General features: G+C 34.7%; 5 protein-coding genes and 1 non-coding gene across 6 annotated transcripts; 3 read left to right on the top strand and 3 right to left on the bottom strand.

Moving 5' to 3' along the window:
• The first annotated feature begins 5,911 nt into the window (after nt 1–5,911).
• Nucleotides 5,912–12,398, top strand: LOC132563804 (perlucin-like protein). The gene is made up of 3 exons (XM_060228555.1): nt 5,912–6,082; nt 7,558–7,648; nt 12,157–12,398. Exons 1-3 carry the CDS (start codon nt 5,912–5,914, stop codon nt 12,396–12,398), a joined length of 504 nt encoding a protein of 167 aa, XP_060084538.1.
• Nucleotides 12,399–20,057: 7,659 nt separating this feature from the next.
• LOC132563822 (alpha-1,3-mannosyl-glycoprotein 4-beta-N-acetylglucosaminyltransferase C-like) lies at nt 20,058–24,218 on the bottom strand. Its single transcript, XM_060228577.1, has 4 exons — nt 24,128–24,218; nt 23,512–23,594; nt 22,058–22,223; nt 20,058–21,163 (listed from the first exon to the last, which is right to left on the bottom strand). Exons 1-4 carry the CDS (start codon nt 24,216–24,218, stop codon nt 20,058–20,060), a joined length of 1,446 nt encoding a protein of 481 aa, XP_060084560.1.
• Nucleotides 24,219–38,638: 14,420 nt separating this feature from the next.
• LOC132563803 (sodium-coupled monocarboxylate transporter 1-like) lies at nt 38,639–60,089 on the top strand. The gene is made up of 16 exons (XM_060228554.1): nt 38,639–38,977; nt 45,508–45,576; nt 47,057–47,108; nt 47,605–47,672; nt 48,694–48,774; nt 49,832–49,905; nt 50,422–50,562; nt 51,624–51,753; nt 52,262–52,350; nt 52,871–52,983; nt 54,067–54,137; nt 54,537–54,623; nt 55,160–55,395; nt 55,682–55,782; nt 57,615–57,718; nt 59,997–60,089. Exons 1-16 carry the CDS (start codon nt 38,639–38,641, stop codon nt 60,087–60,089), a joined length of 1,848 nt encoding a protein of 615 aa, XP_060084537.1.
• A 1,491-nt stretch (nt 60,090–61,580) lies between these two features.
• LOC132563824 (uncharacterized) lies at nt 61,581–65,960 on the top strand. The gene is made up of 6 exons (XM_060228579.1): nt 61,581–61,875; nt 62,341–62,582; nt 63,266–63,481; nt 64,386–64,534; nt 65,109–65,228; nt 65,729–65,960. The coding sequence occupies exons 1-6, from the start codon at nt 61,581–61,583 to the stop codon at nt 65,958–65,960; spliced, it is 1,254 nt and encodes a 417-aa protein (XP_060084562.1).
• Nucleotides 65,961–68,581: 2,621 nt separating this feature from the next.
• Trnas-gcu (transfer RNA serine (anticodon GCU)) lies at nt 68,582–68,663 on the bottom strand. Its single transcript has one exon. It is a non-coding gene; the product is annotated as a tRNA-Ser (tRNA).
• A 21,484-nt stretch (nt 68,664–90,147) lies between these two features.
• On the bottom strand, nt 90,148–111,225 carry LOC132563816 (zinc finger CCCH domain-containing protein 11A-like). The gene is made up of 18 exons (XM_060228570.1): nt 111,083–111,225; nt 109,262–109,393; nt 108,513–108,654; nt 107,375–107,485; nt 106,318–106,917; nt 105,869–106,000; nt 104,780–105,079; nt 104,247–104,513; nt 103,443–103,499; nt 103,048–103,107; nt 102,416–102,463; nt 101,749–102,195; nt 101,197–101,262; nt 99,924–100,037; nt 97,358–97,416; nt 96,637–96,811; nt 95,227–95,719; nt 90,148–93,346 (listed from the first exon to the last, which is right to left on the bottom strand). The coding sequence occupies exons 1-18, from the start codon at nt 111,134–111,136 to the stop codon at nt 93,214–93,216; spliced, it is 3,390 nt and encodes a 1,129-aa protein (XP_060084553.1). The 5' UTR covers nt 111,137–111,225; the 3' UTR covers nt 90,148–93,213.
• Between the last annotated feature and the right edge of the window lie 16,129 nt (nt 111,226–127,354).

The following is a 127,354-nucleotide window of genomic DNA, read 5'->3' as shown; positions in this document are numbered from 1 at the left end:
CGATCCCGGCAGCGTAGGTTTTATCATATAACACCTGTTGTGACCTTCAGCAGCCACAGTACCTAAAAAGATAATTAATCCACAGTTAATGACATCCAATTATTAAAACAAAATATCAAGTTAGATTTAATGATGAATTAAACCAAAAGCTGTCTATGATAATGTTTCTCGTTTTCGATTTCTTGGAGTTAAATAGAGATTGTACAACGAGTGGTCGTGTTATATTTATTTTCACCCGAGTTAAAACTTCAAAAAGCAGAAAAAAATCACGTTTTTCAGCTATTATGTGATAAATATTGAAAGTGAAAGAGATTTTTTTTCGAGTTTACTTCTTATGCTTTATGCAGATCGTAAATATTGCTTTGTAAATACATTATCTATGTAAAGTGTTGCGTAGATTATTAATTTGATTCCCTTATTTAAGACCAGCCTGAACCCCAAGAGATAAGTGCATACTTATCAGTTATTGAATCCATTACATACACACCTACTCCTGCATCAGGAATATATGAAGTTGAGCGTGTTTGATGTTAATTAGTATGCCTAAGGGTCCCGTTGTTGTTTGATTTGTTCTCACTTTGGGAACATGACATCAATTAATAAGATTGGCGAAAATTTTCATAGTGGGTGTCGCCGATGACGCAGAAGACACTTACAATGAGATTCCTGAAAAAGTACAAGGTGAATAAGACCATGTGTTACAGAAGAGTAAGCGTTTTCAACTTCATCGACGACACAATTCAGATTCTGTTAATATAGCAGTATTGGCTTTGTTCTTTTTGATACAATAACAATATTATGTGCCAGATGAGGGTATCAATGTATAATGGAGTATACGTGTCATATCAAGCCAGATAATTGCTATTAAAACCGAGAGTATTCCAAAGTTTGTAATCCTCGTATGGCACTTTAAAATGAAGAACTGCATATACAAGAAAAGCTCAATTCACGAAAAAGAAAATTTTCCAAATGACAATAATGAATTATAATTAAAACGAACACTTACTAGTTACGCTTATATTTTAATTGGTCATTTTCTGGTGTTATGAGATAAATGTGCTCGCGAACGAAACTTTTAATGACACTCTAGGAACTCCATATCAAAATCTGCTTTAATATTTCTTAAGGTAAATCGTCAAAAATGAATGTAAACACGTGCATCATAATTGTCCAAATCAATCAACACGAATATAATACCAGTTTTACTTAAACGTCCTATTCTATAACATTGATAGGTTATTGTATAATTAATAATAACAATGACCTACTCTAATCCATTGGTCCGTTATTATTCGATGGATTAAAATCGCCTTTGTCATATCACTGGTAGGTCTTTACATTATAAATTTGTAACAGTGACCTACTTTAATCCACCGATTGGGTATATAATAGTATTATTTTACAGTGATTTTTTTTTTATCTACCGATAGCTTATAGAATAGTATTATCTTACAATGACCTCAATACCCACATTATACAACTGGTATTTTTATGTAATATACTCGTTATAATGAGCAACCTTAATCCATTTATAACGTACTATGACATTTGTTAATTTTCTGCTAGATTACTGTATAAAAATTTCATTGAGAAAAGCAAAATAACAAAATACTATATCACAAAATTCGACCTTTCTCCATTAGTGGGTTTATAAAAAATGAATTTATTACAAAAACAAATATTTCTCCTCCAGTAAGATTCAATATGATAAATCCGGATGGTGCTCCTTTAATGGATTTCAGATAAAATCAGTATATTACAAATCGACCGTTACTCCCTCTGTATGATTATTTATGATAAATCTTCGTCAGTAGATTTATCTGTGATGATAACATCTAACATTACTCCTTCAGATGCGTTCATTATGATAAATCTATTACAAAATCAGTTACTCCATCAGTAGGTTTATCCATAATAAACATATTACAAAAAATAGTATTACTCCTCTATTCAGGTTCAATATGCTAAATCTATTACACAGCATTACTCTTCAAGTATTTCTATATATAATAAAGATATTATAAAAACCCTCAAAATGACTTCTTTAAAAGGTTTTAATATATATATGAAACGAAATATAACGTTAATTCTCCTGTAGGTTTATCTATAGTAATTTTATTACAAAGACCACCGCTTTATTCATTAATAGAATCCAATATGATAAATCTATTACAACCCCTATCTTTCGTTATCATCCCGCAGTAGGTTTATTTATAACACATCTATTACAAAGCTAATCGTTATTCCTTAGCTAGGTTTCAGTATATTAGCGAGTTACTGGTTTGATGTATGAATATGAATGCGTGTGAGATCGCATTGAAAACAGCTGGTCGCTGGTACTTTTATCGCAGTAAAAGATGTGATTGTTCGACTCGTTGATCAGATGAAAAACATCTTTACCGAAGTCTTTTCAGTTTTTTATATAGAAATAAAAGCATACTTAAAGTTTTAAATAATTCAAATAAAATAACAAACATATTCATCAATGGTTTGAAACCCATGCTGCCAAAAGTTTTTTTTAAATAAATTAATAAATATCAACTAATCACGATAAGAACACAGCTGGTTTCCTTTCTTCACGGTTTCTGATTGAAGTCCAGGGAGCCTTCGTCACATTCTGTACAGGAGAATGACATCATCTGTTAAAGTGCCGAAGGTCATCGATCTTTTCTAAAACTGATGACATTTGTATTGTCCCGTTAATTAGCAGTATTACAACCGAATCATTTTATTGTGTTTCCTATATTTGTTTCAATTTAATTACGTTTATGGAATTTCCTATAAGGAACTTGAATGAAGCAGTTCAAATGATATATACTGTATATATCTAATGTGTATCTTCAAAATCCACCGACACCCCTGGAATATCTTTATTTATATAATACTTCTGTTATAAATGTATCTACCCGTGTTTAGTGTGTGATCAGAACTACATTGAAGCGTATAAAAATAAATCCAAATCAAAGATGATAAAATTACAAGGAGGACGAAATCATGAAAATGATTGAGATTCTGGTTGACAACATCTCCGTCGAGTTTGGCGGTAAGATCTCCCAACAGACTATTAGCATACTCACTGGCGTAGACAACTGACCCCGCAATTGTCCCAGAGGTGAAACGTACAAATCCGTTGAGTTTTTTTATAGGGGGAGTTGGGGTTGGGGTTGGGATTGGGGATGGGGTTGCGGGTCCCATTTTTCAGTTTTCTGCATCTGTATTTTTCATATCTATATTTCAGTGATTTATTTCAATACATTATATCGACTTATCCCAGTATTATTGTGTCGTTATTTTCCTTCAAAATACGCTCAAAATGCAGGAAATGGAGCCAAAATTTTCAAAATTTTCTGGGGTAGGGCCCCCAGACCCCTCGCCACAGCTTCGCGCCTTCGGCGCTCGCGACGCACGGCTTCGCCGGCGTTACAATATTTTGCCCCCCCCCCCACCCCAACTTTAGATCCTGGCTACGCCACTGAGCATACCTATGGGAACTAACTGTGTACATGTTTTTTTTATGTTATTTCTTTCTCTCTTTTTTTTTCTTTCTTTTTTTTTTTTTTTTTTTGGGGGGGGGGGGGGGGGGGGGGTTGCTTTTGCTTTTCCAATAGGTTTCAATAGTATAAATCTATGTCCCGAAAACCATCTTTCTCCAGTAGGTTTTTTTTATTATTATTTGATTAACACTATATTAAGAAATCCACTAATACTCCTCCAGTAGGTTTAAAAAATAGATATTACCAGACCGCTGATACTCTTCCAGAAGGTTTATTTATCATGTTCTACTTTTTCGCGTGTTTTCTCGTCTATCGAAAGGCAGGACGGCTGTTATAGAGGTCATTTAGCATGTCAAATAAATACTCCAACATTGTTCTTGATCTTCACCAACGTTATTCTACCGAATTCCGGCTATTGTAATAAATATGACATTTTACCGTATCATTATCACATAAAAACAAGGGGTTCTCGGAAACTCAGTCGGTACAAAGTTAGCCTACAAAATCTTGGATGAAGATCTGAGGTGTGGTTTGACTTTTACAACCCCTGGTGGTCTGTGCTTTGGTTGTTGTGCCCTTGGACAATACACTTTATCCTGACTGTTTTTGATCGCCTGCCTCCTGTATGTTGTTCAGTGAGGTAACTACCAGTTACCACAAGGAGACTACGCAATGAAATGATCATGATTGTATATTGGGCGATAACTCCAGCAAACAAATAATATAAAACGACTCGCCAGGTCACATCTGTATCTTAATCACATACGATATATTATCCTTAACATATCTTTACACCATTTCTCTATTTTATGAAACCTAGACAAAATTATTTTTCGTTTTAATGGATATAAGCAATTCTATAAAGAAAATACATTGTATATCAGACTAAGACAAGCTATTGTTTTACATCAAACTTTATGCATAAGACTTTTATAATAAACATGTTTAGAAAAAAATTATTCCCAAATCGCTTGAGATAAGAGGAAGACAAATGTACAGGAACAATGGTGATCTTTATTGTTTAAAGTAAGAGAGTCATCCAGCTGTGACATCGACGTTCACTTTATCAACTAACGAGACATTTTTATCACCGTGAATGATCAATCATCGATTGAGACTACTACAGGTGCGATGTAGTTTGCCATATGCCACAAACTATAAGCGATGAAGATGTAAGAAAGGACGAGACAGATGACATCGTAAACATAAAGCTTATGTAGGTCGTCCTGATCAGTTAGTTAATGTCGACACACAATCCAAACATTTGGATTCATCATACCAAAGTAGGTCTTCAACCAATATACATCAATTTTCATCCCTGGTCTATTTTTACCTTGTCTGTCATGTATATTATATGTAATATTGACCCTCATGTGCGTTTAGAAAGAAATCTGAAAACTGAGCCCCTCTTCCCTTCTCTAGCCCCCATCCCTTCCCTAGCGCCCCCCTCCCCCCCCCCCCCCAAAAACACACAAATAATAATGCAAATCTTTATTTAAGAATGAAACATTTTAGGTAGAAAGCGAGAAGCACAGAGAAGCAATTATTATGGTTATTATGTCGACATGCTGCCGAGCAAGTTGACAAACTGTGGTTTAAGGTCATCTGTATGTCCATAGATATGTTTGTGAAATTTGGTTGTTTGATATATCAAACTTTTTTTAAAAAATGGCTTTGGAAGGTGGAGCATATAACATGTAACTATACGTATGTATATAACATAACCCAAATATTGTCCAGTGAATTCGTCCATGTCATACTTGGCTTATATGTGATTTGTGTAATAACGCTTCGCCATGAATTCAAAATGGTGCAAAAAATGACTGTCTCCGTTTGATTTTGTCCTCCACGTTTTTCCTTAAAATTCAGTCAAAATTTTACTTTTTTTTTAATTATGCGTTAAAAAGTATCTTAAATTTGTTTTCATTTCATTTGAAATGTTATTAATCTTTATGTTTGCTTACCAAGGTTTGAAAAATAGGAGGGGGGGGGGGGGGGGGGGGGCGGGGGCGGGGGGGGGGGGGGGGGGGGGGGGGGGGGGGGGGGGGGGGGGGGGGGGGGGGGGGGGGGGGGGGGGGGGGGGGGGGGGGGGGGGGGGGATCAAAAGAGTCTTTTAAGTTTCGTTTCATCAAAAGCCGATGATTTATACATACAATATGATTTCTATACTGATAACAGTAGATAATAGGAAAATTTCAAAACGTAAAATAATGAAGACAATGTATAGTTATATAGTTGAATTATTGAATCTAAAATTTAGAAATCTAATTTCTATGTCAAGTCGAGAGCTATTTTTTGTTTCTGGTTTTAAAAATAATGAATTGTCTTACATCAAACATCGTTATAATTATCTTTAATATTCTAATTTTTTGTTTAAAGGTCCAAAGATAATTACATCAGCTGATATACCTTTCAATATGGATATCCCGACAAGTACAGCCAGTCCAACCCCTGGAGTAGTGAAGACTTCGCCAACGCCCGTACCGGTGGAAGCACCACCGTCGGAAGCATGTGAAATGGGATGGATTAGGTTTCAACGAGACTGTTATTACTTTAGCAGCGACAAAAGAACCTGGCGGTCCGCATTGGTGAGTATACAACAAAAAATCATAGTAAAATTTGAATTCCCGATAAACAATGAAAAAAAAATCATAATTGTATTAATTATTAGTTAATTAATTATCAAGTATTAAAATATGATAATTATACAAATTCTTGTAAATCAAGAAACTGTACAGTCTTATTAAGCTTTCAGGAAAAAAACACGTGAAGTTATCACATCACTGCCTTGTTTTTCAGTGAATATGCCAATTCAATATTTTTGCGTATTACACATGTGTGATATTGATTTTTTTGACGTCACTTGAGAAATGGGATGGTGTCACACATTTACAGATGACACTGTGACGTAAGCATGACGACAATACATATAAAATGAACATGACTTCAATTTTAAGGTAGAAATATTCGTTTGCTAGCATATTTGATTGCAAACTCGATCATGTGATACAAAGGATCTTAAATTTGTTTCCATACGGCATGTAACTGATGGAATCCGTCACGCTTTTCGCTTGCCAGAGGGTCGCTAGAAAAAAGAAATAAAACTCGTTTCAAATGGAAACTGTCTGCATTAAGATTAAAGCAGCAAAGATATTACTAAAGGTTTTTGTGCAAGTAACCACTCTCTGGAACAATTCATAAAATGAATTTTTATAATCCCGTCTTACTGTGACAGCAGATAATTTATAAACTAATAGAAATGAAATACACAAGTATGAAACAAACTAGATTTATCGTAACCGTGAACACATTTATACACAATTTAAGGTAATGTAGGAAGGATATATCGATGTATAAGTAATGTAAAGAAATACACAAGTATAAGATTCTATTTATCATACAGATATAGCATGCAAGAGCCTCTATATATGATAATATTAATCACTGCGACAGATAACTCGGGAAACATCACATATTGGTTATAAAACATCACAACTATAAAATACATCGTTTAATAAAGGTTGATTAATTAAAACTACAGTAGCTCTCTTTATTATAACATTATAACAACATATATTTATAAACAATCCAGGAAAATGTCTAGCCATCGATTATACATTTACATGTGTAGGTTTTCATGTACCGAGAGACATGTTATAGATACGGTACACTACACAGTTATCTCCCTTCTAAGACTCTTCAGCTCTATAACGGGATAAAAGTGTCAATACTTCAACAAAACGAACAGAATGCAACCTCTTCGCAAATAAAACGACATGCATCAATTAGTTTTAGTATGAAATAAAAGAAAATGTCTATTGCTAATTCCCCGCCTATCTTCAAAGACTTGAAATTGAATAATTGCTTCCTTATATAAAAAAACCCACAAAAACGGAAATGATATCTGCATGATATATCATTTTGTTACAATCTATGTATGTTAAATATTATTCTTTAAAAGGAAAATTATTTTATTTCTGTTCATTTCGGAATGGTAGCTTACTGACATGAAATATGGTGCTGATACTTTTTAAGATTTTGAATGTCATTCTTCACGTTACAGACACAATGCCATAACATGGGTGGACATTTAGCCAGGATTTATACGACAGAGGAAAACCGCTTCGTAGAAAACACAGCGAGGAATAGAAACGGTAAACACATCTTTTATCTTACTGTAAAATTATATGTTATTGTGGGAATTCATTTTCCTGGCTTAAAAACCTTTCGCGGTTACTTTATTTTTTGTGGATAATTACAGTTCAATGGATCTACTTATTACCAATTCTGACAGTGGACAAATTTTTTTTGTGGATTCAGATTGCTAACACTAAACAATAAAACTGACACACGAAAATTAATGTTTTCACAGTAACAGATTTGAATAGAGTCATGGTTCAGAATATTTAGTCACTCGGCACATAACGTTCTCTTTAAATCATTAAGCATCGATGATTATGAAATTAATCGACATTTTGGGTTTAGAGCCGAAAATATAGAGGAATTTGCCGTGGAAAACTACAAATATTTACCTATAACCAAAATGAACCTCGTGGGTCAATATCTGATATCGTTTTACGGTTTGTGTAAAAAAAAGTCTGTAAGGAAATTTATATGATTTGTCACTGGTTTGAGTGATTTATGAATATATGTATATATACAACCAGACATAAATGACATTAAGATTCTCTACTACAAAAACAATTACGGTGACTAAATAAATACAGGTTTTATCATGTATGTAATTTTATACTTATGTTTTACAATTCTTTTATGTACAATTATCATATTCTTTAAAGATCACTCGATAAAATGACAAATATGACACTAGACGTATATATATCACATTGACAAAGGCATCGCCTGACAAAGCAGGGCGTGTTTGATCAACCGATAGATATCATATTCGTTTGTTGCTAAGGACCGTATATTTACCTGTGATTTATTGCACAGGTAAGTGACCGTATTATGACCTAGTAATGTAGTGCTTGATTAAGATAATTAATTAGTCGTATCCGTCTTTTGTCCTTGACATTATCTTTGTAGCAAGAAGTTCACCAACCCCTTTTGTTACACAGTTGTATATTAAAAATCAAAACGTCTTCTTTTCAATCTATATTTAACCAACATTGCTTTGTTCCAAACTCTAAATGTATTAGTAGGTACTTATTCACGTATGTGTCTTTTGTACAAATTTCGAGATTGCAGGTGAGACACATGCTGATGGGCTTTTATTTCTCGATGTTTGCTGTAAACTGCATGCTACGTGTAGAATAGTGACACAGTTCAGAATATACACATGTATTTATTATTTGTTTTGAGATATATAAAAAAATATATGGAATTACGGAGATTTTCCACATTTTCGTCTAGGTTTTAACATTTCATTTGATCGCTTTGAATTTTCCTCAGTCGCCAACCAGGCTTTAAAATGTATGCCCTCTCTGACAAGTCTTTGAAGGAAGAAACATCTACATGATGCAGGTTAATTCATTGTTTGGCTCTACTGTATGTTTTCTAATTTTTAAAACAGAGACACGAATACCCCCGTCCACTCCCAAGGTAAAGTTACGATCTGTTTTACGCTGATTGCTCCAAGAGATTAATCTGAAATAGAATTGAAAGTTTGTCTGCAGATTCTTATTAATCACAACTGGGCACTGGGATTAAACAAGCTTACTACCGTTTCTGTGGCTCTAAAGAAAATATTATTATTTTCCACTAGAGTGAGGCAGGGTTTTTCCAATTATGGCCTGACCGTTTCTAAATCAGTCCTTTAACTACATATACAACTAGATACGATGATTGGTAGGATTCCTAAGTATTTTGTTTAACGACCTCTCAGCAGCCATGGTTATATAAGGCAGATTCCTGATGTATGCGATGTGAGTGCGAGAGTTGCATGTGTGTGTTTTTGTAAGGTTCCAATATATTCTTGTCAGCATACTTGTGACAGTGCGGAACTGAAACCAACTTTATAGTACTACCACACCGAAATATACTGTAGAAATTATAGATTCCAAGATTAGTCGCCTCTTACGATCATGCAGTGGTGGGCACGGTATTTACAATTATTACACCTCACCTGCAGAGTAATGACATAATGAATACCATGCCTTGTATTGCAATAATACCAACTATAAATAGTTCAGTAGGTTGAAATTTGAACTTTGAACATAGCAACATCAAATAAAGCTCCGAGCTGTGTGGTTCGATCCATACTCAGGAAAGTTAGTGTTTTTCGGGAAGCTGCGATCATAGACCCTGCAGGTCTTAGGTTGTGTCTGGACTAAACATTTTACCTTGATTTTTCCTGAATGGCATGCGATGGTACGCCCGCACGATTTTCAATGCGTAATCTACCAGCTGCTTAAAGGAGAGCACTTAAAATGACTCGTACAGTTTATGTGGCGATGAATCCATCAAACAAACGTTGTATTATTTAGTATTATCTGGTGGACGCATCAAGCGTGCCAAACCGTTATCTTGTAAGATAGGAAAACCTCTATCAATATTTATGTGAATTAAGTACTGGAATTTCGAATGGTCTTGTGATATCGGAAAAATAAAATCTAATGGAAATAAATGGAAAGCTAGGAATGTTCACAATCATCTCCATTCGATGACTTTGGAATATTTGCATTAAAAATGCACAGAATTATTCCTGCGATACCTACTGTATTCATAAGCATTTCGACCTGGTTGTTAATAAGTTAGGTGAATTTCACTCATGTAGGTAAGGCTTATCACAAATGTCACGATATAGACCTTGTAGCTAAATGTCGAGGTTATGCAATTTCTCGATCAACATATTTTTAAAGTCATCCCATATCGTTAAGTATGACATTTATTGAACTATGGGATTGGTACACCTCCTAATCTATGTTATAACATTTTAGACCAAATTTCCTCAGTACGTTCCTACATTTCATTGCTTCAACTCCTGAAGTTACAGACAAGTCCTAGAAGGACGAATCAACTGTATGTTACAGTTTAACTTCTTATGTGGCTCTACTTGACCTAACTTTAAAATCTTGTAAGGTGCTGTTCACTTGAATGTCTTCAGTGTGGGCTTTTGCAATATCCAAATAGTATACTAAAACCGAATTAGCATATTTGCTCATAGAAACAAAACTAGAACTGTACAACAAAACACACAGGCGATACTGCATGTAGCAAAACAAATAATTATACTTTCATAGAGATGTTTTGTCATTCCAAGTCGCGTCAGTGAAGTTTATAGCCTAAATTGTTGAAACATAGTAAGTGACTGAGGAAATTCTACGAGAAAAGTGTGATTTTTCATAAAAAGTATTTTGTTAATATTGAATAAAAAAAATTACGTTTTAAACTTCATTTCCTACAATATAAGTAAAGCGAGATCTATGCTTTCACGGAAAGGGATTCACCTTTCTGTACTTACTGTATGATGTTCAATTTATTTTCTTATTTAAGCAGCTCGATGTCAATTAAGTTTAAACACTGTAATTGTGTTCTCATACATTCTATGGGTGGAGTAGATTCAAAATGAACCTCTGGTCGACTGATTTCTCCGATCAAGCGAACAGTAATCAGTTAAAGCATTACTTCTCAATTTCGATGTGTTATCCTCACAAAAACAAAACAAAAAATTGTGTTTGATTGATAAACTCAAACACGAGAGGGTGTGCTTTTATTTCTTTTTAAGCAATAAAAGTGTAAGTTTAAACAAGCGACCTCCCGAAATAATTGACACAAATAATTTCACCATCAACTTCAGACGTCATCGCTCTCGTCTCAAGGCAATTGTTCCGGTCTTACAATCTCGTTTATAAATTTCTTTAACCATTAGTTTTAGATAGAAGATGAATTGCAGTGATCGATTAGTCCGGCGTGACTTGGTTTCACTCCCACGCCTTACACTATTGATCATTAACTTTAAAGGACATGTCAACTTCACTTTGAAATGGGGAAATTAAGGATCTGCAAAAACAAATGTCTGATACAAATTAGTAGAACAACATACAATATCGAATCTCTTCACGTTCGCTTTTGTTTTTATGAAAAATAGCAGATATACTTGATCTTTTCATGAATTTTATGTTCACACACACAAACGAACACAAACAAACACATACACACACACACCGCTACACCATCACACACACACATATTCATATGAGATTTATGAAACCTGTCGGATATATATTTTTTTTCAATTCACCGAGATTCGAGTGATTCTGAAGATTTTTTGCATAAATCTCTTGTGTTATGGAAACGACTTAAATATCCTGTTCGTTATATTGCTTAGAACTTTTTGCAAAAAATCGTGAAATATTCCTATTATTGGACGGGTGTTAAATCTTAATCGGTGATATTATCCTTCAATCTATTTTTGGGTGACGTCACAATGCATATGACGTCATGAAGTTATTACAAGTACGTCAAAATTTAAGGAAACAAAATAAATCTTCAGGCAAGCAATGCTAGGTCATGCAGAGTGTTATTACATAAATAACAGAGTAGGTATGTAATAAAATATTATCAAAATAATACTTGATTCCAAATATCAAATGAAGTTTCATATTTTTCAACTTGCTCTTATCTTTTTGGGTTTTTTTTTCATATATCTATTTATTAAGTTATCTCTTTGTAACAAAGTAAAATAATTGCAATTTCCTAGATGGCGGACCTTACGATGGTTATTGGCTGGGAGGATCGGACCTCCGGAATGAGGGTGTGTGGGAATGGCATGAAACCCAGAAGGAAATTGGACCGGTGTTCTGGCACCAGAGTGAGCCAAACAGTTTCCAAGGTGAACAAGACTGTCTCCAATTGTTCGTCCATCACGGTTTTCAATGGGATGACGAAGTGTGTACGTTTCTAAGACACTACGTGTGTGAGAAATCCGCGAAATTGGACTAAAGATGTGTCCATATTTTTATTCCTTCACTTCTATGAAAATATGATATCGTTCATTATGCTTTATGTTTCCCAAATTATGCTTGGAAATTGCAGTGTTCAGAGATAAAGTGAGAAAGTGCAATTCAGAGTATAAATAATGTTAAAACAAATTTTTCATAGATTGATCTTCGCGGTTTTACTAAGGGATGTACTTTTTACTGAGTCATGAAATGGATAATTGTTCTATTTATTATTTCTGTATTTTGATATTTTTTTCGGAGCTTTAATCCAATTAGACCTCAAAATAACAACCGTTTCCAGTAGTAAACTTTGATCACCAAGTGCCAATATCCGTTACAATGACCGGATTGTCAGAGAGCCGGATTAAAGGGGAAATGTTTATACGAAACGGACATCGGGATGATCTGAATAGTGACCTCGAGCTGATTTGTGGAAAGAAATTGGTGACATTCAAATCGAGGTCATTTGTAAAAACCAGTCTGTAATTCACCATAAAATCAAAAACTGATACATCTAAAAAATTTCAGTTTTGTAAGAAAAGAAGGTAAATATTTGTTTAATAAACCGGGTGTACCTGTTTCGAAAACCGGAAGTGTCCATTAATCACTTTGTACGGAGACTAGGATTAACAAAGTCTACCTACCATATGTGAAAAAGATTTATGAAATATGTTTTCTTTAAGGAATCACAGTAAATATTCTCTGTGACATGTTATTCCATCAAGATTCTTCCCGAAACACAGACTCTCCTACAACATTCAGCGTCAAAACAGAATTACTACAGCTGATATAGAACTTTGTTTATTGTATGAAGACAAGGTCACAAATACATACCGACATATTTTCTTTTGTCGAAAGAAACCCTCTCATATTTACTTCTGGAATATCATTATTTACGTTAACTTTTCATATCTTTTTGTAAGAATCAGTAAATTTAAAGAGAATGTATATTTATGTGACAAATTGGGATGTTTTTAAATACTGTTACAAATGAAAGAGTTTCGTGGGTTATACAAGATAGATTAAACTACCAAATAAAAAAAGATAAAAAAGAATAATTCTAGATCAGCTAACAATTTATACCATAACAAGCTTAATCACAAAAAGATACATGATCCAATATTAAGCATAATCGTGAAAAAGCTGAATCATTTCCATAGATAAATACATTCCAAATGAAATCAGATTGTTTATGTAAATACATTTTTGTATAATCGTTATCATTATTACTTTGTTATTTGTCGTTATTGTTGACTAATTTTATGTTTTAACTGTAACAATGTTTCCTGCCGTTGACAAAATTAATGATACTGTAAAACTATATTTTTTCGTGGGTTCCATATTCGTCCATTTTTTAAAAAAGAAGTACCATTTCATGGACACTTCATTTCGTGGATATCTATAGCTTTTTATGTCTGCTTATACTAGTTTATGGACAAAATGATTCACGGATTAAGAGTACCCGCGAAATCACAAAAAATAATCCCAACTAAAATTAATTATTTTACAGTAACAGTAAAAATTAATCTGACTTCCACAAAATTGACTACATGTATTTGTATTTAGTTTATTTCTTGTGAAGATTCATACTTGAACTTTATTTATCTATTTAATATGACACAAAGATGTTTTCTTAAGAAACAGCATAATTCCAAAGATTTTTTGTTGTTGCAATCATATGTCTATTTCATACACAAACTACACTGTTCTATTCTTCCCACGACATATACGATTATACAAAATACTTGTAAGTGAATATTATGTTTCGATACTGATTCGGAATCAGATATAACACAGAAAGTTTCAACAAATATTTGGATGGATAATCGTGATATATTTGACTAGAAACAGGATGGCAATTGAAGCAAGCAACGATCAATGAATGTCCTTATATCGAAGTTGTCGCGTCCGCTAGCGAGCGGCAGTATGTCGAGGTGAAATTGCATACATTAAAATGTTTACGTAACTCGAAACGGAAAGGGAGATTGACATGATATGTGATGTTTCGATATTTGTTGAATTTTAATACTTATACATGTATATGATATTCACGATTTAAATTAAGATAATGATATCTAGATAAAGAATATATTGAATTTAATGATTTCTAAGGAAGCTATGGTCATTTCCCATATAAATGCGCATCTTGATAATGTATTGCTTATGTTTTGTTTCAACTTTCAATAAATGTTTCCTAATACTATCCAGTCTCCGAGTTTGTTTCAATATCGATAACGCTGGGAGAAAACCCTTTGGTTTGGTTCCTGTATCAACTTTTCCTATAACATGGAAACATTCTATTTCCGAAGTCTTATCACTTTATCATAGTCTGAATACAATACCAGGGTTAATTGAGCCTTTTGTTCGTCATGTGACGTCCAGTAACTTTTCACATCTTTTATGTTCTTCTTAAGAACCACTGAACCCATTCTAACTAAATGTGGTCGCTAGCATCAATACCTGAAGGAATAAAAATTCTGTTCCCCATCCTCAGGGGGTTTACGGCATGGGTTAAATACAACGAAAAAATATTATTTTAAATAGAAGTAATTTATATAGGTGTGATCTCCAAGAACAGCTCAAGCAATATAGCCAAATTTAGCCTCCAGACACTGAGACTATTTGGAACGAAGCCAAAATACTGAAACGACAATAAAATTCTAACTCGTTTGAAACCTGTCAACTTTTCGATAACCTTACATATTTGAGTTTTTATTCTCACAACAATACCATGTATTTAAAGATAACTATATATATGTCCCAAGCTACTATCTAGGACTCTAATGCTGCCAACATGTCAAGCAAAATCAACAGGCGTTTAGCCGACATTGTAATTTCTCGTATAGACGTGACATCATGAATAATTTAGACGGTTCTAAAGCCGTGGATCTGGTCTTGTAAATGTCAGATTATATATATAATTATTGATCCCTTGAGTGAGATATTTATTAATTTCCTATCTGCTATGGATCATAAACTTTGGAAACAGGTAAATGCTTCACCTGTTTATAAGGATATGAAAAAAATAACCAAAACCAAATTAAAAATCTATTCTTTTACAATCTCTAGTTGGCATGCTTGTTGAACGATGTGTGTGCAAGCAGAGTAATACTTAAAAATTCTCTCTTGCTTCCAAATCTGTCGGTCTTTAGGACTGGAAAGTCGCCTCGAAAACAGTTTCCTTCAATCACACTGACAAAACATCAGCATCAGATACAGGTAAAAAAATTAGTAGGGTTTTCTGTGTTATTAGCAGAAATGGATTTTGGCATCATGATCTGATCTTGAAACTATCTAACTTTGACTTTGTGGAAATTTATTGAAATGGTTTATGTTACCAGAGAAAATTCGGAATTGGTTACACCCCACATTCATTCTTATATTTCATAATTTTCATACCTTCATTCTAGTTATTTTATACTAGAAGGGAGATAACTCCTATATTATCCTAAAGATTCGGAACAAGTCTTAAAACTCGGGGTCCAACTTTAGTTTCGTCATTAAAAATTCCGAAGATGAACAACGGTCTCCTCTCCTCCTTTTAAGTGCTGCGGTGTCATGGGTGTTATCGGATGGTAACATTTAAATATTGATCTTGACATCGTACCCACATAAATTTAGTAAAAAAGGTGGTTAAACGTCAAATTGACTTGATCTTTCAGCTGTTGTCCGCAAGGATCTATTTTAGGCGCTTTCGCTTTAAATGATATAGGAACGACTACTTAGCTATTTGCTGACAGTATGCCCTTGTATAGAATTGTAAGCTCACCAGTGATTGTTGCAGATACACTTACAGAATACACACTTGGTAAAATAGATGGCTGGTAGATTTTATCCTCCTGAAAGTCAGGAAAACTGAAGTTTTATGTTAATTGCTATAGCCACCTCAAACTGTACACCTCTCGTGCATTTTCCGAATGGAGGAGAAAACTAGGTTCGTCCAAAGATACATTATAACCTTGACTGAAAAGATGCTATTATTTGAAGATGTCTCTTGCAGAAAACTTTGAACTGTCCTTTGTTTTAAAATAGCATATCTACAAAACATTTCTGATTAATTACATGTTACATATCTTGAATAATTAGAACTCACATGCATAATAAGAGTATTTATTTATGCTATAATTCAGTAATTTGAAGTGTGTAGATATAAATGAAGACATGTGTTTCTAATTCTTTTAACGTGATGATTTGTAAATTTATTTTTTTTTATGTTTTGTTCTTATTTATGAATAACACGCACTTGTCTCCCCTGAACATCCTCCTCTCTCCATTGCAGTACATAGTGAAATCTAAACTATTTAACATTGATGTGTATCTATCTATATTAATTGTCTCGGATAAACTAGAACATTTTAAAATTAGTCCACCTCAGTATTGTACATTCTAATTAAAGGGAGAGAACTGACGAAACTACAGCTTATTTCCTTCTCATGTTTCAGTCCTGCACTGTTAGGTCAACATCTTATATTAAGGTCTATGGTTTCCATATATATGATAGCCAAACGTTCTTTCTATTAATATATCACATATCTACGACCCTAGACTCTAGACTGTACAGTTTCTGATTGTTTATTTGTAAAGTACGTAACAGGCAAAATTTCAGTATCATGAGCCGCTTGAATATTGAGAAAGCACTATTTTAAGATTGTGACACAATTGACCTCTGTGACCTAAAATTATGTCAAGGTCATTTATATTAACAAGCTTGACAAGAAATTATCTGAACATCTCAAATTTTTAATATCTTGCCTCTAGTCCTTGAGAAATTGAGGGAAATCTTTGACCTTTGACCTCTACCGAAAACCGGAAGTTGACTTTAAAGAAAACGATGTTTCCTGAGAAAAGTTATTTATTTTTTATTTTACAAAACATATCGATTATGACGTCATTGCGCCCAATTTCTAATGAAAAAAAATGTCACTACTTAGTAGTGGACATCTGGGGAAAAGTTTTCCATAGCAATTAAGTGATATTAGGAAACAGATATAGGTACAGAACAAGTTTTACCAATATGTCGGCATTTTACAAGATAAAAGTGGATTTTTAAAAAAGCGTCTAACGTTTACAGTAAATGCTAAAATCCGAAGACATTAAATTCATCGGAATGACATCTGCATTAATCTATCAGAGTTTTTAAAACTTTAAGCTACAATGAGAGGCTACGCCGTTTGAATCTCCCAACCTTGATATACAGGCGTCTACGTGGAGATATGATAAACGTGTTTAAGTTCATGAATGGGATATTTGATCCAAAGCTGGTGGAGGGAATGTTCGACCCTGCAGCGCAAGGAAAAACTCGTGGACATAGTAACAGAAAACATTATTTTACTCAAAGAATAATTGATATTTGGAATAGTCCCCCTTAATGGGTAATTTCATCACTTAACGTTCATGATTTTGAAAAAAACACCTAGACGATTTCTGGAAAGATCTTGAACTGAAGTACGATCATACATCGTCTTATATCTAGTCTAATATTATGATTATATTAATAATACATTGTACTGATGTGAATACAGAGGCAGAAATACCTGCGTTCACTATTATCCTATTAAATCCTAATAAATTAAAATTTCTCAGGTTATACGGTTTGATAGCAGAAACAGGGGTATTCTAAAGAATTTAATGGTCACTATAAGGTTGACCCTTCAATTGTATAGGCTCTTAAAGGTAGAATTGTGTACATATCTATAACTTTTTCAAAAAACTAAACTTTATTGTTAATTATCTTGAAAATTGATTTTATGTTTATATGTTATTTTATTCGTCAGAAAAACCAGCATTCAATTAATTTTCTTTTCCATAATATTTTCGTATTTTCAAGTATCACATTAATCCTGTATGTGAATAATCAAACATTGATATCCGGCAATCTTTGACAACAATGGCCTGCTCCATATGTCAATCACCATTCCTTGTATCTTTGTAATCGAGAAGTTGATCTCACTTAAGTCTGATCGCAGATTTCATTCGTATTTAAACACAATTTTCCATGTGACAAAGAAACGGATATCGACTACAGTTCAAAGACTTCAAAACAAAAGGCATGGAAATATTACCTGAATATACTATGTGAATTTTTTTCATTTTCAGTGGAAATTCATAGTTTGAGGTAATGAAATATTAAAATAGAAATTTTCATAAATAGATTTTCATCTTCATGTGGAAATGCCCTTGGGAATGATATCATCCTCTAATGAACGTTCTGGATGAAAAAAATTAATCAACAGAAATGAAATTATCATATTTGATCGATTTCAGCTTTGCCTCGAGAGATTATATTTCCCTAGCTAGAACTGTTATTGATAATTTCAATAGTGCTATGAGCTAGGAATCTTCCAGTTCGAAAAAGGAAATCAATGATTTACGGTTTCGCTGTATAAACAATTACATGTTGTTTTCCAACGTTAGTGATAATCTGTGGTGGATATAAGAAAGAAAATATTTACTAATTTATTAATCCAGGGAGAGCTACCTTCCTATTTAAAATTCATATATAATTTCAAGTTCTGACTTTGTTTGCCTATCCTAGAAGATTACGTGTCGCTCTAGTATCATAGAAACAACGGGTAATGAGACTAGTTTTAGCTTGAACACGAATGCTCTGATAAAAAATCAAATTGTAGCAGTTCAATATGTTTGAAACAAAAGTCTTTTCAAATCGAATAACCCCTCTTGGTAAATGCTTTAGTATTCGATAGCAAATATCTGTAGTAGCATGCTTACTTATCTCAATAACCCACAATCGTAAAAATATATTTCGAGATCAAACTTTCATTAGATATTTTAAAAATGGGAATAGATATATACATCAATTTACAGCCATATTGGAAGGAAAAACAAAACAAAACAAAAATGAACAATGTTTGGATTTCCTGGTGTCAGGTAAGTTTGACGCCCGGTAAATATTGACCCGGAAATTCTTCAATCTGATTCGTGCTTCGGATCAGAAAAGGGATGTAGTCATATTGACCTATGACCTTTATATGCTGGTGGCCAAAAGACATATTTGACTGTATTCACGTAAATAAGCCAGTATTGGACTATTTAAAGGGCAGCAAGAAGGCACCATATGGATATGGGAGGGGATTAATTGTCTCGAACACCTGAATATCAAGATTTTCTACACCTTGAAGGCAAAGTAAAAAAATGAAAATTTGGAATAGTGTTTTTAATCGGTGTTTGCAAAAAAAAAAACGAATAAACTTATATAATGACTTTTTTCTTACTTAAAATCTAATGACAACACTCTTAGTTTTATACACGTTCATAGGTGGTTGGGTGGCGCAGTGGTAACAATCCCGAAAACACATCGGAATTGTCCGATGTTTAACGAATTTACCCGATTATTATATCACCATAGTGACACTTGACATATTGGATTGATTTGAGTTCCACGTTGACCCTGATATACTTATGACCGATGGTGATGTATACATCTAACAGCAAATTTCTTCATATATGATAATAAGAACAGAGCAATACCAATTGATTTAAACTTTAATATAAAATTCTAATAAAAATACGGAACAAACAATTTAAATGAATTAAAAATTTGAAGAAAATCAATCACAACATCAAAGTTTTTTTTTTTAACTTTTAAATACATGTAATTGATAAGCACCGTGTTATTCTAAATTCCGAACCGGAAAAAAAATCAAGTATTCGGTTTCCGCACAAAAATTTTGATGTCTCTTATGACAAGCCACTGCCGTTGGGGGCGTGTGACGTCAATAGACAGACAGTTTACGTCAGGGGGGAAATCACTAATACCTTGTTCTATTGTGTCAACGTATCCTCGAACAAACACACCCCTCCGGATGAGATTCAAGCAAGGGGGGTTACTCGCCCCTACACGAAGATATCCGGATAATAATCTATCCTTCTCATCATTTTCCCCTCCGGAGATTACAATTACACGAGATATGTTTACGGTTGAGTTGAATTTTAATCTAAAATAATCCCCTAATCTTAAAGATGTTGCCCAGAAAAACGTTGTATTGTCATTATCATAAGCTTTCTTCGGAGAATTGTCCTGAAACATTGACATTGATGTCTCGATTTTCGCCAATGGATTGTCTCCCTTTAACAAGTTGGTGTTATTTCCCCTGTCGAAAAGAAACCTGCTCTTCAGCCGATTGATATCGTGGTGTAGACAGGGTGACGAATTCATGAATGTAACAGACTTTTTAGAAATTGTTTGATACAACTGACGTAGAAGCACGTTAATGTTTTCAATCCTAAATCGTGAAGCTAAATATTCTGCCATACTCTGAAGAAATGCAGAATGAAACAAGGTTCCTATGAATCCAAAATGTCCGAAATCTACTCCGAACCACACACCTTTCTGGGCTCTGGCTATCCTTAAGATATTTCGAACAACGTACCGTTCACAGACTATACCCGGCTCTAACTGGACGAAATACGTAGCTAAGAATCTAGAATACAAAAACAGTAACGCGTTATCGATAATCTCCTTACGCATGTCAGCGTCCGTTTCCGTCGGAAGACCATGTCGATGATAGAGATCTGCTGGTCCGAGGACAATATGGACATGACCTGTCTCATAAAAATCAGCGTAACGTTTCATGACGTCACTAAAAACGCTTAACCCGAGGTCAGCGTCCCGCATGGATAGTTCTAGAACGATAAGGAACTTTTTCCTATCTTCACCGGCGTTTTCCTCCAGAAGGGTGTCCATTGTCTTGAAAGTGTTTTGTATTTGACCAATCTCGGTGACCAATATCCCTATACTGACAAACCCTGGTAAAAGATAATATGATTCTGGCTCATTATCGTTATGGGAAATTTTCAGAGTTTTGGAGAAAGTGAATAATAATGCATACACTGAGAATTACATTTAGATTTTCAGGAAAAAACATGGATGAAAATCCAAATCATCGTCTCACATTGTGTTACTATACAGGGATCATTGAAACACATCTTTATTGTCAATATATCAAAGGTATTGGGCACAAGCTCTTGCAATTTACTAGACCCTCTCCCAACATTAAAATACACAATAACTCCAGATAACACGTGATGGCACAATTTAAAAAAATATACACTAGTACTCAATATCAATTATTACTATCCTACGTATCACAGAGAATGAAAGAAGACGAGGGAAGAGATAAAAGGGGAAGTTCTGGTTGCCGTGGTTGTCCGATAACTAGGTTTGAGTCTTTTGTTGATTTAATGAAGGATAGTACTGTCAGTATAACTTTAACATTCGTTTGGAGGGAGCCATTGTATAAACATAATTAAAAACGCACATTTTCATTATTTTTGAAGCACAACATAATAAAGATATGGAAACCATATGCAAGGATATTAAACGAAAGTGGGAAATATATTTTATATATAAATATATTTTTATATACTTTATTCACGGACATTATTTCAAGACATATATTTTCGCGATTTGATTTCAACTTTGACGATAGAGAAAATAAGAATCTAACAGACATATCAACTTTCACAAAACTAAACATCGTTAATGAATGCATTCCATTTATTCTCAAATAAAGATGGTAATTTTTTTTGTACAAGCTTTTGTCAGCTGTGCACTTTGTCACGTTCTCTGTCTTGATCAGTGAAAGGCTTGACTGTACTTTTTCGTATCTTGACTAGAATGGGTTTCAATATATTACTTACTTGGCTTGCTTTGTTCGGAGAAGTATTCGTATGAGAGAGAACTGTTCTTGACCATAGTGAGTCCAGTCGTCAGAAAATTAGTAATATTTTTGGACATTTTCACCCCAGTCAGAGGATTCTTGAATTCGGATAACCATTCTTTATAGATGATATCCGTCATGGCAGTCTAAAAGATATCAATACAATAATTTTGATAGATAGTTTCAAACACACGTGAAACAGTTTTAAACATATACATTTGGCAACTTCAAATATACAACAGAAATATCTCAAAATATGCATTACATTTCTAAAAAGTTAAATATCTCCCAAAGGACAAATAAACAGCTTCATATACAAATTCTAAAGACCGTTTCTGAAAAGTTAAATAGCTTCAAATACAAATTCTAAAGACCGTTTCTGAAAAGTTAAATAGCTTCAAATACATATTCTAAAGACCGTTTCTGAAAAGTTAAACAGCTTCAAATACAAATGCTTTAGACCGTTTCTAAAAAAGTGACATATCTTCTAAAGGACAAATAAACAGTTTTAAACATATAAAAGACAAGTTATCGATACCATCGAGATTTTTTTTTCTAGTTAATTTTGAGGAAATTTAAAGTGGCTGAAAACGAAGTTTCCTTTTCAAAACATTTATGGTGAAATACAAGCATGCTAAAAGTCTTTAATAATTTAAACACACTTAACAAGCTTATATATTAATGATCTGAAATGCAACTTGCCAAAAATAAAGTTTTAACCAACCAGATAAAAGCACGCCTGTTTTTGCTTTTCGTCTGACTTCCAGTTTAAGGGTAAAGCAATTTTCCACATTTTCATTGAATTGCTTTTAAATATCATGAGCGATAGTGAGCGGAATCTCTGAAGTATTGAGGATGTACGGGATTATCTGTGAAACATTTTTGTGTCATATATGAGGAGAGTGTATTGTAAATGTGCAATATAGTTCTATAATCATCTTTAGATTTCAGATAGACATAATTATTTATATATTTATGAAGTCAATACTTTTCTACGGGGAACTGACAGGAAATCGACAGGATTTTAACACAAGTTTCAATTCTTCGGGATAGAAAATGGCATGTTGTGTATTCGTCAAAAGAGAAGGTTATGAAAACAAACATAAGCTTAATTTGACGGATCAGCTTCAAGTTTTTCAAACAAACTTTTAAAACAACTTTTGTATCTAGCGAGTGCCGAACAATATCATTTACTGTAAAATCGTTTATTTTCGTGGGTGATTTATTTTCGTTTTACCTGTGGGTAATCTAAATCCAAAAGAGAGACGAAATGATAAACAGATAAGTTATAGTACTAATGGGTTTATCAAGGAAGATTTATCCATAAAATCGAATGCCGTCAGAATGTACATTTCTTATGAAACCACGAGAGCTGGACCCTGATATGATTTTGCAGTGTTTAACATGGATGTCTGAAATAAAAGAAATTCTTACATTGGTTGTTATGGTTCTCGGAGTTACTTTCCTCGGGACGGAATTCTTTTCATTGCAGATCTTGTTTTCTTTGTCTGATGGCACTAAAAAGTGCAAAAAGAAAACAATATATAAATGAAAGCGTAGGTACTACATAAACGAAATTTAATTCAAAAATAAGTAAAGAAATACACAAAATATTTTAAGCATATTACACTAACTTCCGGTAACTTTTTACGTCTGTTAAAATATCGTGCAAACTAAGTAACCATTGCAGTTACATTTATAGAAAAAGACGGATTTACGTAACATTAGCAAATACAGATCTGTATGTAAGTATTTGATAAAAATAATTTTCTATGTTTTTTATAGATTCAGGAAGTAAAAAAGTTTTTTTTTAGGTTATCGGAAATTTGGAGATATGAAACAAGTTGAAAAGTGAGAAATATGGAATTTTAATATAGATATTCGACATTTGATAGGATAAAGGATAACATATTCTGAACGATATAATTTTCCGATGAGCAAGGACCAGAAATAGATCTTTATCGCTCGTGTTGCTGCCTGATAAGATTATTAAAGATATCTTTTTTGTATAACTCAAGCAAGCAGGCCTTAAAATAACGAATGTACGTACCAACAAAAAGGATGCGTAGCTGTATAATGATACAGAGAATAAACACGGCAGAAGGGATATATACCCTCCGGAGAGTGATGCGGCCTTTCATATCTATTGGGGATTCTGTTGACAATACCACTCAACACTGCAACCACCAGGTGGCGTTACATCCCATAGGCGGCGTTATCCTCGACGGAAGTCTTTACATCTTACTTATTTCTGAAATGCCATATTACTGTCAGTAACAGGTGGCATTATAATCGTCGGGTGACGCTACAGCTCAGATTTGGATTTTTATCCGATAGGTGGCGTAATATCCGGCGCGTGACGTTAACCTCGTTACAACTTACTCATGTCTTAATGTCCGACAGGTGGCGTTATCTTCTACAAGTGACGTTGTAACCGGTTCAATAGACTCTTCATCTTACAGGTGACGCATTTTGCACACAGAAGGCGACACTGTCCCCGGTTTTTATTAACAATAATGCAATAATATATAAACACTTTCAAATCTCTAGTTAACACTTTCCATCAGAATAATTCTTTTATGCAGCCATATAAATATCACTGAATCCTCTTCATTCACCAGTTTGTGTCGGAACGAACTCAAGTGAGCTTTGACCTCCATGGACATCTAAGAAAATAAAACAGGCATAGAAATCATGAAACCATCAACAATTATAGACATGTTGATGTCAATGTTGTAAGGATTTTGCATTCATAAATCAAAGACCTTAAATGGATTTTAATTTCTACAAAAGTCTTGCTAATTTATTTGATTTCAACTACAACAATGTAGATGTATACCGTCAGTTTATCTAATCCATGCCGAATATTACAACATACCTTGTCAATGATCTACAAGATGTCAGACTCACCAAGTACATGAGTCCTATCAGTAACTTATCACCAATCTTGTCAGTAACTTAATCCCTACCAGACTCACCACGTACCTCGTCAGTAACTTAATCCGTACCAGACTCACCACGTACCTTGTCAATAACTTAATCCTTACCAGACTCACGACGTACCTTGTCAGTAACGGAATCCGTACCAGACTCACCACGTACCTTGTCAGTAACTTAATCCGTACCAGACTCACCACGTACCTTGTCAGTAACTTAATCCTTACCAGACTCACCACGTACCTTGTCAGTAACTTAATCCGTAGACTCACCACGTACCTTGTCAGTAACTTAATCCGTACCAGACTAGTAACTTAATCCGTACCACACTCACCACGTACCTTGTCAGTAACTTAATCCGTACCACACTCACCACGTACCTTGTCAGTAACTTAATCCGTACCACACTCACCACGTACCTTGTCAGTAACTTAATCCGTACCACACTCACCACGTACCTTGTCAGTAACTTAATCCGTACCAGACTCACCACGTACCTTGTCAGTAACTTAATCCGTACCAGACTCACCACGTACCTTGTCAGTAACTTAATCCGTACCAGACTCACCACGTACCTTGTCAGTAACTTAATCCGTACCACACTCACCACGTACCTTGTCAGTAACTTAATCCGTACCACACTCACCACGTACCTTGTCAGTAACTTAATCCGTACCACACTCACCACGTACCTTGTCAGTAACTTAATCCGTACCACACTCACCACGTACCTTGTCAGTAACTTAATCCGTACCACACTCACCACGTACCTTGTCAGTAACTTAATCCGTACCACACTCAGTAACTTAATCCGTACCACACTCACCACGTACCTTGTCAGTAACTTAATCCGTACCACACTCACCACGTACCTTGTCAGTAACTTAATCCGTACCACACTCACCACGTACCTTGTCAGTAACTTAATCCGTACCACACTCACCACGTACCTTGTCAGTAACTTAATCTGTACCAGACTCACCACGTACCTTGTCAGTAACTTAATTTGTACCAGACTCACCACGTACCTTGTCCGTAACTTAATCCGTACCAGACTCACCACGTACCTTGTCTTGAACTCATTCTCTATCAGACAATGTCCGATCAGTAACTCATTTCGTTTAGGTGTCATTTTTCAACCTACTCTGCATTTATTATGTACGATTCTTCGCGTACCAGGGAGGCTACGGAAAACAAATTATGCGGAAAAGAGACTTTTCACTCTTCTGGAACGGTTTAATGCAACGCATCACCACGCGGGAATCAGAGCGATGATAGCGTGTCGCAATTTCGTGTTTTTGTTGATTTCCCTAGACAAGAAGACAGGAAGTACCGTCGTTTCGCTAACAAAATAGTATACCTCGTCAACAAGATCCACGTGATAATTAATCGTTACAAATTCATAAATATTTCATTTTGACAGATTTTCAAGTGAAAAAGTAAAGGACAAAATCAAACGGTATCAGCAATATTGTTCGCCATTGACAATTCATGACGTAACGTCATAGTGGAAATTATGACATCACAACTGATTCTAACTGGCAACAGCCAATGAAAAACGCTCCAAGGTATATTACACTAGTGACTTATGTTACTTGCCTTTTGCTTGAAAGTAGTTTGAACATATACCAATGTACGTTAAGGAGATATATGTATATATTGTTTGACATTCACAGAACTGTTCGATATTCGAACTCTAATCTTATTGTTATGATTGTGTCGTTGGGCACGGCTCTCTTCTCCAATCTCTCCGGATAATAGGCAACGGTCCTTCCGCAGGATGTTCACTGAACTAGTCATCAGCTACTACACAAATCACGAGTTGATAAGCGAAGCAAACAAACAGACGTATTTTTGACATGACAATAAAGTGTTATTACTTTATGGTTTAAGAAGGCGAGGACCGGTTTAATGTGTCTACACCAAAATGCTGAATTTCAAATTTCACCTCTCGAAATATTCCTTGTAACGAAGTTTGATATCGTTTATAGGTATTAGAAGACATCTCTTGCGTTCCGTTTGTTGATTTGTTGTACAGTTTTTAAAGATCGTCTTTTGTTATAATATTTATTTATTTGTTGTTGTTAATGCAAGCACCATCCAAGTGTTTTCCTTCATCATGATACTTAAAAGAAAGATATTTGAACAGATTCGAATTTCACTTAAATTGATCTTTAGGAATTGTTGCGATATTCAAATAAAGACTGAAAATAATTTTTTATTGTTTGTTTTTTATTCAAAAGGAAGAAAATATGTTGCAATTGTCAACTTTTGGTCAATTAAAGCAAATTGTACAAAAAAAAACCAATTTGATCTTTTGCTAATATTTTGTGGCACCAATCCTAATTCCAATTTAACATGAAATCTAAAATGTTGACATTACCTAGTACTAAAATTACCATTGAAATCCTGATTAATTGATGTTTAACCTTGCATTTAAAACATAATATAAATCGTATTTTAAGATCAGATCGAACAATGACGAATCTAACACAACTTATTTTAGGAGACTTTAATACGACAATCGATGCTAATTCATTTATGTCTCCGGATGTGCGAGAGATATCCATAGATGACAATAAATATTTATAATCTCAGACCGGAAGTAGAATTATTCAGCAGTAGCCTTCGCGCTTTTACACAACAGAACTTCGGTCTATGTCTGTATTTATTATTCTGGGTAACAAAAAAAATCTATAAATAGCGTTGACGGTATGCTAAGAATACATATGTTATTATAGATACATGTATATGTATGTCAACAAAGTCTTATTAAAGTCCAACAGTGTATCATATAAATGGGGTCTCTTATGTGGCTGTGACCAGCAGAATCGATACTTTTTTCCGGAGCCGCTGGTAGATAAGATCCTTTATATGGATCCGTATTAGTTTATTATGATGGAAGAAGTCCGATAGACACGTGCGTAAAAAAAAAACTCAATCTAATAACCTACATCAAATACATTTAAACTCTAAAATGTTCCGAATAGTCAGGCTTGTCATTTGCATTTGATGAATGAAGTATTCTTCGCAAGGTGTGTTGTATTCCTGGAGGCCATGGCATGCTTAACGATTAATCCATCTCGTATATAATGCCAAATTGCATGTCACGTTTTACTTTGTTTGCTGGTTTTGTGGGTTTATAGATCAGTAAACAGGTGCTTTGTGACAACCTTATTGAAAACATACGGAAGGCACGTCGCATGCTAACCATGCGTCGCCGCGATATAGGACAGAACAAAAAATATAGGATGAATAAAATGATACCATGGCATCCCACAATAATAACCTTAATATCCACGAACAAGATCGATTTTGTAATTCAAAATGGCCCTTTATGTAGGAGGTCCCGGATTTCTCACTACTTAAGCTTTAAACGTTTACATTTCTTTCCATTCAAAATTTCCTCGACTTCTGTCTACTTAGTATAAAACTTTGAATTTTAATATCAATTTTCTTTCTTTTAAACATTCTTTTTAAAGTTTTCATGGAACTTAACCTTGAAGAAATATAAATGAATTAATAAATTCATACTACTATAGTGACAAACAAAACAACAGATTAAAGAAATTGACAGAACCGACATGCTGGCGCCTTATGGCACGTTAAGTGTTGCAAGTAGCCCGTACCAAATTATTTCAAAAGTCGGGACATGTAGTTTTGTTCCAGCAGATAGGTTGTCGGATAACAAGCAGGATACTATCATTACGGTCCTATATTCAATTAATTTACGGGACTTCTCCACGGTTTGGTGTCGATTTCATGAAATATGCATGTCGCTTTCATTAAAACAGCTGGTTCGTAAATTGCATTTTGCTTCATCTACATGTTGTTGGATCCGCTGTGTGATAATAGGTTTAGTTAGTGAACCATTAGATAATGATTTTTAAAGAGGCAAGTGCGCATATATTTAGATTGATAAAAAATATTTTAAAAAAGGCTTAATATCCGAAAAAAAGTTTCAGCACGTGACGGGTGTTGTTTTGTAATATCGTGTTGTCGGTTACTTTTGGTGGATGATATTTTCACTATTTCGCTGTACACGAGTGTATTAGATGTTCTTTTGTCATTCAGATAAGGAAATTTGAATTCGTCAAAATACATTGGAAGGTTTTAAACGAAAACCGAGAAAACATTGACCCTGAAAATCACCAGCTATCTGACATTAAAAACATTAGGTGCATTAGAACGTAAGAACACACACAATGTATTTTTTTTATTTATGTAGACGAATATTAAATATACATTTATACTGGATGTTATTAATGAAATCGAAGAATACTAAAGAAATCATCCAAATATGTCATTAACACTATTCGATTGAACAAGTTTTATATTCAATTACTGGTGCATGACGAAAATTATCTATTATTTCCAAACGTGTGTACAGATCACCGATTGTTAGCTCTATGCAGTTCTACAATCATCCTCGATAATCCAGGAGTTATGATCACTTTCATTCTCTGCACTCTTGGAACATGCCATGGCAAAATCGAAGGCACAAGCGCAGTAATTTGATTGGTTCCAGGACTAAAAGACTGACCAATCAAAGGCTGACACACTTATTTTGGCGATTATAAAGGAGCGATACCCAACTTCAAAGCCATTACAATAGACGTTATGCGACCTCGAGATTCCTTTGATGAACATCAAAGGATGCAACTAGTCTTTTCCTTTTGTCCACAAGGTGTCATTCATAGTTCCTTCAATTTTAGCACGACGTCTTCCAAGCGTGCAGAAACCGAAAGTGATCGTAACCGTTGGAGTATCGAGGATAATGCACATTGTATTTTGTGTCTGTCAAGTGTTAAAGCGAAGAAACATGCCCCAACTCCCCCTCGTAATGCAGTTTCATCAATGTCTCTTCTTATATCTTTTTCAAAGCGAACTCAAAGACCCGATACTCTCATAACACTTAATATTGTTATATATTTATTTCCTGAATGTCATGGTGATATATACTAAACAATAATTTTAACTTAACAATGGCCTGATAAAAGTTTATAGGTATACGGCGTTTCAGATGGTACACAGCATCTATCACATAACCCGGTTATTGTCTGTTGAATTCGCTATGCATATCACTAGTGTAATATACCCTAGAGCGTTTTTCATTGGCTGCGCCAACCGGAAATCCGTTTTATTTGGTAGTGCTTATTTTCATTTTAAATTCTGTCAAAATGTAGCTTTTGTCTGCTTTGTGGTTAAAAAAAATATTCGATTTGTTTTTAAATTGGGTTATTGAACAATTTTACATTTCATTTTTGCTACATTTATTATAAACATACCATCTTTTAAAACCTGGCATGTATTGGGAAAATTGTATGTAGTATAATGGTGGTGTCCGTACAAGTTTAAACGGTTTAACTTACCGTCTCGGTTAGTCTTTCACATTTTAAAATACTGAATTAACGACAACAAACAGATGTGATAATTATATCAGGTTTGATGGCGGAATAGAAAAGAGATATTATCTTCGCAAGTTTCAGTGCTTTGAACGACTTGATCTAAAATTTAATATTAATAATTTAATAATTTAATCTAAAATAAAAAAAATTTCTAATGCTTAAGAAATGGCACATTTTCTTCTAGAAATACGATGATAAAAAGACAAAATTATATAATCATATATTTGAAAGAAAAAAATCAACCTACCACAGTTTCTTTTTATTGATAATTTTTATGCATAAAATTTTCTTGTGAAACTTTTTTCTGAGGTCATGGCATTTATCTCGATTTATCGGTCAATTGTATCTCATATCTATATTTACAAACCATTAACATTCCTGTTAAACCAGAGACCATCACTACTGTTAAAGAATCGATATCCTGAGACTGCTGTGCGGATGACGTCTTGCTAAAGTATAAACACCTGCAGAACATAGACACGCGACAACAATGAATTATGTAGTATTACACTATCTAGTGATTATGATGCCAGCCTCCGTCAGTTATCAAAATAATTTTATTGTTTGACGAATAACAATTATTTTTAAATATAATTTTAGGAAGAGTTAGAAGGATATAAACTTTCTACCCCATGAAATGGATAATCACTTGTACATTTTATGCACGTTTTTATTGCTGTCAGATTGAATAAGCCATTCTGTTTATATCTGATATGTATGTACAGAATTACATTTTAGGCAGCTGAAATGGTTTTATATATTGTAAGTACATTGTAGATGCAATTCTGGTATATAACAAAAAGATCCAAGGAAAACAAGAAGAAAATTAAGCAAAACGAACACATGTTCTTCTTTCTCTTTTGAAGTTATCCAGTATCACAAATTAATAAAATGAAAGAATTTTGAGGTTATTTCACCTTTCTCAATGAGCCTTTTGTCAATTTCCGAACTCGTCTGAGTTTCCACACCATAGAGCTCTAGCATCAATAAAAGATATCTGTGTTTGTAATTACGTGCCATTTTCAATATCAATAAGTCAGAAGACATTCGGAACATTCCTGGATATTTGTAACATACAAAGATATGACACAATTGTAAAATATGAAAACTTTACTGCGCATTTTTTTGCCAATTCACGGTAAATTTTTAATGAAAAAAATAAAATGAAATTGATGTACTTGAATAGTGATGTGGTATTTGAAAATCAGAATAAAAAGGTTGGATTATTGGCCCCCGATTTAAATTACTAAAATAATTTGAATTTTGCTGTGCATATTTCGTCAATATAATTGATTTTTACTGCATCCGATGTATCAAATGAAACACGGGATTAAAATAAACTCAGCTAATTAGATATGCTGTCTACACATTCTATTTTGGGAAACATGACAGACGTGAATTGTTCCTGTATTGGTAACCAGCGTTCAGGTGACATCTGTAGTAGGTCATTAGTATTAAGGTCTTTATATATATGCATGACCGCAGAATATTCCTATCCATCGAGGTGTCTCTACAGGGACACGTAATATTAAAGCCGTCCTCATTTAACAAAAGCAACAAAGAGAAAACTGACGAGTAAACAAAACCTTTATATTCTACATTGCCTTTCTTTATAAATGGTTGTCGTGATTATGATATATATTACATCGGATATGACACATATGTACCATTTTACATAAATATATCATTATAAGTATAACCAATATAATAATATACATAAAACTCCAATATATCATTGTATATAATGCCAAGCATTTTGCTTATTGATAATTGGACATTGTAACACAACCGACAGAGGAAGACAATGCTTTAATTTGTGCCCTGTCCAGGTCTACGACTCGTGATCTGCAGAACCCAAACCCCTCGCTAAGAAATTCTACAATTGCCAAACCACAATATCACCAAAACAACCCAACAGTGGATGTTTGAAAGTTGTACTTAGAGACAGATAAAAATTCTCAACATGGTCATCGATATCACAATCCACTTACTGTAATGTTACATACTTTAGAGGTAATGCTCTTTAAGCGTTTTTCACCTAAGCAATATTGGTGTAAAATATGTCCTCGCTAATTGCAGTTTCTGTAAATTGTTGATATAGCAATTATTGTAGACATCAATGCATTGATTTCTTTCCAAAAGAGTTATTAATATCACAAGCAGTCATGATTACTGTGCGGCATTATTCTTTGCCAAATTTTCGAGGCGATCTGCCGTTTCAACAAGAAACCAAAACATTATAATATCATACTACCATGAACGTGGAACGTAGAATAAAAGAGAAAATTCGTGCACGCCAACGATGTTAACTGCGAGCCTGTAGCGGTTTTCAAAATATAACATTATTTGGCCTATTGAAGCCAAATGCTAATCAGATATGAAGGGAAACTATTCCTCTGCGAAACGATCCAAAGTTAACGCAGTTCAGCAGTCAGTTGTTATTATTGCTACGTATTTATCTGTCATGTGTTTGTGGCTTTGAGATCAATCGATTTATTTTGTTCTAAACAGATCGATATGATAAACAACACTGTATATTTACTCTTCAACTTCTTATACACAGTGTAGAGTAAATGCCTGCCTCGATAGTAACAGTATAAAATTTACAAATAGTAAGGTGTTGCTTACCTGTATAAAATCGAGTGGTTTCTCACCTGTACATTTAGCTAGCTGCTTCTGCTGCTGTGGCTAATGACCAACTGCCTAAGAAGCTGGTCGTGTAAGGTAACGTATACACTAGAATTTGCCAGCTACCCGGCTGTTATCAGAGCTGTATGAAAGAGATCAATATTCTCGATAGAGGGTTACTTTAAGCAAGACAACTACCTGACGTTGAGCGATGGGACAATCAGGCGTCATAGAAATAAAAAATGGATTAAAAAGCTTAATATTCAGTATATAACTGATTATCGTAATCATGCAACACCAGTTAAAAGAAGTATACCGTTTGACATTATTCTTTTCTTTCTTTCCGAGTACAAATTTGAGAGAGAGAGAGAGAGAGAGAGAGAGAGAGAGAGAGAGAGAGAGAGAGAGAGAGAGAGAGAGAGAGAGAGGTAAATACATGATAACTAGATAGATAAACAATGAATTATAAAAATCCTTAAAGATGAATTTTCCTAGTCCGTTATACACAATGCACGTTGACAGGAAAATGATGTTAATACAATATTAATACAAAGACTCCTGTTAGGTAAATCGACTTCATTCATTTCTATCGCTTCAAGTGTAAAGACAATGATGTTAACAGGCATTTATAAAAACGTCATCTTACTAATTATTACGAAATCTGCCATTTTCATATTTTCTGATTAAATAATTAATGATTATATATTATTACGAGAAAGGAAATCAGAAAAAAAATGAAATGGATTTCTGTTGTAACAGTTAACGAGTTTGTCAGTTGCCGAAGTCTTGCATGAAAATAGTGATACTGGGAACAAGTCATTAATGCAGGAGTGTTGTTATTAAGAAATGTAAAATTCACAACAGTGATATTGAAATCAACACGATTATGATACAGCATAATGTCTCGTTGTAGGAAAAGATCAAGCGGCTGATGTAGAAGAGTTGATTTCCAATTATGTTAGTTATGTTCAACGAACATGGTCAATTAATCACAAGACGACATCGATATATCTAAAAATGAAATTGAAGGACTCCGCAAGGTCTTCATTTCTTTCTGCACATGATTCTATTGTTTTTGTTACTATCTGGTAAGATTTGATACTGTAAATTGTCAACTGTGCAACTAACCAAAAAAATAACCTTCTTGCTTGAGGTAAATATGTTAAAAGATACCATCAGATTTTGTCATATCTGCGTCTTTGATTGAAATTGATAGAAAGTACTCTTCTGATTGGACTATAATAAAACCATGGTTTGAAAGAACTTAAAGGGGTTAAAACAAAATGGAAAGCTAGCATGCTTATTTTTGGTTGGTGTATAAAGTTCTATATCGTTGATATATGTGATGGCTATCCAGCATTGTTTTCTTTTAGATTCGAACATTTATTGATTACAGAAGATGACGTCATGTAAATACTCACCTTTAACGAGATACAAAGACCTCTAATCAAGGTGTTAAAAGCATGTTCCGTTTATGTATCATGATCGTTAGCTCTGTTTAGATTTCATTATCGAACAGGAAACAAACAGGTCTGTTATTTACACAAAATGTTAAATATAGTTTAACGAACATATATTCTATCAATTCAGCGTGTACTTTATAACGTTATCCTTGGCATTTTGAAGTGTTTTGAATGACTGCGTATGTATTTACCTGGTACATCACAATTCCTCTAATATTAAAAAAAAAATGTAAAAAAAAGGACACACAAGTGAATAACACCTTTTAATATAACTTCATAGTGAGATATAGTAGAGCTAAACACTAAATTAAACTGCATCATACAGCTGTTTCGTCATTCTAAGGCCTGTAAGTGATGCTAAGAGCATATATGTTGAATGAGGAGAATTCAAAGTGACCAGAAGAAATGTTAAAATCTAGATTGGAGGTGCACTAGTCCCCAAAAATATGTCTTAATTTTGATATATCTGATATTTTAAGGATAGTTATGTGACATTGTGTATATTTTTATTCTTTAAATACAATGTCTTTGCAGAAACAATCAGATGAACAGATCAATAGATAGCACTTGAATATCACCATTCAATTAATTGGGCGATAGATGAATATTTAGCACCTTAAAATAATGCAACTTTTTATTCTTCTTTGATACTTTGGACCAAATCAAACATTTTTACATGAATGGTTTCAAATCTACGTTTTGGACAATATATTAATTCAGAAAGTATTTATTTTGGAATTTGAAATCTTATTTGATCTGTTTTGATGATTAGTAGTAAAATCGCGATTCAATCATGCTATGACGTACTCAGATGACTACAAATATGAATATTTTCAAAGGAATTGTTTACATCTGAAATGTTGGAGGCTGCAAAGCATCTAGCTACATCCAAGATGACTTATAAGCATGAATTTTCTATTTTTACGTAGAAACTTTCCTGCTTCATTCTTTATGTTATGTATCGCTGTTATACTGTTTTTCATGACATTCACCTGTAACATTAGCGCAGGGAAAGCAAAGCTGCGAATGTGGGGTTTAATATGGTGTTCAAATAACTGATATCAAGTTAATCTTAGTGATAAGCAGACCAAACAATGCTGTAAAGCATTTAAACGAGCCTGAAATTCCCATATCAAAATCATAAATAAATTTATGATATTCTACAGTTTTATGTATCACGATGGATGTCGTCAGCTGACGGATATTTTAACGTTGCAGTATAGGGTTTTGGAAGACGCAGGTGAAGACTAAGAAAAAAAAAGTTATCCCATTGGGATTATGTGTGGCCTTGTGCAATATGTAAGAGATGATCGGTGCTTGCGTTACCGTTGTTATTAACCCAGCTCTAATTAGGAAGCTACGACAATACCAGTACAAAGTTGTTGTTGTTGATGCAGCAGATGTTTTTATTTCCTTTTTTTTTTAATTTTTCATATTCATTAGATTTCAGGTATGATAGCGTATAAGCGTCTACAAAATAATCAATTTTATTGGTAGCGCTTCATGGCGTTGTTCTGGAAATTGTCTATATTCATATATTATAGATTACTGATTGTTTTTTAATGTTTGTGTTACTTACGGCATTAAGTTAAAAATCAATAAAATATTCAAGTTATCAATACATTATCATAATCATATACAAGTCATTCTCACTGTGATGATGTGAAACAAAGGGACTAAGAATTTTGTAAGAAATCTCATTGCCTCATTACATTTGTATGTTTCTTCCATTTTGACGTCATATGAAAATCTAAAAGTCTGAAACATTTCGTTAAATATAACTTACATCATTTGTACGAAGGTAAAGTCATTTTCTTAACAAAATATTTCCCACACATACTTCTACAATACGGATGATAATGCAGACGCTAAAAAAGAAAGATATATAAGTATGTTATAAAATCATATTTTTGTGGGTGCCTAATTTTCATGGTTTTTCGTTATTTCGTAGACACTTACTTTTGTGGATATAAATAAACCTCAATAAATCTATTGAAATTAGTTTTAACAGTTCGCGAACATGTGAATTCATAGATTAAGATCAACCTTGAAAATAAATCTCCACGACAATTGTAATGCTGCAACGAAAGGTTTCATTGATGGATAAGAGGAAGGACATGTGGTCTCAAGAAACGATCCCGATATGTCACTGCTGTAAGAGTGTCATGGATAACAATGAGATGTATTTTCAGGCCTTGAGATATCTGTGCCAGTACCACAACAGAATCTCCCCACACCCAACCCCGGAATCCCTCGCTTTCCGTTTCGCCAGCGTCAGAATATCGCTCTCCATCTGATCTGTAAAGCGTGAAGCGTGAAGCTTGACTCGTCAGTGAACAACATGCGTCTCCAAAGGGCCAACCGAAACCGAAAGATGCATGTGCAAGCAGCCATTGCATTCGACTTTGGGATTGACAATAACATCGGACAGACAAAACAAGTAAAGGAGAGGTACAAGGACTTCCGGGTTCATTCTGATCTCACAGAGTTACTTCCCTTCGTTTCACACTGTCAGTACAGCGATAAGCTTGACAGCCGATAGGAGCCAATATTATTCAGGTTAAGCTACTCGAACTCCATGGAACTGTACTTGAATCACAATGTCATTTCACAACACTCTCAGCTTTATGATCGATCATAATTTCACAAAAAGCATGGTTTGTTTATTTTAATGTGTTTATGTCAAGATCTTGATAGAAATGAAACAAAAAAAGGTCTTGTCACAAAGGACACACATGATAAATATGAACCATATCTTTCGATCCGGGGGGCGTCAAAATCCCATAAAAGCTGCAAAAATAAAGGTTAAAACATGGGTTTTGAAGACAATTTTCCCAGTAAAAGAGGCCACATTTTACAATGAAAATATCAAATATTTTGTTATTAATAAAACATATATATTTTTTGGGCACGGTTATGCATTATATTATGTTTTTCAATGATATTTATGCGATATGTATATAATTATTACGCTTTATAAATTGGTAAAACACAACGTTTCATTCATTTGAATTTCAAAAATCTGGATTAGCATTTAATAAGTATGTATTTATATGTGGCCCTGGTAGGTAAAAGTAATATGGTGACCCCTGGTAGTAAAAGTAATAGTGTGACACAAGTGTTTTATGTGTTTATTGTGGTGTAAGTTTATATACCGTTAAGATAAAAGTAATTTGAGTTTTATTCAATAAAATCTGATGGAATGGGCTACCGTAAATGAAAAATCATTACAATAGATCACTACATTGATATAATTTTATGACAATAGTATACTTCCTTATTTCATCATGTCTTTAACTGCACAAAATTTACACAGCGATATACAAGGTAAGCTAGACGTGAAGACCTAGTTGGCTTACAATTTATCGGTCTAAGACTGATAAATCAAATTTCCTATTTAATAGGCTTGATAAAAAAAACAGAAGAAAAACATTTTTTTTGGTCGCAAAACGTTTCGTACTTTTGATTATCCATGGAGATAGAATTGGGTTAACGTTTAAAAAATATCTTCATTAAGACCTTTCCAGACTTCAAAATTCAAAAGTTTTAAAGTTAAGCTGACAAATCATACTGTAGAGTGAATGCACTATATGTACGTTTAGTGATAACCTGTGTAGTATGAACCAAAAGCATTGTCAGCTTACTACGTCTTAGACAGAAATATCAGCTATACGTAGCTCCTTTTATTTCCAAAATCAATACATTATGGTTTCATTCTGGGGATATTTTAATCTCTTAGAATAATAACAACAATAAATAAGGCTTCGTTTGATGAATTATTTGATACGAGCTTCTTAAGTTCTCGCAGAGTGAAGATGATAAGGTTTTGTTATAGATTGCTATTTTTCTTATTAAAGAGGTGCGACCTGTCTTTTATCGGAATCATTCGCCAAACTCACCTACATGTACAAATACAAATACAAACTGTATTTACTAGCTATAGTGGCACTCTAATTTACCGCTTCACGTTTTCTCGAATTGTTACAGTTATTACAGTTAAGGATGATGTACACCGACCCCAACTCATTTTATTAGAATGTGTCTTCAAAATCATAAAAAAAATCTGTTTGGATATATAGCTAAATGATCAGGATCTATAATTCACACTTGCATTTTTGAGAAGTTATGGCCAACCGAACCTTCCATCCAGCTGACTACATTATTTTTGCTGCAATGTTGATAATTTCAGCAGGAATTGGAGTTTTCCATGCTTTTTCCGGAGGAAGGCAATCAACCAACCGCGAGTTCCTAATGGCAAATCGTCAGATGAGATCTTTGCCGGTGGCACTTTCTGTGTTGGCTAGCTTTTTCTCAGCGTCCACACTTTTAGGAACCCCCGCTGAGATTTACCAATACGGGACCCAGTACTGGATGTCTGTGTTTGGGGCTATGTTGGCCCCTCTTACTGGAGCACTCCTGTTTGGACCCATGTTCTTCAATCTTAAAATTGTCAGCGTCTTTGAGGTAAAGTTAAAGTAAACTTTTAGAATTATATATACATATAGATTGATTCCAAAAAGAAACGAATCACGGACCTTAAGATATAATAATGATTAAATAAGTATTGATATGATCATCCGATTTTTATGTAAATTACTGGAGCAACTATACAACAGCTGTTCCAAATACATCGCGACTAAATTAAATAATTTGACCCAATGGAGACGATGTACAAGGTTAACTTGCCGAACAACACACCATCAAACTCCAATCCAAGTCGTCTGTTTGAATGTTCGAAGACTATCGCCCATATTGCTGAGATCGTATTGAAAAGTTTCTAGAATTTCACTACAGTGTCTTACAAATATTAGAAACTTATCGACTACTTTTAAGTAACAGTCGATAAAATGACTTTGTCGTAGCTGTTTAGTATAACAAATAGCCCCGCCGAAGCTCTCGATCTTGTCAATAATGTTCGATGAAGTATAAGGAACCTCCGAGGTTTGCCGTAACCTGCATGTCATGTCTAAATTCGTTCGAGTAGTGGCACGCTTAAAATACACATATCCTTGACATTGTTCTAAAGTGATCTATATATAGAAATTACAACATTAATTGAATCATGGAACTAGTGCACCTTTCTGTCTAGAGTTTGACTTTTCTTTCGATCGCCTATGATTCCCCCTCCCACCACCACCCAGTCGACTCCTAGGCTTTAAAAGTTACGCCATTAGCATCGCTGATGTGTCCTTATAATTACTCTAACACGAAGACAACACGTGCTTTGTGTTTGACAGAATATATTGCAGAGATATTGCATCTGTATCCTACGTTGAATATAGCGGTTCGCAGTTTCTATTCAATAAAAAAAGTGCAGATTTTCTACCTTTCTGAATCATTGGTTATCATGAGTAAACGCACAGCGTTTGGAACACACAAGAAGGAATCTGTCTCCGATCACAGTGTCTGTGATGGCTGAGAGAGGATGACAAGTTCTTGTTCATATTTAGGAACTGTTTCTTTTCAGTACCTTGTGTTTTTTGCGGTTTGTCTTGTATTGTACATGTTACTAATGCAAAAAACATAACACATATTTAATGTGCTCTCTTTTTCTAGTACGGCAAAGTAGTCTGCAGGCCACTTATAGGTATAACGGATTTGTGGTTTGCCACGTAACAATGTGTTGTTAATGTGTGTTTCTTGATCCATTCATAACAGAGTTTTGCAATTGCTTTTTCTGCTTCTGCATTTTGAGGGAATGAGTCGAACTTGGCGCGACATTGCCTCAATAGTTTGGGTAGCACTTTGTAAGCTGGAAAGTTTTGTTTGCTGGCACGTTCGAGAAAGAGACTTTATTTGTCTTTCCCTGATAAAGTCTGAGAATATTGGATACACATTTATGGTACTACATCTGCTAGAAACATTGAGATCAAGTAATGATCAAGGGTCATTACTTTAACGAAATAAAGATAAAATTTCATATTTACACCTAGGGTAAGCAACCGTCGTTCATGTTCTGTGCCTAGTTCACCCATGATAACGCCAAGATATCAAGAATTGTTATTTGATCCAGAAAGGACCGCAGATGGTTGTGGAATAGAAAATTTAACAAGCGTCAGAAACAAACTCAAGGTGTTATCGTAAATACAAACATTGAAGGCAAACATCGGTTGTCGCTTGTAATTAAACAGCATATTATACAATATATTTAAACGCGTGGATAACATACAATTGCTGTTTACTGATTACGTTCTGAACCTAAACCCTATCAATAGAATATTTTGCAAATGCAAATATTTCGCTGATAAATGCATTTGAATGGATGTTTGCAACTTGGTTTGACTTTCTTGGTATCTGGTAAGGTTATTGATTGGTATAAATTTTACATAGAACATAACATAAATAATTCGTTTATCTTAACTGCTTTAACTGCTACTTGTTTGAATCGCATGCAATGTCAGTATTCATTTTATTATCATTATCACGTTTTAAAATTTCGGTCTGTTTTGTTTATTGGTAGATATTTACTTATAAAACCATCCAGATATATATCACTGTTGATTTGATCGAAATGTAAAGAAAACATTCAAAACCAAATTCACTTTGTAAAGTCTCGTTAAGGCTTATTTTTTTATTAAAAAGACTACCTGATCGTAATCTTAGTATGACTATCATATTTTGTGGTAGTACGTGGTATATAAAAAATATCGAAATCTGTGGTAAGTCTAACCAGTAAGATTAACACAATGCTTTTAGAAATCGTATCACGAAGGATGGAATATTTCTGTCTTCATCACACAGTGGTGAATATTTTTAATTTGCTGACGGATTACAGTTGTGGTAACGCACTGCACACCAAATACTTCATGCATACATCGTTCGCACATCGTCCAAACATAAGCACTATACAGTATCTTGTGCATAACTGTTTGATAGCATTGCATATTTTGTGCTGTTTGGTAAATATGATGGTTAATATTACGAATTGAAAATTAAACGGAAAAATATTTTGTAGTTATGACTAAGTAGTGATCATAGACGTATCTAAATTGATCTGTGATTATAGAAGTAATCTTAATTCGACTGGACCCAGCATCAATTAGCTTTCTATCGTATAGTTTTACACCTCAGAAAGGTGTGTGCCTCGGGCAACAAATCTTACCTGTATACGAGTATATACGTGACAGGTTCGGATCCATACCGGCTCGGTTTTCTGTGTAGCAAAATCAATTCTTTAGATCTACCCGAAAGCATACATTTCTGTTTACAAAATCTAATAAAGGAGTGTAATACAGAAATGATGAAAATGAAATTTCCTTTCTGCCGATATGATATTTTAGATGATCCATTTTCGAGACAAAAAGAGACGCCCATTTAATGTTTACATGCATAATGTATATATAATGATTATCTGTGCACTAAGGCTGTGTGGCAGTTTGTTAACTAAACACTTTTAATTTGAATGTAAATACCTATTTAGCCTGTATCCGATAGATCTACATATGTCCAACCTATAGAATAAAGGCCTGATTAGGAAACGTATTTCGTTGTACTCTTATGTAGTTGGAAAATAAATAAACCATATATCAAACTTATCTATACGTTATTTCTAAATTTATATCAACCGTACTGCGGTTCCTGGCAAGACTCCATCCATTGTCATATATAGAATATAAGGAAAAAATTAATTCATGCACACATTTTAACGTGCACATCAGAATTATCACAAAGTTTAAATTTATTTATTTGAAATTAAGATTTTATTTATATTGGAACATAATTTGGTTTTATTTTTTACCTCAGTTTTTAATTACTTGGTTTGTCATTATTGAAACGAAAAGACCTTTCCTTTCGGAACACATTATCTGACATGTGTTCTGTTCATATTTTAATATTTTGGTGGTTCCTTTAATATTTTGTTTAAATGTTTACTCTCTCAATATTTTCATTTATCAACAGAAACATTGCTTAGAAGATGAAATCATCCAATTACAAATCGATTCGGAAATGTTTTCAATTTTGCTCATCTTGTCGGTGATTGCTCGTTATATGAATCCTGGACATTACAATTTATTAACTATGATAATAGGCACATTTGAGCTTTAAAACCTTTATCAGGAAAAACATATTAACCTTCAATGATTATCTGTTCTAAACTCATTTTTATGCCCAAAAATAAAATAGGAGAAGAGATATAGCGTTGCCCATATCCGCCCCGAGCGGATCTGTAGGAAATTCTTCAACTGATTCAATTCAAACAATTAATTCCTTGATGGAGTTTGTTCAAAAATACCATGTATAATTATACTATAGACATTAGACAGATCAAGCCCTTTGCGCAGGGACATTTATGCCTTACATACATGTTTAAAGGATAGGATTTTCAGTATCAGGAACAAGAAGTGAACAGGATATTTAGAAGGAATGACAATGTAATTCAAAGGTACTTTAACAAAGAGTAAAGATGAAATAAAAGGAACTCGGATAGATCCTAGTCAGACTCCACCCCATTGTCATCCATGCAATATCAGGAAAAAAGAATAAAGGCATGCACATATTTTTGACGTGCACACAACAATTATCACAAAGTGTTTTATACAATCAAACCAGGAATATAGTCTTTTTTCAGATTTTTTTTTTCAGAAACTGAGACTCGAGTGGCAGTCAATATTTCTACAGGTTTTATATGGAAACGAGAATCAATGTGTCAAATTGTTTTGAAATGAAAGTTTGTTTACTTGTATCTTACGAAAAATCAATCTTTTTAACGTTTGGCATCTTAATTGTTGTTTACACATACCTCAGCCGCTGCAGAGCACGCATTATTCCAATAAAAATCAATGTCGCTTGATTCTAAAAGTGCATACTTTGGTTCAACAACAACTTTCGGAGGTTAAACCATATCTAAAATAATGGCTTTTATTCTATGCTCATCGAACAGTTTTGAATTAAGAGGATCAGTTTTCCGATGAAAGTTGAAACATGTTTAGAATTGCTTGTACACAGGAAGTTTAACAACCAATACATATCTGTCTAGTGCAAAAGAGTGGATGGCTTGTAAGTGAATGGATGACAATGGTAAATGTTGCAGTTCTGTGTATGTTTGACATGATAAGCTCTTTGAATCATGGGGCTGGCGACATAATCAATTACCATTTCCAGTGGGTAGCTATGGAAAGGGAAAGCCATAGAGATATGCTAAATCAATGCCGGATCCGCAGTAATGATCATTTCAGTCGATATTCTGAATAGTTCTTTCGCATCAAGATTATCGTATTGTTTAGTGAATATTCATACGTATTTCCGCGTGCGTAATACTTTACATTATGCTATGAAAACAAGTTGTTTCGACATAAGAAAGTTTCAATGTGGTCAAAGATTAAAACATAGCAATGATACACTAGCGGTGATGTAAGTGATCGTGTCTTTTTCTGGTGATGAGATAATTTTCGAATTTTTACCGATCAGAGCGGTTCTTTCTATTTTCAGAGTTAAAATCTGCAGAATATTCTGTTTGTATCTAATGAAAGGGAAAGTTGCATTTTGTCAATCTTTTGCTGTGTATTCTTCGAGTCTCCCTTAAATTCCTATGTTATTGTTTGGCAGCAATTTGTACATTATACACACCATGGCACAGTTTTGTTCTCTAACGTAACCTCATAACTATTCAACGTGCGTTTTAAAGATATTATAGTGTTCCTTTTTTAACATGAAATAAACAGAAAATATAATTGTTTACCGTTAAATATACATATTTCATCCATGTAACGAAATATATCAAAAGATGTCCCTCGTGTAAGCATTATATAGATAACATGTTAAACCAAGGAAATATGTATGATATTTAACTGGAAACCATCAATATCATCTATATGTGCTTTACTATAAAACGAATTATTGTTCCTAACGTTCAAGTAAACTTAAACGTGTATCCTTTCTTTCCTGTTTAACTAATACTAAAAATACTATGAATATAATTAAATCATAAATCAACGATAAGCACATCAAATATAAGACAATGAAAAAAAAATTCAAGCAATTGACTGCGGTGAAATATATATCCTTTCCTCACAAAAGACATGGCACCTTTAATACAAATTTAGAGCTAGAGTAGAACAACTAAATAATGATAAAACTGCATCATACAGCTGTTTCACGTTTCTAGTACTCGTCAGTAATGTTAAGGGTCAATTTTTAAAGTCTGGGAGGCGACTGACAAAGTGATCGAAAGAAATATCAGCAGTCTCATGATTAAATAAGTTTCGTTATTTGCAAATATAAGATAATTTTAGAATAATGTCAAGTTCATCTGAACCGTGCCACTATATGAGTGAATTGAAACATGGCATGCAGGTTATGACAATTCCAGGGAATTAAACAGTCTACCAGCCATGTCTACCAACTCATATCTCATACATACAAACAAATCGAAACTCCAAAAAAACAGTTTCTAGAAGTTCTTGAATTATACACCTAGATAGTCTGGTATTGAAATCATTCTTCACGCTTTATTGCTTAACTTTCCACGCCTTAGCCAGTATAATACGTTGTGATGTTGTTATCACGGTTCCTGTTGATTTAATGACCACGTGACATCGTGAGCCATTGAAATACTGGTCAGCAACTAGTAGGTCACATGAATCCCCATAATTCCGCGTTCTTCTCGTAGGGCACATCCTGTTCATATTTTTTGTTTTTTAATCACGTGCTTTCAAGATCATTACATTTCAATCTATATTCTTGAATTTTCCAATCATCCGTGGGCATCTACCACAATAACAAAAAAAAAAAAAAAACAAACAAAAAACAAAAAACAAAAACAAAAACAAAAAATCCCGAAAAAGCAAACAAACAGGCAACATGAAAAAAAATATCAAATGCATAAGGTTGTCATTGAAGATACAACCCATTACATATAACAGCGATACCTGGAACGAAATGATTAGTCATATTTCAAAATATGAAATCAATAAACTGGGTGGATGCATGAAGAAGTAAACAAATATGTATTTTATAGTGGTACATACAATTTAATATATTTTGTTTCTTTCCAGTATCTGGAATTACGATTCAACTCAAAGTCTGTTCGACTCTTCGGGGCGACATTGTTTCTAGTGCGAGCTGTAAGTATGAAATAGAGCAAAATTTTGTTTTCATACAGAATACATACCTTTGATATTTTACAGTATATATTCCCTGTAGTGTTGATCACATTTCGTTCGGTATATGTTTATTAAGAAAAATCGATTTGTTTTTCTAATCACTGACTTCAGTCAGTGAAGCATAACGTTATATTGACATTGTCATGGCCTGACTGTACTTGTGTATTGATCGTTTGTTGATAGAAAATGTTTTGATCGCGAACGGCTTTATTGATGCGAAAAAGACCATCTCTTTCTACGTTTAAGATACCCTTTACTTGTGTGCTGTTTAGGCTCTCTCCGAGATTGGGCATTGTAAACATCAATGGTGAACGTACGTCCCCAATGTCTTCCATAACCCACATTCGATTTTTTCATGTATTCGAATAGTGGTATAGTTCAGATTATACGAACGTAATGTTTTCCTGAAACAGAAAATCATATGACTGCACTTCAAATCTGGTTTTTAAATTTTTCTTTCGGTCAATTTTGATATTCCTCATCCGTCTCAATTTATGTCCTTAGTATCACTGCGAGTACCAGAAGGACGACACATCAGTATTGCGCAGTTCTGTATTTTCAGTACTGTATCTATAGTGTATCAGATATACCGTTGGTGTTAAATGATTTTCTCCTTCGGTGATGGAACACCTGACCTAAAACCGTACATTCAGGTCGATATTGAAATTTTTGTATTCTTCTTTTGGATTTTCATACTTTTGGCCCTTAGCCTGACAATCGAGTCCTAAAAGGACGGAAAAACCCCTGTATGATGCCGCATCATTTACGTGTGCTCAAAGACATACTCATTATGGAGGTAATAAAAGTCCCTATTCAAGTGTCTTTGTATAATCTTCCGATGATTGAACGACACACAAACCTATTTTCCCTAGGAGTTATGATCATCGTTGTCTCATAGATTTTTTTCTCTACATAAACGATAATTTGACATCTTTATTGGACCTAGTACACTTCACCGTCTAGATTTTGACTTTTCGTTCATCCTAGCAGGACGGAACGGATGTATGATGCAGCTCTAACTCTAAATTTGTAATACTCCTTTATTCTATAAAAAATATTTTACTGAGAAATCCATTAGTATAGATGTTGCACGCGATTCAGTAGATTCTGTTTGATTACAACGTGAAAAGTCCAAAGCGTATCGATTAACAAGGAACATCAAACACAAGTACTCTGAATCCAATAAAAAATGTTTCTGCCTGGATAACGAAGTCCTTTTCAGTCTAAGGTAAATGAAACCTTGTTCTTTCCTTATTTTCGCTAACATAACAAACCCCACGAACGTATGTATTGGATGAATTTATTTATTTATCTGTTCATCTAGATATGTTTTACCATGCAATGTCCGTAATATTAAATTAATCAATAGTGCCATGATTTCAATCTTTCATGTTTCTTTCGTACAATAAGTTCAATGACATTGTGTTTGTTGTTTACGCAGACTCTGGGGATGGGCATAGTTCTGTATGGGCCATCCACAGCTCTTAGTGCAGGTATATATAAACCATTACATTATTTGTGACGTGTCTGATAGGTTTTACATTGCATAATTAAAAAAAATGGAAAGGCTCATTACATAAGACTAATGGTATTAGTTATTGATTATTGCCTATATGAGAATGTCATTATAATATATTTTAAAAAATAAGGCATGATTGCTTACGATAATATCTTGTTGATAACATAATTCATGAAATTGTTCATAAGAGATGATTGCATTGCTTATTAGAAAACATTGTTCATGGTTAAATTAGTATTATAATAAGCTAATTAACTGTAATGTGACACGGTGGAAAATAATCGATATTTGGTATACTCAGCAAAGATAGTCAATTTTAATCACAAATTTGGAAAAAAGTGCCATAGCGAATAACATGTCCTCAATTTTACAATAGCTTGACAACCCGATGACGTCATTCCTTTTAATCTAGGATTCTATAATTCAATTAAGACTAAGGCTACTTTTCTGACTGCAATATCTTATCTCAGTGACCAACTTTCCCGTCTGGGCCATCATATTAATGGTTGGAGGGGTGTGCACATTTTACACGACACTGGTAAGTAAACGTCTCCCAAGCATATGTTCATACACATAATGTGAAAGAAAACCAGACATACAAACAAAGATACGAGGGCTAATTGATAAGTTGTGAGCTTTGAATTGGAGAAATTAAGCAGGTATAACCTTTTCCAGCTCTACTATTCCCTGACTACTTAAGGCTGTGTACCCAAAGTCTGATGTCATTTGGCCAGTTTACGTCAAGGAGGTAGTACTCTAAAGTAAACAAGGCAAGTGACTTTTGCAAAATGGACAAACCGCACCTAAGCACTTAAGGATATCCATACTGATACGGCAGCAACACTAGGAAATGATGCCCCTTCATATACGACAGTAAAATAGTGGGATGGCGGAATTTAAGCGTTGCAGACAGAGCCTTGAGGACACCCGTCCTGGAAGACCTGTTGGAACTCCAGAAATAGTTAATAAAGCCAATGATATCGTTATTGCTGAGAGAGGCTTAACAGATATATATATATAACCAGCACAGTTGGGATTTCATTTGAAAAAGTACATGCCATTCCTACTGACGACCTTGCAATGAGAAAGCTGTCAACCCAATGGGTACCAATATTTCTGACAGTTGATCCGAAGCACATCAGGCAGACTTTGTCGCATGCTAATCTGAGCTTTTTGAGGTAGATCCAATGTTGCCACTCACGATTGTGAATTTGAATTGATTAAGCATCCGCCTGATCTCGCTCCAGGAATATGTTGAAAAAATATTGCAATATGTTCGCCAAAAGTCATAGCTTTAAATAAAAGGATCACAGCTTATCATTCAGCCCTCGTATGTCCATCCTGTGTTTAGACAATAGATTGGCCCTCTTACCACGTTCTTTAGGGAACAGGTATTCCGTTTTCCAGACAGACTTAATGGACATATAACGTCTCACCGTCCATACAAGCAATGTCATGTTTATCTTCTCGTTTTGTGAACGGTGCAATCACTCTCTGTTTTCCTAAAACGAAGCTGCATTCATCGTCAAGACTTCTTTCCTAGCTTATACCTTCTTTAGGGAGGAATGAGAGCTGTAATATGGACTGACGTTTTCCAAACCTTAGTCATGCTTGTTGGTATGATTGCTGTTTTCATACAGGTGAGCAAAAATTAATTTCTCATAAATTTTTTTTATTCGCAATTACTAAAGATATGGAAATCATACTAAACTTTCGATTCTGACTCAAATTAGACCCAATCTGAATGTTTTACCATTTCTCACTATATACCACGTTACATTAAGGACTTGATGGAGTCCCGTTGAGATTTTGGTTCCAATGGTCATAGGTCAAAGAGTCTATCAGAAAATCGTTGCTATGTTTCGGATGGCAAAATTCGGCACTTTGTGCAAAAATGCGACTAGAACATATCCGGCGTTGTTAACGAAACTAAGAAGACGGTAATAACGTGAACGCCATCAAAATAGTTTAATAACTCTTCCAATATTTGTTCTACGTATGAAATGTAGCTTTATTTGGTGACACAAGACGGTTGTCACATTACTACGAGATATAAAGGCCAAAATCACTATCGAAAACATTTTAAACAGTTCTTAAATGTCATAGAAAGGGTTAGTTTGATCGGTCAATTTTCAATTATATATGTTTACAGTGAAAGGACAAAAGTTCACTTGAAAAATGATTCAAACTGCACTTCGTCAGATTTCAAGTTTTTTAAAGAGAAATGAAAGATAAGTTGTTTCATCTGGCACAGTGAAGTTGATTGTTATTATATAAACAAAATACAATTAATTAGTTTCTGGCCAACACTTTCATCTCGCATTTATGTATCTTCATAATTACACTTATCGGAATGCGAAATGTCGAATTGCATTTTGAAGACAAATTCGTTTTACAAGCCTTGATGTTAAGCATTGTGTACCATCCCTCGCATGCCATTAGAATTTCCGCACAACTTTATCATAATCATGGATAAGGTTTGCATTACACAAAAGTGCGGTCGCTAATTTATAACATAAAGAGTCGATGATTGCCAACAACGTTTATAGAAACTGTCCTTGGTTGTAATACTGTTGTGAAATGAGATAAAAATTTATTTGATTAATTAAACGCTTTGCAACCTCATTGTACAGATTGGATGTGAATATAATTCTGTTACAGACTAACATATTCTAGTGTTGCTTGGTTTCTTTTCAGGGGTCTATTCAAATTGGAGGACTGAGTGAAATGTGGAAAATTGCGTACGATGGTGATCGAATTGAGTTCTTTAAGTAGGTTTGGTGCTTTCAGAGACCGTTATTTCTTTAACATGGATTTAGTATGTAGGTTTTTGGAGAAACCAATATGTTACACTGGTGTTATGTGGCATGATGCTAGAGGCGGGGGAGAGGGAGGGAGGAGGCAAGAAGGCTAGGTTAGGGGTTCGGGTCAGAATCAGATACGTTGTGGATGAGGGTGAAATATTAACAGATTTATACATGTTTTTCGATTGTTATTACCTTGTGCTTATGATGGCTTGTAGTGGATAAAAACTTCGAGAGGCGATATACGTTCCCTAACGGCCCGCGACGTTGTCGTGTAGGGTAAATAACGACAATTAACTTGATACAGGTAAAGGATGGCGTGTGTGGGGTCTGTTGTCAGAGACGACGCCTTATCTATGAGATAAAAAACACTCGGGATAATATCAGCGGTTTGGGGAAAACTGAACTTTATTCGCTTCTACTGTTGTAATAATGTAAAACTTGTGTAAATATAAATTTCATTTACGTTGTATTTTTAATCAGTTTCGACACAAATCCCCAAGTGCGTCATACCTTCTGGTCTCTAGTTGTTGGAATTTATTTCGTATGGCTTCCACCCTACACTGTCGACCAGCAGATGGTACAGAGATTTTCCTCCGCCAAATCCCTGAAGGACGCCAAATTGTAGGTACCTTGGTTTTCTCGCAAATAAAGTAATGAAAAATACTACAAAAAAATATGTGATAGAAATTGAACACTTTATCAATACTACACGTGTTAAATATGTTGTGATGTCTTGGATTTGTCTTTTGGAATCAACTTTTTTAATTGCTTTGGATTGGATGTGAGGGTCTCCTGTGTGTTATTCAGGGAGGTGACAACCAGCTGCTACAAGGTGACCATCTTTAAAATGACTTTGGCTGTTGACGAGCCAAAAAGCCCAGCAAACTAACGATTACTGATTTGATAATAATAAAATATTGCCAAAAATTAAAAGAATCTATCGTGTGATACTATAAAGTTTATTTGTTCGAGCGTTTCTGCATTGTTGATAAATGATTTTATTTCTTCAACAACCAAACTCAAACATATGGTTGATTCACAACGAGTAAGTCTTTATTGTTATGGGTTTTCTTGTGCTTATTTCTGATAGTTACTTAGAGAACATGATAACCTCCGCTTATAGCACTACACTGACATTTTGCAGATTATATATTTATTTCAGTACTCAGGTAACCTTTATATACATATACATTACGTGTCATATGGCCATACACACGCTACTGGCTGTGCACGTACATATAAAATGAAGAGAGGTAATGCACATAAGGACCCTGAACACTTGGTGTTAGTGTATTTATAAGCCATAAAACATTCGGTTACCACACCTATCACTGTATACTCAATGTTTTATAACGATATATAACACATAAGGACTATGAACATTTATATAATTTCAGGATTTGTTTGTTCATAAGCCATACTATACTCACACCTATCACTGTAGTCTCGCAGGCATTATAAAGAGATATAACACACAAGGATCCTGTACATTTATTTCATTTCACTGTTGGTATGGTTCAAGCAATACTATCATCAAACCTATCACTAAATATTGCAGGAATTATAAAGAGCTATGGGCCATAAGGGCCTACGAATTCCTACCTTAGTTCTGTATGGATAATTTATAAGCCATACGGAAAAGTATATAAATGTATTTGATGACACTATTCATTATATTTCAGTGCCTTACTATGTAACCTACCAGGCATGCTCATTCTTATTACTCTGTGTTCGTTAGTGGGCGTGGTTTTATATGCAAATTATGCTACCTGTGACCCACTGAAAAACAATGACATTGAAAACGCAAACCAGGTAAGATTTATCTTTGTATGTGTAAAATATTCCAACCCTGTTTAATCAAGTAAATGTTACTTTTATATGTGTAAAATCTGTCCAACCCTGTTTAATCAGGTAAAATATATCTTTATATATGTAAAATCTGTCTAACTCTGTTTAATCATATGTTAATGTTGACCTATGATTTCTTTTTAGTATTGTAATGGAAATAAATGAAATACTGTTTCTATGACAACAGGTCGTTTGACTCAGCCTTACACTCATTCATCATGCATTGAATCTTCTCTCCGAAACACAAATAGAAAACAAAAAACCTCTCCTTTTAGGAGCTCATCTTGGTTCAGGGATGTTCGAAAAGATTAGTTTAATCAAATAAAGGATTGATAGCGAAGGAGGAAACATATATCAGCCATCGAAAAGGACATAGTCCGTGTATATCTCTTAATTGTATGTTTTCAGTAGATTTCTACGGAAGGAAATTTATAACCCTATCTACTTATGATAACGAAGCGCTTTGTTTCAGTTGCTGCCATATTTCGTGATGGAAATATTTTCTGATCTACCTGGCTTACCTGGACTGTTTGTAGCCTGTATTTTTAGTGGTGCACTGAGGTAAAGTACATTTTACATACATCTTATCATTTTTAAAATTCTTACAAATAAGAGACATTGGGTCTTATGTTGGAAATAATTTTGAACAAAGTGAAATCGGCTTTCCTCCATTACTGAGTGAATTAAATGTTTCCCGCTACCTCAAATCTAAAATGTCATTGAATGGCACTGATTGCTGATAGGACGTAAATCACGATAAACGAAATTACGTTATTGGTATGTTCTTAACATTTCATATAATTTTTGCAGTTTGAAGGCTTACCCCAAGGGTTTTTAAAGGAATTTTGTTGTCCTTTGCATGGAAAATAAATCTATTGATCACACTATTAGACTAATTACAGGATAAAACTTTTATATATAAAATTCGACTTTCTTTAATGTCAGTTTTTCTTGATATTGACGCTCTAACTTATCATATTTTAATGATAAATACATAATATATAAATATATAAGAACTTATTTCAGAGTTTCCCAGTAATAAGTACTTTTCAGTTGAAATGTTTCTTTATATTATTTTCAGTTCAGTGTCTTCCATGTTGAATTCCTTGGCGGCAGTCACATGGGAAGACTTCCTGAAACTTAAACTAGACAAGGTTGATGAAGCAATGGCTACAAAAATTACAAAAGCTCTAGGTAACAGTGCTTTCCTTCGCAAACTCTCGATATAATGTCAGTCTTAGCCTCCTAACAAGTAGTTGAATATCCCATTTCTGTTCATTTATAAGCATCATATATCAAACAATGTTTGCTTTCACAAACCTCGGTATAATGTCATTAAACCCGCTTGCCTTTTCGCCTACTGTTAAACTGATTTAGGATTCTATTTCTGCGTTATTAAAGAAGAATATATACTTTTCTATAGTGAATAAAGACTGGAATTCCAACAATGGTTACAGGTCATCATCTTCATGTTAACTGCTTACGTCACAGCTCATTACTTTCGGTACTTCCCCGTCTTTACTTGACAGTGTCCTTCATTAAGAAATGGTGTCTTCTCATTCATATATATCTATGATTATTCGTTTTATTAGCAATCAATGGCAGAAGGATAAACGAAACATTTTCAGAGTGGTTTTTCGGTCAACATGTGTTATGTTGAACCCTCGGACCAAACGTCGGTCTCAGGCAACAGTTTAGTCCTCAGGTTTAACATAACATATGTTGACCTTGAACCCAGCCAACAAATGTATAATGCAATAACTACAACCTTTCCCTGATAGGTTTTATTGATTTTTTATTATGTTCCCGTGTCGATTATTTATAACCTATATTTAATTGCCAGTGGAATAGATATAGAGAGAACTCATTTTTTATATAGCCTCTTCTTCGTACGATACTGGCAATAAAAGGAAGGAAATCTAACGTCCCGTTAATTGTAAAACGTCATTTTTTCATTCAATACAACATCATTCTAGAAGCAAATAGAACAAGATAATGAATTAAGCTGTATCTCTTTATAGAACGCAACGTGTTTATGGTAAAATTGCTAACAGATATTTAAGTGTTGTATTTTGTTTACATAACTTATTTTTAATTTGAAGCTTTGTGTCCTGTCTGCAGTATTAATGTGTATCAAACTTTGTGGGGATTATATATCTTTAACTAATGCATATCTATATCTGTCATCAGCGGTGTTTTTACATTTCCTATTTTTTGTGCCTACTGTAACATCTTAGCTGTCTTTCTTTTTACCTTACTGTGAAATCCACCAAACAGCTGTGGTGTTCGGTTGTTTGGGCGTTGGAATGGCTTTTGTGGTGGAACAAATGGGAGGAACAGTACTTCAGGTAGAAGTTCTTCATTCCAATTAGATTTGATTTTAATTTTTATCTGTAACAATTTTTTTAAAGATTTCTATTCGTCATTTGAAACCTTAGGAAATTTCAGATTCCTGCATCAATCCTACGTTGTTATTTATTACTGGTATACTTTCAAATCAATGAAGTAAAGCTTCGCGACTATACGAGATATATAACCTAAATATCTTCATGGGCCTTGTTCCTTATTCGATGACAAATGTTACATATGAAAACTGATCAAAGGAAAAGGACAGTACATAAATTGATTCGGATTCAATATAAAAAATGCATTGATATCTTATTCTAGTAAAAACACGAGAAAAATTCATAAAATATTTAACATTTTTCAACAATACAATGATATATAATGCATGTATTCGTTGGCAGGCCTCTCTGACGTTCAACGGTGCTATAGGCGCTCCTTTAGTCGGTGTGTTCATTCTTGGAGCATGTTTTACACGAGCAAACTGGATTGTAAGTGATAATTTTACGTTTATCTTTTGCAATCATGACACGTACTACAGGTAGGGCGTAAAATTGTTCCTGCTTATATCTATGAATGATGATAAAATGTGACTAATTCGGGATATTTTTTCCAAAAACTAGATTCATTGACCCTGCCTCACTTTTAACCTTTCGTGTTGATCGTTTGTCTCTGTGAGGTTTTGTGTTCTTTCCTCTGGCAAAGGCATAACAGAATCTATGTAATGATAGTAACTATTCCCGCCTGAACATTGTGGTAGTTTAACGACTAGTTTCCCCGTTGTCAGTATAAGACCAGGTGGTGTATTCTGCATTTCAGTGCGGTAGCACTATAAAGATGGCATTAGTTCTACACTATCACAAGGATACTTTCAATAACGTATGTATATATAACCGAATAAAACAGAGAAACTAATAATAAAATACACCTATATTCGAAAAAAATGTTATATACGTACTATGGAAATCTAGAATACCTCACTATTGCCTGTAATCAACAAGACTAAGCATTTCTATAAAATTTACAGGGTGCACTGGCCGGAGGTATCCTTGGATTCATCTTTCCGATATGGCTTGGAATAGGAAAATATGTGAGACAACCGCAGAATTTTAGACTTCCAACAAACACCATGAATTGTTCTGATGAAAATATGACGTCAACGCCATATCTCAACACAACATTGTCCTTCATGTCAACGACATCATCGGCCATCGATCTAGAATTTGCTACAAGTAACGGAACTATCACCTCATCTACAGAACTGTACGTAAAAGTAATTAAAATGGTATTATTCGCTCTCTCATCATAAATTAATCATTTTTGTTTAAAAAGATGGTAATTTTTTTAAGCAATTCGCTGTTCATTTCTCTATATTTTGTGCCCTTACTGGCGTAATTCGTATAATTTGAAGAAAAAATCCAGGCTTTGACTGTATCACGTACAAACGGGTCTGTTTGGAGGTTTCTTTTACGGATAAGAAACACCGCGATTATAAGAGATTCCGTAAATTCAGTAATTTCCATTATGTTGATATGTTGTTTTTTTTCAGGACTGGTCTAGATAAATTGTATGGAGTGTCCTATCTATGGTTTAGTGCCATAGGCATCCTTACCGTAGTGGTCATCGGTCTAGTGGTCAGCTGGGTGACCGGTACGTGCTCGCATTCATCCTTTTTTTGTAATAATGTTTAAGGAAACATGCTTTATTTTAGTAAAAATTACTTCTTCACATATGAGTTCCACAATATGAAACGTCTTTGAATTGATTAATTGGTTTGACGTCTTACACCTATTTTACCTATACACAATAACAACATCCCTCGTAAAAATTAATATCTCTTATCTTACCAAGATGTTGGCACTGATATGGAAATCCGTTAACGATTGGAATGACAAATATGGAATTTTCAAAGGCGGAAACTGATTGTTTCTTCACAAATTTTATGCCAATTTCAGCCCGTTAATGCCAGAGGTCAAATGAGAAATAAAAAAGAATATGATGGATAGATTTAAATAAAAAAAAAAAAAAAATAGATGAAAAGATAAATAAATAAAAGGACAATGCTTCGAGGTATTTATATATACAGTAGTTGTGATTGAGTGTCAAAGCGGACAATATGTTTATTGTTCTACAAGATGAACGGGGTTCGATTTTCCGTTAGGACGTGAAAAGATATGGTGTCACCTGTGTGACATTATTGATGAAATGTAAGACTATTGTCGAATATTTCAATTACCTATGTTCGCAATTATCGAACAATGGTGCCATTCAACAACTATTTGTACATTTATAAGGTTTGCCTTCGTTTGGTATATATATTATTAATCATCTTTCTTTATTGGACGCCTGCTGAACAACCAATTGTTATTGTTTGTTATCCGAAATCCAGAATTGATTATCATAGGTTATTTCCTCAGATAAAACTGGCCAAAGTTCTTCTACAAATAGCGCCTGATAGAGGAAGAATTAAATTTCGTGATGAAAGAACTACATTTTTATCACAGGCGATATTATGTTGGATATGTTTGATGCTTGTCAGCTTATCTGTTGGTTACATCGCTGTTTACCCTTTTTTCCATTTGGGAGCTTTACATATGCTACTTGTATGGACCAAACTTTACACGACGAATGTCGTCAATGAAGTAGAAGACGGTTTCTTTTTTAGAACACCTGGGCCCATATTCATCATGAAACCATTTTCATGCTAAAGCATAGATTTTGTGCTCAAGCAAATGTTTTAATAATTCACCTAAATTATAAAAGATAATGCAAATGTCAAAGATAATTTTGACTTGAAGTCCTTTCAAAATTTGTTTTTAATCTTTGGCAACATCAGCCTTATTTACTACTTTTTAACTTAAACAAGACATAAGGCTTGAGCACAAAGTTCATGCTTGAGCATGAGAACGGTTTCATGAATACGGGCCCTGGTCTTAATCTTGTAATTTTTAGGAGTCTCATTGTAAATCTTTCTTTTGTTCACATTTTGCCATAGTTTTATTGAATTTGAGTTTGGATTATGATTCATGGCGAAACCAACAGATAGGGATTGGATAAAAGCTAGGCTTGGAAAAAGACAATTTAAATAACAAGGACTGTGTTTGAACATTTTTGTACATAGCATTTAATACATAACTGACATCTTCTGCTATCAAATGATATGAAAACAATACCATATTTAATCAATGTAATTATAGTCAATATATTTGCAAGCGATCTTTTGGCAAATCTAATGAAAAAAAAGTTTCGTCAAAAATTTTCAAGAAGAGCATCATAATTACATTCAGAAATGTTTTTTATTTTTCTTTTACCAACACAACCAAGTAATGGGAACAGCCTAAAAATGGCGCGGCTTCCATTGTGACGCCATCATACATTGGGGTCAGTTGCAGTGTAACCTTATGATTATTCTTATAATTTTATAATTATATTTTTTAACATCTTTGATGCTAAATGTAAATAAAAATACCGTTATGCAAAAGGTACAGCAGAAGAAAACGAAGTGGCTGACAATTTACAACTACATTTCTGGAGAAGAATCTATCAAGCAGTTATACCTCATCGCTTTAAAAATAAAGGCTCTGAAGTAAGTATTGGTATTATAGGAACGTTACTATAAATAAACATCGCTTAGGATTCATAACTATTCGTTCAATTTCGTTGTAGTATTTTGTTTTTGTGATATACTAATAATGTTTTCAGGCAAAAAGAAACACTAAGCCTCGTTTTCAAATATCATATATATTTGCTTTTAAAGTGACTTATTCATGATCGATGACGTCATGTATAAAAGAAACGCCTATATTAATGATCTTATTCTGCTAATGTATACTTAGCTGTTCAGTTTTGGCGTCAGATATTGTGTTCCGTTTATTGAATGTCCAATTTGAGCACAATCGTAATGCTGAGTTTATTTAGGCTGCTGTTAAAGTTTTATAATGAACATGTCTGAGTAAAGTAAGGTTTCACCTTGACGAAGATTCGAACATTTAACATCTAAAATCAACGCCGTCGATAGATACAAAAACAATGTAGAATCTAAGAGAGAGCATTAATTGCTGAAACTTTAAGATTACTTTGAAGCTCAAGTTCTAAATGGAAATAACATGAAACGTCTAATTATTTATGTGTTTTATTTTCATTGGAAGTCATTTACTGTAAAATACGTGTATTTTGCGTCCACTTATTTCACGGAACTTTCAATTATTATCATCTTCACGTCTGAATCTAACGAACAAGACTTAGGCTTAAGGTTTGTACATACGAAAGCTGTTTGATAAGTTGTGAGCCTTGTATTGCAGAAGATTAGCAGGGATGTCCTTTTTCAGCTCGACTGTTCCCTAACTATTTAAGGCTGTGAACCCGAACACTGTTGTCATTTGGGCAGTTTATATCGAAAGAGGTAGCACTCTAAAGTAAACAAGGCAAGTGACTTTTCAAAATGAACAAAATCGCTGGAGGAGCAGTGATTCATAATTTGCATAGGAAAGGGGTATCACCTAAGGATATCCATACAGTTATGGTAGCAACACCAGGGAATATGCTACAGTGAAAAGGTGGTTGGTAGAATTTAAACATCGTAGGCAGAGCATTGGGGATGACGCCCGTGTTGGAAAGCCTATAACTGTGGCAGCCCCGGAAACTATCAATAAAGGCCATGATATTGTTACGACTTACATGCGAGTTATAGGTTTATATGTATACCATGTACAGTTGGAATTTCACAGGAAAGAATACATTCCTATCTTACAGACGATCTTGCAATAAGAAAACTCTCAGTTCGTTGGGAACCGATACTTCTGACACTTGATCAGAAACACATCAGGCGGACTTTGTCGCGTACTAATCTGAAACTTTTAGAGGCAGATCCTGCTAGTTTTTTGCAGATGTTTGTTACCATGGATGAAACGTGGGCCCGTCATTTCACCCCAGAGGCCAAACAACAGTATTAAAAATGGAAGTCCCCTGTTTCAACCCCGCCAAAGAAGGCAAAAACTGTTCCATCAGCTTGAAAGGCTATGAGTTCGGTTTACTAAAAATATTGATGGTATCCTAATGGTAGATTAAATGCAAAAGGGACGAACAATTAATGACATCACTCCTTAGGCAGTTGAAGAAAACATTAAACTCAGCACCGTAGAAAACTGAGTAAAGATGTGTTGTTCCGCCAGAACAATGCCCCTGTTCACGAGTCTGTCATTGCCAGCCCCTGTTCACGAGTCTGTCATTTCCAGCCCCTGTTCACAAGTATGTCATTTCCAGCATCTGTTCACGAGTCTGTTATTGCAAGCTCTTGTTCATAAGTCTGTTATTGCCAGCCCCTGTTCACGAGTCTGTTATTACCAGCCCCTGTTCACAAGTCTGTCATTTCCAGCTCCTGTTCAGAAGTCTGTCATTTCCAGCTCCTGTTCAGAAGTCTGTTATTGCAAGCTCTTGTTCATAAGTCTGTCATTACCATCCCCTGTTCACAAGAATGTCATTGCCATGGCTGTCATCAGCGATTTTAGCTTAGAACTGATTGCGCATCCACCTTATTCGTCTGATCTCCAAAACTGAAAAAAAGACCATTTCCTGTACTCCCTTTCGGTCAGATGATGACGTCATATATGCAATGGAGGACTTCCTGAAAGGTCATGAAAAGGATTTCTTTAAAAAGTGGCATGGAGACCAGTAAATATCGCTGGCAAAAATGTATAGATATTAAGGTGGATGATGTTAAAAAATAATGTAAAATGTCCGCTAAAAATCAAACCCTTAAATATGAGGCTTAGATCTGATATGCATATTTAATAAAGGTTTCCTAGAAAACAATCATCTAGAAATACATACATGTATTAATAATCTAAACTGATTGCTTTCCCCAGACAGAAGAGGAGATAACAGGAATAGGAGGTGAACATGACAGAGAACTGACAAAGGATTATGCCTGTGTTGATGATGTCACAACATCGTTGTAAAACGTCATGAGTTTTTGTGCTGCCATTATAATTTCAAAAGTGCAGATATCATAGCATGGATAACAAACAACTTTCAATGTTTGGCTTGTGTACAATTATTGCACTAACGTCGACATACATACACAAACTGTGTATTGGTAGAGATATACAGATGTACAATTTCAAAAACTCATTACATACAGTTAAGAATCGTTCATGTCACAAATGCATTCAGACCGTTATATCTAAAGCAGCACCATGAAATATTAAACGGTTTGAGAATTTCAACTATCGTACACTTGTATGTTAACATCTGTTTCCTATCTACTATTCGACGAGCATAAAATAACAATGCCACAGTTTTACTTTCTCATTTCCATTTTAAAAACAGATTAATACGTTTCATTTAACATCAAGAAGGTAAGCTAGTCAGTCTTTCTATGAGAAATGAAGGACAAGTGAAGATTCTTATTGAATCACGTCAGTTGACACTCTTTATATGTCAATCTGCAAGGGTCATTCCTAAACGTCTAAGTTGTCCTTCTTTTGTGAGTATTCTTCAGTGATCATTCTACAGCCTTCAATTGTCAGCCTTACGATTTTCGTCTTCAGCAGTCAGACCTAAGTTGTCCTTTCGTCCGTGGTCTGTCAACAGTGGTCGGTCTTAAGTTACCAGTCTTCAGTTGTAAGTAGTAAGTCTTCGTATGGTGTCTTCGCTGGTCAGTTGCAGTCGTCCGTCTTCACTGGTCAGTTTCAGTTGACAGCTTCGTTGGTCGACTTCAGTTATAAGTCTTCAATTGCCAGTATTCAGTTGCCAATTAAAAGAGTATAGTCTTCCGTTCCCAGTCTTCAATTGTCAATTATTAGTGGTCAATCTTCAGTTGTTAGTGGTTAATATTCAGTCGTCAGATGTCAGTGTTCAGTTTTTCAGTTGAAGGTCCTTATTTACCAGTCTTCAGTTGTCAATCATCGGCGGTGAATCTTCAGTAAGCAGTTTTCAAACTTCAGTTGTCAGTCTTCAGTGATCAGTCTTATGTTATCAGATAACAGCGTCAAAATGACAAATATTGTTTCACAGAATCATTTAAAGCAACTTATCACAAGTTACCAACCCACTCATACGTGAGGAACAGTTTCCAGTTATGATCTATACAGCATATTATGTTAATGTTATCAAGTATAAAATTGTATTTTGCAGCGTTCAAGGTGACAATATATAATATCAACTGCTAATGAATGCCTGTCACCAATACGTTGTTGACCGCATACAAATTCTTGTTACATTTTAAAAAATAAAGTATAGAATGAATTTCTGTCTTGTAAAATGCTTTGATATGTGAAATTTGTCAACCGAAATTTTAAAACATACGTCAGCTAAACAATGTTGCATGCAATTATCTACACGGAGAAAGCTGTACTATATTCTATTGACCTCACGAGATAAGAATTGGAAATCTTAAACGAACTTGATAAGTCTAGTGTCTTTTTGACCTGGACATCCAAGCTGTCGGTATGGTGGGATATCATGTCGTTGTCCTGACGGTTTTCCTGTTTTCTACTGTGGAGAGTTACACTCTAAAGAAGCTAGGATCATTTCCAATATCATATCCCGGATTTACCACCGTTTATCCCAGATCCTCCGGGGAAGTTGACCTACTTATATCTACATTCAATCCGATCCCGTTCTCCACGGATACAGCTCAGATTGTTCCAGGAATCGGTCATTACCTAAACAATGTACAGTCAATCAAGCCTGCTCTCATTACAAGTCACGTGACGTGGCCAAATGAGGTATCCGGAGTTCCGGGTGAGTGATTCCTTGAAGAAATTTGACATCATTATTTCTATATATACACAGGTAACATTTACATACATCATTTAATTAAATCTCATTATGTATTTATATACAGATTCCATTTACAACTAAGTATTGGTTTTTTTGTTTTATTTATGAGGTCAAATGGAACAATTAATGAGTTACGGACGAACAATTTATCGACTACTCAATTAGCTTTATCATAAACTACATGAGCACAACTCTATTTATCTTCCCCCCAGGATTGACTTCATATTAATAACAATGTACCAACACCATCTGGTAACAGTTTATTGTTTAAATATTTACATAGTAAATATTATCGATGCAGAAGAAAGACCCTTCCGAAATACTTATTCTCCCTATATATCTATCTTGATTATGTTGATTTTGGTCTTGAATTTTTTCATATTTTCATATTTGTTTTGTGAATTTATTGGCACTTATTTATTTAAGAGCACGTGTTCGGAAGGCGAATGGTAGCGATCCCACAGGGATTCCTGGTACCTTTTAAGAATGATGGTTCCATATCCTTAATGGACGTTTCCATGACAGCACCTAAAGGTCCGTACAAAATAACTGACGACAGTTCCGGAAAATGGTTTTACCACAGGGTCATATGGAAGGACATGGACGCCGACGGTGATGACGATGCAGTCACGTGTCGGGCTAGGGAGCCAATCATTGGCGGCCACAAGGTAAGAGCATACGTTTATTCATGATTCCAGAGATAAGTAATTGTATATGAGTATGAAGTAAAATATTCGATTCAACATCTTTTATTTCCAGCAGTATTTTTCGATTCTATCTTACCTTCGTTTTATCGCCAGTCCATCATATTGCCAAAAACTTGTCGTTAAAAACTGAAACAATATGAAGGGTTTTTTTTCTCGGCATAAATATGTATACATTGTATTTATATTCACGTTTAGGAGGGATTGTGTTTTAAATTGTTCAACTATTTAAGTGCTGTTGGTGGTCATACATATACATAGTTTACGATAACACGGCTCAGAATATACATGTGTTCTTTTGAAATCATCATATATAAAAATTGCGAGATATATTTAATCATGGGGTCATTGAATCTCCCCATTTAAATTTTGAAATTTCTTTCAATCAATTTCAATTTTGCTCTGTACCTCTCCTATAGGTTACAAATATTAAGGCCCCATGCAACAACTGAACAATCCAGTTTGACATTTTTTTCGATCAATTTCAATTTTCCTCAGTATCCCTCCTATAGGTTACAAAAATTAAGGTTCCAAGCAACAACTGCACGATCTAATCTGATTCATAATTTGGTTCTACGGTAATTTGTTCTGAATTTATATTTATAATAGCTAATAACTTAAATGTGTGAAGTAAAATCTCTTTACAGGAGTTTGAGTTGCTATGGCTCGAAAACCAAGGACACTTAGATAGACCATGGACGTCCCACGTGATAGGTCAGGGTCCCGACATCTTCCTTAGGAATGCTACATTGATGACACCCAGTGGACCAAAGGATTGTATCATTACGGCACAATATTTCACCCAGAGTCTGTCCGTCTACTGGACAGACAACGCTACCCATTCTTGGACTAATCTGTCACAGGTTTGTCTCGGTGATGTTATTTTGAATCAGTGGTTTACATTGGATTTTCAAAGTTAAGCATATTAGACATGGGTAAGACTGCAGGAATACCCCCTCGTTTCATTTTCAATGTATCTGTTTTCCGCAAGTGGTTATTTCTTCGATATTATAAAGAGTAATATCTTTTCACAGTAATCAAATTAAGTCCTTCTTTTAGCATATTTCGGATAATTAATGAATTTTCATCATATAATGTCAAAAAGCTCTTTACCACCACAATTCGCATTATTTTGTCTTCTTCTTATAAAAGAAAGATAAAAAAGTCTTTATTTTTAAATCTTATTGTACAAACCAAAGTTCTGTGTAGCGGTTTGTGTAGTTGATTTCACACTTTAACTACTTTCATTTCAAAATATTACCACCATCGCGAGTCTTTCAAAGCATGACATTTTATAATTAATTCACGAAAGTCGTCCTCAGATTTTTAAATAATTTAGTACTATATTTACAAATTATACACATACGTAAATACATTTACATGAAAAATTAGTCAAAATAATGAAAATATTGCGTAAAAAACGAAAATGTAACACTATTCTTACGGACTACCGTAGTATACTACTCTCTTTAAACCAAGTACTCAGTGACATCTAGAAATAATAGTTTTCGGGGGTTTCAATAAGTGCCCGCATAACTTAAAAACTCGTCAGCATTTGTATATGATTCTATTTTTAGAAGAAGTTTCGTCTGGTTCTGAGATGTAAGGTGGCTTGACGAGTAAAATGTAATCCGCAAATCTACAGACGAGCTAGTGTCCGTGTGATATTTTTTATGTAAAGTTTTTTTTTCAAAAAAATCGACTGACTTTAGGAACACTTATTCAAAAATGTGTTTTTGTTGTTTCATTTTGAATCAATATCAACAGGTACATTCGCGAGTGATAGACAACAGTATAGGGGGTGTTTTTGAGGTGGAAGTTGTTGACCTTAACGGAGATGGGAAACTAGACCTCCTTGTATCCGAGAACGGCCAGATTGGGGCCCTCTACGGGTATGAAATACCGGTCGACTTCAGGTATCTAATCGTTCATAATCTTCGTTCATAATCTATTTATTAATTTACGTTGTTTTAATGGTTTATGGCTTCTCGGTTTGCAGCAGAAGAGTGTGAATCACGTAATGGGTTACGATACAAAATCACAATTCAAGCTGAAAAAAAATCTCCCAAAATATGTAAACAACCTGTTCAAACGAAATGAAATCTTTAAAAAAACATCACCGCTAAAATAGAAGCAACGTTGCAGATGGCAGATGCTTTTGGTAATGGGGGACAAAACACCAATACTGTAGATACATTGTATGTATTGGGGCATAAAGAGACAACAAAACATGTTGGGACACACGGAGACAACAAAGCATAAAGGTACAATTGAGGACACGAGAACATATTGAGACTTTTAGAACAGGAAGAATATATTGGGAAGTTAGCGAAAAGAAAATAATTTTCAGATATTTTTTAATAGGACAGCATCACGGGATTAATGACACATATGCTCTAAATTGAACTTGAAGTTGAACTAAGGAGCAACGCTATGAATGTAATTATCAAAGTTTTCAGTTTACAAACATCATTTTTGTGTTTCTAACAGGACGGGAAACTTTACCCGGCATACTCTAGCTCAGGGATTCGGACCTCGGAAATCCGGAACCGGTAAAGGAGCTCCCGGGTCTCCAACAGCGGTGTTCCCTTATAAAAATGCAACACAGAAGTGAGTGTCTGTATAATTTCTTTGTTGTTTGAATTGTCGCAATAGCTGAAATGTATTTCTATGAATAAACCATACGAAAAGTTCATACCCTGGAACAAAAAAAAAACAAAAACAAAAAAAACAGTAAATGGAAAAGTAAATAAATCTCAATTTCATAACAGGAGGAACGACACTGAAATTTCTCTTTATCTTATGAAATTGTCTAATTTGATGCAATGTTTAGATATACATATATTGTGTTCTAATATAAGTTTTCCTCGCTTACGTCACAGTTCAATGTTTATGATACTGTAGTGTTAGTTAACTTGTTTTATGATATATCTTGGTTAACCAGTAAGATAGAAATAATGTTTATGAAATAAAAGTGTCTATGATAATTGTTGTAATGTGAGATGAGTTATATAACAAAAGATATAATTTGATGCCTTTAGGGAAAAAAATTGCTTTGGGCATCAAAGCAATTGTCATTAATAAGCCTAATATTTGATTGATAATTACAGAGTGAAGCCCTCCATTTTATTATCGGGTGATGATGAAGGCACAGCATTTTACTTAGAACCTCTGAGCGCCGACGCATCGTCATGGACGTATAATTTAACGACCTTTTTACAAGCCAGCGACGGAACGGTCGGCCAGCTCAGCTTCGCCGATGCAAACGGCGATGGTTACCAAGAGGTGTTTGTACCATCCTACAGCACAAACGAGTTATTCGTCTACACCTTTCACCCGTGACGCCACAGAACCATAACATGAAACTCCATTTAAGATTTTGAATGTATATGGTTAATAGAGCGATGAAAATAGAGCGTGTTTGAACTAACTCACAAATGAATGCAATGCCTTCGGGGTTTCTGCAATAATGACTGTATATCATTAACTACGTGTCTGAAAGATTTGCTCTTCCTCAAATATAAACAACTTTTTTCCCTTTTTTTAGGAATTCTTACATAACTTTCGTAACCAATGATCAGATATTACTATGACAAAATCTAGTTAATGGAATTTCAATTTTTTTGGCATTATATCGTGGAAACCATCACCAATTCCTTAGGAAGAGACTCATATGTGCTATGTCTGTTGTCTCATCCTTTTGTGCAATTTTGTTCAATAAATTTTCTTAAAGTGAAAATCATCACCAATCTGTGTTTTTTCTTCGAGATTGTAGGTGGTAGGCACTGATGGTTGACTTTTAGTCCCCGAGGTGTGGTGTAAACCGTACGTCACATTCATTCGAATAGTAGCATGATTCACAATATACACAGGTACTTGAGGCTGTTCTAAAATTATCTGATATGTAAAAAACATTATCTTTTTACTTAATGTTGGGGCCAGTGCACCTCCCCGTCAAGATCCTGACTTTTCTTTCGATCACTTTGGAATTTAGGCCCCTAGCATCACTGACGAGTCCTAGAAGAACGAAACAGCGGTATGATGTAGCATCACTGACGAGTCCTGGAAGGACGAAACAGCGGTATGATGTAGCATCACTGACGAGTCCTAGAAGAACGAAACAGCGGTATGATGTAGCATCACTGACGAGTCCTGGAAGGACGAAACAGCGGTGTGATGTAGCATCACTGACTAGTCCTACCAGGACGAAACAGCTGTATGACGTATCATCACTGACGAGTCCTAGAAGGACGAAACAGCTGTATGATGTAGCATCACTGACGGTCCTAGAAGGACGAAACAGCCATGTAATGCAGTTAAATTCATCGTTTGACTATGCCGTTTCTAACTCTTAATTAATGAAAGGCGCTATTCACTTGTGTGTCTTTTGTACGATCTGCTGGTGTCAAAACAATGAGTAGCATTCAGTTATTTGTCTTTTGTATAATCTTTGTAAAATTTAGGTTTCTTGAATTCCCTGGAAATGTGTTGATATATTCAGCTCCGCTTCGCTTCAAATGAGATATAGTTACAGATTGTCATTCCTGGACTGAGATGGATCTGGCTCTCACCACTATAGGTGGCACGATGACTTAAGCCAATAGAACATCAAGCTTCACAACCATTAGTGAAGATCCGAAATGCGAGATGTTATCCTTACCAAGGACGGTTCGTCTTTCTCTAAAAGCTAATATCTTAGACACTCCTGTGCTGTCATGGTTGTGTCTTTTGACCAAGGACACTTTATTCACATTTCTTTATATAATTATAAAACGGACCTCCCGTATGTTGTTCAGTGATCATTACAAGGAGACCACGTTTGAAAAATTACCCTGATTACCGCACCAGCGCCGTTTCTATGTCAGTAATCAGGACGTTATTATTATCACGTGTTGGATTATTTCTTGTTATATATATAATATATATAACACCTTTCACCTAGACGTGAAAAGAGATGGAATCAACCGTCAGACTAGGTGGGGTTTTTTTTCTCTCGGATACTCCGGTTTCCTCCCACACTCATATCCTTCGCGCCCTTCAATTCGGGCCTACGCGAGGTATTAATCTGAGTTGAAATAACTTGTTTCAAAATTGTTATAAAATATATTGAGTTTATTTTAATTTCTAAAATTTTATTTTAAAATTGTAATACTTTTCCGAGACCAGAGATATGCAGCTTCAGTATTGCTGAAACGAGATAGATATACAAAGTGTTACTTCATCTATTGTACAAACAAGTAGTTAATTACTTGTTATCTCCCAATTAGTACAACATCATCAATATTCAGAATATTTCATCCTTTCTAACTAGGTAATTACTATCTCCAGCGACAAAAGGCTAATTACAAATGTTTAAATACCTTCACTGCTTATCACAGTAAAGACCCTTGGTAATTAACTTTCCTAATGCTACAACCAAATCCCAAGTTTAATTAACAACCAATCCAAAATAAAAAAATAATTAGCAAATGAAAATTTATTTTTTTAATTGATGATTATATCATAATATTTTCAGCAGTTTTGTTAAATATTGTTTTTTGCTAATTGCTAATCTTTGTTTTTTTTTTTTTTTCAGTACACCATAGTCAGTACTCAACAGCCTTTATTTGATCGTATATCAATAATTTTCGATTGTTTCACAGAACCGGACCCCATTCTCGGATTATTTTTTTTCTTGAAAACAATGAACTGTTTAACACAAAGTGACGTCATTATTTTGTACAACTGCAGATTATCAGGCCATTTAGGCACTCGGCAGTGATGTTTTTAACCGATTAGCGTGGCTTAATTTTTTATCGAAAATATATATACAAAATGACATGTGGCAGGCATTTAGAATTATTTGAAAATGTGATAATATGCAGACAAACCCCCACAAATTACCAGTGTGCTTTTTTTTAAATTTTTGTTTTGTAAAAAAAAATAATAAAAATGATGATTTCTAAATGGGAAAAAACAAAAAACGACGAGGATGGGATTCGAACCCACGCGGGGAGACCCCAATGGATTAGCAGTCCATCGCCTTAACCACTCGGCCACCTCGTCCGCTATGTTTCTCAAATCGTAATTGCAAATTTTCGACAATGTCATATTCACATTTGAAAACTTGTATGATAAGGTGCAGATTTCACCATAGCATGCCCGATAAAAAACATTTCAAACAATATCAACCAAATTAAAGTATAGGACCTAAGATGAGTTTCCATTTCATGTGAGAGTTTATGAAATGAGTCTTAGTAAATTTCATTTCATAAAAATTTTGCGTGACGAGTTTCATGAATAACATATCAAACACCTACGAATTTTATATCCTTTCATCACGTGACCGAATTTTCCAGGTAAATATTGTATAAAAGGTCATTTATTAAACATATGTTAAATCTGAGATTATCATAATAATCACACTATGTATATGACGTGTATTCTGTATGAATACACAATCTTCTTAATTAAAACACAGCGTTGGCATTTTCCCGAACAATATAAATACATGTACGTTTTGTTGGTAATTAAATTGAACAGCACTTCCTGTCGGTAGGCTTATTACCACACATGAGCTTATTACCTAATAAAGACAATATCAAATTGTAGAATCCGCACAAAAAAGACTTTGTTTCTCATTGTCAATTGGATGTAGGTTCACACAATTACTATTTATGATTTAAAAAATCAATATTCAGAAAGAAAAAAAATTTTCAATATGAAATTATAATCGATAACATTCAATTAATTCCGCAAGTGATAGAACACTATGTTACAACAAAATTCTTGAGAGAGACATGAAAACTGTACTGTGTAAAACATGTGTTAATTACATGCGCACTTTGTGAAACACTTATGTCTTCATTGTGGTAATATTTGTTTTCTTTTTAATTTTCAAATTTTCAAATTCGATTTTTCGCGACCGAAACAGACACGGGTATTTTCTTTTTTAATACTTCTTCATTTTTTCCTTAAAAAGGTTTATAATTTTAAAATAAGATGAGATACAGGCGAAAAACATTAAAAGGGCGCTATTTTACCCCAATTCTGCTCGATCCTGTAAATCGTCGAACCGTGTTTCGATCCGAAGGCATACAAGTACCATCTAACTTAACAGTTGCATGTTTAGTGCAAAGATAGGGAAAAATAGGATAACTAAAAAATCTTGTTTCACTTATTTTTTTCAAAATAGATATTTATCTCAAATTTCACTATATTAAAAAAAACAAGTGTTTTTCTTAAGTGGATTTGGACATTCTGATAGTACTAATTAAAATACATTTATGTATCATTTTACATTAGATATCAAACCAATATCGCCTCAGTCTACCACCCAAATCATAAAAGTCACGTGCCCGAGTGCTCATATAGATTGCTGATGTGTTGGTAAGAATGGCTCTAGAAATTTATATTTTATTAATTTCTGCTGCCGCCTGAAAGGTCTACCCTAATTCCATAACTGGCGTAGAAATGATGAATAGATCATGGGGACAGTAGGAAAGCTGTGTCTTTACTATTCCCACTGGTAAAGTATATACGACAATATAGAAAACGAACTATGTCATCAATAAACAACAAGTAAACATTAGTTTTATGATACATACGATACCCTAATTTCAAATGTAAGCAATAAACATACCATATGATGGTTCAATTTTAAAGCATAGATCTCATGGGGAATGTTTGCGGAAATATCTATGCATGCTTAAAGGATTTTATCAGTTTGTGACTATATATATCATGTGTTAATGATAAAGGACAGAACTAGCTCTTTAACGAGTCTGAAGACATCAAAACAAAACGGTAAACATCATCACTTATCCACCAGATAACGAAACAAAAGTTGTAAAGAAAGACCAACAGAAACTGACGAGATATCAAATATAAAATAAATAATAAATAAAAACAAAAAAAAAACCCAAACAAACAAACAAACAAAAAAACAAACAAACAAACAAAAAAAAACAAAAAAAAAAAAAAAAAAAAAAAACAAAAAGCAAAAAAAAAAAAAAAAAAAGAACACACCAGAAAATCTTACCTTCGTGATAACGAAACCAAAGTCAACAGAAACTGGCAAGTCAAATGTCAACGAGAAAAATTGACATTAGATCGATGTTACTCGAATTACTTGTTATATTACGTTTACACAGCATGATCATGTATTTATAGAAACACCCTAAAATGACCTTCTTGCTACCTTAATCCGTAATGTATTCTGATATACATTATTATATACAGAGATAATATCTCCTTGTGCATTTTAAAGATTTCTCCGAACTCTGTCTCTCGCTCTCTAGAAGAAAAGTGTCTCGTGTATGGCGGCAATTCTTTATATGGGAATCAATGGACCATATAATGAAAAGCTCTTTTAAAATAGTTTTATTTCTCCGTCATGACTGATATCATGCAATAGCTGACTATACATTTTACACAGAAAATTTCATGCCATAAACAGGTTAGTCATCTAAAAAAATTACAGATCTTGATTACTGTTGATTCGTGGGCTTTTCATGAGCGACACAAAACACAGCTCTAACAGGAAGCCATATTTATTAGGAACCCACATCATGGGATACAGTAAGTACATATTGCGGAATGGCTCTACACTAAAATTACAGACCTGGAGTAAAGCGGAACGCACTTAAATGATACTGTTACTTAATGTACTATTATTGTATATATATATCATTAACAATTACGACAACAGATCTATAGATTAACAGCACAATGGAAAATCGACGAATTCAAATGAAACTTTGATAGCATGCGACAATGTTTCAAATCACTAACTCTGAACTAACTGATACAAAAATCCAGACGTCATCTTTGTTGCGTTATTATACAATCTGATGACGTCACTCCTACAATTTCTACTTCAAGCAATCTTCTTCGTGAACTGTAAGCAAATCTGAAATGATAAATAATTGATTTACATGTAAAAAAAGGTTAGACCTCGCCGTAAAGTACAATAAGTCTTTGTCAGGTTATAGACATACGTGTATCACGCTAACACATTAGCTTACATGCATTGAACTGGAATAACGAGACTTACGCAGTGAGGAATTGTGAGGGGCGTTGTGAGGGAGGGGATTCTTGTACATACAATGCACTTAGCGAGGGACGTGGTGCTTACAGGCAGGACATATCTACTCGTGAGACACAAAGTCCTTACAATGGGAGGAAGGGCGGGATACTTGTAGATACGTGGGCCGGGGTACTAACATAGTGGGGTCAGGACGTATCTACCTTGAGAGACACAATGGGAGGGGCGGGATACTTGTAGATACGTGGGCCGGGGTACTAACATAGTGGGGACAGGACGTATCTACCTTGAGAGACACAATGGGAGGGGCGGGATACTTGTAGATACGTGGGCCGGGGTACTAACATAGTTGGGACAGAACGTATCTACCTTGAAAGATACTCTGAAGATAATTTCACAATCAGGAGATTACTCCTTCTCTCTGACATTATTCGGTTTGTGTTTTTCTCTCTGTATCTCTCTGTATACGATGTACGTCTGTGCTTTTCCATGTCTGATCTGTGAGGTGTTTTGTATGTTTCTGTTCGTCCGGACGTAATTGTTTTTTTTATTTATATGTGTCTGTATGTGTCTATTTAACCGTTCGGCCATCCGTTTGTCTATTTGTTTTGTGTGCCCCCATTTGTCCGTATATCCGTCCTACTCCCTCCTGTCACCTATCTGGCTTTGCCGTTAGTGTGGGGACATGAGTTTCATAAAGACATTCTGGGGACACCCATTTCAAATGGCAATATCTCAGACATGATAATGACAAATGTCACCCCTCCACGTAACTAAATCTCTCCTACATTTTGAAAAAAATCTGGGTCAGGTTTAACTCAGAGACACAATCTTGGTAGGGGACATGTATATGTGTTACAATGTCATCATAAAAAAATAACACAGATGTGAAAATATTTTAAACGTGCAAATTGCTAAATTCGACACCACTGTATGTAAACACGCGTAGAAAATTGTTCTAAGGGAGGTAACCCAAAATCCAAGTAAAACAGTGGATATCGATCGCTTTTCTATAGATTGGAGTCATGCAACTGCTCCCAATCCGTCATCTGGTTGTGTCAGCAATATTTACAGAAACACTCCCGGAGAGGTCGGTACAGAGGCTGTCATTGGTCTTTATTACCCCTTTTTATTAAACAAAAAGAATCATCCGACGTGGAATAGGTTTAAAAAAAAAAGAAAAATGTTACGTACTGTACAAAAGGGGTGGCGAATAGTTGTTCGATCATCGAATTTTAGATTTTGAAAATAAGGGTTTGGTCTTGGCAACTTTGTTGATTTCCAGCTTTTCACTTTACGTGCTTGGTCAATAAAAAATAAATTAACATCGTCCATGTGCCGTTCTGCGGATAGTGCGAAAACCTGATACAGTACTCTGTCGTATTATAGCCCAGCTTGGAATCTATAACGTGTAAATACAGATACACATACTCCAGTGGTGGGATTAGAGTTACCTCCTTTGCATCAAATATGCTGTATCTCTCTTTCATTTGATAACGACAAATTATGACTTCGTTTATCGATCGATACGAGAACACAGGGATTTGGCACGAATTCTCAACCCACGGTCAATATATACTAAACAAAAAAAGAAAGGTAACACTACTTTATTCTGTGATTAATTAATTAACCCCTTCATAAATCCTTACCAATCATGTACGAATAAAGTAATTGATCAATTCTGATAAAACTGCAGTCATGGTTCATTATAAAACTTTGCGTTCAGTTGATTTTATTCGACTGTAAAGGACGTTGGGGTCAATTTCAAAGGTAACACCATTTGTAACGGGTATGGCCACCGTTTGCGAAGTAAACAGCATTGCAGCGTCGTCGCATGGAGCTCGTAAACCGGCGGATAAGTCGAGGAGAGATGTTGTTCAATTCAGCGATCAAGGCTTGGGCCAGTTCCTGCAAGTTTGACGGCTGATTTTGACGTTCTCTCACGCGTCGCCCAAGAACGTCCCAGACATGCTCAATCGGTGACAAATCAGGTGATTTAGATGGCCAATCTAACACCTGTACGTTATTCTGCTGCAAGAAAATTCTGCTGACGCGACTGGTGTGCGCTGGTGCGTTATCCTGTTGAAAAATGGCGCCAACGCCATGGCGTCTTAAGAATGGCAGAATCACTGGTCTTAAAATTTCGTCCCGATATCGAATGCCGGTTAAATTGCCATTTAACAAAACAAGTCTGGTACGAGTCCCCCACAAATACCACCCACAACCATTACACTTCCGCCGCCAAAGCGGTCCCGTTCTGCGACGCAGTTCGCAAAACGCTCCCCTCATCGCCTCCACACTCTGCGCCTTCCGTCACTGTGTTGCAGACAAACCCTGGACTCATCTGAAAACAGAACATTGTTCCATTGTCGTAAGGCCCAACGACGGTGAACACGGGTCCAGTTACGCCGATAATTACGGTGACGTTGCAACAAATTGGGTCCAGTGTAGGGACGCCGCGCTTTCAATTGGTAGGCCCTCAACCTGTTGCGGACTGTTTGGGGAGACACACGACGCCCAAACAATGTCCTTGTAGTCTTTACTGCGGTTACGAATCGATTGCGCAAGTGTATCAATCGTATACGACGGTCATCCCTGGCGGTCGTTTTACGGGGTCGGCCGCTTCGGGGACGATCGGATGTTGACCCAGTTTGGTTTAAACGACTTACCAACTGGCAAATTGTCTTCACACTGCAACAAAAAATGCCGTGCAACTCGACGGCGAGACTCCCCAGCCTGGATCATGCCTACTACCCTTTCTCTCTGTACTTGTGACAGCCGGGGCATAATGATAAAGTTGATATATAGCAAGATTCGGTGATTTCTAAGTCCTAAGGATCTAAGGAACAGTTGTCAGTTTGAAAGTTTATGAAATTCAAGCGAAGATACAAGTTAGTCGCAGAAAACCTCGTGCAGCTCTTTCGCTAATACAGACTTTCACGCTTGAATGAATTTGGTAACCCCCTTGGATTTTGTAATGTAAAACATTACCATTTTCTTATATTGCACAAACGTCATTTTGTTTTCACTCATTAACAGGTATTCGCCAAGGAAACATGTTTACCTTTCTTTTTTTGTTGAGTATATATGTTATGTGACAAGTGGTGTAACTGTCCAGAAGGAAAAAACTTATCTTTTATTTTTTTTTAATTTTTTTATTCCTATAATGACATATCATTTGAATCTGTCTATAGTAACTAACCATTGAAATATGTCTACAATGACTAACCATAAGAATCTGTCTATAATGACTGACCATCAGAATCTATCTATAACGACGTACCATCAGAATCTATCTATAACGACGTACCATTAGAATCTATCTATAATGACGTACCATAAGAATCTGTCTATAATGACTGACCATCAGAATCTATCTATAACGACGTACCATCAGAATCTATCTATAACGACGTACCATCAGAATCTATCTATAATGACGTACCATCAGAATATTTCTATTATGACGTACCATTAGAATCTATCTATTATGACGTACCATTAGAATCTGTCTATAATGACGTACCATTAGAATCTGTTTATAATGACGTACCATAAGAATCTGTCTATAATGACGTACCATTAGAATATGTCTGTAAAGACTTACCATCAGAATCTTTCTATAATGACGTACCATTAGAATCTGTCTATAATGACTAACCATAAGAATCTGTCTATAATGACGTACCATTAGAATCTGTCTATAATGACTGGCCATAAGAATCTGTCTATAATGACGTACCATTAGAATCTATCTATAATGACGTACCATTAGAATATGTCTATAATGACTAACCATAAGAATCTGTCTATAATGACGTACCATTATTATATGTCTGTAAAGACTTACCATTAGAATCTATCTATAATGACTAACCATCAGAATATTTCTATTATGACGTACCATAAGAATCTGTCTATAATGACGTACCATTAGAATCTGTTTATAATGACGTACCATAAGAATCTGTCTATAATGACGTACCATTAGAATATGTCTGTAAAGACTTACCATTAGAATCTATCTATAATGACTAACCATCAGAATATTTCTATTATGACGTACCATAAGAATCTGTCTATAATGACTAACCTTTAGAATCTATCTATAATGACTGACCATTAGAATCTATCTATAATGACGTACCATTAGAATATGTCTATAATGACGTACCATTAGAATCTATCTATAATGACGTACCATAAGAATCTGTCTATAATGACGTACCATTAGAATATGTCTATAATGACTGGCCATAAGAATCTATCTATAATGACTGGCCATAAGAATCTGTCTATAATGACGTACCATCAGAATCTGTCTATAATGACTGGCCATAAGAATCTATCTATAATGACGTACCATCAGAATCTTTCTATAATGACGTACCATTAGAATCTGTCTATAATGACTAACCATCAGAATCTGTCTATAATGACGTACCATCAGAATCTGTCTATAATGACTAACCATCAGAATCTGTCTATAATGACTGGCCATAAGAATCTGTCTATAATGACGTACCATCAGAATCTATCTATAACGACGTACCATCAGAATCTATCTATAACGACGTACCATCAGAATCTATCTATAATGACTGGCCATAAGAATCTGTCTATAATGACTGGCCATAAGAATCTGTCTATAATGACTGGCCATAAGAATCTGTCTATAATGACTGGCCATAAGAATCTATCTATAATGACTGGCCATAAGAATCTGTCTATAATGACGTACCATCAGAATCTGTCTATAATGACTGGCCATAAGAATCTATCTATAATGACGTACCATCAGAATCTTTCTATAATGACGTACCATTAGAATCTGTCTATAATGACGTACCATCAGAATCTGTCTATAATGACGTACCATAAGAATCTGTCTATAATGACTAACCTTTAGAATCTATCTATAATGACTGACCATTAGAATCTATCTATAATGACGTACCATTAGAATATGTCTATAATGACGTACCATTAGAATCTATCTATAATGACGTACCATAAGAATCTGTCTATAATGACGTACCATTAGAATATGTCTGTAATGACTAACCATTAGAATCTATCTATAATGACTAATCATTGGAATATGCCTATAATGACGTACCATTAGAATGTGTTTATAATGAATTACCATTAGAATCTTTTGAAATATCTATCATGAAGTTTAAGAGGGATAGCGGTTACATTTTTGCGTGCCCAATGGGGCATAACTTTCGGAAGAGGGGAGATAACCAAATCTGATATAGATTGTGCACATTACCATCAAGTTTCGTTAAAATCCACCAAGTGATTGAAATAAGGAGGAGTAGCCGGTGCAATCACATGGATCGGGTGTTCTACGTGTGAAATATAGCTATTATATTGTAATTGATTTCTGTTGTTATACTATATATAGAAATCCTGCCATTCAAGTAGTGTAATAGCAATATTTCACATAGAGAACGTCTGACTATTGTGGTACATCTACAGACGGACTAACCAAATGATTTCAGTATATCCCACCCCACCTCAGGGGTATAACAATTTTGTTTCCACTGAGGTAAATTCTTTCCATTTAAGTGAAATAATATACAATTTAAACACGTATATTTATATACATCAATGAAATAAATTTAAAATGTATTGTACCTTTTTGTCAAAAACTATCAAATGTTAAAAATTGCTTGCCATATCAATGGTACAATACAGTCAGCTTGTGCCTTGCATTTCAAAGTCCAATAGTCTCAATCAGGTGAAACATGATCCAAACGAGGTGTTTTCTGTAGATGAAGGAATACATATATGCCTAAATCTGTGACATGAGATGACGTGCCTGCTCCGTGTGATTAACACTTCATCAATGCAATGAATTGTGTGGGATAAGAACAGCACGAAAAATTGTAATAACACATAACTACCAATTATCTTATTTTTTTGTTCTTAAACCATGCATATTGTTACTAGCTACTGTGCTTCATGCAAGAAATATGCTGGAAAATAGAGAAAATACAGGTATAATCAACATCAACATAAGGTAATAAACTAGTACAATAAATTATAAACTTTTATTGAAATATCAACACATCTGCAGTAAGAGGCAAAAGCTGTGATTTTAAACAAATCAAATTCAAAGGCACTTTTCTTTCTGGTGAAATATCAGATTGGGTTGCAGAATCTGAACTACAAAGCCACAGAACCACTAAACCGAGACCTCGGATTACTAAACCAAAGCCACGGATTATTAAACCGAAACCACGAATTACTCAAACGAGGCCAAGGATTGCTAAACCGAGGCCTCGAATTTAAGAAAAAATTCTGTGATGTCCCTTCCGGGGCTCTGTATATATGACTTTAGATCTGTGTTAATATATGATGTCTGTCGATAGAATCGTAAACTTTGTATTTTTCTCTTTTATGTAATGTCGTCTCTATAATTTATGCATGTAATACATCCCAGATGGGAGTTCTACAGAGAGCATTCCATGCATATTCACTCAGGTATCGAAACTGTTGAACAAGCGACATTTTGGTGACAGTTGGCAACTGCATATCCTGTTTATCAGACTGAGTCTGTCTGTTGTGAGGTGTGGTTCTTTAGGAGGAGGCGACAAATTTTCTCGGAAATTTTTTAATCATCCTTTCCATATCAAGCTGAACACGGTGAGTTTAAAAAGTTATATAACATTGTATTACATTTCTTATCGGCTCGACATTTTCATTTGTTTATATATATATACATATAAAAGTAAAATAAAACAAACCTCCTTCTAGTGTTAAAAAATACTTTATTCTTTATGTTTTGTAAGTGAGAAAATCTATTTGGTCCATCACTGATCCACCCTAAGAGACCGCAGAGTTCGACATAAGGGGTATTAAATCACCATTTCATTATCTTAATTCTAAATTGGTATTCAATGGTTTTATTCATTTGTGTGTTTTCTGCTTAAAATGTGTTCAAGTAAACCATTTGGTTTGTTGCATTGAAAAAGTTTATTGTAAAAGTCACGAAATTGCTATATATAAAGTTTGGCACTATATTTCAACTGTTATTTAAACATTGTACTAATGCCCTATTCAGCGCAATGTAAACATGAAGTAAACATGGTTGAATTCCAAATGTTCAATTTTTTCCCCAAAAAATGTGCATGATATAAATATATGATGTGCGGTCAATGTCGTAAAATATAAGCTGTATTTTGGCTCAGGACAGAAAAAACAAATGTAACTTGTCAAAGACTCGCAACTTTTGTTTTTCGTGACCCTTACCAAAATAAAGTTAGTATTTTAGGCTGAACGTTTCCACTCGATGGCTGATGGAACTTATGGAAAAGTTTTACGGTCGTCATGAGAAACAACTTATTTCTATTTGCGATATGAAGCTGGACGTGTTTTATGTTTGTTAATTTGCCTGTTGGTTCCGTTGCTGTTAACATTGTTCTCATTTGAGAACGTGACATTACTTATTTTGACAAAGAATGAATCATTTTTAATGAAGGCAAATTTCCGGTGAATATCACTTCAGGTTTCTTAAATATTGGCCAGTTATTGACGAAACATACTAGCTACATATCAGTAAGGTTAACACGTTAGACATAGATTAAACCTTCTGTGTCTATCGCAAAGTGAGATATGGAATCATTAATAGCGAGTCTTACGATTGAGATAGTTAGTCACACGTCCGAGTTAGTGAGACGTGCGTATGAGATGGGTAGTCGTGCGAGATATTAGTATGAGATAGTCATATAATCGAGTTAGTGAGACGTGCGTATGAGATAGGTAGTCGTGCGAGATATTAGTATGAGATAGCCATATATTCGAGTTAGTGAGACGTACGTATGAGGTAGTCGTGCGAGATATAAGTATGAGATAGCCATATATTCGAGTTAGTGAGACGTGCGTATGAGATGGGTAGTCGTGCGATATATTAGTAGGAGATAGTCATATATTCGAGTTAGCGAGACGTGCGTATGAGATGGGTAGTCGTGCGAGATATTAGTATGAGATAGTCATATATTCGAGTTAGTGAGACGTACGTATGAGATGGGTAGTCGTGCGAGATATTAGTATGAGATAATCATATATTCGAGTTAGTGAGACGTACGTATGAGATGGGAAGTCGTGCGAGATATTAGTAGGAGAGAGTCATATATTCGAGTTAGTGAGACGTACGTATGAGATAGGTAGTGGTGCGAGATATTAGTATGAGGTAGTCATATATTCGAGCCGTAAGTACATGTAGCAAATAATTATATGTCCGTTTGTTTTATCCAAACTAGGTTCCTTCTTAAAGGTGGTGATTTTCACTATCAGTGCCGTCAATATGTCTTTACTTCCGGAACACATAGATTTATTTTCCTTGAACTGTTTAAAGTATATCCATGTTAATGTTTTATTTGTTCTCATTATATCGATTTCAATTAGATAAGAATCATTGAAATGCCGCGGTATTTTCCTGTTGACCTGGAAATTGTTTGCTGTTTATACCAAAGTTAATCGAAATTATGTTGCATGATAGAAAAGCGGAACAGCTTGTCATCCTAACTTCATATTCTACAGGGAACGGTTCCAAATAAGATCAAAATTTATGTAACCAAAACCATCCAATAGACTATATCAACCCCCACACCTCGAAAACATGTTGTTAGGATTTTATTTAGCTATAAGCATCATGCAGACATTGGTTATACCCGGGTATTGTGAATATTGAAACCAAAATTGAATCAAATACAATATGTAAACTCTTTGAAAAAGGTAAGCAGTGATGTTACTATTTAGAGTATATTACCTTAGAAGATACGTCATTGTAATACTTATTGTATCGTTCGATATTTTAAAATGTAATTTATTATTGTTTGCTTTATTTACAGCTTTCAAAAATGTACACTGTCATGAAATTCATTTTGGTCGTCATCACCGTTCCAAGCGTTATTTATGGTACTTCATGTAGTACAGGAAGTTCACAAACCGATTCTAAAGGTAATGCTGACCATGGGAAAATGTCATTATTGTTCATGCTTGTGTGGGCCAAAGTTGTAAGATAACTTTGTATCATTTTTTTACAGTTTGTCTTTATTATAATTGTCATACAGATATAAAGAATAATTTTGGCTACTTTTTTCACGGCGTAATGACTATATAGGTTCACTTTGCACAACTTATTTATAGATTCAAATGTTTGGATATATTTCATCAAGTAGGATTACTACTATAAGTAATGAAAATGATTCATTTGAGTCCGTTTGAGTGTTAAAGATCGCAAAATGAAATTGAAGCAATTAGTGGAAATTTTACTTTCTAAACAATCGTTTTGACGTTGCTGGGGCAGTAGTCTATCAGTGTCGCTGACACAATGACGCGGGACTTACTTAACTGTAGTATATATTATTATAAAATACATATAAGCAAATATATGCAAAATTTCAGAATGATTTTTTTTGCAGAGTTCGAATACTGCAGATACAAATTTTATAGCCAACCAAAGACCTGGTTTGACGCCCAAGCGATCTTTGAGAAGGAGAACATGATTCTAGCTCATATTAGTTCATCTTCACAGCATAGCTACCTATATAGCATGATAATGATGTCCATATCTGCTTACCAACTGGGGTAATATTTATGGAATCAATTTGTTTTATTATTAGTGGTTATTTGTTAACAATATACAAAAAGTGTTTTAATTGTAAAATCTGGTTTTCCGGAAAATTATATTCAAACTTTATCCCTTTTTTTATTTTAATTGAAATATACCCGTACCATTAATTTTTTCGTGAAAACAAAAACTGTATTCCTTTTCTCAATTATATCTGATGTTTAACGATGTTGGTATCCCGTCTTCCTTTTTTTCTAATTGATGTGGATCTACTATAAATGTTTCGCGTTGCCAACTTTTACAAATGAAGAAAACAGGCACCAAACATTTCGAAACAAACATAGAACTTAAAAATCAATATCACACTTCCGATTTGTGCATAGATTGAAAATAATTACATATATCTCTTTTTCGAATATCCATTTCTTTCGATTAAATTAAAAGAGAAAAATCAAAGCTGTCTTCTTTTTTTATTAAGTTCCGTATGGCCGGGCGCATTTCGTTCGAGTGGAGGGAAAGAAAAATGGCAGGATGATTACAAGGATATTGATACCAGCTTCATAGACAAAGACATAGATCTGGACTCTGATGAGGCATGCTTTCTGTTGGCGGACAGCAGCACATTTCAGGCGGAGTCATGTACTAGAAAAGAACCGTTTCTGTGTCAAAAATCATCAGTCGGTAATGTATTTACATTTGTTAAATGCATAATAATTTTTCATGAGAAAACTGCCATGTGAAGGATTAATATTGATATGGGATGTAATAAGTATTGTAATGTAAAATTAATTGTTTTGATATTTTAAAGGAAAAGTTAAAATGCATTTGTAATTCAAAAACTGTTCATCGTTTGAGCAAATAAATGAAACATTTGATGTTGAATACCGGAGTTTGACAACTATACATCATGTGTTCTGAACACTTCTATAAATATGTATCTATTCAAGATGAATTCAATTTGACATGGACACGATCATAAAATTTTATTTATGTCATTGTGCCTATTCTAAATGAAACCCTTAATTTCGTTTCTCTTTAGGTAAATTTTGAGTCGAACAGGACGGGTTTAAATGCTGAAACAATTATATACAGTCCTCTAAAGTTATGATTTACTAATAGTGTTATGTAACTATGGTGTAACTGGAAGATAGCTGACCACTCTGTCATCTACAAGAATTTCATTCGTGTACGTTAAGTAAACCTTTCAAATCTGACGTTGATTCAAGAGTGCCCTACTCAAAATGAAGTGTGTTCTGGACCCATCAATATCGTGTGTGCCCCCCGCGAGCTGCAGTAACTGCATGAACTCTTTGAATAACGACCAGAGGAGCCTTGATACTATGCACAATCCCTCCTCATACCCTGACCGATCCTCCTCCAAAGCGGTCATTCTCTGCATAGCGCTCGTGGGTACGTCTATAGACACGACGTCGGCCACCTGCCCGGTTAAGTGTAAACCTGGACTCATCTGAGAACAGGACCCTTCTCCAACGTTGCATTGGAAAGCGTCTTACGGAATGTGCGTTCAGCCATTGCATTCGTCTAGCACGTTGCCGCGCATTAAGCTGTGGTCCAACATATGATCGCCGCGCTCTTAGACCGAAGGCACGCAGTCGAGTACGCACTGTCTTTGGATCAATTGGAACATGATGATGCCCAATTGTGCTCCTTGCTGTTTCTGTGGCCGTCATAAAGCGATTGCGTAGGTGCGAAGGTCGCATTGCCCTATCCTGCCGACGCGTCGTCACACGAGGGCGATCGCTTCATGGACGGTCTGCAATCCTTCCGTTGGCATGATTCGCACACACAGATTTTGAACCAATCCTTTATACTGGGTTCGAGATATCGTGCTTTGGTCTCTTATTCTTTTGTACAAGCGGTGTGCGCAATTTAGTTATGCATCAGTTACTTTGATGCACACATTTGTCAAGTTTCAAGGGTTTACGTCAAAGATTTAATTTACATACTCCTATATTTTTTAGTTGTCAATATCGAGAGACCCAAGTAGTAAGTTATGACTGGGGGCAAGGTGCATATCTACTACTTGGATTTCGTAAAGCATGAGGTTCCTCAGGCGGTCAAAGTTCGGACAGTGCAGCAAGAAGTGATCAGCATCCTCACAGAGACTACCACATGAGCATGAGGGGTCTATGTGTAAGTTTGCTCGGTAAAAATCGTAGTTAAGTGTACTTGCTCTGATGCGGAGTCGACAGTGAATTGTGTTTATGTGACGTTTTCCGTGCGTTCTAAAGGATGGCTAATTGCTTAGATGCAGAGTTTATGCTGGCGATATGGGCATTCCATTTACAGTCAATACTATATGTCAGTCCGAGATGTTTATGTCTGTCAGTCACATGTATTGTCGTTCTATTGAATTGGAAATCTGGTATGCTAGGTAAGGTACGGTTAGAAAAAATCATAATTTCAGTATTGTTGGGGTTGAAGGACATAAGCCATTTATCAGACCACTCCTGTAACTTGTGAAGGTCACCATTTACTGTTGTCTCAATGTCGTCAATGTCGGGAGCTGAATAGGAAAGAGATGTGTCGTCGGCGAAAAGTCTTGTCAAAGAGTTGAGAGTTTATGATATGTCATTGATATAAATAACAAAGCGAAGAGGTTGATCTCTGAGGAACCCCAGCTTTGGTACATCCTGGGTTTAAACAATTATTACGGAGAACAGCGAATTGCTTACGATTAAGAAGATAACTCGAAAACCAGGAAAGTAATTTACTAGATATGCCATAATTACGAAGTTTTAGAATCAGACCTTCATGCCAAATACGGTCGAACGCCTTTGAGAAATCACAAAATACGAGGACAGTATGATCTTTCTTTTCTAGTGCTTCTAGTATGGTATGATAGAGTTCAATGAGATGAAAGGTGGTAGAGTGGTTAGGAAGAAAGCCAGATTGTAAAGGATAGATCAGATTATTATCATGAAGATGATTATAAACGTGTTTGTGAACCACTCGTTCGAAGATTTTGGAGAGACAACATAACAAGGAGATAGGCCGATAGTTGTCTACAAGTGAGGGGTCTTCTTTTTTGTGGATGGGTACGACATTTGCTGTTTTTCACTGGGAGGGGAACATAGACGACTGCAATGATTTATTAAAGAGGATACTGAGAGGAAGAGAAAGTTCATGTGCCAATGGTTTAAGAAGTTTATGGCTGATTCCGTCGAGACCTGAGGCTTTGGTCGAGTCAAGAATTTTGAGGATGTCGCTGACTTCTGTCGGTTTGATCTGTATTTCGGTAAGTATAGAGTCCGTACGTGAGGGAAAAGAAGGTAAGTTTTTGTCACTGTCATCAAGGTCCGTAACGGAACAGAAAAAAATTATCTAAACGGTTTCCTTTGTCAGTGTCGTCAGTAATATACGTTATTTGTCATGAAATGCCAGAATGCTTTTGGTTTACCTGCTAAATTGTCAATTGTGATGTCTATGTTATCAAAATACTTCGATCTTGCAAATTTCTTCATATCATTTACCTTATTTCGTGCTTTTTTATAACTATTGATGGTTGTAGTTGCGGAGTGTAGTTAAGCTGTTTTGTGGAGTCGGTTGCGTCTTATTTCATTTGTCATCCAAAGTGTGTCGTTAGGACGTATAGTTTCTTGTCGTGATGGTATGTACTTGTCTGCAGGAGAAAGATGTCAAACCGTGAAAAGTGATGTCATGTCGTCGATGTCGTTGCATGTGTCAAAAAGAGAAATCCAGTCTATAGCTGTCAACGCTACTTTAAAGTCGGTAAAGTTCGCTCGATTGTATAGCCACATCTTTTAGTGAAGGTCCGTCGTATAGGGTATTCGATTTTTACCGCGGTATAAACAGCCCGATGGTCACTGATGTCTCGGTCAACTGGTATTACGTCATGACAAAAAGTTTTAATGCAATTACTTACTAAGAAAGGATCAATGAAAGATTGAGAGTTGCGGTAACTCTTGTTGGTTGGTCTACAATATTAATTATTCATAATTTTGTTTCCACATAAACAAGTGAATAAGATATTTTTATTTCATGTACTGCGAAATCCGTCATTTTCTGACAGAGGAGTATTATCTTTATTACTCTATAGCTTAAGTATGATCGAAAATTTAATCAGTTGTTTTATATGCTATTGTGCACACTTTTATATCGACGCTAATGCAAAGTTATTTGAATGTGCTGCATGTGCTTTGCCGTGGCATCTACATGAATCTTCATAGGTAAATAGATCTCAACAAGGAGAAGTGCAGTGCACAATAACCGTCACTCTCTTTTGCACAATCTGCGAGTTATTGCCCTTTATTACTGTTCATACATAAATTTTGTCTAAAGCATTACACTAAAATTATAAGAGGTATTAACATGAAACTTCCTAGTTAGATAGAACTCAACGAGTAGGAGGGCAGTGTACAAGAATCCTAACTCTCTTATTGCTCTTTGATATTTTTCATACTTAATTTCTATCCAAATCGGGGCGCATAACCCGTCTCTGACGGCCCGATACTGTAAAACCTTTGGTCAACCGCAGTACACTACGAGATAGATAGGATGGTAATATTTCAACGTTAGTCATAAATTATCTCCTTGAAATTATTCACGAGGTATCCAATCAAGGCAATTCACCAAAATTGCAGTTTGGGAACCTGTTTGTCATTTAGATTCATACATGGACAGACTGGTCACTGGAACACTTCAGGATTATGTATGACATAAATGTGTGAATCTGCACCTCTTTCAGTTTTTGACCAGAGTCTACCTTTGGGCAAAATTAAAAACTAGTAATATCATGGAATCAAATGACTGTCTTAACAAATCTGTCCCAAATATCGCTATCTAGATATTTTCACAAAATTGTAGAAATTTTGAACACAAAAATTGTGCCAAAATTCCTTGGCACTTCCCATATCTCATGCTTTCGCAAAATCATTTTATGGGGAAAACGTCAGCGTCATATTTGATGGTACGTATATTTATATCGACAGGAGTAATGACAATCAATCCCAGAGGGCTTCCTATGGAGGACAGAAAAAGCGCATCTACTTGAAATTCATATCCATTTTGTTGCCTGAAGGATATGTTTTGGACACGCTAACTATGGAAGCATCAATGATACAACAATAAGGAAGCGCATTATGGAACATTTTAATGGTCTTAAGGGTTGGTTACAAGACAGTGATATGTCATAGTAGACATAGGTTTTAGGGACATTTTAGATGTCCTGACCGACTTCGGGTATCATGCAAAAATGCAATCATTCTTACCAACTGTAAGTCACAAACTGACACAGTGCAAGCAAACAATGATCGTTTGTGCACAAAAACTAGATGGGTAGTTGAATCGTACCATTGTCATTTAAAGAGATGAACGTTTTCCAGGAACCAATTACTATCCAACTACTCCATCCAAGTTATTGTCAAGCTGGTCCTCATTATTACAACAAGCTTGAACTGCTTCAGAAGAACAATACATCAGCCTGGTGTAGACAGGGAGCAGCAAATCGCCAAGATGGCACAATGCATGTTTGCACGTGTGAAAGAAGACAAATATCTTGTAAAGATGGTTGCGGACGACCCATACATGTCTCGCAGAGCAAATTCAGAGTGGAAGAATCTAGGAGCATCCAACATTCCGTTTCCTCAGTTGAATTTTGAATACCGGTAGACGATAGCATGCGGCATATATCAGTTAGTTACATTTCTGAGCACCAACCAGAATGTGGTGACTAGGAAGGCTGGGTGTACAAGCATACAGATCTTGTTCGTTCCTGACGATCCTATGAAATCGTACTAATCGGGCAAGAGAACATCTAGTGTGTGTGCTCATGTACATGTAGTCTTAATTCTTTGCTATTTATGGCATTACTTGTACATACACAGGCAAAAACACACTCAACCAGCAAATTCAAAAATACAATTTTGTGAAGTCTGAACAATGAAACCACCTCATAAGAATTATTAGATTTCCTTACGCAATGTAGGAAGTAATTACAAAACCAGGTTAACGATTTTCTCTTTAGGTCAACAGTAATTGGTACTTTCTTCCAGACTTGGTTGTGCGGAATTATTCATAAATGGTTATTATTGATAATCAAAAGTTAACTTTGGATGAAAATATGTTGTAGAGATAATATATTATAAGGGTCGTTTAGATGCTTCTAAAATGGTATCATGGTGATCCCAACCTCAATGCAAACCCAATTTTCCATTAAGGCATTGCTCGAGCGCATGTTACCAGGGTCTGTCGTGATTTTCTCACGGCAAACAACGTTCAGCCTCTGTAATGGACCCCACATAGCCCCGACATATCTCCCATTGAGCATTTGTGGGATGAGCTGGACAGGCGTATTAGGAAACGTCAAAATCCCCCAACTAACTGCATCCAGTTGATCGTAGCATTGACATAAGAATGGAACAACATTTCCTGAAGGCGAATAAATGTTCTCATGAATTCAATGCATAAGAGAATCCGTGCAGGGATTTGTGCAAGAGGTGTCCACACCTGGTACTGAAGTGTCATGTTGGGTAACTACTGACGACACGAGTGAAGTCACAAAGACTTTTCTTCTATAGCATTGTAAAGAGTAGACTTGTCCCTTCACATTGATATAAAATTTTGTACAAATTTCTCAAAATATCCTTGGCTATTGATTGCATAATTTAATCAATGAAGCAATGCCCTTGAAAGTGGGTCAACGTCATTGATTGTAACCATCTTGGTAGCTCTTCATTCAAGCATTCTACAAGAGCAATATCAACACCCAACAAATTTTGGTTGATGAGAAGTTGTTTAAAGCTTAGAAGTGTATCAAGGTCAATCACGTGAACAAACCTTGTATTGCTTCATACGAGCATGCTAGAGCCTCGATATCAGCACCCTGCAACTTTTGTTATTTAGAAAAAGATGTTTGATTATTTCAATTCATCGACCGCTGTAACCGCTAAAATGGGTCAATATAAGAACCTTGGGCCTTTTGGTTACTGAAAAGAAGTAATTTAAATGGAAAGTTTACGCACAGCAGATGGTGCACAATGGCCATTGCAGTGCATGACTATGGACGAAACATGATGACTGTATGTCATCCTGATGTTTTGGGTTAAATGACCTAAAATCCTTAGGCAAAAGTCGGAAAGAAATTCAAAGAATCCATTTTTGAGGTCGTCTATAATAATCAGGCCTCAATACAAATCAAATCTGATCATCTTCCAACCCTCATAAGAAGCAATACTGGTATATTGAAGTTACATCCCTTACATACAAGTAAACAACACAAATGATTTCTTTTTATCTTTATTTTTGAATTTGACAATAACATTTGATATCAATTACATTTTGTACATGTAATAAGATAACGTACTTGATAAAGAGCATGTTCTAATCTAAGACATCTTTTCATTTTTTCATTCTTTGGTCAAGTTTTCTCTCTGCTCTCTCACACACATCCCTCCTTTATAAAATATAAAGCAGTTTTCCCACAAATCCTTTATCAGAAGAGAAACATTTTATCAGGTTCTTCAAATGTTTCTGTTTCTTTTTCTAGAATACTGTTTAACGAGTGAACTTTACAAATCAACTTACTGTTTCAATTGAAAACAGTGTTAACCACATGGAGATCATTTCAAATTCAAACATATGATGTAAATTTTTCTTTCCAACCTCATTAAAATGCACCAAATATTCTTCTCTGATAAGTTACTTTTTTTTAATTTTCACAATGAGAAGCTTTGAACAAGGAAAAAAACCAGGGAAAATGACATTTTGATCCTATGCTTTACAATCATACAACCTGACATATGACACTGATTAAGCAAATCAAACTTAACAAATATTTTGCACCAATTTTCACAACAATTGACCACATAATAGTCACATTAAATATATACAAATTATGGTCATGTTCGACAAATTAGGTACTAACAATATGATGAAATTTAATAATTTTCCAACACCAGTTTGAAACATCATTGTTTCAAACTAGAATATGGCATTTTTTACATCTCGATAAAAACAATTTTGAACACAAAATACGTAGCTTAGTAGCATATACTGATCATCATAGCAAGTTGCCTACAGGAGAATATTGAAACTTATAAAACTTCTGGATAATAATATATATTTGTATACTAACAGCAAAACAATCAACTCGTACACTCCCATATATCAATCTTTTTTTAAAATCAATACAAACAACATAAACACTTTTCTGTATGTGGATTTGAAAATTTAGGATATTTCAACCTTGGAATCACAAAAAATTGTTAAAACCTGAACCTCAACAAAGCATTTTACCACATCAAGTGATCCTCAAGAATGGAATATTCTAAACTCTCTCTATACCACATGTTAACTTTCTTCTCCCATACCCTTGTGATTCAAGATCATTGTTTAATATACAGAGCCATTCTTGTTCACCATATTTTGTTGCACATATCGTCCATATCGAGATGGTGAGGAATCTAGTACTTTATACATAGATATTAGAGAAAATCTGATAACACACACTTCTGATACCTCACTTCCAGACACATTCATACAACTGTATCAAACCTCAGATCCTTCCTTTAGTTAAACACAACATGTCAAGGAAAAAACAGCTACTATACAATATTGCATTGCACAATAACGACAGAAAAACCTCCATATAATGCCAAATCATATACTGGATACTTTCAGTATAAAACATATTTCCTATCCCAAAGTTTCACTGAACCTTTTTATAATACCTAATTATATATCAGGCACTGGCAAAATAATGTAAATCCATTTCCCCTCTCTCAATATTTAACAAAACCTTTATATTGCCAATTTATATACCTGGTACTAATCAAAGTCACTTTTCCTCTCCCAGTATTATACAAAACCCTTTACAGAATCCCAAGTTAGAACTAAGCAATGTTGGCAATATAAAAAGGTTTAAATTCAGTTGAAAAGAAATATTTTGGTGAACTGTAGATTCATTTAAAAGAATCAATTTAAAAAAGTTATTTCACAACACATTACATATTTGATAGGTTGTACACAAAACTAACAATACTAAATGTAAACTGTACAAACTATCCTTGACAAAACAAAACCATTGACAACATCGTCTATATTTTTATCAATATCAGGTTTTTGGATAGATTGTTATGCCTACCCGACATACTGACATCAAACAAGGATAAATTTCCAGGTTGATACCATTCTGTCGGATGGATATCACAATATATTTGAAATGCTGTAAGTTCACAGATCTTGAGTTGAATCTAAAACTAACATCAGTAGATATCTTTTTCTTACCATATAATCCAAAATAATTTTTCAGGGATATGAAAATAATAAACATTGATAAACAGTTATGAACAACTTTTTTTCTATTGGTAAAAACATTAAATGCTGACATAAATGATACATGATTTCCCTTGAATTTGTAAACATTGCTCGATAGTCACTTCCACTTCACAGCCAGGAAGAAGCTGAAAATAACACGAATCTGAAGGGGACTGTTTGTAATAAGTAGAAGTAAGGGGAGGGGGATATCTGAATGCCACTCAAAACTGGACAAAAATGTAAATTTAGTTATTCATTTGTTTTCATAGCAATGGGGATGAATGTGACAACTAGGCTATATTTACCACGGTACCAAGAAAAATACCAAAAGAATGATATATATTATGAAGTTTCAGTATCCTGAATGATTTTTTAGATGCTCTCAAACTTTATCAAATGAATGAAATTTATTTATATTGCCCACTAATTTGCTATTTCTGAATTTTCATTGTGGCCAACATACTTACCTTCAAAATTCACCCTAAATCATATTTTGGACTAAATTCAGGTATTGCTTGTATGTGTTGGGGAATAAGTTATAAAATGTCTGCAGTATTTAAAAATCATTATTTTGTTCTGATGTAGAATTTTGCTTTGAATTTAAATTCAATATAATACAGCTTATGGGGTATTCAGTAGTTAGAAACTCTTTTGTTTTGAACTTGAATTCAAAAACAGAAATTGAATTCTTTCAAAAATGTTCCCGAGTTGTATTTTACAAAGACAGGATTTCACAACAAGTCCTGACATTTAACCTTTACATCTCTTTGAGCTTTGAGATCAAAAAGAAAAGTTCACTTGAGAAATCTAAACATCATTAAGAACAACACAAAACATTACACACTTTGAAAGAGGATCTAATTTTTGTATTTTGAGCTTTAAAAGACTGGTAATTGTAAGGGCTATTCCAGTAAAACATCTATCTCAAACCAGGATGTCAGGTTTTGTTGGTGAGTACCACACATAAGATGTAACTGATAGTTTGAATAGGTCTAAGAGGCAGGAAACCTAAGCAAGGATAGGTGATTAATTTTGGGAGTCCTGGGGACAAATAGATGTTTTACCGATGTAGCCATAACCAATACACATTTAAGTAAAGACTATTAATTTTTTTTTCTTTCTTCTTTTTTTTTTTTTTTTTTTAAAATATTTCTGGGATATTCCACCTTAAGTTTGGTCAGTTTGGACAGGCGGGAATAGTCCCCAGTCAACAAAAAACCGTCTTAATATAGTGTATCAGGAGATCCAAACCTGAACGATCACTTGATCATAAATATTGTGCAGAGTATTTGGTAAATACACAAGCGTGTATCCTTTCACTAAAATTTCTGCTGAGGTTGCAATTTCATTACTTCATGAGGATTACTTTCTATAGTTTTCATAATTAACACAAATATTTAATTCTGTTGGCTAATAACAATGCAAACCTGTTATGACGCAATCTGGGCTGTGTGAACATTTGTAAATTGATATAGCTAGGTCTACAAATAATTTCTGCAAATTATACATCCTATGTTGATTTAAATGGTACACAGAGGTGTACAATTTCCATAAAAAAGTAGACAACTTTGTATAATTTTCCTCAAAAGCATCTTATGGAATCCTAACTTGTGCAGAATATCCCTTTAAATATTTATTTCCAAACTGTTTCCTCACTTAATTCTGTTTGCATGCAGTTTATATTGCTAGAATTTAATACATATCTTACTATTACGATGTAATTTGACCTACTTTACAAATAAACTTGGAATAAACTGAAATGGACTCTTTCGAGAAAAATTATCTTTATCGCCATATCAAGATACACAAAAACTTTTTCATAAGCTGAAACATTCAAACTATGATCTGTTCAATAATTAAAATAAATTTATTGTTATTGGCAAAAAAAACTTTGAAAAACAAATTATGTAAATCTGAGGTTTGCACATGCTAAGAATTATTACAGATATAAATATATATGAAAGGAAGGGATGGAAGCAGGGAAGTGCGACCAAAACCCGAAATGTTTCTGCTTGAGGTCCAGTATACAACAGTTAACACTCCATATCTATTACTACATGTACTATTAAATTTACTATAAATTTAACAATGTAATTTGATCCCTTCAAAAATTCAAATCTGTAACAGTCCTTAAAATCAAATTTCTTTTTTTTAAAGAAATTCTTTCCATACATACACACTCACACCTTTACAATAGCAGTTTATATATTTTCAATTTATTTCATACATAAACTAACTCCTCACCATTAAAAATTAAAGAAACCTGATTTCCCGCAGTATCCAACATAAGACTGTTCATGTATACCCATTTCTGTACAACATTTTTAAATGACAACACAAATAATTATAATAAAAGAAAATATTTTTCACCATTTAAGGTTAGAAATCTTATTTCCAGAAGTATCCAACCTAAGACTATTCATTAATTTTCATTTATGTACAATATTTTTAAATGATAGCACAAACAATAATAATGAAAAAAAAAATACATTTCAATTGACAAAATATCTCTACATATGAAATTCTGGTAACTTACAGTCTATAGAGGTAATAGTAAAACGATCATGGACTAACCACATCCACTTTAAAATGCATGCTATCCTTGAGAATTTTATGAATTTTTAGTCCTTTTTTTGTCCTCTTCTGCTAGAGCTTCCATTGAGATCAATCAAAGTTGTTTTAGTTTGTTTTTATGCCAGGAGTTCATCAATTTCCCTGAGTAGGTCGTCATCGTTTGTTTCGTCTTCGGAGATATCTTCGTCCAGGTCCCCGATGTCTATGTCTAACCAACTGTCGTTATGTGATGTCCTTTTGGCAGGTGTTCTGTATTAAAAAATGTTTATAATTGTCAAAACTCTTCTAAACAGTAAAGAAATAAAGCACTTCATTTGAAATATATCAAAAAATCTTGGTACCAAAGTTCATGTTAAAGTCTTACCTCAAGCGTCTTGAAACACATATTAAAAATTCAAAGGACCCCAGCAATTTTCAGGGATTTTGTATTAACTATGCAATAGGACCCTATTTAATTTGTAAATGACCCAGTCATCAAAATTTTAGCTAGCCAAACCCAGGTATATCATGAATATATTTGGTAGTCCACAAATGTTTAAAACATCATTATCATACATAGATCATTTATTGTCGTGGAGCTCAGTTTTCATGGTTTATTTTTTTTTTTTAATCTTTTTTTTGTGTGGACATTTTAAATGTACTTACACTAATTATGATAGCTAGTTGACAGATGAAATTGTGGATTAAGAGTATCCACAAAATTAATAAAAATAATCCCCCACAAAAATTAATGGTTTTGCAGTAAATGTATGTCCTAGGATAACTATCTATAGAATGACATTGGTTATGACATAATATGACTCTATAATCCGAATCTTGATTTTGCAGCAGGTATATACATGTACTACTCTCAGTAAAAGTTTCTTGGAAATCTTAAGTTGAAACCTTATGAACAATGGCTCAGTTTATCTGTAATTTTTCTGCAGCTTTAGCATGTAGTGAATTGTAATATGTTATACAGTAATGCCTTTGAAGTATGACAAACTTGTTACACAAATGTGCAGGTCATAATAATCTAACTCACAGAACATAAGGTCCTTGCAGGAAACAAGAGTCAAAGCTTTGAAATCAATGATTTATTTGTTTTACAAATAAATAAAGACAGGACTGTCAAATTTATAGAAAATTATTTTACTACTCCTCCATATATTCTTTCAAACAAAAATTATTGTTCATTCTTCCATGTTAAAGAGCTCAGAAGTATGGCTACACAACATAAGATTTAAATGGTATCAGTCCTTAGTATATATCTATTTAAGTGAATTTCAAAAAAATCAAATTATAATTTAAGGCATGACCTTACTGTTGCTATTCTGCGACCTAAGACAACCAAATATGGTAAGAAATCCTGTCAATTTGTGGCAACCAGAATGTGGAACAGTCTACCTAATGAGATAAGAAAGGCTGAATCCTTTCCCGTATTCTGGAGACTGTTACTGTCAAACTTAAACCTTTTGTTATATTTACAGCTGCATTTTTTAGGTGGTTTTTGTGCCTGTGAAACTTTTATATTGCCATTCCCAAAATGTTCCTTCATAGATACTACATTGTTGTTTTAGATTAGGCTATATATGCATGTATCCTATCAATTTTTAGTTTTTTCCATATTGGCATATATGTAAATTAGACACATGTAATCTGCGTGCTTCCTGAATATTGTTCACATAAACTTTAAAATTTGTGTTATTTTACTATCTATTCTTCTATCTATAATGCATGATTTCATTGTGATATTTTGTTTTGTTTATTATTGTACTAATGTTAATAGTCATAAGAATCACCCTACTGTGCTAAAATTACCTGTTCAAAACACACATGACTTTAAATAAATATTCTTGTATCTTAACAGGCTTGTGTTGTCATTTTCCATATAAACATAGCCGGAAATATAAAAAAAATCTTGAGAAAATTTGTAAAGCTGGGCAGCGGACAATACAAGTCGGTTGTAAAAGTCTTGTCATGTTTATAAAAAATTAACATGGGATATAACGTCGTTCACTTCAGTGAAAGTAACCGGCAGCTGTGCTACACTGAGCACCAAGAGCTGACTTACTAAATTGGACATTACAAAAATGATATAATGCAGGCTTTATTCACTATAAAGCACTTTTGTCATTGAAAATACTTACACTATCGTTTCTTCTTGACCGATGTTACTGCTGATGGATACAACTGATTCCTTTTTATCATCAGGTAGTTTTTCAGAATAATTTTGGTCCTTGTGTTCTGAAACACCAACAGAATGGTCACCTGCTCCATCTAAGTCTTGTGTGGAGCTTATTTCCGACACAGCAATGGCAGGTGCAACTTTATATGTGGATGTCTGAGGTAAGTTATCCTCCATCTTTGTGTATTGATTGTCAAGTACGGGTTGTCTGTTACCTAAATTGTCACTTCTAGTAACAGGAGTAGAGATCGAGGGATTTGTTTGGTCCTTTTCAGTAAATGACCAGCTTTGTGAGTTGGATGAAGTAACTATAGAATCTGAAAATGATGATGAAACTGGCAAATGTCCCGAGGATGATGTTGATGATATCCTTGGTGGTAGAACTGAATCGGACACAGACACTGACAATGGCGATTCTCCCAGTAAACCTAATTTGGTTGAGTTGTCTGCCAGATCTGAAAGTAATAGAGAAACAAATATACTCAAATAATTTAAACCTGAAGCATAGATAGATATTTTCTTTCAATTTTCACTATTCTACAATGTACTGTTGTTCATGCAAAACTTTGTCACTTGGTTCATTATTTACAAATACAAGTAGTTCTGTGTTTGCTGGGTTCATCTCCCAGGGTCATTTTGAGGCAGGATCTCCTTATAATAAGTGGTGGCTATCTCATAGAACAACATACAGGAGACCTGCCACATTTAGTGCAATTAGGGTAAAGTGTTTTGCCATTCGATGCAACCATGTCAGCATAGACCAGTCCGTTTCTCAGCTTCCTCTGAACCACAAATCACCATGGGTAATAAGCATGAAACCATGCACTTCAGATCTTCACCCGAGGCTATATCAGCCAAAACCATATGAGCTATTGTGGCTCTTGTAGCTCAAACTCAAAATGGTTCTGTTAAGGCTTAATATTTCAAATGGAATCCGATGCTGAATATAGTTACACATTCTTTCCATGGTGTTGAAGTGTGCCAGGGTTTTATGGTTGGTGTAAACTAGAGTACCGACCTGGTCAAGCAGGTGACTCCCATTCCTGTTTAAGTCTCATCAGGAAATTGAAGCCTGGTCTACTATAGCTGAAAGGCGGGTACATTATTAACTGCACCATCCTATCATCCTAAAATTTCCTTACATACATATGTTTGTCTCTTAAGTCATTTTGCAGTGATTCTCATAACAATGCATTAACAACATAGGATCTTATGAAACCTAGAATTTGAGAAAGAGCCATCCAGCATGTCTTGAAATTAATAGCAGTAACAAGAACAGCTGATGATGGAATACAGGGAGGTGGACAGATAAAAATAAATGTTAAGAACGTCGCATAAGCTAAAATTTTATCTGTAATAATATCTCCATTACCACTTTCACTAATGGCAAATTTCACAGGGCTGTACGTCTTTTTGCTTGGAGAGCCATCCACTGATGATGAAGTGTTCTTTTGTTCCTCTACTAATTTTTTCTGTCGTTCTCGTTTCTCTGCCATTATCTGAGCAAATGTTTTCATTTCTTTGGACTTTTTCTGGTCTTTTAATCCCTGAAAATGAAGAGAAAATTTTCTTAAATATTGTAACCATACTTCAAAGTCAGGCTTTTATCAATAGGACTAATCATTTAAATGAATATTTGCTACAACGTAATTCCATTTCAAATTCATATTCCAACTTGCTTGGACTTACGAGAAGAAGACGATGTTTCCTATTCGGAAAAACCTGGTCTTATCATATCCCCATACTTTTGCTATAGGCTCTCCATGTAAATTTCAATTTGTTAAATTTTTGCCCTCATTTCATAAATTTTTAGTTTGAACTGGCATTTTGCAAACAAGTTGGAATATTATCATTTTGGTATAAAGCAATCTGATCTGATTTTCAAACAAACACATGAACAGTATACTTAAAAGAAATTCAATTTCACGTTTATAAATCTTGCATCTACTTCATTTAAACTCTATGATTGTAAAACAATTTATAAAGCACATATTTTTGTGTTTTGTGAAACTTTTCACAAGACCTCTAACAGATTTTCAAGATCTACAAAAAGGTTGTGCTGAGAATATAATTTACAAGTCTGTTGCCCTTACCAACATGTTTTCTTCAGCAAATCTTTTCTTAGAAGGTTCCTCACCATCTGGTATAGAAGCTGAAATTATTAATGATATTGTTTTTCATGAAATACATAACATGGTTTTATTAACTTTATTGACAATAACTATGAATCAGGCAATCACATCAATTTTTATGAATAATCACTTGTGTTGGTCATGGAAGAATGAATGTGACCTCACTATTATAAGCCATTGGTGTGGTGGGAAACTGGCATTTGACCTGTCACTAATTTAAACACAGAAACATACACATGAGGGTCACTGTCATGAAGGATTTATCAAACAAGTTCAATAATAAGAGTTACAAGCCTTCATAGATTTATTTACCAGTTATATTCTGGTATTATAAATCATACCCCCAAATAAACCCCCTCCCCTAGTGTCAAATTACCATATATATCTTAAATAAACCCCCTCATCTAGTGTTAAAGTACCATATATATCTTAAATAAACCCCTCTCCTAGTGTTAAAGTACCATATATATCTTAAATAAACCCCTCTCCTAGTGTTAAAGTACCATACATATCTTAAATAAACACCTTTCTAGTGTTAAAGTACCATATATATCTTAAATAAGCCCCTCTCCTAGTGTTAAAGTACCATATATATCTTAAATAAACCCCCTCACCTAGTGTTAAAGTACCATATATATCTTAAATAAACCCCTCTCCTAGTGTTAAAGTACCATATATATCTTAAATACATCCCTCTCCTAGTGTTAAAGTACCATATATATCTTAAATAAACCCCTCTCCTAGTGTTAAAGTACCATATATATCTTAAATACATCCCTCTCCTAGTGTAAAAGTTCTATATGTATATTAAATAAACCCCTCTCCTAGTGTTAAAGTACCATATATATCTTAAATAAACCCTTCCTCTAGTGTTAAAGTACCATATATATCTTAAATAAACCCCTCTCCTAGTGTTAAAGTACCATATATATCTTAAATAAACCCCTCTCCTAGTGTTAAAGTGCCATATATATCTTAAATAAACCCCTCTCCTAGTGTTAAAGTACCATATATATCTTAAATACACCCTTCTCCTAGTGTTAAAGTGCCATATATATCTTAAATAAACCACCTTCCCTAGTGTAAAAGTACTATATGTTTATTAAATAAACCCCTCTCCTAGTGTTAAAGTACCATATTTATCCTCAAAGAAGCCCCCTATAATTTAAGTATTTAAGTTCGGGGAGGACTTATTTGTTAACTTACCATGTTAATATGGATGACTATGCAAAAATGAAGGAGGCTTATTTGTGGGCAAGAGCTTATTTGCAGATAAATATGGTACCCATAAGTCCCATACTAAAAATATCAGTATATGAATTTCAGATTGAATGTATTGTAACATTAAATATGATATTGACACAATGACACAAATCTAAAAATCATAAGCTCTCTACTCAGTCACAGGGTGGGCTTATCACTAGATCATAACTATAAGCCCAGGGATCTATCCTGGAGCCACTATATTATTTCACAACTTAAGGGGTTAGGTTTATCATGGACCCATAAACCAACAATTCAATTTCATGACCTCCAGACTCTGTCATGGGGTGGTTTTATCACAAGACCATTAAAATCAATCCCAGGACCACCCCTTTGGCTCCTGACTCAGTCAGAAGTTGGGGCTTATCACTGGATTATAATTTCAAGCCCTGAAATCAATGCCTATGAACCACATTTGCTCTTCACTCAGTCAGAGGGTGGGTTAATTACAAGCCCTGAGGATCAATCCTGGAAAACCACATGAGCTCTCCACTCAGTCAGAGGGAGTATTAATCACTGGATCATAATTTCAAGCCTGGGATCAATGCCAGTGCATCACATCTGTTCTTCACTCAGTCAAGAGTGTGGAAATATCACTGAATCATATAGATGAGCCTGGGGATGAATCCTAGTGTATCACACCCACTCTTAACTCAGAGGGTGGGTTTATCACTGAACCATAATTACAAGCCCTGGGAATCAATCCCAGCTCACCATAATGGCTTCTGACTCAGTTAGAGAATGCTTTTACCAAAAGACTATTAGCCCAAGGATCTATTCCTATACCACTACATTAGTTCTTGTGTCAGGGGATAGGTTCGTCACAGGACCATATGCCCAAGAATTCATCCTGGAACCAACACATTTCCTCACATTTACTGACAAGAAATAAATTTATTACTTCACCAAGAAATACTAATCTTCTGAATAACAAATGTTTACAAGGCATGAGTTTATTGTCAGACAAATGCAGTAATACAGACCAATTTGACAATCTTTTTTGTTTAGGAGAAGATTTTGTATAATGATATCGCAATAATCACACCACAATGCAATAATATTCATATAACATTACAGGGCTCTCACACCCCATTTTGGGACTGGGGCCCAGGGCCCTTAGAATCGGGAAAAATAATGGTGTTTTCCTTAGAATTGGGAAAACTTCGGGTCTAAATTGGGAAAAAAAGATACTATTTTGCATATATCGGCCCCAAATCTGGCAGAACGAGAGCCCTGCATTAGCATCGGTGAGACATTCACTTACGTCGTTTCTTTGCTGGTGGCACGTATATCTGTACTGGCTGCCTGTATCTTTTGATAGCAGCAGAAATTTCTGTCTTGGGCTCAGATTGGACGGAGGTCAAATCTTCATCGCTATCTATAACAGTAAGTCACAATATTTTACAACTGTGACCAGCAAACAGAGTGATGTTGTGCAAGACACTATGAATCTCACAGAATATGGAGAGATATAATAATGAAAGGGATGGATAGCAAATGCCAAGCAAACAGATTATAAAGAGACATACTTTTATATCTAATACTGTATCTAACTTTGTATTGAAAGGTGCTATACACTTTTGTGTCAGGTGGTGGACAATGCATTTGGACTTTTAGTCCCTTACAAGCTTTGCTGTAACTTGCAGGTAACAATTCAATACATTTGAACCATGAACATTTCAGAAATATCCAAATGTATCAGAAGTTCTTTTGAAATCATTCAATATTGAAAATTTGGAAGTTCATTAATTTTGGGGCCAGTGCACATTCCCATCTAGATCTGCTTCACTAATTTAAGCCTTCAGTATTACCTACGAGTCCCATAAGGACAAAACAGCTGTATGATCCAATATAATTCATTATTTGTCACTTTTCTAAATTTGTTTTGGAAGATGCTGTTCACTTGTACATTTTATACAATCTCTTAAAAAGATTAAAATACTATATAAATGGATATTTTAGCACTGTGCGCTTTGTGCAAAATGGACATAGCTTATATATATACCAGTATAGATTCTAACATCTACTAGCTTTACAAACCAACTTGTATTCATTTATCATAGAAGTATTCATTACTAGAAAGTGTTCAGGTGCATGTAGACTTACATCAACTCTATAGAGGCATTACTCATGCATTTACAATAAAAGAAAACATGCAAATTATTGAAATTCCTGGGTTTTCATGTGATTCTGTTGTTGACAGTCATTGAATTCATGTAAAATTAAACATGTGTAAAAAAATTCAATAACATCAGGTTCGTGTCAGAATATGAGCAACCAGACAAAGAGGAAAATTATCTGTGAAGACAAGGCATGTTGAAAAAATATTCTTTTTATATTCATTAATTCAATTTTAAAGTTCATACGATCTATATCCTGTATTAAGCATGAAGTACCAACACATAACAAGACTCCAAAGTAGTGAAGTGGGCTTAATACATGGCAAAGATATATAGTGGTGGTTTAGTTGGCATCAATAATACAAACGTTGGTATATAGCTATAACTGTTGTATCTGTAGAGTTATTTAATCCTTACCTGGTTTGGGACCAACTCTTGTCCTGATTGCTGCTAGGCTCACAGCCTTCTTTGCTGTTGTAGAATCTATAATTAAAACAAACATTTAAAATGGATTAGGATAACTTTGACTTCAGAAGCTAGAAAGATGAAGCTTGGCTTCAGAACCCTGAAGCATATTCCTTGATTTCAGAACCCTGAATAATGTACCTTGACCTCAAAACCACAAAACATGTACCTGAATTTTAGAGCCCAAAACACATACCTTCACCTTTTAACATGGTCCCACTGAAGATCTTTGCATCCATAAATGATCATGGCTGACCCCAACAAGTGATGGAATCATGCTATTGTAATTGCTTACGTAGAAGAAACCAGTAACCCACCACAGACAGAACATGATGTCAATGTGAAATTGTCTGTTATTTGCAGTTAAGATTTATTTATCCATAAGAATAGAATCACGTTTTATTTGCAACTGTTTATCATAAATACACTGTCATAACTATCACAAGTTTTACCTGAAGCAAAACCAGTACAATATAATAATGTAACCACATCACTCCTACCCACCTGAGTCAGTGTCATCCTCAGCTGAGACAACTGGTGTCTTTCTCCAGCCAAGTCGTCTTCTGATCTTTGGTTCTGCATCGGAGCTCTTAGTTTCCTGGTCTCCTGCAGCACCACCAGGAGTCCCCGCAGATAATCCCAATCGGCTACGTATACCACCGAGGCTAGGACGAGAGTTTCCACTATCCCCAGATTCCTTTGGTTTACTGTCCCAAGCCCTTCTACTCCATACATTAGTAGTTTTGACCTTAGGAGCACTGACCACTGGCTTGACCACTGGCTTGACCACTGGCTTAATCACTGGCTTAATCACTGGCTTAATCACAGGCTTGACAACAGGTTCTGGCATGTTATCCTGTTTCTTCTCAAGTTTTGGTTTCTTCACATCCTCAATCTCTTTCACCTCTTTGGGTCTGATATTGCTTCTGCTAGGAAATACTGGTACTGGGGCTGAAGTACAAGTTAAAACAAGGTTTTCCTAAAGTCATTCACATTTCACTTTCATAATTACCCATAAATTGATTATGTACAAATTACCTATACAATAGTATTTTTTATATTATTTCAAATAAAATACTGTCTCATATATGTAAAGCTTGTATGGTACCTCTTTTCATTACATTCTTTGAGAAATATAAGTAAGAATGAAAATGTCAATCATGCACCATACCTGGATCATCGTCCTCGAGTATAACTCTTCTCTTACGCTTGGATTTTTCTGCAAAAGGCAACATATGAAATAAGCATTGTTAAATTTAAGTTCTCATTATTTACCTAAGCACAACCACAGGTGGTTGGAAAAAGGCCTAAATATGTGAATATAAAGAAATAAGTTAAAATGTTGTAAATGGGTATTTGTTAAATATGACCCAGAGCATTTCAAGGTAAATAAAAATAAGTAATTCTTTTGCAAACAATCTAGCTCTGTGTTTATGCCAGTTTAAGATCAGATTGCAAATCATGAAACCTCCTATTCATGAAAACAAGCCAGTTTTAGCAGTATCATAATGGTTCCATTTTCATAATATCCTGACTTCACACCTTCTCAATCAAAAGGAGTCAGCATTTTTATAGAAAAACATCATTCCCCTCCCCCACACAAATTTTGTCTAACATAGTCATGGAAACCTTATTGAAAAAATTATAACACAACTGTAATAGGGTCAATGGTACTTCAGATGAAATAGTATTTTAGAAGATGCTGAAAAAAGATGAACATCACAACATCCCATATTCTCATATGTGCCTTATGTCTGATATATTGCAAAAAGTAACATTTCATCAGTTTTCAATGTTTTTTACCTTTCTCTTCTTTTGGTTCAACAACAAATGTTTTCTTGATTGTGACTTCCTGAACGACTTCTGAAGCAGGAATTATTAATAAAATCACTCATTTATGATGAAAATTTCATCTCAAAAGTGTTTCTTTTCAAAAAGAGGTTTTCATGCGTAAAACATAATAACAAATTGTTTTTCAATCATTTATATATCAACTACAATTGTTTTCAATCATTTATAAATCAAATACCAAATATTTTTTTATAAACTATAAAACACTTGAATGACTGTTAATATCTATAATATAAAGTGACTGAAAAACAATGGAATTCTTAATGGTAAAATTTGACCTGGAAATATATTCAAACTTGAAAAAGACATCAATGACAAAAGAAAACTTTACTTTCAAAGTAACTTACTTGCTTTAACTGGCTGAACAGGAACAGTCTTTTTTATCGTAAAATTTTCAACTGAGTCTGAAAATTTGATAAAAACATGCTTGGTAAGTACCAAGGAAAACTTTCTCCCCAAAAAATCCTAAATCTATCCAGATTCAATTCAATTACAGTGCTGAGGGCACTTATAGTATTTGTGTATGATGGATTAAAATTAAGGAGTGAAGAAAGTGGCATATCAGTATTGAAAGACAGAAATAAGAGGCCCACAGGGCCTGCATTGTTCACCTGGATCTTAAAACCTAGCGATAGTATACATGTCTATAGGTTGAGTTTTTCAATTAATTACACCTCTATTAATGGTAGCACAAGACAAGACACACTGTTTATACAGAATTATTTCCCCTCCTGAAAACATGACTCAGACTGGATTTGGACAAAATCCAATTATTCCTACAGGAGGAGTAAGATTTTGAAAAATTTGTTCTATTTCCCCTAATGGGCCCCGACCCTCCCTTCACAGGGAGCAGAGACCAACCGTTTATTAAAGGACTATTTCCCCTTCATCGGAAATACCTTATGATCAATTTTGGACAAAATCCAATCATGCTTTCATGGAAAGTAGGAGTTTAAAGCACTTGCAAAATTTCCTCTTGTGGGCTCCGCCCCTAAGGCCCTTTGGGGCTGAGACACACCATTCCTAGAAATATGTGCCTATTCCCCTAAGGATGCTCCTGACCAAATTTGGTCAAAATCCCCTGCAGTTGCTGCAGTATCCCTAAAGCATTCAGCATCAGATATACATAAACACCTCTATAGCGTATATACCTGATTTTCTTATCGCTCTCCTGGTATCTACGACCACTTTCAATGGTTCCTCTTCATCTTCTTCTTCCTCTGATTCCTCCAATTCACCTTCTGCTAACTCAATATCCACCTCCTCTCCAAGATCTTCCTCTTCAACTTCTTCCTTAACATGCTCACTGCCTCCTTCTGATCCACTCTCCTCATCTTCAGGCATTTCCTCGCTCTTTGAGTTTTCCTCCTCACTAGGTAATTCTCCCTTCGTTTTCCTCTTTTTCACAGCTTCTAAAGCTAAACATAAAACATCAAACATAATAAAACTGAAAATAAAAACCGAAAATGATTTGTGACCCATTTCGTTTCAACGCAGTATTAATGAAAGATTTTTGAAGCAGCAACACCTTCCAACACATAAAAGCAGATCTCTCAAAACATTTTCCCAAAAGTTCTTGTCCAAGATACTAAAAACATGAAATTTGTCTAAAAGCCAGAGTCCTATCAAATTAGTATTTTCTATTTTTTCAACGTTAATTTTAATTGTGAACAAGAATCCTTACCTTTTTCAGCTCGTGCCTTTCTCTTAGCTGCCATGATTTGCCTGCGTTTATTCTCTCTTTCCTGCTCCAGTTTGAGACGTTTGATCCTTTCCTCCCTCTCCTTGTTACGAACTTGAGAGTTTCGTTCCTCGGTGCTTCTCTTCCTCCCTGGCGATGGCGTATGTTTTGCAGTACCTATTCGCTTATGCACAGATAACTTCTCACTGGAGTTTTTCTCTGACTTGTCAATTTTTTTTCTCTCTTCATCAGTGGAATGTTTCCGTCTTTTAACAGGTTCTTCTTTTTTCACAGGCTGATCTTCTGTAGAATGAAGTTTATTTTTCTTAATTTCACAAAAGGAAAGAAAAAAAAATTATATCTGAGTATTTTGTTACCTTTTTCCTGTGTTGATCCAAATGATCAAACTATGATTCTTTTTTGCACTTTCCTAATGGTATATTATGGATTTAATTTTGGCCATGGAGAGATAAGAGGGTTTTTTTTACCTGTCTATGTATTTCAGAAAACAAAAGGCCCAAATGGACTGTATCGCTTATCTGGCTTTATTTGGCTGAAATTGCTTCATCTAACTAAAGGAGATTACATAATAAATATCCAAGCACAAAACAAACACCCTATCTGTTTCTCCCACTCCTCTTCTCCATAGAAATCAGATAAACCATTCATGATTCAGACAAAATTGGGAGTGAAGCTATGCATTCCCACAACCGGTGTTGCAAGGTTTTAAAAAATTTGACCCCTGTGACCTTGAATAAGGGTCAAGGTAATATCCCTTTTCACAAACTTTGTCTGGCTTTATTCCAGCAACCCACTGACCAAATACCATGACATTTGGTCTGACCATTATTGAGAAGAAGTCAATCACATGACACCTAATGGATTGATGCATGATGGACAACAAGCCACAGCATAAGCTCACTCGACTCTTTGGGCCAGGTGAGCTGAAAACCAACAAAGGGTCAAAGATAGAAAGATGGACAGATGGCCGGACTGATAATTGACGAACCATCTTTCAATAACATGACATATTATCATATGCTAACTCAATGGGCCTCACAATTACCTACTTTCCAGGAACACAAAACTTACTAGTTCTCACAATCCGACCACTCTTCAGTTCAATGATCCCCATGGACCTGAGTGCTCTCTCCCTTAATGTCTGCTCCAAGCTCTTTATCCCCAGGTCTTCATCTGAATTCTCTTCATCTGTTGTTTTCACTTCTAAAAATATAATAAACATTTTTCCGTATATAGATAGAATAGCAGATCATGATTTTGAAGATCAAAACTGATCATACATATAGAATTATTTACAAAACATATTTGAATGTTTTTACATTCATGTCTCTATCTTTTACAGGTGTCTTATCACCACAGAGACTGAATGAATTTAGCAATGTCACAGCAATGTTAATCAAAATATTTATAATCAATTAGATTGTCATTTTTGGGAGATAAAGAAAAGGGGGGGGGAGTTGGGGGGGGGGGGGGGTAGGGGTTTGTTGAGGGGATGGATGGAACATCCCCAATATATGTACCTTCTTCTTTTTCTGGTGGTTTTTTCTTTAATGATATAACTTTTGGTTCAACAGAAACAGCCTGTTTCTTCGCTGCCTGCTGGTCTCCCTCATCAGTATCTGCTGTCTGTGACACAGTATGTTTAGATCGTTCCTTAGCTGAAGCTAATGCTTTCCTAGCACGTTTCTGTTGGGGTGTCCCTGCTTTTTTCACTAATTGTTTGTTGTGAGGTGCTGTTGATGGTCGAGATTCTGACTTTAAAGTTTTGGCAGATAACTGTCCAATTTTTTTATTAGATTTTGGTAATATCGGTGAAGTCTTTTTAACTTTTACTACAGATTTTGACGAAAGAGAAGATGAAATTGCATTACTATTCTGAGGAAGAGACTTAATTGTTCCTGGAGAAGTCTTGAGCAGAGGTGAGGTTTTACCAGAAGGTTGATGTGATGACGGAGACAGAACTTTCTTCACTGGATCCAACAAAGCTGAATCATTTTTCTTCTCGGTTTCTTGAAATGTCAGATCTTTTCTACTAACTACATCAATAATGTTTGAAACTGACTTTGATTTTTGCACAACACTTTTAACTGGTGAATTGTAAGGACTGTCAAAATCAGAATCTGAAAAAAAAAACCAACAGATTGTAAACACATTGAACAGTGTTTAGTCAATGTTCATAAAGAAACCCATATACCATAATATTGGTACTGTTTGATAACAAAATCAATTTTTCTAAAAGCTTTCCCATGATTCAGTCACCTCTTGTTACATGTATTTTAAATGTAGACTTCAGATCTTGTTCCAAAATTCTTTGCATAGAGAAACATTTGTCTAGAGTTATTTTTGTCCTCCCATCAAAACTGTTCGATGTTAGATTTATCCTATGAGTATATTTCAGCCTTAACTTCAAATTTCCTGTATCAGAAATATAAAGGAAACATTACAGAAAAGTCTATGATGCTTAGCAAAATCAATTTCTCTTACATCTAGAAAGACTTTAATGCAAATACATAACAGGATTTAAAGGTAAAAAGGGGAATTGTTTTTTATCAGTTTGTTACATATCACTTTGATTACCTTCTCCAGGGTTAACTATAATGGGATCAATGACAGGTCCTTCCAGGGATTGGGGCTCTGCAAGGGTTCCTGGTGTGGGCTGGTCAGTACTTTCGTCCTGTGTAGCATCAACTGTAACCACCACATTGATCATCAATTTAACAACACATCAACAACAAGTAAGCAATTGGTATACTGTAAGTAATGATAACCCCTGGAATCTCAAGAATGTTGATTGTTGATTGATAATATATATTTTTGAACAAAGTAATACATGAACATTAATTACCAATAATTAAACAACACATAACAACTAACTATGGGGGAAACATGTACATACTGGTGGATTTCTTTTTCCACGATTTGTATTGATTAGCACATATCATCTTGTATAAAATCTATTACATTACGATGTAATGCTTTCAAATTACAACCCAAATTACGATGAAATTGATATTGGCCATTTACACAGACACTATCATCAGTTCTGGTTGACAGGGTTATTTACATAAATGGTATTTGAAAGTTAACATACTGGACGAATGGGATGTCAACATACTGGATGAGTGGGATGTTTACATACTGGATGACTAAGATGTTTACATACTTGGTGACTAGGATGTTTACATACTGGGTGACTTGGATGTTTACGTACTGGATGACTGTGATGTTTACATACTGGATGACTAAGATGTTTACATATTGGGTGACTAGGATGTTTACATACTGGATGACTAGGATGTTTACATACTGGGTGACTTGGATGTTTACATACTGGGTGACTGGGATGTTTACATACTGGATGACTAAGATGTTTACATATTGGGTGACTAGGATGTTTATATACTGGGTGACTAGGATGTTTACATACTGGGTGACAATGATATTTACATATTGGGTGACTAGGATGTTTATATACTGGGTGACTAGGATGTTTACATACTGGATGACTGTGATGTTTACATACTGGATGACTAAGATGTTTACATATTGGGTGACTAGGATGTTTATATACTGGGTGACTAGGATGTTTACATACTGGTTGACTATGATGTTTACATACTGGGTGACTGGGATGTTTACATTACGGGTGACTGGGATGTTTACATTACAGGTGACTGGGATGTTTACTTTACGGGTGTCTGGGATATCTACATACCTAGAGTGATGATGTTGGCGCTACTGCCACTCGCCTTCAATGCTTTCTGAGGTCTCGGCTTCGTATGTTTAAAAGGGCAAAGCTGTCTGGTACAGCCACTGGCCACAGTCTCAAAATAACATGGTAGCTCTGCTTTGTTTTGCTGCAAAATTGAAACCCAGGATTGCACGAAGGGATGATACAACAAATTTTTTGTCATTTATACTATCTATTATAAAAATAACTTGACAAGTTGCAATTGTTCTGGATACATCCATAAACCTTTTTCATCTTATCTAAATCTAAAGAGCAAATGTGAATTTATGAACTAAAACTGCAAAGAAGTTCATGAGATATCTTATACATAAGCTTTTTATCTTAAAAAGTGGTAAAGGATGACCTTTGACCTTGACTGATGACCACTAAAACCTCATAAGGTATAGACCTTGTATGCTGGGTTGTTGTAATGGTGTAAATATCAACTTTATCAGTCCTGGGGTTCATCAGATATCTTGTACAAAAGGTTCTTATTTAGGAAACGGTCAAAGGGTGGTCTTTGACCTTTAACCTTATTGATAACAACCAAAATCTAATCAGGTATAGACCTTGATAAAGTGATGCAATTGTGTGAATATAAACAAAATCTGCCCGTGATTTCAGGAGAAATCTTGTACACAAGGCTATTACAGATGCACACACGAAGTGATATACACACCCCCACTACCAATAGTATTAATATGCAGATCAGCAGAAAATGTTTTCAAGCTCACCATGATTGGTTTAATCCTCTCTGAATGACGATATGGACATTCTTTAGAATTACATTTATTTTGTTTCCAGTACACACAGGTCACAGTGCTCTGCCGGGCAGCTTCACAATGTCGATATGCACAGTTGTTTCCCTATAAAGCAGATATATTTACAGAATTCCATCAGTAACAAATTTCCAAGGAAAAAGGAAGAAAACAAATATTTCCATGAGTTTTAAATCACATCAGTTACTGTTCCAATTTTGTTAACCTTCAATAATTCTGGTCTTTGGTAATGTTTCAAGCCAGCTATAAAAGCAAAAAAGAAAAGATATTCCAGGTATTACGATGAGAAGAACTGTTAATGATTATGACACTCAATCTTTATAACCATTTTACACAGGGCTATCGTCTATGATCTATTGATAACACAGAGGGAGGGAAGTGGAACTGTAAAGCTGTTTGAACCAGTAGTAGAACTGCAGGTTGACATATTTTATGACATAATATTGAAGCGGATCAGCCTCATTAGTTTACATATTCTACTAACAAAGCATATTTAACTTCCTGCTCTAAATGGCCATAATATGTACCCATAATACCTGAAATACTGATTGATTACTTATTGACCTAGAAACCACATGTAATGACCTAAAAACCATATATAATGACCTAGAAAAAGCAACTGTACTCAATCTATTTTTCTACATCATTGAAAATGATAATATTTGATAAATCAAAATGGTGTATTTTCATTTATCATATAACTGGCTTAATGTGTCATGTCATACGACCATGTCATAAATATTCTTAGATGTGCTGTCATAAATCACATCTAGATGATGTCACATGATTGTCATGCATGATTTAAAAAAAATGTACTGTCCACATCCAAGTTATATGGTATTCATCAAGCTTGTTTAACAATTTGATGCGACTCGTCTAAATGCTCACAATATATCAAATTTCTGAACTCGTTTACAAAATTCTATATTAAACTTACACTTATGTATGATACCATATATACAAAAATATATTGGATTTTATTATAAGTAAGTACTGAAATACCTATTACACATCAAATACCGAAGACTTTGATATTTTCACTGTATCACGGCATACCGAACAATCTCGATTGTTCACAAAAAGTACAGGAAAAAAGGCATTATAATTACTGGTAAACTCCTCTTGCTTGTATGCAGAACTCAAAGGTCATGTCATCAACATCGTGCACTTGCTAGAAGGCATGAGCTAATAATCATATCTATATCCTGTAACAATCCCTGGGGGCCAAGAAATCATCTTTCATTCAAGGTCAGGGGATAGTAGTGATGGGAAATTGAATTTGAAATTCTTAATTGATCATTGGTAAAAATTGGATAAGCTTTTCAATGTAGTTAATAGATTACGTAATTGACTGACTGACTTTTCAATATTCATAGAAAGTGAATGGATTCTCTTTGGCATTTTCTATTTTGTAACTTTAACCTAAAATATTTCATTTAGGTTACCTAGAATTAACATAAGAATGAATATTATTAGAAAGTGGAATCTTTACTATGCATGACATAAATTTAGTGTTTGCTAGGTACTGATGATAGATTATGAAAAATTTCAATTGATCTATGCATCAGATCAGGTTAAACAATTAAATAATTGATTGCTGTATATGTAATCATTATCCCATCACTAGTGAATCCGGTTTGGCTTTGCACAGGGCAATGAAATATTACTTGGTTGCAATATTGCTAAACAGTAATGTACAATTATATATTTTTGGGTGGGCTTATTAGAAGTGACAGTCATGGGTTTCCGGTTAGATAAATACATTTCTATACCAACCTTTGTACATGTGGAAGTATAGAAGTAAAAACAGTCATCATTTGATGTTGCCATCTCCGTTGAATTTCCTGAAAGCAAGACTGTCTTTTCACACAAACAGTTTTATCACAGCTGACATCCACAACATTTGTAGATCACGAGGATGGCATCTGTATGTTAGTTTGTCACTAATATCACAAGGTCAGCTGTCAACACACTTTCACACTAGATCTTAAAAATCTTCATCTGCTTCACGATGTCTCTTTATCACCAAATAACCATTATGTTCTATTATTTCACCAAACATATGTCTCCTTTCTATGCTATCTAAATTATTGAAATTGTTTTTGAATTTTGAAAAAAAAAAAATGTCTGGGTGGAATAGGCTGAAAAAAAGAATAGCCAAAATATAAAACTAATTAAAAGGAATGTTGCACAGTTGAATCCCAGTCTTGTCCCAAAGAAAACAGCAAACACTGAAATCAGAGAAGAAAATTTCATCAACAGAGGAAAGACTTTCAACTAAGGTAGAATTTGATATAAATACATGCTGCACAGTCCTCAAAATTTGAAGTCCCACAGAAAAATCCTTAAACCAAGACTTAAATACCCGAGTCACAAACATCACTAGCTGTGTATTATACTCATAGATATCTTCAAATTGGTTTCAGTTTTAGGAGTAATCAATATAAATGTATTTTAATAAAATTATCAAGAAGAACCAAGACTTGTTACAGAGTTTAAAGCAACTTCTTTTTTCATTCATGGCCACACAGTCAAAGCTAAAAGCTCATTAAATATATAGTAATATTTACCAAACGTTTTATAAATATCCTTTGTTTTAAACAGAAAACCTGAGAAATAGTAGTCGAAAGAAGTAATTTTACTTTCCATGCACTTGTATGTTGGGTAAAACAGTAAAATATTAAGTCAAAATACCGTATTTTTTTTAAATTTCAGAAATATTACAAACAACACCTACATATTATACTGCACAGTGTAAGCCCTAGTGTTGTACTCACCTTATAAATTTTAACTGCACATACAGACATCACTTGCACAATCATTCTCTACATTTGAGCATCATAACTGTACCTTCTCAAATAAAAAAAAGACGGCAAGGACATTAGATAAAACACTGTATGTATGTGGTAATTTCTGATCAAAATATTAATCACTATGAAAAAAAACTAATTCCTCAATTTACAATATCAACCTTCACTGAAAGTTGTATCAAGTTGAAATTTTGCATTACCTAGTATATCTAACTTAAGCCTTTTAATTACTTCATGTTATTTTTTGTTTTTGAAAATAGGATTCAGTTCTTGTAATTCTTGAAAAAAAATAAGACAAGAATATCATTGAAACCCTAACTTTACTACCCTTACACTGAGACTCCTCAAAATGTACACAGATAATGAGAATAAGACCAGGTGTTCTGGAAAAGTAAGCATCTTCTGCTTCCTTGATACCTGCCATGTAAATCTTGATCAATCCACAAGTAGTGCCACATTCTCAAATGAGAACAAGAAATACAACAACGAAACCAACAAGCAAACAAATGACCATCAAGCATGTACAGCTTCATATCACACAAAGAAATAGAATATTTTTCATTGAGGTCACTATGACAACCTTTAAACTTCCCCATAATTTTCATCAACCTGCATCTTTTGATACCCTGAGTTATGAGTTTGTCTGTCGTGATCAGTTGATAACAAGTGGGCCATTCAGTGCTAAGTCAATTCTGCTGCATCAGTAAAAATTCAATTGTAGATATAATTTCAAGAGAGTAGGCTTCAATGACATCAAAGCTCAGTGAACAAATACCTGTAATAGCTGATGAATGGCATTTGTTAAAACACAAGAAAATATTAGTGCTAATGATCAATTAGGAAAAATTACAATCGATCATTGCATCAGCTGATGATATTTAATTGATCATGTCATATGATTGTCCAATCACTACAAAATCAATTATATATCTTCATCTTTAACAACCTACAAAAGTTACTCTTAAGAGAAAAGATATCTTTGATTCTCATTTGAGAATATATTGATTCTGAGTAAACAACGAAAAAGAATATTCTTAATCTGACACCAGCTCATTGCATATACTTTTATAAATCTCATAACAGATTCTCAGTCCAAAAAGTCACATTCGGATGAATTGTAATATAAAGTTTTGACATCCAAAGCTATGAAATAATTATTAGAATTAATAGGATTGGTGAAATATTTTGTATTAATACAATAACTGTCCAATCCTAAGAGAATGGAAAAAAATTTGAGTTTTGTTGACCTTACGCCCTGTCTGTTTTAAATATAGGTGTAACATCATCGTTGTGCAACGTACTGGCGACGGTGGAGAGTTGGGATTATATATTAAATCCAATAACTCTTACCAGTAAGCCATTAAAACAAATCCCTGGAGTATTTCATCAATGCTATCTAAATTTTTTGTTATTCTATAGAGTCAATCACTAGAAATGTATGATAGAAGAGTCATCATTACACAAACAGAAATATTCAACTCTACGGTCACCTGGACGGATATTTCAACAATGGACGAAATGTAATTTTAACAGTTTTCTTCGGAGCAAGATTTGCATTGTACTGACAACGAGACATTTTAACTGAAGTTACAAAAGCGTGAATGTACTTATTTTCACCTTACCGTATATATAATAGAAAAATAATATTTCTTATGAGATACGTTTAAATTGTCCTGGCTTAACCATTTTGACGATGTTTCTCTTTAGTACCGGATATGACGTCAATATGACTAGCTATGTAGGCGGTTAGAGGGTTAAGCTGATTGGGTACCAACGGGCATAATCGAACCGAAGGCAATCCAAACTAACATTACGCCAACGGAACGATGTTATGTAGAGAAGGCGTTGGTAGCGTGGCTCAAAATAATTAAATAAAATGTTTATAGACACAACATGTCAAAATCTTTGTTAACCATGCCAAGAGTATCTAAAAGTACAATTGTATAGAAATTACCAAAATTCAATACTCGCCGATTTCTCCATTTTAATGTAAAATAAGGCTTTAGGAGATGGCAGTTCTTCGATAAGCGCAAAATCAAATGCTTGCTAAATACGAACAGTTTAATTTTATTTTCTGATATAGATTTAGTACAACCATATGCATATTCCAAAATTTCCAAAACGAATGACCTATAATTTTTTGAAGACTATTTCGACTTCATTCTTCGTAAGACGTTACTTTTCTGCTTAACAGAACTATACATAATAAGATCCCACATATTTTTTTCAACCAGGTATATAAAACTTTATACAATTTTTATTAATTTTACAACCATTTCGAAACAACTTACTTCAGCTAACACTAATCACTCTTAGTGGCCCGGATGTAAGCACGGGAGGAAGGAAACCGGAGTACCCGGGAATCTAACCCCGGACGGTTAGGCGAAAGGCACGTGTGTTACAGGTGTAAATATACATCAGTTAAATCCATCAAACCATTTTCACTTGTTAACCAAAATATATAGGATCAGACCGTTTCCTTGCTTAGAGAACGACAAAAGAATCACTACACGACGTGTAACGTATTTATGATGCATGTATTGATGTTAACGGTAAAAAAGTACTGTACCTTTGTTGATTTTCTTAAAGAATTCGATACTGTTCAGTGTTTAGGATAAAATGAGGAAAAATAAAAACAGCTTAAGGATGCTGTAGAACTAGTAAAATGTCAGATAAAATGGTAGTTAACACTCCCGAACACAGACTTGCCTTTATGAAGGACCAAAGGTAATTATTTCAAGGTAGTCATTCTGTATGGCGCATTCAAAAGTATGACAGCGTCGCGAACTGAACACTCTATGACCATTTCTGTTAACATTCACACAAACGCACAACCAGTCTATCTATTTACCTTAGCGACGAGTCGTCGAGGGTATATAGGAATAATCCCATGTGCACGTTAATTGTCAAAAACTAGGTCGCTGTTACTTTAAATGGAATTCAACCATTTTCTTTATGTCACCACTACGCAGGCTGCATTTGTAAACTGATTGGTACAGAACTCCACACACATGATCATAAACATCACTTCTTGCACGAGTTCGACTTCAAACCTTGTACAGTCAACTACCAGGTCACTCTTACTATATATAGAAACAAACAATTTTTTACACCATTGCATTAAAGGCTCCATTACTTTTGACCTGGGTTGTTAAAAAAAAACTAGGTCAAGTTTATTGACTGAAATTTGGATGCGATCGATCTACATGTTTCAATTTGACTACCAAAAGACTTCATTTGTGTCAGTACTAAAACACCAAATGCATTGTCTTCTATGGCAACATCATATCAAATCGCCTACCCATCATTTTGGTAGTTTATTAGACCATATCTACATTAGAAACATTCACGCCATCAAATTGAGCACCATCTTCCAGTATTACACAGACATCACTGTCATTTATGCAGCATTTAAATGAATGGTACATAGTTTATCTGAATTATACTACTGTAACCTACATTTGCACTGCACTGTACAAATACTCTAACCATGTCATAAAAAATTGAGGCGCGAAGGTATTTGTATCGAGCGCGGTGCCTCAATTTATTTATCTATTTTATTATATCTATTCATCTATCATGATATTTCTATAAATTTAACATTTAACCACTTCTGTTTTGGATAAAAGATGAACTATCAGATTGGTTGGAAATTTCTAATCAGTTAATATGATATATATACTTTTCTGTTTCCCAACTATCATCCTCCCTCTCCCCTCCTCCTCCTCCTCCTCCTATCATCCTCCTCCTCCTCGTCGTCGTCGTCGTCGTCATCATCATCGTCATCATCATCTCAGTCTAGGTTTTATGTTAATTTTTTAAGACTTACCTGGTCATTTCCCCGAAGCGATCATTCCGCTTACATACATACATGGACATGTTTCATAGCTCACTGGAAGAACGTTATAAAATGAGTTGCCTCCCTTACAATATACATATTTAACAAAAAAACAAAAAAAAAAAAAAAAACATCTGTATTGGGCGCCGTTTTAGTATTTATCTTTAAAACGTGGTATCAATAATTCATACTCCTGGAAGAACGGCATCTCTCTAAAGCTTTAACTGGTTTCGTTATTCTGTTTTCCTTAGAAACGATAGACGATTCAGAGTGACAATAAACATTTACTATGATAATACGTGTGGAACATAGTGTTTTTATGTAAGCCGAACAAGTTCGAGATACTTAAAAAAAAACATAATAATTAGACCAAGTGTTTACAAAATAAGAATGGATTTGTAATGATATACAACATAGTAACGTGAGGTATTTGTAAAACATATGTTTCTCTAAAATAATTTTTCTATCATCACTTCAAAGTACATTTAGTACGTTTCAGATGAGTTGATCGCTCGACCATGGATACCGGAAATGTACGTGTATAACGGTTAGCAGCGAACCGTTAAGTTTGTAACAAAGTTTGTTTGATTTGACGGAGAAAGAGGTGTGTTCGGATGTAAATATTTACATCTTTGCCTCCCCAACACGTGTTAAAGGGCAATCCCTACGAATTTACTCACTAATTGCGAATCCAGACCACTTAACATGTCCGATGCACGTGCTTTACGAGTTAATAGCCTGCTAAAGCGTCAATAACTCGTTAAGATATGACGCGATAGATATATAGTTCAGCATGTAAGATGCATACTTTAACAAAAAGTACGGCATATAAGACGCATATTTCAACAAACAGTTAGGCATATAAGACAGGTACTTCAACAAACAGTTCGGCATATAAAACGTGTACTTCAACAAACAGTTCGGCATATAGGACGTGTACTTCAACAAACAGTTAGGCATATAAGACAGGTACTTCAACAAACAGTAAGGCATATAAGACGTGTACTTCAACAATTAGTTCGATATATAAGACGGGTACTTCAACAAACAGTTCGGCATATAAGACTTTGGCATGATAAGGCAATAAATGGATCCGTGAGCGCAGCTTTCACGTGACCTTTAATCACATGACTACTGAGCACGTTATATACAGTACACATTTTGATATATGAACTCATGTAATATGACGAATTGTGGCGTCAGAGTATATCCATAGAATGAAATTAATAAATCGTTTACTGCATTAATTATGAAAAGTTTATCTTGAAAACAAAACATTGAACATGTCTATGAATGTGCTGTATTAAGTGTATGACCTTAGAGACAATGGTTAATCGCGAACACGACAGTGTTAAGATGGATGATGTACGCTTTCGCTTTTCCACCAAGACGATCGGTTTTCTTTTCCTTGACCGAAAATGAATTTTGGAATATGGTCACATGACCGATCACGTGGCGTTTCCCCCAATATCCCTCTTTCCTCCTATAGGAAGGTATCCTTGTGCGTTATAATCTGGACTAGCTAGTGTGATAACTTAAGATGACAGCTTGTCTTCCAATTGTAGTAAAATGAATTAAGTGTATTTTTCATAATGTATGATCATGTATTTAGCACAATGGTTTATTACGCGTATGTCACAACAATGGTTTATCAAGTGTATGTCACAACAATGGTTTATCACATGTATGTCACAATAATGGTCTATCACGTGTATGCCATAACAATGGTTTATAACGTATATGCCACAATAATGGTTTATCACGTGTATGTCACAACAATGGTTTATCTCATGTATGTCACAACAATGGTTTATCTGGTGTATGTCACAACAATGGTTTATCACGTGTATGTCACAACAATGGTTTATCACATGTATGTCACAACAATGGTTTATCACATATATGTCACAGGAATGGTTTATCTGGTGTATGTCACAACAATGGTTTATCACGTGTATGTCACAACAATGGTTTATCACATGTATGTCACAACAATGGTTTATCTGGTGTATGTCACAACAATGGCTTATCACGTGTATGTCACAACAATGGTTTATCACGTGTAAGTCACAACAATGGTTTATCTGGTGTATGTCACAACAATGATTTATCACTTGTATGTCACAACAATGGTTTATCACATGTATGTCACAACAATGGTTTATCACGTGTATGTCACAGCAATGGTTTATCACGTGTATGCCACAGCAATGATTTATCTGGTGTATGTAACAACAATGATTTATCACATGTATGTCACACCAATGGTTAATCACGTGTATGTCACAGCAATGGTTTATCACGTGTATGTCACAACAACTGGTTATCACGTGTATGGCACAACAATGGTTTATCACATGTATGTCACAACTATGGTTTATCACGTGTAGGTCACAACAATGGTTTATCACGTGTAGGTCACAACAATGGCTTATCTGGTGTATGTCACAACAATGGTTTATCACGTGTAGGTCACAACAATGGTTTATCACGTGTAGGTCACAACAATGGCTTATCTGGTGTATGTCACAACAATGGTTTATCACATGTATGTCACAACAATGGTTTATCACGTGTATATCACAACAATGGTTTATCACATGTATGTCACAGCAATTGTTTATCACGTGTATGTCACAGCAATGGTTTATCACATGTATGTCACAGCAATGGTTTATCTGGTGTATGTCACAACAATGGTTTATCACGTGTATGCCACAACAATGGTTTATCACGTATATGTCACAACAATGGTTTATCACGTATATGTCACAACAATAGTTTATCACGTGCATGTCACAACAATGGTTTATCACGTATATATCACAACAATAGTTTATCACGTGCATGTCACAACAATAGTTATCACATGTATGTCACAGCAATGGTTTATCACGTGTATGTCACAACAACTGTTTATCACGTGTATGGCACAACAATGGTTTATCATATGTATGTCACAACAATGGTTTATCACGTGTAGGTCACAACAATGGTTTATCACGTGTATGTCACAACAATGGTTTATCTGGTGTATGTCACAACAATGGTTTATCACATGTATGTCACAACAATAGTTTATCACGTGTATATCACAACAATGGTTTATCACATGTATGTCACAACAGTGGTTTATCACGTGTATGTCACGGCAATGGTTTATCTGGTGTATGTCACAACAATGGTTTATCTGGTGTATGTCACAGCAATGATTTCTCACTTATATGTCACAACAATGGTTTATCACGTGTATGCCACAACAATGGTTTATCACATGTATGTCACAACAATAGTTTATCACGTGTATATCACAACAATGGTTTATCACATGTATGTAACAACAATGGTTTATCACGTGTATGTCACAACAATGGTTTATCACGTGTAGGTCACAACAATGGTTTATCTGGTGTATGTCACAACAAGGATTTATCACTTGTATGTCACAACAATGGTTTATCACGTGTATTCCACAACAATGGTTTATCACGTATATGTCACAACAATGGTTTATCACGTATATGTCACAACAATAGTTTATCACGTGCATGTCACAACAATGGTTTATCACGTGCATGTCACAACAATAGTTTATCACGTGTATGTAACAACAATGGTTTATCACGTGTATGTCACAACAATGGTTTATCACGTGTAGGTCACAACAATGGTTTATCTGGTGTATGTCACAACAATGATTTATCACTTGTATGTCACAACAATGGTTTATCACGTGTATGCCACAACAATGGTTTATCACGTATATGTCACAACAATAGTTTATCACGTATATGTCACAACAATAGTTTATCACGTATATGTCACAACAATGGTTTATCACGTGTATGTCACAACAATGGTTTATCACGTGTATGTAACAACAATGGTTTAACTGGTGTATGTCACAGCAATGGTTTATCACGTGTATGTCACAACAATGGTTAATCACGTGTATGTAACAACAATGGTTTATCTGGTGTATGTCACAGCAATGGTTTATCACGTGTATGTAACATCAATGGTTTATCACGTGTATGTAACAACAATGGTTTATCACGTGTATGTCACAACAATGATTTATCACTTGTATGTCACAACAATGGTTTATCACGTGTATGCCACAGCAATGGTTTATCACGTGTATGTCACAACAACTGGTTATCACGTGTATGGCACAACAATGGTTTATCATATGTATGTCACAACAATGGTTTATCACGTGTAGGTCACAACAATGGTTTATCACGTGTATGTCACAACAATGGTTTATCTGGTGTATGTCACAACAATGGTTTATCACATGTATGTCACAACAATAGTTTATCACGTGTATCTCACAGTAATGGTTTATCACGTGTATGTCACAACAATGGTTTATCACATGTATGTCACAGCAATGATTTATCACGTGTATGTCACAGAAATGGTTTATCTGGTGTATGTCACAACAATGGTTTATCTGGTGTATGTCACAACAATGGTTTATCACATGTATGTCACAACAATAGTTTATCACGTGTATATCACAACAATGGTTCATCACATGTATGTCACAACAGTGCTTTATCACGTGTATGTCATAACAATGGTTTATCACGTGTATGTCACAACAATGGTTTATCACGTGTATGTAACAACAATGGTTTATCTGGTGTATGTCACAGCAATGGTTTATCACGTGTATGTCAAAACAATGGTTTATCACGTGTATGTAACAACAATGGTTTATCTGGTGTATGTCACAACAATGGTTAATCACATGTATGTAACAACAATGGTTTATCACATGTATGTCACAACAATGGTTTATCACGTGTATGTCACAACAATGGGTTTTCTGGTGTATGTCACAACAATGATTTATCACGTGTATGTCACAACAATGGTTTATCTGGTGTATGTCATAGCAATGGTTTATCACGTGTATATAACAACAATGGTTTATCACGTGTATATCACAACAATGGTTTATCTGGTGTATGTCACAACAATGGTTTATCACATGTATGTCACAACAATAGTTTATCACGTGTATATCACAACAATGGTTTATCACATGTATGTCACAACAATGGTTTATCACGTGTATGTCATAGCAATGGTTTATCTGGTGTATGTCACAACAATAGTTTATCAAGTTTATATCACAACAATAGTTTATCACGTGTATCTCACAGTAATGGTTTATCACGTGTATGTCACAACAATGGTTTATCACATGTATGTCACAACAATGGTTTATCACGTGTATGTCACAGGAATGGTTTATCTGGTGTATGTCACAACAATGGTATATCTGGTGTATATCACAACAATGGTTTATCACATGTATGTCACAACAATAGTTTATCACGTGTATATCACAACAATGGTTTATCTGGTGTATGTCAAAACAATGGTTTATCACGTGTATGTCATAGCAATGGTTTATCACGTGTATGTCACAACAATGGTATATCTGGTGTATGTCACAACAATGGTTTATCACGTGTATGTAACATCAATGGTTTATCTGGTGTATGTCACAGCAATGGTTTATCACGTGTATTTCACAACAATGGTTTATCACGTGTATGTAACAACAATGGTTTATCTGGTGTATGTCACAGCAATGGTTTATCACGTGTATGTCAAAACAATGGTTTATCATGTGTATGTAACAACAATGGTTTATCACATGTATGTCACAACAATGGTTTATCACGTGTATGTCACAACAATGGGTTTTCTGGTGTATGTCACAACAATGATTTATCACGTGTATATAACAACAATGGTTTATCATGTGTATATCACAACAATGGTTTATCTGGTGTATGTCACAGCAATGGTTTATTACGTGTATTTCACAACAATGGTTTATCACGTGTATGTAACAACAATGGTTTATCTGGTGTATGTCACAGCAATGGTTTATCACGTGTATGTCAAAACAATGGTTTATCACGTGTATGTAACAACAATGGTTTATCTGGTGTATGTCACAACAATGGTTTATCACATGTATGTAACAACAATGGTATATCACGTGTATGTCACAACAACTGGTTTATCACGTGTATGTCACAACAACTGGTTATCACGTGTATGGCACAACAATGGTTTATCATATGTATGTCACAACAATGGTTTATCACGTGTAGGTCACAGCAATGGTTTATCACGTGTATATCACAACAATGCTTTATCACATGTATGTCACAACAGTGGTTTATCACGTGTATGTCACAGAAATGGTTTATCTGGTGTATGTCACAACAATGGTTTGTCAAGTTTATATCACAACAATAGTTTATCACGTGTATCTCACAGTAATGGTTTATCACGTGTATGTCACAACAATGGTTTATCACATGTATGTCACAGCAATGGTTTATCACGTGTATGTCACAGCAATGGTTTATCTGGTGTATGTAACAACAATGGTTTATCTGGTGTATGTCACAGCAATCGTTTATCACGTGTATGTCACAACAATAGTTTATCACGTATATGTCACAACAATAGTTTATCACGTGCATGTCACAACAATGGTTTATCACGTGCATGTCACAACAATAGTTTATCACGTGTATGTCACAGCAATGGTTTATCACGTGTATGTCACAACAACTGGTTATCACGTGTATGGCACAACAATAGTTTATCACGTGTATGTCACAGCAATGGTTTATCTGGTGTATGTCACAACAATGGTTTATCAAGCTGATATCACAACAATAGTTTATCACGTGTATCTCACAGTAATGGTTTATCACGTGTATGTCACAACAATGATTTATCACGTGTATGTCACAGAAATGGTTTATCTGGTGTATGTCACAACAATGGTTTATCACGTGTATGTAACAACAATGGTTTATCTGGTGTATGTCAAAGCAATGGTTTATCACGTGTATGTCACAACAATGGTTAATCACGTGTATGTAACAACAATGGTTTATCTGGTGAATGTCACAGCAATGGTTTATCACGTGTATGTAACATCAAGGGTTTATCACGTGTATGTAACAACAATGGTTTATCACGTGTTTGTCACAACAATGGTTTATCACGTGTATGTCACAACAACTGGTTATCACGTGTATGGCACAACAATGGTTTATCATATGTATGTCACAACAATGGTTTATCACGTGTAGGTCACAACAATGGTTTATCACATGTATGTCACAGCAATGGTTTATCACGTGTATGTCACAGCAATGGTTTATCTGGTGTATGTAACAACAATGGTTTATCTGGTGTATGTCACAGCAATCGTTTATCACGTGTATGTCACAACAATGGTTTATCACGTGTATGTAACAACAATGGTTTATCACGTGTATGTCACAACAATGGTTTATCACGTGTAGGTCACAACAATGGTTTATCTGGTGTATGTCACAGCAATGATTTCTCACTTGTATGTCACAACAATGGTTTATCACATGTATGCCACAACAATGGTTTATCACGTATATGTCATAACGATGGTTTATCACGTATATGTCACAACAGTAGTTTATCACGTGCATGTCACAACAATAGTTTATCACGTGTATGTCACAGCAATGGTATATCACGTGTATGTCACAACAACTGGTTATCACGTGTATGGCCCAACAATGGTTTATCATATGTATGTCACAACAATGGTTTATCACATGTATGTCACAACAATGGTTTATCTGGTGTATGTCACAACAATGGTTTATCACATGTATGTCACAACAATAGTTTATCACGTGTATATCACAACAATGCTTTATCACATGTATGTCACAACAGTGGTTTATCACTTGTATGTCACAGAAATGGTTTATCTGGTGTATGTCACAACAATGGTTTATCAAGTTTATATCACAACAATAGTTTATCACGTGTATCTCACAGTAATGGTTTATCACGTGTATGTCACAACAATGATTTATCACGTGTATGTCACAGAAATGGTTTATCTGGTGTATGTCACAACCAAGGTATATCTGGTGTATGTCACAACAATGGTTTATCACATGTATGTCACAACAATAGTTTATCACGTGTATATCACAACAATGGTTCATCACATGTATGTCACAACAGTGGTTTATCACGTGTATGTCATAGCAATGGTTTATCACGTGTATGTCACAACAATGGTTTATCTGGTGTATGTCACAACAATCGTTTATCACGTGTATGTCACAACAATGGTTTATCACGTGTATGTAACAACAATGGTTTAACTGGTGTATGTCACAGCAATGGTTTATCACGTGTAGGTCACAACAATGGTTTATCTGGTGTATGTCACAGCAATGATTTCTCACTTGTATGTCACAACAATGGTTTATCACATGTATGCCACAACAATGGTTTATCACGTATATGTCATAACGATGGTTTATCACGTATATGTCACAACAGTAGTTTATCACGTGCATGTCACAACAATAGTTTATCACGTGTATGCCACAGCAATGGTATATCACGTGTATGTCACAACAACTGGTTATCACGTGTATGGCCCAACAATGGTTTATCATATGTATGTCACAACAATGGTTTATCACATGTATGTCACAACAATGGTTTATCTGGTGTATGTCACAACAATGGTTTATCACATGTATGTCACAACAATAGTTTATCACGTGTATATTACAACAATGCTTTATCACATGTATGTCACAACAGTGGTTTATCACGTGTATGTCACAGAAATGGTTTATCTGGTGTATGTCACAACAATGGTTTATCAAGTTTATATCACAACAATAGTTTATCACGTGTATCTCACAGTAATGGTTTATCACGTGTATGTCACAACAATGATTTATCACGTGTATGTCACAGAAATGGTTTATCTGGTGTATGTCACAACAATGGTATATCTGGTGTATGTCACAACAATGGTTTATCACATGTATGTCACAACAGTGGTTTATCACGTGTATGTCATAGCAATGGTTTATCACGTGTATGTCACAACAATGGTTTATCTGGTGTATGTCACAACAATCGTTTATCACGTGTATGTCACAACAATGGTTTATCACGTGTATGTAACAACAATGGTTTAACTGGTGTATGTCACAGCAATGGTTTATCACGTGTATGTCACAACAATGGTTAATCACGTGTATGTAACAACAATGGTTTATCTGGTGTATGTCACAGCAATGGTTTATCACGTGTATGTAACATCAATGGTTTATCACGTGTATGTAACAACAATGGTTTATCACGTGTATGTCACAACAATGATTTATCACTTGTATGTCACAACAATGGTTTATCACGTGTATGCCACAGCAATGGTTTATCACGTGTATGTCACAACAACTGGTTATCACGTGTATGGCACAACAATGGTTTATCATATGTATGTCACAACAATGGTTTATCACGTGTAGGTCACAACAATGGTTTATCACGTGTATGTCACAACAATGGTTTATCTGGTGTATGTCACAACAATGGTTTATCACATGTATGTCACAACAATAGTTTATCACGTGTATCTCACAGTAATGGTTTATCACGTGTATGTCACAACAATGGTTTATCACATGTATGTCACAGCAATGATTTATCACGTGTATGTCACAGAAATGGTTTATCTGGTGTATGTCACAACAATGGTTTATCTGGTGTATGTCACAACAATGGTTTATCACATGTATGTCACAACAATAGTTTATCACGTGTATATCACAACAATGGTTCATCACATGTATGTCACAACAGTGCTTTATCACGTGTATGTCATAACAATGGTTTATCACGTGTATGTCACAACAATGGTTTATCACGTGTATGTAACAACAATGGTTTATCTGGTGTATGTCACAGCAATGGTTTATCACGTGTATGTCAAAACAATGGTTTATCACGTGTATGTAACAACAATGGTTTATCTGGTGTATGTCACAACAATGGTTAATCACATGTATGTAACAACAATGGTTTATCACATGTATGTCACAACAATGGTTTATCACGTGTATGTCACAACAATGGGTTTTCTGGTGTATGTCACAACAATGATTTATCACGTGTATGTCACAACAATGGTTTATCTGGTGTATGTCATAGCAATGGTTTATCACGTGTATATAACAACAATGGTTTATCACGTGTATATCACAACAATGGTTTATCTGGTGTATGTCACAACAATGGTTTATCACATGTATGTCACAACAATAGTTTATCACGTGTATATCACAACAATGGTTTATCACATGTATGTCACAACAATGGTTTATCACATGTATGTCACAACAATGGTTTATCACGTGTATGTCACAGGAATGGTTTATCTGGTGTATGTCACAACAATGGTTTATCTGGTGTATGTCACAACAATGGTTTATCACATGTATGTCACAACAATAGTTTATCACGTGTATATCACAACAATGGTTTATCTGGTGTATGTCAAAACAATGGTTTATCACGTGTATGTCATAGCAATGGTTTATCACTTGTATGTCACAACAATGGTATATCTGGTGTATGTCACAACAATGGTTTATCACGTGTATGTAACATCAATGGTTTATCTGGTGTATGTCACAGCAATGGTTTATCACGTGTATTTCACAACAATGGTTTATCACGTGTATGTAACAACAATGGTTTATCTGGTGTATGTCACAGCAATGGTTTATCACGTGTATGTCAAAACAATGGTTTATCATGTGTATGTAACAACAATGGTTTATCACATGTATGTCACAACAATGGTTTATCACGTGTATGTCACAACAATGGGTTTTCTGGTGTATGTCACAACAATGATTTATCACGTGTATATAACAACAATGGTTTATCATGTGTATATCACAACAATGGTTTATCTGGTGTATGTCACAGCAATGGTTTATTACGTGTATTTCACAACAATGGTTTATCACGTGTATGTAACAACAATGGTTTATCTGGTGTATGTCACAGCAATGGTTTATCACGTGTATGTCAAAACAATGGTTTATCACGTGTATGTAACAACAATGGTTTATCTGGTGTATGTCACAACAATGGTTTATCACATGTATGTAACAATAATGGTTTATCACATGTATGTCACAACAATGGTTTATCACGTGTGTGTCACAACAATGGTTTATCTGGTGTATGTCACAGCAATGGTTTATCACGTGTATGTCACAACAAAGGTTTATCATGTGTAAGTCACAACAATGCTTTATCACTTGTATGTCTCAACAATGGGTTATCTGGTGTATGTCACAACAAAAGTTTAGCACGTGCATGTCACAACAATGGTTTATCTGGTGTATTACAACAATGGTTTATCTGGTGTAGGTCATAACAATGGTTATCGCGTGTATCTGATTTTTCACCGTTTCCGTTTTTATTTTGTTTTTGATAAGATTTCGTTGGATGTTTTTTAGCTTTGTCGTTATC

Source organism: Ylistrum balloti, unplaced genomic scaffold (assembly GCF_031769215.1).
Source record: "Ylistrum balloti isolate Yb309-2 unplaced genomic scaffold, AGI_CSIRO_Ybal_v1 Utg371872, whole genome shotgun sequence".
Lineage (NCBI taxonomy): Eukaryota > Metazoa > Mollusca > Bivalvia > Pectinida > Pectinidae > Ylistrum > Ylistrum balloti.
Note: the sequence above shows the minus strand (reverse complement) of the source record. Positions and strands in the feature narration are given on the sequence as shown.

Coding starts and splice junctions, on each gene's coding strand:
- LOC132563804 (XM_060228555.1), top strand. CDS start 5,912: ATGGATATCCCGACAAGTACAGCCAGTCCAACCCCTGGAGTAGTGAAG. Junction 6,083..7,557: donor GAACCTGGCGGTCCGCATTG/GTGAGTATACAA, acceptor TTCACGTTACAG/ACACAATGCCATAACATGGG. Junction 7,649..12,156: donor CACAGCGAGGAATAGAAACG/GTAAACACATCT, acceptor GCAATTTCCTAG/ATGGCGGACCTTACGATGGT.
- LOC132563822 (XM_060228577.1), bottom strand. CDS start 24,218: ATGAAAGGCCGCATCACTCTCCGGAGGGTATATATCCCTTCTGCCGTG. Junction 23,595..24,127: donor GCTACGCATCCTTTTTGTTG/GTACGTACATTC, acceptor TGCACTTTTTAG/TGCCATCAGACAAAGAAAAC. Junction 21,164..22,057: donor CTCCGAACAAAGCAAGCCAA/GTAAGTAATATA, acceptor ATCTTTTACCAG/GGTTTGTCAGTATAGGGATA.
- LOC132563803 (XM_060228554.1), top strand. CDS start 38,639: ATGGCCAACCGAACCTTCCATCCAGCTGACTACATTATTTTTGCTGCA. Junction 38,978..45,507: donor AAATTGTCAGCGTCTTTGAG/GTAAAGTTAAAG, acceptor GTTTCTTTCCAG/TATCTGGAATTACGATTCAA. Junction 57,719..59,996: donor TTAAAAATAAAGGCTCTGAA/GTAAGTATTGGT, acceptor TGCTTTCCCCAG/ACAGAAGAGGAGATAACAGG.
- LOC132563824 (XM_060228579.1), top strand. CDS start 61,581: ATGGTGGGATATCATGTCGTTGTCCTGACGGTTTTCCTGTTTTCTACT. Junction 61,876..62,340: donor TGAGGTATCCGGAGTTCCGG/GTGAGTGATTCC, acceptor TATTTATTTAAG/AGCACGTGTTCGGAAGGCGA. Junction 62,583..63,265: donor CAATCATTGGCGGCCACAAG/GTAAGAGCATAC, acceptor ATCTCTTTACAG/GAGTTTGAGTTGCTATGGCT.
- LOC132563816 (XM_060228570.1), bottom strand. CDS start 111,136: ATGGCAACATCAAATGATGACTGTTTTTACTTCTATACTTCCACATGT. Junction 102,196..102,415: donor ACTCGAGGACGATGATCCAG/GTATGGTGCATG, acceptor CTTGTACTTCAG/CCCCAGTACCAGTATTTCCT. Junction 95,720..96,636: donor ATTTGCCATTAGTGAAAGTG/GTAATGGAGATA, acceptor TATTACTTTCAG/ATCTGGCAGACAACTCAACC.